We start from the raw sequence: 144,179 nt of genomic DNA on the forward strand, positions 1-144,179 counted from the left end.
AATTTGCATTATTATGTAGAACATATTTTAGATTGAGCTATAATGCTCATCATTCTATATCATAGTTATTTACTAATATATATAAATATATATGGGAGCTTATTGATGAATCATGATTTCTGTGTGAAAACGTTACCACAAAGGTTTCACGCACAAATACAAGCGTACGCATGGTTAGTGAATGAGGCCCAATAAAAGGACACACACATACACACAAAAACAATAGACAGTACATGATATTTACATTATACATCTCACATATTCTTGTCTTAAAGCGTAATTATTGGCAAAGCCAAGGTTTTCCGACTTGAGATGAACCACATTTCTTGCCGCTCCCTGGTAATATCTGTAAAAAGGTATATAACAGGCACAGTGAGGGTGGTTGAGAAATCAGTATTCAGTGGGAAATAAAGTTGAGAAAACACAGCAACAAACATTGACAAGCACATGTCTGTATATTTTGGCACTTGGCAAATCAAACAAGTTAGTTTTGAGGGGTGGGATAGGGTTATTTTTGGCCTAAATGGACCTGGTGTTACAGTAACAAACTCAACAGTTTTTGTTTGATTTTTGTTTTGGTTTTTTTATGACTAGGATTGTAAAAAAAAGAAACATTCTTCACGGCAGGTGGCGTGTCAAATATGGCCTTAAAGAGATATCAAAACGACTCAAACAGTAGTTGAGGAGAGAGCCAGACAAAGAGAGAGCCAGACCAGACTAGTGCTGTGAGGGAGCGGAGAGCTATAACGCCTCCTCTGCTGACTACCTGTGTTGCCGTGACAATACTGAATACTGAAAAAAACAAAACAAAAAAAAAACAGAGGTGCTAAATGAAGTACTCTTTCTTTTCCTCTGCATGTGCGTGGTTCCCTTCCGCATTGATGATGGCAGTGTCTGCATCAGGGGCGTCCTCCGCTCCTTTGGCCTCATTCGTTAAGTATGTCCCTGTCCACACAGTCCCACATAGGTCACATAGACACATAAGGTACATTGGACATGTTCAAGCATTTTGCACACTTTACACCAGTAGTTCTCAACCTTTTTGACTCCAAGGCCCTATACTGACAAAGACAATATTCTCAAGCCCCTTCCCTCCCTAAACGAAATTGAGAAAGTGAGCGCTCAGCAGTGCATTTTCACCACATTGAGAAATACAATCAAATTTTATCTAAGGTTTAAAATAATAATGCTATTTTTAAGGAATAGTTCACCCAAACATAATTGTGGACATTGTTTTAGTGGGAAACCAAAAAATAAAACAATTAAAGTTATTTTAAACCTTCTGCCATAGCTCTGCGTTGCATGCTCATGATTGCCTGAGAGAAGCTTGTTCAAAATAGCTCTGTGTTTGAGTGAGAACCTACTCTGTCTGAGCGAATTCTAATGTTGTGCACACAAGAACTTAATTTTTTAACACAAGAACTTCCATTGCACACACAAGAACTTCTGTTCTTCAGACAAGAACTTCTACTGTTCACACAAGAACTTCCGTTGTTCACACAACAACTTCCAGTTAACAGTTAACTGTGGAGACTAACTAATTAATGCCGTCTTTGAACTTATACACATTCATGCAAGTATATTGTTGATCAGCTGCATTGAACTTCATAACATTTCCACCTTATGTAAACCTATGGTAGATCGTGTATTGTAGATGTTTTATTTAGATGTTCAGTCAAGAACTTCCGTTTTTCAGTCAAGAACTTCCGCTGTTCACACAACAACTTCCATTGTTCAGTCAAGAACTTCTACTGTTTACACAAGAACTTCCATTGTTCAGTCAAGAACTTCTGCTGTTTACACAAGAACTTCCGTTGTTCAGTCAAGAACTTCTGCTGTTTACACAAGAACTTCTGCTGTTCAGACAACTTCTGTCGTTCAGACAAGAACTTTTGTTGTTCACACAAAATCTTCCATTGTTCACACAAGAACTTCCACTGTTCACACAAGAACTTCCGTTGTTCAGTCAAGAACTTCTACTGTTTACACAAGAACTTCCGTTGTTCAGTCAAGAACTTCTGCTGTTCAGACAACAACTTCTGTCGTTCAGACAAGAACTTTTGTTGTTCAGACAAGAACTTCCGCTGTTCACACAAGAACTTCCGCTGTTCAGACAAGAACTTCCGCTGTTCACACAAGAACTTCCGTTGTTCACACAACAACTTCCGTTGTTCAGTCAAGAACTTGTACTGTTTACACAAGAACTTCCGTTGTTCAGCACAAGATCTTTTGTTGTTCACACAAGAACTTTTGTTGTTCACACAAAATCTTCCGTTGTTCAGACAAGAACTTCCGCTGTTTACACAAGAAGTTCTGTTGTTCACACAAGATCTTTTGTCATTCACACAAGAAATTTTGTTGTTCACACAAAATCTTCCATTGTTCAGACAAGAACTTCCGCTGTTCACACAAGAAGTTCTGTTGTTCACACAAGATCTTTTGTCATTCACACAAGAAATTTTGTTGTTCACACAAAATCTTCCATTGTTCAGACAACAACTTCCACTGTTCACAAAAGAACTTCCACTGTTCACACAAGAACTTCCGTTGTTTATACAACAACTTCCATTGTTTCCTCATTAACTTTCTTTGTTCACACAAGAACTTCCATTGTTCACACAATAACGTTTTTGTTCACACAACAAATTCTGTTGTTCACAAAAGAACTTCCGCTGTTCACACAAAACTTCCATTGTTCACGCAAGACCTTCTGTTGTGCACACAACAACTTCCATTGTTTTCTCATGAAATGTCTTTGTTCACACAAGAACGTCCATTGTTCACACAATAATGTTTTTGTTCAAACAACAAATTCCGTTGTTCACACAAGAACTTCCATTGTTCACACAATGTTTTTGTTCAAACAACAAATTCCATTGTTCACACAAGAACATCCGCTGTTCACACAAGATCTTCCACTGTTCACACAAGAACTTCCGCTGTTCAGACAAGAACTTCCGCTGTTCAGACAAGAACTTCCGTTGTTCACACAAGAACTTCCGTTGTTCACACAAAATCTTCCATTGTTCAAACAAGAACTTCCGCTTTTCACACAAGAACTTCCGTTGTTCACACAAAATGTTTCGTTGTTCAGACAAGAACTTCCACTGTTCACACAAGATCTTATGTTGTTCACGCAAGAACTTCCGTTGTTCACACAAGAACAACCATTGTTCACACGAAATCTTCCGTTGTTCAGCCAAGAACTTCCATTGTTCACACAAGAACTTCCATTGTTCACACAATAACGTTTATATTCACACAACAAATTCTGTTGTTTCCTCATGAACTTTCGTTGTTCACACAAGAACTTCCATTGCTCAAACAAGAACTTCCGCTTTTCACACAAGAACTTCCGTTGTTCACACAAAATGTTTCGTTGTTCAGACAAGAACTTCCACTGTTCACACAAGATCTTATGTTGTTCACGCAAGAACTTCCGTTGTTCACACAAGAACAACCATTGTTCACACGAAATCTTCCGTTGTTCAGCCAAGAACTTCCATTGTTCACACAAGAACTTCCATTGTTCACACAATAACGTTTTTGTTCACACAACAAATTCTGTTGTTCACACAAGAACTTCCATTGTTCAGTCAAGAACTTCTACTGTTCACGCAAGATCTTTTGTCATTCACACAAGAACTTCCGTTGTTCACACAAGATCTTTTGTTGTTCACACAAGAACTTTTGTTGTTCACACAAAATCTTCCATTGTTCAGACAACAACTTCCACTGTTCACACAAGAACTTCCACTGTTCACACAAGAAATTCCGCTGTTCACACAAGAACTTCCGTTGTTCACACAAGAACTTCCGTTGTTCAGTAAAGAACTTCCACTGTTCACACAAGAACTTCCATTGTTCACACAAGAACTTCCGTTGTTCACACAAGAACTTCTGTTTTTCACACAAGAACTTCCATTGCTCAGACAAGAACTTTCACTGTTCACACGAGAACATCCGTTGTTCACGCATGAACTTGCGTTATTCACATGAGAATTTGCATTGTTCACTCAAGAATTTCCATTGTTTGCACAAGAACTGTTTGAACTTCGATGTCGACTGTCGATGTAAAAAAACTTGCGTTAAGTAAAAACCTCTGTTGTTTTCAAAAAAATGTGAACTCCACAAGAACTTGCGTTGTTCCCACGAGAACTTGTGTTGATCACGCAAGAACTTCTGTGGTTCTTGTAAATTCTTGTGTAGTTCAGGTGAGAACCTCTTTTCAACCATTTTTCAAACTAAAATATACGTTGTTAACACAAAATGTACATTGTTTGCTTGAGAACTTGTGTTGTTCTCGTGAGAACTTACGTTATTTGCGTGAGAACTTGCTTTGTTCTCAGAGTAATTTTTGTTGTTTACACAAGAATTTACATTGTTCACACAAAAACTTCAGTCGTCTGCACGGGAACTTGCGTTGTTTACGTGAAAACTTGAGTTGTTCACGCAATATTATTCGTTGTCCACATATGAACTACACAAGAACTTCCATTGCTCATTTAAGAACTTGTGTTGTTTGCGCAAGACCTTCCGTTGTTCAAGCAAGAACTTGCACTGTTTTTGCTTTTGCAAGGTTTAAGCATGAGCCATTGTAAATTAAATAATTTTTATACATTTTTATTTTTGGGTGAACTTTTAGTTTAATATCACCTCAAAGTCATCTTGAGGCCAACATGTGGCCTGGTTGAGAACCACTGCTCTTCACAATAGGTGAGGGGGAGAGATATAAGAGGAAGCCCTACCTTTATGCCTGGCCAAATATCTGCCAAGGACAATGATGAAGCACAAGGTGATGAAGACCACAACGGCTACCACTCCCCCGATCAGCGCGTGGTCAGGGCCATGCTGGGTGAGAGCGTTAGGATCTGGAGACGGAGAAGCACAGGATGGTTATAATAAGAACAATGAAATGAGTGAAAGGTACCAGCTTTGATTTATGGTCAAAACACCAGTGAAATCGGCAGTATAATTGCCAATTATGGGTCGATATGTTAATATCACATGCATAGACTCATTACTTTCCAACAATCTGCTAAATACAGAGGTAAATGTCTCAGCTGGAATAGGCAGCCTTTTATTTTCTGATTTGATGTAATTTATAGAATATCATTGAATGGAATACAAATTCTGACTAGTTTGAAAGCATTTAGATTTTTTACAACTTCAATGCAAGTTATGCATTGCTCTTATACCAAATAAAAAAATACTGTAGTTCCCTCGAACTGTACCCAAGACTGTACCCAAGAACTGTATTAGGGCAGTGGTGGCTCAGCGGTTTAGGCTCTGGGTTACTGACCAGAAGGTCAGGGGTTCAAGCCCCAACACCACCAAGACACCACTGTTGGGCCCTTGAGCAAGGCCCTTGAACCTATCTGCTCCAGGGGCGCTGTATCATGGCTGACCCTGCACTCTGACCCCAGCTTAGCTGGGATATGTGAAAAATAAATAATTCCACCATGTATATGCAGAAATGTATGTATAATGTGTGACAATTGATAAATGTATGTATGTATCCCAATGTTTTCAGGTGAACTCCAACAAACAGCTCTAGTCAACCATGTCTACTTCCAATTTTTTGACCTGTGTCCACTATCTGAAAGGTAATCGAAACAAATTATCAACTAGGAAATGTCAATTAATGTCATCAAGATTTATATATATACACAGTGCATCCGGAAATTATTCACAGTGCTTCACTTTTTCCACATTTTGTTATGTTACAGCCTTATTCCAAAATTGATTAAATTCATTATTTTCCTCAAAATTCTACAAACAATACCCCATAATGACAACGTGAAAGAAGTTTGTTTGAAATCTTTGCAAATTTAAAAAAAAATCACATGTTCATAAATATTCACAGCCTTTGCCATGACACTCAAAATTGAGCTCAGGTGCATCCTGTTTCCACTGATCATCCTCAAGGTGTTTCTACAACTTGATTGGAGTCCAACTGTGGTAAATTCAGTTGATTGGACATGATTTGGAAAGGCACACACCTGTCTATAGAAGGTCCCACAGTTAACTAACAGTGCATGTCAGAGCACAAACCAAGCCATGAAGTCCAAGAAATTGTCTGTAGACGTCCGAGACAGGATTGTATCGAGGCACAGATCTCATAACTGAGAAGGGTACAGAAACATGTCTGCAGCATTGAAGGTCCCAATGAGCACAGTGGCCTCCATCATCCATAAATGGAAGAAGTTTGGAACCACCAGGACCCTTCCTAGAGCTGGCCGCCCGGCCAAACTGAGCGATCGGGGTAGAAGGGCCTTAGTCAGGGAGGTGACCAAGAACCCGATGGTCACTCTGACAGAGCTCCAGCATTTCTCTGTGGAGAGAGGAGAAACTTCCAGAAGAACAACCATCTCTGCAGCACTCCACCAATCAGGCCTGTATGGTCGAGAGGCCAAACGACCCTAAGCACACAGCCAAGATAACAAAGAAGTGGCTACAGGACAACTCTGTGAATGTCCTTGAGTGGTCCAGCCAGAGCCCAGACTTGAACCCGATTGAAAATCTCTGGAGAGATCTGTAAATGGCTGTGCACCGACGCACCCCATCCAACCTGATGGAGCTTGAGAGGTCCTGCAAAGAAAAATGGGTGTGCCTTAAGGTGTGCATCATACTCAAAAAGACTTGAGGCTGTAATTGGTGCCAAAGGTGCTTCAACAAAGTATTGAGCAAAGGCTGTGAATACTTATGCACATGTGATTTTCTTTTCATTTTTTCTTTTTAATAAATTTGCAAAGATTTCAAACAAACTTCTTTCATGTTGTCATTATGGGGCATTGTTTGTAGAATTGAGGAAAATAATTAATTGAATCCATTTTGGAATAAGGCTGTAACATAACAAAATGTGGAAAAAGTGAAGCCCTGTGAATACTTTCCGGATGCACTGTGTATATATTTTTTAAATTGTAAATATAAATAAATAAATAAAAAAAAAAAAAAAATATATATATATATATATATATATATATATATATATATATATAGTATATTTATATGCATGTATCAATTGTACACATTGTTTTCTGTTTCTTCTTTTTCGAATAAAATGCATTATTATTTTTTTATATTTTGATGTCTGTATGTCTTTTGACTTCAGTTTATTAAGCATAATAGCATGTTGCTATGTTGCTCCTTAGTCTTAGAGCATGTTGCTCTAAGACTAAGGAGATGCACATAGATTTTAGGAAAGATGCACTACACATCACTATCATTATTAAAGGACAGCCAATACAAACAATCATAAAGTACAAACATCAAAGATCACAAGCTGAAATGTGATACAACAAAGACTATTTTCTCAAAAAGGTGGTCTCCTTTAATGCAAATGACCCAATATCAAAAATGTTTTATAATGCTTTCATTGATATCATGATATTTTACATTATGGCAGCTGTGGCTCAGATGGTAGAGTGGGTTGGCCACTAATCGCAGAGTTGGTGGTTTGAATCCCAGCCCACATGACTCCACATGCTGAAGTGTCCTTGGGCAAGACACTGAACCCCAAGTTCCTCTCAATGGAGGGCTAGCACCTTACATAGCAGCTCTGCTGCCATTGGTGTATGAATGTGTGTGTGAATGGGTGAATGTGATGCAGTGTAAAGCGCTTTGAATACTGTTAAGGCTTAAAAAGGTGCTATATAAGTGCAGACCATTTACCATTATCTCCTGGTTTAGAAACACTACTGTGGTACAATAAAAAAATATATAATAATAATTGAGGAAAATGATCACCATTACAAGTGTATGTCCTGTATGTATATACATATGTATATTTATCTTAGGGACCAGAATATCTTAGAGACTTGTGAGTGGGCTCTTTTGACCTGTCCCAATCATTGACCCACTAGCAACGCCCTGGCAACTACCAAGAACACCCTAGCATCATGGTGCAGTTTTGCACACTGGCAAGTTTTGCACAGGCAAGCACCTCTTACAGTTTCTTAGAAAAGTACAAATGTAAACGTTAAAATGTAAAAATCTCTTGAATATTTCTTGACTGTGCCAACAATTTGCAGAATTATATTAAGTGGCTCCTTACACTGATCATGCCATTTCTGAGGTGAAATGTCAAATGTGTGGTGCCAAAAACGAGTTAAATCAACAAAACCTACCTACCAATCATGAACCTTAAACTTCAACCTAAACCTAACCAATAGTGTCATATAAAGAATACATTATACAAAAATGCACCCATATCATTTTGTGGTGCTTCTATGACCCTTTCGGCTAGCGTGTCAACTCGCGTGCTCTATCAGTTGAGCTATCGTGCTATTTGAACAAGCTAGTAAATGTTGTCACCTTATTTGTCATGCATTATAGTAATAGTCTTTGATGTCATAAAGCATTGTGTGAGGAAGAGGGTGAAAATTATGTTTAAAAAATTATAATCTGCAGCTTTAGTCGTGATTTGTGTGATTGGGAATAAAAGTAGTTGTTGTAGCGCGTCTAGTGTACATTTCACCAGAACAATGCTGGGATACGTACAACAAGCCACATAAAATCATTTTGCCAAAATACAGATTTAGTAATGTGAATCTATCAGGCAAGGTTAAAATATCTAAGTTAAAAAGTTAATCTCAAGTGGGAAAAATAAAAACACAAAAAATATCTAAAAAGTTGTTGCTGTTTAATTTGGTACAACAACCCATTATGCCACTCATCACTTAAAAAAAACCGAAACATTTTTGTATTTTTTTAATAATTTTCTTTTTTTTTTTTTTTATATTTTCTAAATATAACTAGCATGTTGAATATGACATCTCCATGCAATGAAATCGAAGAATTGCACTGGTGTTTATACCATCACATCACAGAAACACCCACTTTAGGTTCAAGCAACATCAATTCAAAATGTTCTATTCCGACTTTCAATAGGCAGCAAGGGGGAAAGAATTTATAAAATGAATGTTGAAAAGCTACTAAAGACTTGTCACATCTCACACAACACTGCAAGGACCAAAGTGAGTCATGCCTTGGCGATATACAAGAAGTTAAAAAATGGCAGGGGTTGCAGTAGGCCGTTTTGTCCCCAGGGTTTTGTTTTGAATGAATTAGGGCAGACTAGGGTGAATTCTGTGAACTCTGAACTTCTACTGAATAATCACCATCTTGAGTTGTAAGTCTTAAAGGAATAGCTTCAGAAATAACACCAAAGCACTATAAAATATCATAAAAGTGGTCTAGAAAGGAAGTCATACTGCTTTGAAACAACATGAGGATTAGGAAATAATGGCAGCATTTTCATATTAGGTGAACTATCTCTTTAAGCCCCCCTTGTGAATAGTTATTAAATGTGTTAACCTCACTAAAAGGGCAGTGGACAAAATTCCTGTTGTTTGGCCCAGAGCTACAGTATCCTATGGGTGTCCTGACACAGCACCTTACTCCCTGCTTTGTACGCTATTTTAGTTCTACTGCGAGGATGTAATCTTTAACTATGCGTCTTTACTGGACTTCAAGCTTGCTCTCATTAGCTCATGGTGATGAATGACTCTCGCCTGTGCTGCGCTTGGCAAAGTGACCCTGGGAGATGTGCAGAACAAGAACTTCTGTAGACCCACTTCTGTAGACCCAACACTTAAGTGAACAGATTTACTTCAATTAACTTTGTGTTTTGTTTTGATGCAAAATAAAAGGCGTACAGAAATACAGTCAGATAAAAGATACTCTAATTTCGATAGCCTATGGTGTCATACTGTATTTGATGTCCAATCACTTATTCGTACAAAAAATAAGGTTATTTTGGGAAACGCTTGCTTATAACTTATAACTACAATTTTCTGTATGCATGGAATACCCGGATGACCTACTTTAATAGCAAAAAATTGCAGAATAATGTATACCACAATCAATGTTGGATGGAATCTAATTACAAAGTAAAAAGTTACTGTAATTAACTACTTTTAAGACAAAATGAATGTAATGTGTAACATTATAAATGCCTGTAATTAGATTACAGTTACTGAATTACTGTAATTTTAAGTAAAACTACATTACTTGGGTTACACATATTTCCATAATAATTTTATGTATAATACATTTTAAATATGAATTAAAGGCATATTCCGGGTTCAACACAAATTAAGCTCAATAGACAGCATTTGTGGCATAATGTTGATTACCATAAAAATGTATTTTGACTCGTCCCTTCTTTTCTTAAAAAGTTACAGTTAGGCATTTACAATGGAAATGAATAAGGCCAATTTTTGGAGGTTTTAAAGGCAGGAATGTAAATCTTATCATTTTATAAAAGAAAGTTTGCATATCCTGTGATAATAATGGTATTGACAGTGTTCATTAATCCATCCAGTGAATTAACTTTTTTAAAGCCAAAAAATAATGACGTTTCTCCTGCTTTTCAGTACATCATCTTTTAATTAAATGCAGATATTTCATTCTGGAGTTTGTGTTGTAATGTCTCTTCAGTTTTCTTAGATTAACACAAGCATATACACATATACACACACTAATCACTTTGGTAATTTTCAACGAGGTCCTTTAAATGTGTCGTATGATAAATTTATTTTGTTATATTTTTTCTTAGGTCCAATTTGATGTATAAAGTAAGACCATTTTGGGCCAAAAAGTCATATTTTAGTTTTTAATGAAAACTAACATTTCCACCCTCTTGGCCCTCAGAATTAGACGCCAGAATACCAGACAGTAAGTAAATGTACGTACGCAGATGCGAGCGCTTGGCCAACGTGCAATTTGGTTAAACGTGCTTAACGCGTGTTCTTGCGTTACTCTGTCACCTCCTTGAGTACTGAGGTTTTTACTGCCAGTTACATTCAGAAGACTGTACCATTTAACAGGATGAATATGTCACAATTGAGTCGTTTTTGGAAAGATTTTGTAAAAAAATAGATTTTTGACTGTTTAGGGTTTTCTATTGTTTTTGATTAAACAGATTGTAAGATTTCAGATTATGTCAGTGTTATCATGACATTCATGTTTTTATATGCCGCACACAGCATCGCTCCTCTGATCAGCTCTGCTAATTTCAAGAAAATCCAATATCCATAGATAGTTAAAAAATTTACTCTAGAGAACACCATCACTGATTTAAATAGTAAAGCAGTGATGGTGCTCAGTGTGGATGCGCAATCTTTTCATGAGTGTGTGAAATCCATCAATAGCTTCGAGGTGCATGTGTGTGTGTGTGTGTGTTTGTGTTTGTACAAGTGTAAATGCATGGATCAGTTATAAGTTGGGTTGCCAATCGATTAAAATTGGTTATCTAATTAATTACATTGTATACCGATTAATCAAATGAATTAATCACAATTAACCACATACATAAATATTTGCTGAGAAAGCCCCTCAAATAACAATAATTCAATATATAATGATTAAATAATTATAAATAGTTATATTTAAATATAATTTTTATAACTATATATATATATATATATATATATATATATATATATATATATATATATCACAATACAATAACACTTTTATAAAATATAACAATACAGATAACTAAAATGCATTACATTATTGTGGCACATGAGTTTTTTTTTAAAAGCATTTAAAAAAAAAACATTTTATAATAAGGTTCCAATTGTTAACATTATTTAACATGAACTAATACTTTTACAGAATTTATTATTCATAGTTTATCTTAATTTCAGCTTATAGATTTTTTAAATCAAAAGATTTAAAAAAATCTTTTGAAAATTAACAGAGAACAATCTCTGTTAATTTTCATATTACAATGACACTGTACCAACCAATCAGAAACTATTTCCTTTGAACAGACGAGATGGAATAGAGTCTGAAATCCTTTTTGAATTCCTAACATGTAATGTAACTGGTCACATGCAACTGGAGTAACACTTGGCTAATAGCAGAGGTCCACAACACATGAATTTGTCTGTTGATGGATCAAACACAAAGGAAGACATACTCTACTTGTAATGAAATGAGGCTAGTCCATGGAAATAGGGCTCCAGTTTATATCAATTCCATTAGAATCCTTAAGTCTCGTTCAAGGATGGCAACACACGTGTGTGCAATCATGTGCGGCATTTTACTTGAGCGTAAATTAATTCTATTTAGTTCTAACATGTGAAAGGGCAAAGGCATGAAACGGATCTGTTACCGCCGCTCCCTATAAGCAGACTACGCAGTCTGCGTAGAGACCCAACTCCCTAGGGGGACATCATCTTACCCTAGGAGGGCACCAGAAAATCCACCGGCTGCCCTTACTTGCACGTTATATGTTATTCAAGGACCCGAAAGCAGTTGCAGAACAAAAATAATCGCTTCGCGCTCATATCACGGCATAAAATAATGGCATTTGTGGCATGCTATGTATTTCCACAGACAATAATTTCAACTCAGCCCCTTCGTTTGTAAAAACACTTACAGTAATGCACTTACAATGGAAGTCTATGTGGTAAGCTATTATGAATGTCTGAGAGTAGATATGTGCAAATCGTATTTTCATTAAAGCACTTAAAGTATATAATTAAGCCATCTAAACATTTGTTATTTTAGCTGTAAATTTGAATAATCATCCATCTAGGAGTGAGACTGCTACTATACATAATTCCTTTAGGTGGATTTTTCTCTATGAACAGTTCATTTCTGGTATACCTGCAGGTATAAATTGTTTTACCATTTCCTTTGGTGCTACTAATAGCACATTGCATGAACAGTCTCCGAGACCCAGGTTCTTGTCCCATGGAAACCAGAAAGTATTCAATGGCAGGCGCTATTTAGAGGTTGCTTTTCCCCCCTCTAATATTACCTTTTTTCTTCACTGACGGTTAGGCTTAGGGTTAGGCTGTATGGTTAATAAAATATCCATTCCTGTTGACCAGGCGCAGACTGACCATTGGGAGAACCGGGACTTTTCCCAGTGGTCCGGCTGCGAAATGGGTCTGCCGCGTTATGCAGAACATGCCACAAAACGGCACTGCGATATGCAGAAAAGGCTAATTTTCTTCCCAGTCCACCCCTGCTGTTGACAGTTTACAACTCGCTTTTGGCGCCACTCTGTGGACATTTTACCTTTAAACTGGTGCTCACACTATTAGGCTACTGATATGACTGGAACCTTCATTTCGTGTGTTCATCATTCAACATATTTTCAAAAGTACTATTTATTCTTTTTAGGGGTAAAACTATTTTAATGAGGAAAAAAATACTGAGCTTTCGAAATTTTATTTTAACGATTATCCTGGTACAAAACTTTGCAACATATGACTACCATTGTAAGTTAATGGCTGAAAATTGTATTTAAACCAACAACAACGAACAACTGAGAACTGATTTATTTTCTGTGGCAATCTACAGCATGTCACAGATGCAGTGGGTTGAGCTTAACTTGTTTTGAACCTTGAACATTAATTTAAGTATAACCAGTGTTGCTCTATATAACATGCTCTATATAATCGCCGTAATCTCCACACACTCATTCACTTCATTTTGCATCTCATGCACACTGTACTCCCAGTGGAATATGGTGTGGGTGGTACACAATATGATTAGATTTTAAAAACAAATTACGGTTTCTAATTAGTGAATCAGCTTCCTTATGGGAGTACAGGCTGAGGGAAAACTGACTTAAAACAAACAGTTAGAAGACATTGAGATGAAACATACAGCACAGAGACCACAGTGACACAGACAACAAAGCTGAAAAATCATGAGATCACACACACACAACAACAAATATGAATGTTTAGTGATTCACAGTGAATCCACACAGACTGGTTACATTAGAAATTAATAAAATAAAATATTCCAGTCCAATGCAGAGAATTTGTCTTAAATATACTATTTCAAATATACTATGTGAGTGCTTGTGATTTTATACATACAACTTCAAAAAGTAAAACATTTTTTTAATGAGAAAAAGAGTGCACCTTTAATGTATAAAAAAATAAAAGGTAAGTTCAGGTTCCCAAATGTTAACTAGTATGACCCCAAGAAAACCTGATATTAATATGTTTGTATGAATACTTTTTAACCATGAAAAATATGTTAGAAAACTCTAACATAGAAATATTCAAGATTATACAATATCTTACTTTTTACCTTTATGCATATATATTTCTTGTAAAATACTTTGTTTTATCCATCACTAACATTTAAAAAATAATTAAATATATATATATATATATATATATATATATATATCTATATATATCTATATATATCTATATATATATATATATATATATATATATATATATATATATATATTTTTTTTTTTTTAAGTAAACGTTTTTCAAAAACGTGAATAGAATTACTACATTACAAAACTGATCTTTTGATCCTGGACATCCGTATTTGTCATGGACCTACCTACAATGTGAACTATATTTCTAATTCTATTTCTAACAAGATATTTTCCAACCTGGTCTCATAACAAGTCTTAATAGTAGTAAGAGATGTAAAAATCACAAGAATTCATATGACTTGGACATACAACATTTACTCCCATATAGAAAAATAAACCAACCATTGAACAATGTTATTACGATTTTTCGTAATACACCTAACCCAAACCTAAACCTAACCATGAAGTCTAAACCCTTGCCAAAACCCTAAACCTAAACCTAACCAAAGTCTAACCCGCCCTCACAATAATTGAGAGTTCATAGCAAATTTGCTGCAAATTTGCCACTGATCATTTTCACATACAAGTGAGCTTTGCGGCAAATTGTCCATTGTTGCCAAAGGTTTGCTGCAGGTTCACTACTACTGGTGAAGAGCTGCAAACTTCTGGCAAACATTTGTGTGAATCACAAGCTCATTTGCATTTGAAAATAATGAGTGGCGAGTTTGCGGCTAGTTTGCCAGAACTGTAGATTATTTTCTAAGGGCTCTTACCCAAACCCTAAACATGTTTTTAATAGGAAAATAACTTTTGTGTACCACGGAAGAAAGAAAACATTGAGGTTTGGAACCAAACAAAGGAAGTAAATTGCAGGTTATTTACATAGATCAGTCAATTGTATAGCGTAAATATGGAATGAGTAACTAAATCTATTCACTCATATTAGTTACGTAACTTCTCATAGTTGATCTCTATTGGAATAAAATTCTCAACTCTATGGGAATAAATTTCACAATTTCTCGTAGTTGATCTATATGGGAATAAAAGTGGCAACTTCTAGTATTTGATCTATATGGGAATAAAATTCTCAACTTTTCGTAGTCGATCTATATGGGAATAAAAGTCACAATTTCTTGTAGTTAATCCATATGGGAATATAAATTGTGATTTCTTGTAGTTGATCTCTATGGGAATAAAAGTCACAACTTCTAGAATTTGATCTATATGGGAATACAATTTTCAACTTTTCGTAGTTGATCTATATGGGAATAAAAGTCAAAATTTCTTGTAGTTGATCTCTATGGGAATAAAATTCTCAACTTTTCGTAGTTGATCTCTATGGGAATAAAAGTCACAAGTTGTCATGAGACTGTTGTATTTTCTAATAGTAATAACACTTGCTTTTGTTTTCACCCAAAGTTTTCAAGCATCTCTCGCGTGAATGACAGCAACATGGAGCACCATGACATTTCACAAAGACCAGCAGTGCTCCCATGCAAGGCAATGGCTCCCAGCTCATGCTATGGACGAGGTTAATTGGCATAACCTGACCCGCCACTCCACAAGCAACACTATAGCGCCCTGTCTCGCAATGATGATGTCAGCACACCAGCAAAAAATATTTACCTGTGGTTGTACTTGGGAAATCTTTAGCTGTTGCCATGGACACAAACAGAAAAAACAGTAAGAGAAGAGAAGGGTGAGGACATCACAAGGGGAGAGCATAATAAAAAAAACAGTGGCCACAACTCAAAACCATTAATGAGGACACAAGCCGACTGGATTAACCTGCAGTTGCAGCTGTGCACATGAAAGACTGGGACAACATGATGGTTTTTGAGGACAAATTCAATGTACAAACTAACACATCCTGTAAAACACACCAATTCAGACAAAGACATACATATACTTTTGAACTCAATGACTATGGAGTAATTCTGTAAGGTATGTTGAACCAGCATTGTCCTTGTGTGTATGTGCATGTTTGTCCACACTATACCTGCCCTTCCGTTTAGTGAAACAGAGCAGAATGTCTGATTAGAAATACCTTTTATCTTTCACCTCTTTGACATACTGACAATTTCAGCTGTTGCCTGCTTTTATCACTCAACACTGGAACTGAAATCCTTTTAGTCCAATTTCTACAACCAGAAAAAAAAACGTCTGATGTAAAAAGGTGGAGGTGATGTGATGTGGCAGCGGGAGAGACAAAGAAAGTGAGAGAGAGACACTGACATTGGCAGAGAGAAAAAGAGCAACATTCCCGCTGTAGTTCAAATAGAGTGTGACTTTTCCTGGCCAACTTCTTCTGCAGGCTGTGTGTGTTTCCCCCAGGGTGTGTAATCCACATTTACATGAATCTCACGAAACTTGTCAAGAACATGTCAGGGTCATATTTCACCCCAAAATTAAAAGGAAGAAAGAAATCATATTTTTCTTAGAGAAAATAAAGCATATTTTTTGAATCATTAAGATTCTTCTGTCCCACTTTATATAAGGTGTCTTAACTAATTACACATGTAAATACAACAATAGCCTAGTTTCCATTGACTTTTCACGCTGTTTTGTTATCGACAAAGTGAAAATGCGTAAAAAGAAGTTTGGGAAATTAGCCGTCTTCTGCCTATTTCCATTCAAATGGCATTTTATCGCTAAAAATGGTGTGCGTGATGACGTCATGCCTAAAAAAACCTGTCGCATAAGTTTTGGTTTATCGCAACAGAAATCTGCCGTTTCCATACAGAAATGTGTGTTTATCGCTAATTGTGCACCTTTCGCCTCTCAAATGTCCGGCGAATTTTTTTCCTCCAAAGTTTTGGTAAAATGGGGAGAGTATTGGACAATTAATTAAAATTAGCCACTTTACTGTCATTTTAATTTCACAAATAAATGCAATTAGAAGACGAGGATTTGCAATCATAAGAGAGCTGTTGCCCTTCTGACAGGACTGAAAAATTGGTCCTGATGTTGCGCCTTTCACAGGTTGCCACCAGTTCCGACCAGAAAGCGAATCATCATGGCTCTGTTCAAGCTGACAACCTGCACCAATTAGTGGGTAAACTTTCGGTCTTAGTATAAGGACCATCCATCGATATGTATATGCTGTGTGCAAAGATATTAAAGAAAAATTTTGCGGTGTAATATCAGGGTCTACATGTGATACATTCCTGATATTCAATAGGCTATTTTGAACAATCATCTAATCTAAAGCATCACCATCACAACTGTATTATGTCCTGCATATTTGTCCAGCAACTTTTAACGACCAACTGAACTTGATTGTCATCTAAAAATTAAATTTTTGCATCATAATGCAATTGACATTTTCTGAAGAAGCTCAGCAAATGTGATCCGAGGTAAAGAGGGTTAGATTAAAAATATTTAAACATTTTAAAATTATCAACATCTCATTTTCTGAAAGTGAACTCAGCATTGGACTAATAGTTTGAAAAACATTCTGAGAATATCATTCAGCTAACTTTTTTCATCTACAGAACAAGGTAAGGCTAATTTAAGTTTGTGTAAAGAAAAAGCATATATAGGTCTAACAATATTATTTTATACTGAGTACTTGGAGCCATCTCCTGGTGCCCATATGTAATTACAGTGAATGATCCTCTCTGCCCATATTTGGATGACTTCCATGACGCTGGACTACATACAATAGAATTTACGATGAAGTCATCTGATACAGAAAAGCTAATGTGCTTTTTTCTCTTATTATTATTATTGTAAATGTGATATCATGTTTTTTATTTTAAATGTATTATTATTATTATTATTATTATAAATGTATTATTATGATTTTTTCTTAATATTTTATTTTCATTATTTAGTTTGTAAATTATTTATAAATAATGTTAGTATCTGTTAAAAAAGTAAACATGTATTGAATGTATAATTGTTGTGTGCTCAAAATGCTAAAAGCTAATTTTTTAAGTATATGTTTATGTAATATAAAATTTGTGACATTGTGACTGTACTTTCATGATAATTAAACATATACCTGCACTCCAAATTGCTATCACTGTGATGCAAAATAAATAATAATGTATTATTTAAATAGTAAGTAAAAGTATTTTACTTCAACTGTGGGTACTTTTTGCACTTCAGACTTTTGTACTTTTTCCACTTTGGAAAAATAAAAATTCCCACCTGTGTAATTTATACCTCATCTGAAATTCTGTATTGTGTTTAATAGAATTCCATGGTGGAAATGATGGTGATGGAACCGTTAACGGTAATGGATAGTTACATTTTTATTAGGGCTGTCAATCGATTAAATTTTTGAATCGAATGAATTACTTGGTGTCCCGATTAATTAATCACGATTAATCGCATATACAAATATTTGCTGAGAAAGTCCCTCATATAACAATAACTCAATATATAATGATTATACATATATATATATATATATATATATATATATATATATATATATATATATATATATATATATATATACACACATATATATATATATATATATATATATATATATATATATATATATATATATATATAATTATCATATATAAATATTCAGATAATTAAAATGCTTTACATTCCTGTAGCAGAAGCGTTAATCATTGATAAGACAATACAAAAAGTGGCTTTAGAATATAATTATTGTACATATTATTGATCATAAGTCAATCATTGGCATACAGTTCACAGCAATCCATTTCACAAGTGAATTTGTCAATCAGTTGGAAATGTATTATAAGGGCTTGTTTAAGGGCCCGTCAATTTACACCTGCGTCAGACATCTCGGGTGTGTTGCGTCATAAACACAAAATGTTTTGGTGTAGGTCACTGTGTCAAGATAAATATACACTCACCTAAAGGATTATTAGGAACACCATACTAATACTGTGTTTGATCCCCTTTCGCCTTCAGAACTGCCTTAATTCTACGTGGCATTGATTCAACAAGGTGCTGAAAGCATTCTTTAGAAATGTTGGCCCATATTGATAGGATAGCATCTTGCAGTTGATGGAGATTTGTGGGATGCACATCCAGGGCACGAAGCTCCCGTTCCACCACATCCCAAAGATGCTCTATTGGGTTGAGATCTGGTGACTGTGGGGGCCATTTTAGTACAGTGAACTCATTGTCATGTTCAAGAAACCAATTTGAAATGATTCGAGCTTTGTGACATGGTGCATTATCCTGCTGGAAGTAGCCATCAGAGGATGGGTACATGGTGGCCATAAAGGGATGGACATGGCCAGAAACAATGCTCAGGTAGGCCGTGGCATTTAAACGATGCCCAATTGGCACTAAGGGGCCTAAAGTGTGCCAAGAAAACATCCCCCACACCATTACACCACCACCACCAGCCTGCACAGTGGTAACAAGGCATGATGGATCCATGTTCTCATTCTGTTTACGCCAAATTCTGACTCTACCATCTGAATGTCTCAACAGAAATCGAGACTCATCAGACCAGGCAACATTTTTCCAGTCTTCAACTGTCCAATTTTGGTGAGCTCTTGCAAATTGTAGCCTCTTTTTCCTATTTGTAGTGGAGATGAGTGGTACCCGGTGGGGTCTTCTGCTGTTGTAGCCCATCCGCCTCAAGGTTGTGCGTGTTGTGGCTTCACAAATGCTTTGCTGCATACCTCGGTTGTAATGAGTGGTTATTTCAGGCAAAGTTGCTCTTCTATCAGCTTGAATCAGTCGGCCCATTCTCCTTTGACCTCTAGCATCAACAAGGAATTTTCGCCCACAGGACTGCCGCATACTGGATGTTTTTCCCTTTTCACACCATTCTTTGTAAACCCTAGAAATGGTTGTGCGTGAAAATCCCAGTAACTGAGCAGATTGTGAATTACTCAGACCGGCCCGTCTGGCACCAACAACCATGCCACGCTCAAAATTGCTTAAATCACCTTTCTTTCCCATTCTGACATTCAGTTTGGAGTTCAGGAGATTGTCTTGACCAGGACCACACCCCTAAATGCATTGAAGCAACTGCCATGTGATTGGTTGATTAGATAATTGCATTAATGAGAAATTGAACAGGTGTTCCTAATAATCCTTTAGGTGAGTGTAGTTTAATACTCAATCTTTAAACACATCTTGAGATCTCTTAGTTCGGATTTGCGCTCCTTCGAGTGTTTTGAACGCATGTTTGTGTTGTTTTGTCTATTGTAGTGTTTTCTTCACTGTATAAACTGTGCGTTGCTCATACAGCTGAAATTTCACTTACTGCCATCTGAAGTAAATAGGTGGTACTACAAGCTTGCATTTCTCAGGAATCTTCCTTATTATGGTCCGTGGGCATGCGATTAATTGTGTTAATTTTTTTAACGCATTATTTTTGTAAAATTAATCGCACTGAATTAACGCGTTAAATTGACAGCCCTAATGTAAACAAAATCCACAAAATCATATAACATGTTCACATTTTTGGATAATTTGCAAAATTACAGCTTGACTGGAAATGACGCCCAATAAAAATACTCTGCTCACAAGTGATATACCTTGATTTTTCTTTGTTGTCTTCAAACATCACTAGTCTAATATATATCTCAAGCATGCTCTTCACTGACTTTTTGTTTTCTTCTTCTGCTGAACATGGTGGTAAATGATGACAATTTCCTTTATTAACAGTAATATTAATAATAGTTTTATTATTATCAATAATAATAATCATTCTGTAATGCATGTTAAATTTGTATCATGTACTGGAATATAGTATAGCAAACATCCATTACGTTATATGTGGAAGTAACTAGTTACTCACTACTTGAGTATTCTCTTTATTGGGTACTTTCTTACTCTTACTCAAGAAGTTTTTAACATTATTACTTTACTTAAAGTAATTGTAGTAAGGTTTTTGGCTACTCTACCCACCTCTGGTCTGGGACAAGACTAAAACAATAAAATCTGTAATAAAAGGCATTTTAAAAAGTAACAAAAACTATGAAGGCCTGGTAAAATGTTTCCAAGTCAGTTTTAATGTGACCATAAAACAAAAAGACATAAATATCAACCCCTGTAGCATTAACTGCCTTTACACCTTTACACATCACGGTCAGATGTGCGAAAACCTTATGCAAGTCACAGGGGCACTATGTAATGCTTATAATGGACAACAATGGGCCTTTGTACAGTGCCTCGACAAACCAAAGAGAGCAGGCAGCAGCCATAGATGATGCACTTTTGCATTCAAAGATGGGCACAATAAAATGCAGGTATCCTGAGACGCGTTTTCAATCTACTTTTAACTAGACACAGTGTCTTAAAATGTGCATTTATGGCGCGAGATGCTGAAACATGATGCAACCAAAGTGAGACACTCCCAAGAGCATGTGTCTGACACATGTGCACTGCATAGACAAACATTTTAAATTGTGCAGACAGAGCACGTCTTGTGACTTAAAAGTTAAAATATAGTTTGCTTTATTTTCATATCATTGAACATCCTAACAGCCTACTTCCCTCTAAGCTATTTTTAATTGTTGGTCTATGCACTCATGCATCAAACGGATGATTTTTGGAGTGTCACGTTTTATTAGTTTTCAGCATCTCTGGTCATAAGCGCTGTGTTTTTTGAATGCTGTGTCAAGTTAAATGTAGTTTGAAAATGTTTAAATTGCGCCTCGAAATCCCTGCATTCTGATTAGTTACAAACGGATCCAGCCCTCTTTGAGGACAAAAGCACGTCTGTGGAAGGCAGTGCTGCCTTATGCTCTCGTTGGTTTGACGAGGTGTGCTGCCTGTACAGCTGGGGTGCTGACTGCCCCCTACTGCCTCATTGAGGTGGTAAATCAAGAGTGAATTTGTTCGATAGTAGGAACATTCTTTACTACGGAATTTATGTACGGATCAGGGGCATGATTAATTGCATTAATTGGGACATGGAACATGTTGTTATAAGACTTGCCCATTTACCGTGTGGTTTTAAACTCTCACCCCAAACTATTTTAAAGCAGCTTTATTAAGCGTATTTTCTGTTTTTGTTGTTGGTCAAGTCTTTTCTTCTTGTTCCCTAATGGCTAATGCTTCACCTCTACATCAGAAATATGAATGTTTGATAGATTCCTCAGCTAGGACTTCAAAAGCAGGCTGTTTTGATCAGTGGCTGTACGGTGTGGGCCCCCTGTGCCCTTCCTTTACATGCCTACTAAACTGATTACTGCTACATAATTATCTCTTTAAATAATACCCAAGATTGGAGAGAGAGGGAGAAAGTTAAAAGAAGTATAAACACTACTAAGCTAGTTTACAGATATTTGCCAATGATTTCGTTTAGGGTCAAATTGGCCAACAAGTGCCTCTGGAGGCATTTCATCCAGATCTTCATCTAGATCTGCGAAAACTCCAGCAGCACGGTTTCTTCTGAAAAGACATACATTTTATGGATATTTGCATGGTTTTCTGAACAAGTAAACTAAACTCTTTTTCATCCGTTCATGCTGTTTTAATTGAGAGGGGGTTGCTACAGTAGGGAATACATGCTGATTATAGGAAGCGAGTCATAAATATTTAACAATTCCAATTCCATTAGTCCCATGAAACATAAATGCTGCTCATTTACAAGTCTGAAAATAACTCTGGGCTAAAAGAAGCCAGAAGGAGTCTCATCTGTACTGACCTACTGCTGAGTACATTTAGACTATACATAACACCTGAAGGAGATATGTCACAGGTCTCTCTCCAGCTCAATACAACTCACAGAGCAATGTGCAAGATTTTCTCATCTCGGTAGAGCAATTGGATTGGCTATGGACTATGTTTTCAGCTCATGTCTGTCTTTCTGGAAACTCTGCCTCTGCAGCCTTGTATAGTGAATGTACTGTATGGAGGTTAATATTTTGTTTCAGTTTACATTTTTACTTGAATTTATAGTATAATGTAGAAAGAGATGGAAGTATTGTGTTAATAGGATCAAGACATGATGCAGGCCAGAATCAAACCTGCATTCAAGAGCAAAATGGTGTGCACTTTCCACTGCTCCACAGCTCTGAGGGGTATATTGGGATTAATTAGTCTTCCAATTTTATCTACCTAGTCTCATAGATTGAAAGTTACTATGCTAGAACTGTGCGTTTTATTCACTTTCACGCAACTCATGGGAACTATGGCTGTTTTGTAATAAATACTTATTTTTCACTCTATTCATCACACCCTTCCATGCTATTATTATATCAATACACGTTTACTATAAAGCATCCTTGGTCGGAAAAAACACAGATTTTAATGCTTGTATTACAGACCCACCTACATTTACACACTTATTCCAATGTTTAATTAGCTTGCACGGTAGATCACCTGATGCGGAGACCAAACCTCAAGCCCAGCCAAGGATGCTCGAAACAAAAGTGAAGCGAAAGGGCCATAGAAGCGACACGAAATGACGTGGTTGCTTCAATAAATGTGCTTTAATATCAAATTTGCTTTTAAAACACTATAATTTAGGTTTAGGTGCTGGATTAGGGTAAGGATGTCTGTTTTTTTCACCACTCATTTATCTTTTAGGACACTATTGGTTAGGTTTAGTTTAAAATTTTAGATTTGGGAGGTACGTTTTACGTTTTACCTTAAAAACCTTGTCTGATTACGACACCATTTTACTCACCTTTGGCGCCTCCTACTGGACATTTCACTGGGAAATTGCAGCCAAACGTGTAATGAAGCACATCATTTTGGTTTGAAACATTTTGCCATCGTCATGTAAATTTCCTGAAATCAGGCGGAACTGTAAATTTGGTTGGAAATCGAGAACCAGTTCAGCCAACTGCACACTGAATGATTATTTACTTTTGTTTACAATTCTCGCTTGTTGATTTGTCTTAGATGGGAAAATCGTGGCCAAAATTGTACAGTGTAAACCCGTCTTAATTCAGAACTGAAAGTAATCCCGTGATGATTTTAATGATGTTTGGTTCTGTTAACAGGGTTTAAATGCATACATTTGTCCCACAATGCAGACAAAGCATTTTTCTTAATGACAAATAAGCAGCCCACCCCCAGATAAAACGACTCATTATTATAATTAATAGTTTTTATAAATGTAATTTAAATATTTAGATTTATTTCATTAAAATTAATATAAATAGAACCCTAATATAATATGTAATTACAACATTTATTTAAATACTTATATATCTATTATTATTTTACTATTATTTATTTATTTATTTAACTATTAACTTTAATATATATTTAAATATATATAATTGTATTTATATTTACTATTATTTAAATTGTAAACCTTTTATACAACATGATAATAGCTGTAAAAAAAAGTACAATTAAAATGCATTGAATAAGTACTTGACGTGTACTTAAAATCCTAAAAGTGTTTTTTAAAGTATTATATATATATATATATATATATATACACATACATACACACACACAGTACTGTGCAAAAGTTTTAGGCACTTAAGATGTTTCACAAAAACATTTGTATTAAGATGTTATTTATATCTTCAGCTTTAGTGTGTCAATAGGGAAGATATATTTTATACTCCCAAATGTTCCTTTTGCAAATAGAATAGATTAGAATAGAAGAACAGGGAGCCCTGTAACAGATGGCATTGCCACCACAGAGCCCCCCACTGAACATCGTATCTGTCTGAGATTACATGAATAGACAGAAGTAATTGAGACAGCCTTAATAGATTGAAGAACTGTGGTGAATTCTCCAAGAAGCTTGGAACATCCTATCTGCCAACAACCAAGAAAACCTGTATCCAGGCGTACCTAGGAGAATTGGTGCTGTTTTGAAGGTGAATGTGGTCACAACAAATATTGATGTAGCTTTTTTATGTTTACTGGACTTTGTATGATGTTATATGATAAATGAAAACAATTTCTGGCATTATTTTTGAAGACATCCTCACTATGCAACATTTTTCACAAGTGCCTAAAACTTTTGCACAGTAATAATATAATATAATAATCAGTTCACCCACTTACTGAGTCGGTCGAAGCAGTTCTTGACTTAACCAATGAATTGCAAGTCATTACTTTGGTCATTACCAACTCGAAATCAACAGAGAAAGTGTTATTGTGTTATCTGTGTTTGTTTAGTATTAAAGACTAATTATAAGGGGAAGTTGCTTCCTCTGTTGAAAGGTCTAAAAGAATCAGTGATAGAATCATTAAGTGGAATCCGGATCTGACCTACAATAATTCAACTCTTTATGATTCCCATTCCTAAGGATAAATGACTACACAACATTAAGTTTTAATGTGTTAAACAGCACAATCCACTTTCTCATCCTACATAGTATTTATCACCTTTTCTAAACACCAGACATTCCTTTTTCTATTAGTCCCCTGAAAAAGAAAGTGCACCTACCAGCAGGCACGTTAATAAATGGAAATTAACACGGTAAATGTAGATGAATAGAGGGTGTGAGATTTCAATTGACATTTATTGCCACTTGGCAGTTCTACCATTAGCAAATTAAGTTTATCTTAGAGCTGTGTCGGACAACTCATCCTGAGAGGAAGGGCTTAATAAATATCACTTGGGTAAAGTCAGACATCTCGATGAATTAGAACCAGAGGTAATGAGTCATGTGAATGAGGTTCTCTCTCTCTCGCTCTCTCTATCTCTACACCTGTCTTTCACTCGCCAAGTCTCAAGCCTTTAATCTGATTCAGATGTGAAGTTCCTACACTAGTGGGGATTCTTTATTTAGTGCCTGTTGTTGTGTTGTTAAAAGGATAGTTCATCTAAATTCCAATAGTTCCAAACCCAAATTAATTTATTTTTTCATTGAACACAAAAGGATATGTTAGCCATTATGTTAGTCTCAGTCACCATTCACTTTCATTGCATCTTATTTTTTCATACAATGAAAGTGAATGGTGACTGAGGCTGTCATTCTGCATATCTCATTTTGTGCTCCATGGAATAAAGAAAGTCATATGTGTTTGGAACAACATGAGGGTGAGAAAATGATGACAGAATTTTACTTTTAGGTGAACTATTTATTTTTACTTTTATAAGATGTCTGTCCGCAAAGCACCTTCCTGTTATGAAATATCCTATGTCTTTCTTTTGAGTACAAATATTTCGTACCTTTCAAATGATTTCTCTTAAAAATTACTATTGGCCTATTAAAAATCTATGCTACAAATCTGTCTCGGTCCCTAGTGCTGTGTATCTTCCTTCCAAATTTAGCTTGACAAATGTTATCTGCATTAGCAGGGACCCTTAATTGTGTGTTCATTTCCTGATATGCTTCCCATTTTGGAGAGCTAACTTATCATTTCTGGCTTGTCTCAATTTGGTGGTAAATACTGCAGCCACCAGCAGTTTCTTTTGCTTTCTCCTCAACACACAAAAACATTGGTAAAATGGGCCAGGAAGAGTTTACTATGTGTTTTAGTGTTTTGCTACTTATTTAGATGGATATTAAAGAAATAGTTCACCCCTAAAAGAGAATTATGTCATCTTTTACTCACCCTCATGTTGTTCCAAATCTGTATGACTTTCCTTCTAGGGAGGAATTCTGAAGACTTTTTCTAATTGCTTGAGCTTTCAAGCTTCAAAAAGGATGCAAAAACACCATTAATGTATAATAAAAGCGGTCAATAGGACTCATGTGTTATATTCCAAGTCTTCTGAAGTCATATGATAGCTTTGGGTGAGAAGTAGACCTTCAGTTTCCATTCACTGCAATTGGAAAAGATCAACCAGTACATTCTTCAAAATGTCTCCTTTTGTGTTCCAGAATCAAACGGGATTTGGAACAACTTGAGGGTGAATAAATGAAGAGAGAATTCACCCAAATTTTTTTGGGTGAACTATTCTGTTAATGTAAAGGCTTACCAAATAAAATACAGAATGAGAACACATGAGAATATAAAATAAATTGATTTATTACCCTCCAGAAGTTAGTGTTGACCCTGAAGTACTTACCGTACACATACAAGGTAAATTCATCGCTATTGGTGCCGAGGTGGTTGCTGGCCTCACAGCGATACGTGCCGTTGTCTGTTTTGTTCAGTGTTGTGATGATCAGATCTCTACCCTCCACAATCATTCGTTCAACATCAGGGAGCTCACCTCCATCTTTTGTCCATAAAACTGGCTCAGGGCTAAAAACAACAGTATAGTTTTAGCTAAAGGCCTTGAAAATGTACAAGTTGTTCAGACATATTTCAAACACATATGTTACATATATATGATTAATGTTATCCTCAGACACCATTCACTTTTATTGCATGGGAAAAAAGATGCAATGGAAGTGAATGGTGACTGAGGCAAGCATTTTGCCTAACATCTCCTTTTGTGTTTCACAGAAGAAGAAAAGTCATTTGGGTTTGAAACAACAGGGTGAGATAATGATGACAGAATTTTCATCTCTTTACAGCAAGTTAAATATCACAAGACGTCTGGGAACATGCAATTACGCAAAGAACCGATGCACAATTATTTGAACCGATTCTTTGAAACAAACTGTTCGAAAGGACCGATTTGTGCAAATGAACAATTTTAACTTACAGACTAACTTTCAGCTTTTAAAACTTGTTTATTCTATAAGCGTGCCGTCAATTGAAAATAATTTTATTTCATTACTCAGTTTTTAATACGAACAAAAAACAGAAATAAACCTACCTACAATGGAAGTCTATAACATAAAATAATCTTAGCCCCTGCAAGCTGTAGTGTCATAAGATATGTTCAGTAGTCAAACATTTTTTATCATTTGTGCTGAGATAACTTTTTATAGTTTTGTCCTCTATCTCAAAAAAGGTCATACAAAAAGAGTTATTTATAGTTTCTAAACTATTAAAAGACTCACTCAATATCTCCCAAATATCAAGATCTGATTGAACATTATTGCCTTTTTGTTCTCGGTATGCAGATAAGGTCCGCCTTGAGATGTGATGATTCTGCAAGTTCAACTTTATAAGACACATCACATTCTAACAACGTTCCCGAAAAGGTGATTAAAAGAAATCCAGACTCACAGTGGGTTTCCTTTGGAGACACACTCCAGTTTGAAGTACTGTCCTTCCTGTGGTACTATTACTGAGTGCACAATCTTTACTTGAGGAGCATCTGAATAAACAAAAGTAAACAAAACAAAAGGATTGCACACATTACAAATACATTTTAGTACACAGGCAAACTTAAATATTGTAAACTACTATTTCAATGCACTGAAATTAACATTAACAGAAATATATACCAGAGGAAACCAATGAATAATATTTGAATACATTTAAATTATATATATATGTATATACATATATATATAAAAAACTTTTCTCTCCCCTTTTTTCTTCTTTATACATGTTTGGTTGTCACCATGGTCTTGGTGAAAGAAAATCATAGAAGAACTTAGAAACCCATCATGCCCACTTGTTTTTCCTGTACAGAAATACACAGGGCCTGTCTGGTCTGATCTGCCTAACCTGAAACCCCTCCCACCCCAGGTCCGTGTGTACCAGCAGGAACTCATTCATCACTTGGAAGTTCTTGTGAAATGACTTTGCTTGGAAAAATGTAAGATTATTTGTGATAAATATACATATTAAATGTAATGAATTATATTTTATACAACTCTATTGTTGAAATGATGTGGGGGGGTCCAAAAAAAGGGGCCATAAATCTTATTTTGACACATGGTACAGGATACTTACCAGCACTGCAGTGAGAACAGAAAATGTACTTGATGCTGGAATTTGTTGTATCATGGTTAGAACACAGTCTTAGCCTAAATTATACAATTTCAACAGTTTTGTTTGTTGAGATTCTCGCTAGAGGGGGCAACATTTGCATAATTAGATAATATTATGTTGTGTCTTTTTTCGCCTTCTTTTTTTAAAGAAAATCAGAGCAAAAACAAGGATCTCAATTAGGATGACCGAATCAAACAAAAATGCAAACTAATACAACTACAGAAAAAAATACACATTTATATAACTGCACAAATACAGTATATAGTGATAAACAGCATGTAACAAAATATTTAATTCACTGAATATTATTGAGAGATGACTAAATAATCTATTTTTATGGAAATGAGTCAGTGTTGTGTAAATTACTTTCAAAAAGTAATCCACTACTGATTACTAAGTACTTTTGGGGGAAATTTTCATTAGATTACTTTATTAATTACTTCATCTGGAAAGTAATTAGATTACTAATTAATTTACTTTGAAGTTACTTTCTAAAACCTAATCAAACCTGTGAAAAAACTAATGTGACACTAATAACTCTTTTAGTACTTTAATATTGACTGAAATATTAACCAAATTACAACAATATGACAAAGACGGCAACTTGACTAAAGAGATCCAATGCATTTCTAAAAATGCAACAACTTTATTATCTCAAATATGCTGAAGAACATAAAAAGCTTGATGACGTCTTTTTCAAGATGCCGTTCTGCAAATGTTTCCACCTTGTGAGCGATATATACCTCTGTCAGACGGGAACAAGTGCTGTTTTCCAAATACACCCGAAACTCATCCCCTCTCCTCCCGCGGCAGCTGCAGAGGGACACCCGGGGGAGGTGCGTGAGGATGGGGCGGAGCATGGAGATTTGTATGGCAAGCCAAAGTATTCATATACGCCTGGTCGGGCATCATTGCACGCTGACCCGTCAAAAGCGTGAGCTTTGACAGCAAAACTTGCGTCCTCAAGGTGTGATTTGCCATTAAAACGCACATTCTCGACGTGCGCTTTGGAGTCACTGAAAACGCACATTTTTGACGTGAGTTTATCATAACAAAAATGGGCGTCGAATACGTGCGTTTTGAGTCGGTCAAACGCACGTTATGAATGTGTAAACAGGTAAACAAAACAGGCAGTGCAAACGTGTGTTTGAAGTGTCCAAACAGGCGAAAAGAACGTGCTCTTTCATGTGGATAAATGGATAAATATATCTTCAATCAAGGCCAAAACTTTGTAAGGTAGTTGTAAGCTTTGTAAGCTCCCCAGTTGGAGTCAATAAAATACACCACACACTGTATATGATCAGCTTGCCAAATGTATCTGACCTCTTGTATTTTTCTCTGAGGTTCAGTGTTGTTGTTGTAGTGCTTTGGCTCCTCCCACTCAGGTTGACATAATGAGATTGTTTCTGTCTGCAGGTTTGTTATCCTCAAAAATATTTTTGTAACAAAAAAACAAAAACAACTCTTGATTTCTAGTAAAGTTGACTATTTTTTTTTTATTTCAGCACCTTGGACAGCACCCCTAAACCCTGGAAATGGACATTTTCCAGTTGTAATTTCTTCCGACTTTCGACCCCAATGCCTCATGATTCTTTGTCAAGTGTACACATAATTGAACCCTCGGCGATACCTTTGGTGTTATTTCAAATTATTTTGATTAATGATTAATTGATTGATTAATTGACATCAGTAGTTTCTTCCACCCAAAGAGGAGGGATCAGGTAGGCACAGCAGAGGTAGTCACAGATGATGTAGCAGGAGATGTGTAAAATACAAAGCTTAATCTGTTGTTATCATTCCAATTGATTTTATAATTGTATCCACACGTTTGCACTGCCTGTTTAGTTTACCTGTTTACACATTCATAACGTGCGTTTTGTCCGACTCGAGCACGTATTCAACGTCCATTTTTGTTATATAAACACATGTCAAAAACGTGCGTTTTCAGTGACTCCAAAGCACACCTCGAGAACGCGCATTTTTATGGCAATTCGCACATCGCGGACACGTGTTTTGCTGTAAAAGCTCACGCTTTTGACGGGTCAGTGTGCAATCAGATGCCCGACCAGGCGTATATGAATACTTTGGCTTGCCATAGATTTGAGGATTTGTCGGCGGCCCAGCCTTGCGTGCCTCTCTCCTCCAGCCAGGGCTGGGAGCACGCTGACACAGAGCTCGCTGAGATTGATTGTGAGCCCATGAAAACTTGAAACGCTTCACTTTAGTTTTCAATTTGAATAAAAAGCTACACTCTGCTGTGTCCATTGTAACACAGCTGACTCATCTGCCATCTCCTCAATACATGTCCTCTATGCAATGGTGGTTTGTTAGAGCACATGCTCATTAGCTGACACAGCAACACATATAGAAGTACCAACATGGGAAGGTAATACATTTTAAAATGCATTCTACTTAATTCATATGATTATGAGCAACAAATGTGTAATCCAAGTAATTACATTTTATTCATGTCTGTAACTCTAATCAGATTACTTCATTTAGCTAAGGAACTACATATCTGAGTTACCGCAAAAAGTAATCAGATTACAGTAACACATTACTTTGTAACGCGTTACACCCAACACTGAAATGAACCATATAACAAACTTTTCAAAGGAAAAAATAAATAAATTAAATGGCCTTCCCGGCACTTGAGAGAAAGAAATTGTCAAGCTACACCACATTTTTGGGGGAAAAAATAGCTTTAAATTCAGGAGTGAAAGTGATCTTAAAGCATTGACTCACAGTGGACCTCCAGCACCTCTGTGACCTGGTATGGCACAGAGCCCAGAGCTATGTGCTCTACCATGCAGGTGTAAGCTGCTCCATCGTCTTTCCTGTCCACTTTGAGGTGTATTATACTCCTCACTGTGAATGACCTCCCAGTGGCGTTCACCTCCTTCTGACCTGTCCGAGCACAGACACACAAAAACCACATCAGAATCTTCTATATAAGATTATAATTTTTTCTGTTGTTACCTCTAGTCGGATTGATTCCATCATATTACATTTTATTTTAACTTGCATAAAACTAGTTAATTTAGATGTTATCACATGAAGGTCATTTTTAAAGGTTTTTAAGGTTACCTTTTATACAGTATGTTATGTACAAAGTTTTTACAATGCTTTGCATCAGGGGCTCTAACCTAATTATATGAGGTGGGATTATGTTTATAGGTATTGCATGGTGGGTAATGGTTTCTTCTATAGACTTCAGAACAGAAAATGTGCTTCAGGTGGTAACATCTAACTGGTAACTGGTTTTATTCAAAAGTCAATAATATTACTTTATACTGAACGTAAATACATTAAGTAACACCAATAAAAATTTTTTTAAGGATTAAACCAGGTAGAAAAAGCTCCTTAAGGTAATTACCACTTTTGACAGTGCATATGACTTAACTTACAAAAGAATACTATATTGCAATGGTTTTTAGGCATGTACCATGTTAATGGCATATAGACCATGTAAAAACCATGCTCTATGTATATGATAATCATTCAGTACCATAGTATATTTTAAGTACCATGGTATTAACATCTGGTGCGATTTTATAAGGGTGTGATATTATAATTGCTGTTTATTATGTGTGATTAGGCAAGCGTTAATCTTAAACCTAATGCATTTACACATCAATATCATTGTGATGAGGAGGAGAGTGCTGGGCCATGCACTGAATCAGAAGATCAGTTGGAGAGCGATATAAAGGGGGGCCGGAGATGCCAGTTTGAGAGAGAGAGAGAGAGAGAGAGAGAGAGAGATGCTCAGGGCCGCTGTGTATGTGTGCATCTTTGTTTTATGTTGTTTAAGTTGAGTTTTGTAATTAATGTTAAGTTGACTTTTCTGCCAGTTCCCGCCTCCTACTTGCCCATCCCCTTCCCGTTACATTGGGGCTGAAACACGGGAGGGTGGAGGGATGCGCTGTCTTGGAGTCCTCACCGCTGCTCACCAGGAGAGGAGCCGCGGCCGTCCGCCGGGGGATGGAGGAGTCACTGCTGGATGCCTGGAGTCGGAGGAACCGCTGCCATCCGCCAGGAAGGGGAGGAGCCATTCCATCCAGCAGAGGTCGGAGACTCGCTGCCGTCTGACCAGGGAGGAATGTATGTCGTCCGCCAGAGGGCGGAGGTGTGGTTGAGGACCGGGCGACAGCGTGTCTGGGGACCAGCAAGCAAGTTTTACTCTCTCTTTCTCTCTCTCTCTCTCTCTCTCTCTCTCTCTGTTTCCCACTTGCCCTTTCCCTCTCCTTTCTCCCCTCTCCCTCCCCTCGTCTCTCTCCCAGTTTCCCAGGAGGTGGGGTGGACCACCAGCTAGCAGAATGGTTGGAAGGGCAGCGTCTACCCTTCAGAGATGGGGTGGGTGGGAGTAGGTCAGTCTGTATGGCACCCCGGCCTGAATCGGGCGGGGGAGGAGTGTGATGAGGAGGAGGGTGCGGCCGAGCTGTGAGGGTGCACGGCCTGCCCTGAGTCAACTAATCAGTGGGAGAGCAAGATAAAGGGAAGCCAGAGACGCCAATTAGAGAGAGAGACACACACGGCCACTGTGTATGTGTGTGCATCTTTGTTTTATGTTGTTTAAAGTTGAGTTTTGTCATTAAAGTTAAGTTGACTGTTCTGCCAGTTCCCGCCTCCTCCTTGCCCATCCCCTACCTGTTACAATCAGTTTTAAATAATATTCTTGTGGTTGTAGCAAATATTTCATAATCTGATCAGTTACAGTTCAAAGAAGAACAGAAATCTAATCAAACTAGCAGAAACACACTCAGAGAAAAAATCCTAATATAATGTACTTTAGGACGATGAAGCCACAATTAAACATTTATGAAAACCAATGCACTATATTACAAAATATCAAACCAAGTAGCATTTATTTTAAAGATAGTGAAGTAAATTCCTTAACTTTTCTCTTATGAATAATATAAAATATACTATATTTATACAATGCCATTATTTTTGAGTTATCAATATGCCATATGCATGCACACATACATATCATACATGTAGTTTTTTCCTCAAGGTGGTGCTGATGTTTCAGTGATTTACTAAATTTACATTTGACATTAGTATTTGACGAAAAAACAACATGGAAGTAAACTATATCAAGTACATTACATGAACAGTATGATTTGGCTATTGTCATTTAGCTGTAAGTTGTATGTCTATTTAGACTCAATAAGTGCCTGAGAAAATACATTTGTGATGCCCCCCTGACTGTATATTGCTCTGGGCCACTTTCCTATTCAAACATACAGTTTAGAATTTGTTGTGGGGCCCCCTGGACCCTTGGGCCCCTTGAATCGTTACCACCTTTCACCCCACTAGCTACAGTCCTAGTTTACTGAATGTGTAGCTCAAAATGTGTTTGACAGCAAATTGTGTCTCATAAAGTTTCAGCGTGGATGAATCTTGTTATATAATTTGTTGCATCATCTCTTTGATACATGAAAAATAATAATGCAAAATATAACAGAATATATACTACACTATTATTTTCTAATTGTTTTGAAAATGCTTTAAAAATGGTATATTTGGGCATTTTGTTGATCCATTTGTGATATATGTATGTGACAGGTCGTATGTTTCAGCATGAGATGCATTTTACTTCCGTAATGTGACATGTTTCCAAGTAAAACAGCATAATTAATGATAAAATACAGAATAGGACTGAAATGCATTTTGAATTTTGAATTACTGTCATCTTCCATCATTGTGACTCAAACAAAAAGTACTGTGGTGGGACCATGGAACGATAATGGTATCAAATGGTAATACCAAGGTACTTTAATGCTATACAATGATTCTGAATGATTACCATATTCACATGTTTTTTACATGGTACTCCAGAGTCAGTGGAGGAGTTAGGGGGTTGGTTTTTACCCCATTGGCCACCCCACTCAATGACTGTTTTAGTCTTTTTTTTTGGTAATTTTTTTGGAACAGTTTAGTTCTTTAGAGGTGAAATCATCTCTGTACAAATGTTCAAACTTAACACGTGCGCACTCCAAGGTCGCCGCACCTCTCCGTTCCGGGTGTCGTATCCACCCATATAAAAATGCTGCCCGAACATTTCTGTGCCACCACAGACTGATCGCTTGCCCCTGTCAGATCACCCCTTTGAAAAACTCCTGGCTCCGCCCCTGTTCAGAGTAAATACCATGGTATTAATATGATACATGTCCCAAAAATCATGGTATGGCAATGTTACTATGTTAAAAAAACAAAAACGATGTAATACCACAGTACTTTTGTTTCTTTTGTTTCTTTTTTTGTAAGCAGAGTTAATCTATATCATGCTCATATTAAAAAAATTTAAGATTTATGAGTTTCTGTGTGAATCTGAGACCCTGCTGGTGCTCAATACGCCTTAATTTCATATACAGCAGCTGGTGGTGAATTAAAAAAAAAAAAAAGTGTTGATGCTAATTGCTGTGGAATATGGTGCAGTGTGATATCTGGTCAGTGGTGTGAAAGCTAGACATTATGCATGGTAAGGCAGCTGAAAGCACAGCTCTCTTCCTCTCTCACCGTGGGCTGATCCTATCCAGAAATTTAAACACCAGTGTCAGTCAAACACTCTCTTCACATTGCCTGCAGCGTTGCTGAGCTCCTCTAGATGCTCCTCATCATCTGTTGCTTCAGAAAGATTGATCACCTTTTTAAAGATGAGCTTAACTGCAAAGAAATGTTTTGCCCATTTTTATGTTCTGGTCCCTAAATGTAGAATGTTTTCCCCCCTGCCATTTTATTGTCCACTAGGCATAAGTCTAATCACAGAAAACCAAGTTTCTATACCTACATTTTTTGCAAAATGACGCTTGTTATACGTTTCGTGGCGGTTTTAGGTCCATTTTCTGAGAAAACGACAGATTATCAGTTCATGAACACTTACTTTATACTCTGGTCCTCCACACAATGCTCTCTATGTGTGCTAGCATTTGTGCTTGCGTTTCAAGAGCTGCAAGCACAGCTTGCATTTAAAGTTCTGTATCCATCAACATGACCCAATCCACCAGGCTTCATATCTCTGACCCTGCTAAAGTGAGCGGTGTCTCGCTGTGTTACATATTCTGTTTGGGCTGCCAAGCTGGTCTCTAGAAGCCGATTCAATCCTTCTCATGAGAACAGATCACAGGCCGAGATTTCTTTGAATTGGAGTGAGTGGCAGGAAGTCTGGCTGTGATGCCATGTTCTCACATGTCACTGGCCTTTAAGTACGGGTTGCATGAATGCCATCTATGAATCGGGCCTGTCTAACAGCGTCTCGGGCCATCAATCACCACCACCAAATCAGCCAACTGGGGCTCCTGTCTGAGACATGCAAGCCACAGTCCTTGGAGAAACTAAATAATATTTGAAGATCTCAGAGTTAACGTATTTGTTTAAGTTTGGATTAACTGTATTTAAATTAGTTTTGTTATTTGAAATAAGGGCTATTTAACTCCATTCCTGGAGGGCCACTGTCCTGTATTGTTTAGCTACAACCTTAATCAAAAACATCTGATCAAGCTAATCAAGGTTTTCAGGATTACTTGAAAATGTCATACAGGTGTGTTTGATAAGGGTTGGATATAAACTCTGCAGGCCGTTTGCCCTCTGGGACAAGAGTTGAATAACTTACATTATCATTCAACAGGTAAATTCAAAAAGTTACGACAAGGTGATTAAGATTGTGGTGCACAATTGTTCACCCTGACAATTCCTTTGCTATAGATTTAAAGGTGAAATATGTATTTTCTGCATATCGGCAGTACTAAACAGGATTTGCACATTTTCAAATGTTTGTCTGGACAAACAATTGTAAATAAAGGAATAATTCACCCCAAAAATTTAATTCTCTCATCATTTACTCACACTCATTCAATCCCAGATGTGTATGACTTTCTTTCTTCTGCTGAACACAAACAAAGATTTTTAGAAGAATATTTAGTCTCTTTAAGGACTATACAATGCAAGTGAATGTTGACCAAAACTTTGAATCTACAAAAGGAAATAAAGGCATCATAAAAGTAATTAATATAACTCAAGAGATTTAATCCATGTCTTCAGAAGCGATCTGATAGGTGTGGGTGAGAAACAAATCAATATTTAAGTTATTTTTTACTATCAATCTCCACTTTCACTTTCATTTTCACATTACTATTTTTCTTTTTGGCAACTTGCATTCTTCATGCATATCGCCACCTACTGGGCAGGGAGGAGAATATATGTTAAAAACTGATTTAAATATTGATCTGTTTTTTTCACCCACACCTATCATATCGCTTCTGAAAACAATGATTAAACCACTGTCGTATGGAGTCGTATAGATAAATTTTTTGCTGCCTTTGTGTATTTTGTAAGACACGAGCTGGTCTCGTATGGTTCTATTTTAGAAAGCGATTTCAGGAACAATGATAAACTTAATCTCAAAGTAATGGTGAATTTGATTTGTTTTTCTGTAACAGCTTTACTTAATCATTATGCACCATCTACTACTGAATATATTACCAAAATTACTTGCTAGTATTTTATAAACACAACTGTTCAGCATAAAGGTAAACACACTGACAATTACTGTATAGTAACTCTGGTTTTTGAACATATTTAAATGATAGAAGATTCATAACTCTAAGGCTGTCAATTTAATGTGTTAATCCAGTGTGATTAATTATATACAAATACATGTTAAAAGATTAACACAATGAATGAAGTCACAGTAATAAGGAATTTTCCTAACAAAGGAGCAATTCAAAATTGATACTTCATATTTGTGAGACTTAGTCAGCAGGAGGCAGTAAGCGCAGCTCCAGCTGTACAGGCTATGCGCAGCTGTGCAGACGACAAACCAACAGCTGATTAAAGACACCTGGACGGAACAGAGTGTAAAGGCCTTGAAACTTGTTTTTTAATGTTTCAAACTACATTTAACTAGACACAGTGTCCTAAAATCATGCCATTTATGGCTAGAGATGCTGACAATCAGTACAATGCAACTCAACCACAGTGAGACGCTCCAAAATCATCTGTCTGATGTATGTGTTAAGACGAAATGCAAGAACGTGTCCTGTGAGAAGCTCTCTTAAGTCTACCTTGAACAATGGACTATTATATGTGAATAAAATAAACCAAATATTGTCTCCAAACCACTTTTTGTATAGTCTAATCCAGTGTTTCTCAACTGGTGGGTCGTGACTGTTATATGTTATTCATTTGGGAGCCTTTTATGTGATTGATTTGATTGATTAATTAATTTACAAATACACATTTTAATCAATTGACAGCCCTACTCTTATCATGTGAAGATGAGGATCTTCAGTGTCAATCCCATTCTAAATACATCACAAAAAAACAACTTTCTTATTCAATAAAACAGAACAGGAGCCCCTACAAGTTTTATTATAGGCAGTCCCTTCACCCGTTTGGGGGCCTGGGGCTGCCACCCACCCCTTAATTTAACTTGTAGTAGTGTCAGTAACAGCAATACAAGTAGTAAAAAAAAAAATGTATATATATATATATTATGTCTCTATCCTCTAACGTCTAGGGTTATAGAAGTTAAATCATGTAGAATGTTTTGGAAAGAGCTAACCCAGAAAACACATGTACATCTCCGAGATGTCTATTTTAGATCTTTTTAACTGGAAAGCTTATTAACATCTGCAATGGTAAATGGTCTGCACTTATATAGCACCTTTTTAAGCCTTAACAGTATTCAAAGCACTTTACACTGGGTCACATTCACCCATACATACACACACACACACACACACACACACTCATACACCAATGCCGGCAGAGCTGCTATGTAAGGTGCTAGCCTGCCATTGGGAGCAACTTGGGGTTCAGTGTCTTGCCCAAGGACACTTCAGCAAGTGGAGTCGTGTGGGCCAGGATTCAAACCACCAACCCTGTGATTAGTGGCCGACCCGCTCTACCAACTGAGCCACAGCCACCCCATATTCCTGTTGGCTCATTCTTCGAACCTCGCCTGTATTAACGAGTCTGTTTTCTAATAAACCGCATATGGATCCCAACCAGCCTGAGTCCACATTACACTGAGACAGACTTATTGGCATACGTATGCAAGACGCGGAGTAAATATAAAAAAGAATGAAGAAATAAATCAATCTATCAATTTAAAAATAAAAACTTGTATAAATAAACCAATTTATAAATGGACAAATAAATAGACACATTTAAATATGTTTATATAATTCACATTTAAAAATTATATTTAACAGATAAATTGTGCATTAATAAATTGTGTTTTGAATTCATGTTTCAAATGCAATTAAATATGACAACTAAATAGTATATTAATAAGTCATTTTAAATGCACCTTTGCAAAATGTGCATTTTAAAACAGCATTTGGCCATTGCTTTTCTTCATTCATTTGCCGGTTGCATTTCTTCATCTGTTTGCCAGTGCCTTTTCTTTTTCCAAAATAAAACTAAAAAGAAAAGCCATTGGAAAATAGATGAAGAAAAGCAACATTTAAATGTGTCTATTTATTTGTCCATTTATAAATTGGTTTATCCACATTTTTATTTTCAAATGAATAGATTGATATTTAATTGGCACTCCACATCTTCCATACATACATCTTACAAATGATAAAAAATACATCTTTCAGATATAAACACGCACATCAAAAAATAGACGTCTGGGTGATGTATGGGTGCTATCAGTGAAAGTACAGTCATAAAAGTGCTTGTATAAAGATGCACATTCCTATGTACCATACCAACAAAAACGAAGCATTCACAGCCGACGATCAGTTCTTGTCGATCCAGTGGGATTTGTTTACCTTGCACCTCCTTGTCATTTCTAAACCATCGGATGTCGGAAGCAGGTTTGCTGCCAGATGTGGTGCATATCAGTGTGACATCCTCCCCTCTAGAGCTGGTCTCGAGAGGCCTGTGATTTCTGGTTTCCCTGGAACACCTGAGATACAAACAGAATTGGAGGATTTCAGTACAGACACAATATGTATTGTTAAACATGCTTTACGAATAAAACAGACTTGACTTAAAATAAAAAGAGTGTCGGTTGTACATTGTGACATATAAGGCTGCAGGTTGAAACAAAATACGCATTCATTTTGCCACTTAATTCAGAAAGTCCTCTATTTTATACATAGTTCTATCATGGATAAATATGGTTTCTCCCATCTTGTGTTTAGTTTTTTGTTTATATGGTGTGTAGAATATTATAGAGGTACTTTCAGGTCTACATTTTCAAGAAAATTAAGAGAGCAAATAAATGTCCTAATACTATGTGAATCTAGCAGGTTTAATGGTAGGGCTGATCATACAGCAAATCACAGTCACAGTGACGCATCTCATGTCTCTATCAACCAGTGTGAAATACTCTCATTTCCATCACTCTCTATGCTGCCAAACTGCAACAAGAGAACAAGAACCTGTGAAAAGAACACACTGACCTCAGATCAGTGATGGGTGTGTTGACCTTAAACCATAGATTGATGTAGATGATGGAGACTGATCTATGGGAGTTCTTACCTAGAACTGTGAGATAGGCCTTGGAAGTCTTGACAGGCATGGTGAAGAGCGAGCATGTGTACTGTCCTTCATCTGACAGAGTCACGTCATTGATGCTGATGGTCAGCTCCTTCCATGAAGCTCGAACCAGTTCAATCCGGTTGTCCCTTAATGCTAAAATAGAAAGACTTATCATTAATGATCAATAACAAGGTTAAAAATAATGTTGAAGAAGACATCATTGGGCATTCCAACTGAATGACTTTAACAGACGGTTTCCCGGACAGGGTTTAAATTAAGCCAAGAGTAGGCCTTAATCTAGAATAGTTAATCATGGTTTAAAAAATGTCTTTTTGAAACACAGATTAAGTACCTATTACTTACAACTGGACTATGGAGTCCTGAACTATAGTAAACAAGATTAATTTAAAACCACCTGTGCTAGTCTGAATTTGCTGGACCGAGGTTGCCTAAAAAACATGGAATGACCAAGAAAAGCCTAAAATTCTATGGAACTGGAGAAGCAAATCCAAGGAAAAACAATGGCAGTAGAAAAGACACTGTGATCATAAAACTTTACTGAACATGAGAAAACTGTGACACCCCATCATTGAAGATAAACTGCACACATCAGCTAAGGAATCAAAGAAAAGTCTGGAAATCTGTTTGTAAGGAATTCAATGCAAATTAACACACATCTACAAGAACAATACAACATTAGGTAAGAATTTAGCTTTATTACCTTACTGTTTTGTGAAATCACTGGGTTGACATTACAGTTGCTATTCAATACGTGTTGTGGAAGAATATAAAAATAAACCTAAAAAACTTCTGCTGAAGCCTGAAGAGAGAGATTTAAGACTGGCGGAGGACCTTTAAATAAAGAAACTGATCAGTTGGATGAGTTACTGTCAGGAATATTGGAGAGTCAGCAACCTTTCAGGAACATACCAGATGATGACCATCTAGACAGTTCAGATGATGGATCACACACACCTACATTGAGCATATGAGTACATTCACTTTTCCTTTTCTTTCTCTTTGCTTCAGGGTTATGTGATCTTAATTTAATTCGACCATACATATGAACTGTTCTTGTTTCATGGAGAAAGTCATAAGGACAGAAATGAAGATTTGCAAGGTGGTTTACCCTCCACATCCTCATTCAAAGGTGGCAGTGTCTGCCAGTACTGGTCACCAGAACAAAAGACTCACTTTTTTTGAAAGGCTGGCTATAGAATTTCACGAACATAAGTTAAAGTATTTTTAGGAGGAGCATGAAATGAAAACGAAGATATTGCATGTAGAACTGGAAAGGAGAGAGAGATGTAACTGTCTCATGTCACATCAAGACTGTGAATCTGTGAAATAAATATAGTCTTGTTGACTCATGTTGGATGTTATGGCTGTTTCTGTGACATGCGAGACAAAATATACACACTTACTTTTAAAATACATTTTATTTGCTCATTACATGTGAAAATGTATCTGATCTTAGCTCAAGGATGAAAATGTAAATAATGTCAAATATATATAAAGTGGCACAATGCAAAAGCCTCTCTGTATGCAAGTCCTTCTCTGTGGCCGCTGGGCAGAGACTGTGTCAGGAGGCCACTGGTGTAATAGTCTCTGGGGGAGCGGGAGGAGCCGCGGGAGGAATAGTTTCTGGGGGAGCGGGTGGAGCCTCTGGCGTAATAGTCTCTGGGGGAGCGGGTGGAGCCGCAGGAGGAATAGTTTCTGGGGGAGCGGGTGGAGCCTCCTGCGTAATAGTCTCTGGGGGAGCGGGTGGAGCCTCCTGCGTAATAGTCTCTGGGGGAGCGGGAGGAGCCGCGCGAGGAATAGTTTCTGGGGGAGCGGGTGGAGCCTCCTGCGTAATAGTTTCTGGGGGAGCGGGTGGAGCCTCCGGCGTAATAGTCTCTGGGGGAGCACCAGTTTCATGTACAATAGTAAAGAGAAGACTCGGGGGTACAGGCCTTATGGGAAGAATCGCAAAGAAAAAGCCACTTTTGAAACAGAAAATCAAAAAGAAAAGGTTAGACTGGGCAAAGAAACAGACATTGGACAACAGATAATTGGAAAAGAGTGTTATGGATCTTAACCCCATTGAGCTTTTGTGGGATCAGCTAGACTGTATGGTGTGTGAGAAGTGCCCGACAAGACAACCACATCTATGGCAAGTGCGACAGGAAGTGTGTGGTGAAATGTCACCTGAGTATCTGGACAAACTGACAGCTAGAATGCCAAGGATCTGCAAAGCTGTCATTGCTGCATGTGGAGGATTCTTTGAAGTGGTTTAAGAAGTTCTGAACTTTTTTCAAATTGTAATAGTAATTTTTCACGTTATTAATGTCTTGACTATACATAGTGATCAGTTGAATGCCACTTTGGTGAAAAAAAGTACAGATTTCTTTCCTTAAGAGTATGGTCTGTACATTATTCCAAACTTTTAGCCACCAGTGTATAAGGCAATAAAAGAGGTGATTGAAGAGGAATCTTCATTAGATTTCTGTGAGTGTTTTTATGGGAATGTGGATCTTTCAGATACATTTTAGGAGTGCCTATGGTTTGCATGTTCCACAATGTATCGTAAGTGTGTCATGCAGTGTGGGACTCGCACTGGTCTGGTCATGGTCTTGACTCGGTCTCACCCTGCCTTGGTCTTGGACTCAACTTTGTCTCAACCCCTCAAAGTTTTGGTCTTGTCTCAGTCTCGATACACTCAGGTCTTGGTCTTGACTTGGTCTCAGTTTAGGTGGTCTTGACAGCAACACTGAGTGGAGGTGCATTACTTGGTCTACACGCTCTGCTGTCACATCTCTAGCTCTCTCACCCAAGTGAGGGAGTGTTACCGTGCCATATAGCATTTATATCGGAGCTGACATTAGCTAATGTTGATGTAATGTAACTTTATATACATTAGCTACATAGCTTTGTGTGGCCTGTCTCGTCATTGTTTATCACAAGCAAAAATGTAACTTGGGAACAACCATTTGTCACAACATGCCCTGTCCCCTCAATCTCTCACAAAGTTAACACTGCATTAGCTACATCCCTCTATATATGTTAACTAAATTAGGTAGTTTGGCACCTAGCTAGGTGGCAAATAGCTGGCAAGCAACTAAAACTAGCACCCTAAAAAAAGAGTAAATACAGCCACATCTATGCTAATAAGCTAATATGTATAGGTAATACTCACTAAATCTATTCGGGTGAGGGGTGAAGATGAGTTTTGGTACAGATGCAGATATTCCACTTGATATCTCAGATCTCTGACTAAAGTAATTCCAATGCCAGATGCTCGAAAGATGACTTTCATGGAAACAAAACTGAAATGCTCCCGTTAGCTTAGCAGGTGTTTGACTGTCACCATAGATATCACCAAGCAATCCAATTCATAAGCAATCTGCAATGCTAACATTTGTGCTACAGGTGTACGATTATAAAAAGAGAGAAGAATTGACCATGTTTTGAACACCTGCTACTCTGCTAACGTTTGTTAAACACGCTTTAATATCATGTAATGTAGGAACTTTGACTAATTAATGTGAATGTTTATCACTTATTTTGTACATCTTCAGGTTGTGTGATGTCACGCACCCGAATCTCGGCGAAATCAGAGTTTAAAATTTCCGCCCGACTTTTCAAGTTGTTATTACGACTTCAAGTGGCGTTCCATTGCACTTTTCCCATATGAAGTTGGAAAATTCGACTTTCCAAGTTGAATGGAATGCAGCAAGAGGCAGATTGCTAACATTAGCTAGCTAGCTTTGCTAGCATCATTTACACTTAGATTATCTTTCTTTATGCTTCCTTTCTAAGTGCCGATAAAAGTTTGACGTGGTCCCAGCCGTCTCAGTAAGCATTGCATTACAGAATATACATACTGCTGTGTGTTTTCTTTTGAACACATTTTTGCAGATGAACTCTTTGTGGTTTAGGTCAGTGTTTCCTAACCTTTTTTCTGCCACGGCACATTTTTTACGATTAAAAAATTCCATGGCACCCCACTATCCCACATAACCATCGTCGATATTTTTCCTTTTCAAGAACTTTTCTGTCTCTCTTAGTAGCTTGAACTTCTAATGTTTGAAATTTGGCTCTGCAAAAATGCAAGTAACATAGGTATGCTGTATAATGAGATCACAGATGCCAAAAGCGCTAATTGGATAATGAAAAACCAACAAATTTGTGTCTTTTCCAATTTGTAGGTTTGCTCTTGCAAATTAAATCTTGCAACAGCACAACAAAGATTTTTTTTTTTTTTATTCATTTATTTATTTACCGTATTTTCCGGAAATAAAGTTACACCTGACTATAAGTCACACCGGGTCAAAATCACATTGTTGATAGAGAGAAAAACCCCCACACAAGTCACAATGAAACAGGATGGATCAGCAGGCACTAGGACCCGGGAGCCGCGCCCGGCCTCCATTCACTGGTTCTGATGTCAAACGTGCTCCGTGAAGATTACAGTACCTCAGAATCTACACCTGGTATCACGCTGTTTTTACACTTGTTTAAAACAGGAGAAATTGCTTTTATTATTCGTATATAACAGTTTCTCGTATTATTTTTAAGTTTCATCAGAGAAACTCAACAAGTAAGCCACATCAGTTCATAACATCTTTAACTCTATGCTGTGCACAAATAAACAGCTTTTAGTCTTTGAGTAAAACAATTCACCTGTTGTATTCTATTCATTCATTAAGTTCACTGACTGAATGTTTTTACTACAAGTGTGATGATGAAGCATCATTTTGTGGGCAAAATGTTATTTTAATATTATGATGGACAAAATATTTAAATTAATTGAATAAAATACTTTGTAATGGAATATATACTGAATTGGCAATTTTAAAACTCTTCTACCATCTCTATGCCTTCACTAAAATACAATTTTTTTTTTTACATTTATTTATTTATTTTTAGGAATTAGGAATAATTTTCCATGCCACACCTGACAATCTTTCAGGGCACATTAGTGGGAACAGTGGTCGGGAAACACTGGTTTACGTAGCCAAATTGAATTACAGAAGACTTGGTTGATTTCTCTCAGACAGCCACAGTTTCTTCTCCTGTCTCCCACATTCACTTTCTTGGAGTGTGTGTGAAGGGAGCGAGGAGGGGTGACAGCCAATAACAGTAACAAAAATTACAAATTAGAAATGAGTCAAGATATTGCTTGGATTTGCAGCAGGAAGTTTTACATCCAATCACAGTAATGATGTTATATAAATCAGACAATGCACAGGCAATTTAGTGATATCCCCGCCGTTGTGGTCTTGACCGGTCTTGAAATAGAATGCAGAGTCGTCTTTGTCTGAGACCGAGACAAGACCGAGTAAAAATGCGGTTGATTCTTAGACGAGACTGAGACCTTCAAAAAGTGGTCTCGAGACCAAGACCGATGTTGAGTACCACAACACTGGCATCCGCCTATCTGTCAAACATCGTATGAGTGCCTAGGTACTGCTGATGATGTATAAACATGTCTTGTTTAGCCTGATCTGATAAAAATGACATGTGGCAACATTTTTGCAAAATGTTATTACATGAGTTATTACACATACTTGTGATTTGTGTGAAAGTGTATAACATTAATTGCTGTTTTAGCACTTCTAGAGTTTATTTCACCAGGAGACAGCCATGATGCAAATAATTTTGGTATGGTAACATTATTCAATGAGAGCAGGTTGATTTAATTCCTTTTTTCTTCATTTTACTATCAGTTTGGTACCGAAGTACATGTACTTTTGACATCTAGAGTGGTGGTGGCGTAGTGGCTAAAGCACAGGGCTGTTAATCAGATGGTCACTGGTTTGAACCCCACGGCCACCACCATTGTGCCCTTGAGCAAGGCACTTAACTCCAGGTTGCTCTGGGGGATTGTCCCTGTAATAATTGCACTGTAAGTCGCTTTGGATAAAAGCATCTGCCAAATGCATAAATGTAAATGTAAATGTAAATGTAAATCTCCATATGGTATTGTCCAAAAACATTTACCATAGTCCACATGTCCAAACAGCATGGTATTACCATAGTACTGTTCCATGTCAAAAAGATCAAAATCGCTTCATGGTACTTTCCTGTACTTTTGTTTTTTTTAATGCTAAAAACTATCTTGGATTCTAGAGGTGAAGCGCCAAACTCAAGTTTGATAAATAAGTCATGGCAAATTTATGTATTTGTTGAGTTGAGTTTGTACACAGTATTGTCACAAACACTTCTGAAAGTTTCTGCTGCTATTGACTGTCACACTCACAGTGAAGCCATTTGTTTTCCTAACTTCAGTTCACACACTTTCTACCTGTCTGCCACAAGTAGCCATTCATCCATTATATTTGCAATTTCCAAGAAGAGCTTTCTGCAGGCGAGAGACTGATGAACTTTCTGTTCTGGTCACCTCAAACTCATCACATCGCTCCGACTAATATACACAATCATCTAGAAAGACCAAGCTCTTCATTTAACATCCCAGACACCTTTTTTTGCTTAACAATGCTCCTTTGAGACATTATGCTATGAAATGCAATTGGACATCCCTACACGGTTTTGTTTAAACAAAAGTACGCTTACATTCACACTTTTGTCACAATGTAACACTGTGAAATGCTGCTCAGACATGTTTGCTGTACTCCTGGGAACATTGTTACATGCAAACAATGACATGTCAAAATAGAAAATATAGATTTACTGACATGTCAACAAATTGAGACACATTTTAAAGCCTTTTAAAAGTAAATTAACATCTAAAAACAAGGTGTCTCCACACAATGCGTTCTGGAGACAGCATCCTTCTAGAGAATGAGTCAAGACTGCTCACATATTCTTTCTGAATGTGTGCTGGGTTATGAATAGAGGATGAATAGAGTGTTTGTGGAGATGTCAAATGCCTGGGGGCGTTTTGGCATGGAGAGACAGTGGAATAGGATGAAGGGAGGAAAGGTGATCAACTCAGCTCACTCTACACATGGGCCTGCTGATAGAGTCCAAAGAAACCCAGAAAGACAAGGACCATCAAAGCTTATGAACAGATGTCACCTTTCCACCAGCCCAGTGGTTCCCAACCCTGTTTGGGGGGACTCCAGCAACAGGATTGGGAACCACTGCACCTGCCCATATCCCTCTATCTTTCTCAGACACAGAAGGAGGAATGGAAGAAAAGAGTGTGTTCGCTTGTTGTTTACAGAAAAGACAAACACATACACAGTCATAGGCCAGACTTCATAAAGATGATGATAAGCTGCCAAGCCAAGAAACAGTCACTGTTCGTACCACAGCCGAGGGTTGATGGTGCAGTTCCGAGACTCTGAAATGCTTGGCAGTTTCCATTTAAGTTGTACAATGATAACGTATAAGGATGTGGGCGTTGAAAAGAATGACAGAGAAGAAAAGAAAGACATCAGGGAAAGAAAATAAGATTCACTCACATGGAGTCTAAAATATATTTGAATAGCATGGTTGAACTAGTCTCTGCACTGGGGTCAAATAAAGAGGTGACTACCACCATCAATCTGAACTAGATACAACAATCTTGAGATGTGGTTTTTCTCTGGCAAAATGGCGTCAAGCGAACAAAGGTTTCAATAACCCTATGGACAACTGTTATCAATTTAACACTGTCCTACAAGAGCTGGCAAAACTCTGCACCCACGCTTCCAAAAAAAAAAAAAATCCTCAAAATCCTGCCAGATGCCCAGAGTTAGCTTCAATCTGTCACAAACTCACTGAAATGTCAACATCTGACAAAGCTCTTTTTCCCAGAGCTTAAAGAAGTCAACATGATTAAATGGTTGGTTTCCAACATCCCTCTGACATCCTTGGCACGGTTTATTCCACTTAGGGGGCTAAATAAATCCCTGGATCTGACCTTGTGGCCTGTCTCCTTTTATCTTTCTATTTCTCTTTAGGGAAAAAACAGAGATGTACATTATCTCTATAGGGGAAACTCCACAAGGATGACTTGTAGCTGACCAGAATGACATCTCAGCATCCCCTTGGGCTCGAGCAGTTTAAAAACTGCCTGATGATGTGGACCACTGTTAAGCATGTTTAGTTGTTGATCCTCTACTACTGAGCTTAACAGTGCCCGACCACTTTTCTAGCCATAAACCAAACCAACCAGCTCCGAGGTGAATAACAACATTACAAACTTTGATTTAAAGCAAAAAAGTTGTTAAAAAAATGGACAACAATATAAAAGGTACAAGACAGGGTATTTAACAACTTTAATGAGGGAATTAACTGCAATCCAGTAAAGCATTGCAAACATGTAACTGAATTAAAAATAAATAATATAAAACTATTGATTTAAAGTTGTAGTAGCAATATTTTTAAGTTCATTGCTAAATATTCAGATATATACAAATATATATAGAGATTAAAAATACTGGGAGTGTAGGATAGTTGCTGCAAAGATCATATGACATGATTTGTTTGCTGCAATTTTCTGATTGGTGGATCTTTTCTCTTCAGGATCATGGGTAGTGTAGTTCTTCACCCAGAATTCCATTATTATACATGATTTTTAAAACATGTTGAAATAATGTGGACTGATGGTTTCAACAGAAGCTCACTCTAGGTCTTTCTTTAAAGTTTTATAAGTTAAAGCTAAATATCAATTAGTCTATGGAGAAAATAATGGGATTTTTGTTTCGCTCTATGGCTGCCAATAGGCACTTACATTTCACAGTCGCATTTTATGTCTTAGAAATAAAAGTTGTCAGTTGGAGCTACAGCTGAATAAAAAAGACAGCAGTGGGGAATAATGGAGCAGATTGTGAATGTTATTTTCAAGGTCATAAGTACATGTGAATGTGGGCATGGCTGGAAAAATTTGTTCACACCCTCTGTTGTTTGGATATATTTGGTGTTGTTGCTCTTGGAATAAAGAGGAGCTGCTGACAAAATGCCTTCACACCTTACTTGTGAACAATCATTTGGCAGTACACTTTGAGAGACACTCGGTACTTTCCTATACAAGGCTCCAAATCCACATTTCACATCTCACTTTGGAGCAGAGCTCCTACTCTGTCATAATCAGTCCACTCCATCTGATGAGGAGCGAGAAAATGAAACGGAAACAGGGAATGAGCGACAGGCCCAGCGGCTGTGGCTATCCTGCAGCTGACACATTGATCTTGGCATTGAAATGTTTAGAGAAGACAGAAGTCCTTCTCCTTGCAATTAGACTGCTCCAACGGCCAGCTGCTATTGGTCAGTATCTGGAAAGTCTGTGATTATTGCAGCGATGTAAGCCAGCTTTTCCACTGCAGGCAGGAAGCTTCTTCTTTGGCCAACAGAGTGCTCTACTGCAGGTGGGCAATGATCAGAGGTTAAAACAGATCTTAAAAGCCAGGTGCAAGAGATCAACTGCACAACAACTGATGGGATGACATTTCAACACATGTGGGCAACACATGCCAGTTGCTGCTATATCCGGAGTCATTTTAGGTCAAATTTTACATAAGAAATTCTTAGACAACAATGGGGAATAGCTACCACATATAAAAAAAGAATCTCTCAAGTTTGGTTTCTTACACTGCATCACAGAATATTAGCCTTTGTTCCTCAAGCTTGTTGCTATATCAAAACACAAGACAAGACATTTTGGGGTCAGTCTAGGAACACAATGCTTTCATGTGCTCAGTATTTCACTGGCAGCACATGAATTTGAGATGTACTATGTACAATATCTCCAGCTTATTGAGAAATCTGGCATCTATGCAAGGATACGCAAACATGCAGAGTTTGTTTCATCAGACTGGATTGGCTGTTTACTTTTAATATTCTATATAAAATCTTTTTGAGTCTATAAATATTTTTTTCCTGCCAAAATACATGTATTTGCTTTTTAGGAAAGAAAACAAAACAATATGTAACAACATAATGCCTTATTATCATTCTCCAAACAAAGTCTTCACACAGTATAAAGATAGAAATGCACCAAAATAGTACAAATTCAAAATAGTACAGATTCCAGTAACATTAAACATTTCCCAAAGTCTAGTGGGAGGTTGACTAATTAAAAGAACTAGCCCTTCCATATGTTGCATATTTATTGCAATGTGCATTGAATCTCTTAAACTGTCATCCTCCACAATATTAATCACCTTGCAGACTGTGGCTATCTGCTTTGTTAGCAATCGTAAAGCCGCACTCGTGATGCACGTCAGAGTGTCACTGCCAGCGTCAAGCGGCACTTTGAACTCCACATGAAAAGCGCTGCAGGCAACGTTTTTATAATAGTTAAGACTTGACGTGCTTCTGTGGTAATTAAATTGCACATAACAGAGGCTATAAAATACTTGATATCTGTCACAAGTCCCATCTGGCTTGTTTTGTACAACAAATAGTGTTAAGAAGTCCTTTCTCCATCACTTGATCATTGGAATAGAATTTGTGTGTGTGGTGTGGTGTAGAGCGGACACACTGACACATCACAAAGGTGTGATAAGTGTTTATGCTGCTTTATGCTTTATTAGCGGTAAATGCGTTAACTGTGATTAAGAAAAATTAATGCGTTAAACTATTTAAATTATTCCCAATTAATGTGTTCATTTCGAGGATTAACTGAAAATGATCCACTCTTGCTCTATGATTGTCAGTGTAATAATAGGGTGGTTTTTCCAATTTTTCATATTAATTCATATTTTATTTTCGAGAAATTGAGATTGCAAAAAATACAGCAAATGCTATTGTTACATACGTTGTAAATCCACCAAAGGCTGAATAAGGAAGAGAAAAAGAATTCATAGCGCTTGTCTTAATGCCGCTCCCGATCTGATCAGCTGAATGTGATGTCATCTTTAAATAATCATCTCTATTGTTAAACTTAATCAACCTCTGACCATTTTCACATTCATCAACAACAAAGATGTAAGACCCTACTAAACTTAATACAGTCATAAAAGAAACTGACCTTGATCTCTGCTTGACAGTACCCTTAAAGCTATGCTACAAATTATGACTTTCTAAAATGTCACACAGCACTTAACATTTCATTTATCAACTGGTAATGCTATAATGATAGGAGCCCATTGAGGCCCATTTGGCTCTATGTGAGGTGTTGAGCTTTAAATATGACATTTAACTAAGTGTGGAAATGTTAGATCGGAAGGAGTTGTTGCATTGATCTTCCAATTGGACTGTCTAAACCAATATATTCAGTCCAAGCAAAGAAAAACAGAATTACAAAGTTTTCAAAAGTTGAAGCCTTGATTTAAACCATATCAACCAGCTTTGATGTGAACCACAACATCACAAATGTAGATTTGAATAAAAAAAGTATCTGCAAATGGGACAAAAGGACAAATTTACAAGACTGTGTTCTTAAAGTCTTTAATGAGAGAGTAAACTACAATCACATGAAGCTCTTGTTTGGTGTGCTTTGTTTATCACTATTTTCTGATTGTTGGATCGTTTCTCTGCTGGATCACGGGTAGTGTACTTATTTTTATGCATACTTGTATTTATGTGATTTTACTTATTATTTGTAACTCCATGTACAGCACTTTGGTACCCAGTGTGGTTTTTGAAAGTGCTCTATAAATAAAATTTAGTTGAGTTACCAGAAATTCTGCTATTAAATAGTTTTATTTTTAATTTTTTAAGATAAAATAACATGGACTAATGGATTCAACAGAAGCATACACCATTGATTAACAACCTCAGAGCTCACGGTAGGTCTGTCTTTAAAAGTTTATACATTTTGTTAAAAGCCTATTCCACTATGGAGAACATTAACCACATTTTTACTTCCGGAACCAGATACTTTTGTTCTAGTGAAAGAGAAAGTTTACACAGGACATATTAAAGATCTTGTCCCTTTTTTAAAATAGCCAATAGCCTTTAGCTTACGTCACAGCAATGACTCAGACTCTCTAGTATGCTGCAGATTGTGTTGGGAGAGCAGATTGTTTTATTCCAGAGAACATTTGGATGGAAATCTGTGTAGTCATAGATAGACAAAATTTTTGGTTAATTTTCCAGGAAGAGAAAAGCAGTACATTTGAAATGCGAATCTGCAAAAACATACACCAATAGCCCCAAAATTCCTATTTTTATTTAAGTGAATTTTTACCTTTTTAGAAGTTCCTTGACTTTGTAAAAGATGACAAACTAAAAGTAGCTTAGCTCTGTCTTTCAGGAGCATATGGCTTTTTCACCTTTCCTTATTTCTGTACCACACCAATATAGTAAATTATCACAGTGTGATTGCTCACATTTATTGGTCCACAGCAGTGAATACTAATATAAATCATGATGGCCTCCATAGAACACTAGGGATGTGCTCAAATCATCATAGCCATATGTGCTGATACAGTAAAACTTTGAAACGCACATCAGATAAAGATTAGATAAACAAACCCTTTCAGAAAGCATACGAAAAAGACAATTTAGTGATACAACTTTGTAGACTGCACATTCATTTTTCACTGGACCTCTAAGCAATACAACCAGACAACTTTTTAATGTCACAGTACACAGTATTGCAACTAAGGCCCTACTTTTTCTCTATAAAACTGAATATTGCTCAGGTTTTGAATCTTCTTTTCTAATGAACGATTTAACTAGTCCATTAATGCAGTAATTTAGAACATAACAACATTTTGATTGCCGCAGGCCAATTAAGGGGCCACTCTGCAATTTGACCTTTTGCAATTTAAGCTGAACATCTCTAATGAATGTCAGGAATTATGTGCCAGAGGCATTTGAGATATGCTCTGAATTTATTTTGCTTTTTTTATATTGTCACAGCTTGAAAAATGACAACTCCCTCCATCAATAAGCTACGTTTTAAATACTGTAAACAAATCTAGAAAACATGAATAAGCCAAACCTCACATGTGGGTATCTATAAATTATTTAGGATTTGTGAGATTGCACATCACAATAAATGGTTGTTAAAAGTGCAAAAAGAATCCTTTTTGCAGATGTTGTTTTCCCATACGCTGGGCCTTTACATCATGTTACAGTGGACAAATAGACATATACACTCTAATTTATCCTCTTCTAGCATGATGAATCATACACAAGCATTGCATTAATAGTGCACTGATAAGGGAGATATATGGTGCTTATCGATTTTTGAGTTGTGGCGACTCATCATCAGGGCACTTCTCTACTAATGGCCCTGGGCTAAAATGGATACCCAAGCACTAGGTAGGTCCATACGCCTGGCTGACCATACCAGGATATCCAAAGAAATTTACAGTACACTTAGAACAGGGACAATCCCACTGGAGCAACGTGGGGTTAAGTGCCTTACTCAAGGGCACAATGGTGGTGGTTCATGAGTTATTGTCCATTCCATGCAGGATTCAAACCAACATCCTTTTGGTTATGAGCCCTTGGGTCAGATTAATGAAACACGGAAATTCACAAAAATGTATGCACCTGAACAGACCGGATAACAAACGTCATAGTATGGAGCCCAACAACAAGTCAACAAAGCTGAAAGAATTCAACATTTCTGGGAGTACAGAGAGAAAATCACATACACTACAAACTGTACCCATTCATACACACAAATGTAAAATATCGATGATCCCTCACGTTCGGGTATGTCTGCTCGTACATTTGGGGACTGCAATCGCTGCAATTCTGCTGCGGGTCGCTACTGATAGTTAAGAAAATAAACACAGCAATAACTCAGCAATAACTGGAAATATAAAGCAAAGCAATGGAGAATAAAATAGCAAAGTCTTTAAAATAACCTTGGATACCATGTTTGTTATGCATCGTAGGGAAATTACATTGCTGTGGAGAAAGCTGCTTACTGACCGAGCTGCATGTATACGGGAGTAAAGTGTGTGCCGCTTATACAGTGCATGTAAATGGGGGCGCTACTTTCTCACAATATGCTGCTGTCTGGTGTCCATGTAAATGTAGTCATTGTTTAAATCAACATACAAGCAAATAATATATGAGGTATATTTGAAATAAGATGAGCTTAGAGGCAATATAGTTGTTACACTGTGCATTTAACACATTTATTTACATTTAGATTTAGGTCCTCTTCTGGTCTCGGATTCAACCCTCTTTAGTCTCGGTCTTGACTTGACCCATTTTTCCAAATTCACAGTCTGATCATTCTGATACAATGCACACTTCCTGTGTTTTGACTTGGAGAGGAGAAGAACCTGGCAGGTGGTGTGGATCTAAGATTTAGCCCAGAATCACACACCCACAAACTTACATAGAGTTTAATTAGCAAAACACACACACACACACACACACACACACACACACACGCATACATGCATGCACGGGTTGGTGCAGCTATCATTATGAGTTCTCTCTATAGACATAATGATTTTTATACTGTAAGAATGATCGATTCTATCCCCTAGCCCTAAACCTACCCCTAAACCTACGAATTATGGGGACACTAGAAATGTCCTTATAAACCACTTTTATAGCATAATATCCTTGTAATTACCAGTTTGTAACCTAAAAAATGTTCCTTGTAAACCACCTAAACCCGACCACACACACACATACACACACCGACAATCCAGGCCCATCTTGCGGTCTGTTATGTGGGCTGTACTCAGATATAGCCCATATGTAGGTGTTGCCTCACACAAAGCTGTGTTGATAAGGCCACACGCAATGAATGAGAGTCATCTAGCCCTCTCTACTTCACTTTAGTGTAGTGAGAAATACTGCAGTTTATTTATTTGATGATTTGCTGTACTACTCTCGAGAATTGGAATGTCACTCCATCTGTGAGCCTATGGGCCAGCGACATTTTTGTGCAATTCTGGAAGCTAACGATTCCTCACTTGTTAAAGGTTGACTGCAGAGAGTGAACTTGATCAACCGTGCCATCCTCTCATTTACAAAGCTGATTATGTGTAAGAAACAACAATATGGATCTTATTCACAGTAGCACCATCTTTCATTTTTGACGGGAATGACAACGAGGCTCTAATCCCAGGACCAGGGTTGGCTCTCAACCCTGTTCCTGGAGCTCCCCAACACTACACATTTTGTCCCCTAATCAAACACACCTGATTCAACTCACCAGCTCGGTAGTGGAGACTCAAAAGCCTGAATTGAAATCTTTATCTTTTTAGGATGCTTAAGACAATAAAACTAAGAACAAAATTATTTTTTGGGTAACGCTTTAGATTACAGCCTGCAATTTACAGTATAAGTACACTGAATTTACAGCGTACCTTTTTTTTATTAATAGTGTAACTACACAGTACTTGTAGGTATTAGGGAACAATATGCAAAGTTTGGGGAATAAAGGGGTAACAACCTTGGGATCAATTTAGAAAGAACATACACTACATACCTTTTTGTAATAATACGTATTTTATTATACATATAGGACTTTTATCTACAGGGTACATATTCTATTATTACAGGATACATGATGGAGGTTTTTGCTATATAATTTTATTTAGAAATTTAAATCAAGGCTACATACCTGATGAAAGTGTGTTACATACACCAAATAACTTGTTCTGCTTTTTGAATGGCATTGCAGTCCATCAAGGTGCAGTGCAGTGGAAAACAAGCTTATCTCTTTCCAGATATTCCCAAATATAACATGATACAACACAAAACTTTCATCTTACTGTATATATACAGTAGCCTATAATTGATATGTTGTTTTGATAGCAAAGTGCATCTGACTTAGTTTGGTGTTCCATGTTTCAAGGGAAGTAAAACTAAATTAATTAATTGATTTAATTACTGGCACATATACCCCCTTGTTTCACGTTGTTACAGATTAAGTAGGCTACAACATCTGCAGGCTGTACTTTAAATTGGTACTTGTTACCACCTTGTTTCACAGAAGATTGTTGTTTAGCATAGTAGGTCATTTAAACCACATATTATTAGAATAGTTACACCTTAGTTATAAAATACTTACAGTATAATTATTTGTACCCCTTTATTACCCAAGCTTTCATATTGTTCCCTTACACCTACACGTGAGTAATTTATAGGTACACTATTATTACAAAAATGTACGCTGTAAATTCGGTGTAAAGCGTTTTAATCATAAATCTCACTAAATTGGGTTATATTTAGGCTTTAAACAAGAAGGGAAAAAAATGCCAGTGGGGTAAGAAAAATACAAATGAATTCAAGATGTATTCTCTGAAAACAAGTCTTAATATCTTATGCAATATTGCTTCTCATGTAAAAATACTGATGAGCAAAGTTATTTATGCAGGTATGGTATTATTGGTGGAACTATTATTTTTAAGGATGCTTAGGACAAAAATAGTAATCTTTTGTGTTCTGGGGGTTTGTAGCATGCTGTGATGCTGTTGCTAAGGTGTTTTGGGTGGTTGCTAGGTGCCCAAGATATGTTGGCCCTTAGATATAGCTCCCAATGTAGGCCCCTCCATCAAATTTACACCCATTTTATTGTTTGACGAGTGAAAATCAAAAGTCTGATCACTAAGAACAGTAACAGCACACCTCTCCTCTACAACCCATGTGGTATATTATATAATAAATCTCCATAGTACAAATGGTGTGGGTTATACACCAAAGTACAAAATGCTTAGGGTCAGGAGTTTGTTACAATCTCTAACCCTTAGTATGAGCAATAGTAATAGTGATCCTAGCCTAAGAAAGCACCACTAAAAACTGATTCTGTTGCTGACATTTCTCTCAAATGTGGAGCAAGTGTTTGAAATGGATCCTTTTACTAACGTGGTATTTTTGCACAAACACACAAACCTCCACATATTCCCACTTTTACAATTGACCATCTTTTCAAAGAGGATGTGCTTCTAGCTGTGCAGTTTAATGGCACACAAACAATAATTCCTTTCAATCTCTTTGAAATTCAGTGTGAGTGCCCATAAGCAATCTTCTTTTCCATTTCCTCATTCCAGTGGTCCAGAATCCAAATATAATGGACTATACTCAGGCACATCAGTAAAAATACATATCACACACTCTGATTGGTCTGAAGTCGCATCTTGCTGTCACTGTGTGTGATTGAGGATTAAAGCCATTTTCCAAAATTACGGGTTCAGTGACATTCATTACTGTATCCGGCCCACAAATCAGCATAAACATAGAGCTGCCAAGTTGTATTTCATTCAAAAGGTCTTTCAATATTTGGATCATGGACAGGTTGGGGGTAAACACATTCTGTAATGCATTACAATACAACCTATTGCAACATAGGTTAATCAAAAAGACAGAATTGGATATTGGATTAGATAATGTGGATGATCTGTCTAAAAGGAATATCCACCAATAAAATCATTTAAATCAACACCACAGTAAATGAGAGACACAGGGGGTTAATTCACTAAAGCCACGTCTACATTAATCCGAATACATTTGAAAATGGAATTTTAGTTTTTGAACCGCTCAAACTGCAAATCCATCAAACTGCCATTTTTAAGCATTTTCCAAAAGTTTCCTGTCCATACTGAAACGAATGAAAAACTAATCGAAAAATCGCCGCTCTATGTACATTCTGAAGCGCAATTGTCCTCGTGTTCCATCGCGGAACTGCAATTCTTTAGCAATTCTTTAACATCGCGATCAAAGTGAATATCAGGCGCAAGAATGGCATCTTGATTGTTTTGGGTTGTCTATTTGACTAACAAATACGTCATCATTTTTAAGATATCTCAGTTTTCCCTGTCCACATTTCAACGTGAATACAGCGTTTTCAAATTATCCACTTGGGAGAGCGTCTTCATAAAGCTCAGTTTCCACTGAAAAAAAAAAAATGGCATCTCAGTGTGGACGAATTCATCAACAGTAGATTGCTTGTCATTAACAGTAGCATTTGATATAAAAAAATTATTTAATTTTTCTTTTCTCATGAACATGAACTCAGGAATTAAAATAGGTTATATAAATAAATGTTCAATAATGTCTATGAGTCATCTGAGTATTTTTTAGAATCCTTATACAGTAAGTGAAGGTGTTTTAGCTGTTATAATGCTCTACATGTAAGCATTCATCAAAGTAAGCATTTAATTGCCTAAAAATTCAACAGATGAAAGTTTTTATGAATATATTTCATCAGAATTGTTTTTATTATTATTCACAAGATATAACGTTGGAGAATTAATGTGCTGACTGGGGACTGAACTCACATTAAAATAGGAAACAGTAGGTTTATTTTTCTATAGCTAAAATCAGTCTGTGCTGACCAAAATGCAGAACACTGCCTCCAGTGGCCAAAGCAGTATTTTGTTGTTTAGCTTATGGGCACTTGAGAGATTCATTTTCCAAGTTAAATGTCCACGGATGGGCGCCAAACGTGAGTTGTTGTTTTCAGTGGAAGAGGAAGTAATACAGTGAAGAGAAATTCACATTTTATAAACTGTACCCCCAACCCAAACCCTAAACCTAGCCATCAGTGGAGTAAATATGTAATGTTAGAGAGAAAAACGCAACCTCTAGATCACGCTCGTAACTGATTATGCGTACGCAGTTTCGTCCTGGTTTAAATGCAGGATCAGAACCTGGGTCTTCCATGCTGCTGACGCAACATGCTTCCTGTCATACCACAGGGGAAAGTAAACACACTGGAGCCAATGCAAAAATGTCTGAAGGGAGATGTCGCTTGTTAGTAAGTTGGCATAATGTGGTCAATCTTATGGCACTGGAACTCTCAAAAACAACACGCCAACTTCCCGTGTGATTATGTTTCCATATAGTCAAATTTTTCTTTGCATGCCCTTGCTTCAGATAAGAACACTTAATTATCTAATCAAAATAACAAAATATTAATTAAAGTGAGGATAAAAATATAGATGAATATTGTCATTTTAGACTGATTTAGACATAGCAAATCAACACAATGTGTCGGTGATTTGCTATTTCACCTCTAGATGCTGCGTTCGAACTCTAGAACCCTCCAATGACGGCGACAGGGGAAAAAAAGATCAGCGAATTATCATCGTACATTTTTGCAGATAACCGGTAGTTCAAAGCATTGATCAGTATCAACTGTTAGTGTTCCAGCTTTATATCCTTAAGATGTAAGTATCGCACTTCATATTATGTGAATGTTTGCAAATTGCCTTTCCAAATGTGCTTGTTAGCCGATTCATTTACATTTACATTTATGCATTTGGCAGACACTTTTATCCAAAGCGACTTACAGTGCACTTATTACAGGGACAATCCCCCTGGAGCAACCTGGAGTTAAGTGCCTTGCTCAAGGACACAATGGTGGTGGCCATGGGGTTAGAACCTGTGACCTTCTGATTAACAGCCTTGTGCTTTAGCCACTATGCCACCACCACTCCACGGCTAATGCAGCTAAAGTTACCATTGTCTTCATGGAGACCAGATATACACTCACCTAAAGGATTATTAGGAACACCTGTTCAATTTCTCATTAATGCAATTATCTAATCAAACAATCACATGGCAGTTGCTTCAATGCATTTAGGGGTGTGGTCCTGGTCAAGACAATCTCCTGAACTCCAAACTGAATGTCAGAATGGGAAAGAAAGGTGATTTAAGCAATTTTGAGCGTGGCATGGTTGTTGGTGCCAGACGGGCCGGTCTGAGTATTTCACAATCTGCTCAGTTACTGGGATTTTCACGCACAACCATTTCTAGGGTTTACAAAGAATGGTGTGAAAAGGGAAAAACATCCAGTATGCGGCAGTCCTGTGGGTGAAAATGCCTTGTTGATGCTAGAGGTCAGAGGAGAATGGGCCGACTGATTCAAGCTGATAGAAGAGCAACTTTGCCTGAAATAACCACTCGTTACAACCGAGGTATGCAGCAAAGCATTTGTGAAGCCACAACACGCACAACCTTGAGGCGGATGGGCTACAACAGCAGAAGACCCCACCAGGTGCCACTCATCTTCACTACGAATAGGAAAAAGAGGCTACAATTTGCAAGAGCTCACCAAAATTGGACAGTTGAAGACTGGAAAAATGTTGTCTGGTCTGATGAGTCTCGATTTCTGTTGAGACATTCAGATGGTAGAGTCAGAATTTGGCGTAAACAGAATGAGAACATGGATCCATCATGCCTTGTTACCACTGTGCAGGCTGATGTTGGTGGTGTAATGGTGTGGGGGATGTTTTCTTGGCACACTTTAGGCCCCTTAGTGCCAATTGGGCATCGTTTAAATGCCACGGCCTACCTGAGCATTGTTTCTGACCATGTCCATCCCTTTATGGCCACCATGTACTCATCCTCTGATGGCTACTTCCAGCAGGATAATGCACCATGTCACAAAGCTTGAATCATTTTAAATTGGTTTCTTGAACATGACAATGAGTTCACTGTACTAAAATGGCCCCCACAGTCACCAGATCTCAACCCAATAGAGCATCTTTGGGATGTGGTGGAACGGGAGCTTCGTGCCCTGGATGTGCATCCCACAAATCTCCATCAACTGCAAGATGCTATCCTATCAATATGGGCCAACATTTCTAAAGAATGCTTTCAGCACCTTGTTGAATCAATGCCACATAGAATTAAGGCAGTTCTGAAGGTGAAAGGGGGTCAAACACAGTATTAGTATGGTGTTCCTAATAATCCTTTAGGTGAGTGTATATATTCATACATACATGGCTGAACTCCGGTATTTATGCTCTCAGTCATATTGGTTCTGATTTGTTGTTGCTGTAGTATCCGGAGCACGAGCTGTAAACGCAGAGCCCTCTTCCGGAAAGGGGGCGGGGAGCAGCAGCTCATTTGCATTTAAAGAGACACACAAAATCAGCGGGTTTTTGATTCCACCCAAAAAGAATCATTTATAAAATGGTATAATAAATGATCCGTGGGGTATTTTGAGCTTAAACTTCACAGACACATTCTGGGGACACCTGAGACTTATATTACATCTTGTAAAAAGGGGCATAACAGGTGTCCTTTAAAGACATCCAAATCCTGTCAAACAAGAAATGATCAACAACTAAATAAGTCATATATATACTACACGCAATGAAAAAACTGTCCCATGGACATAGCTGGCTTGTGTTAACAGCACATATATTGACCAAAATGAATTTGCTTATATTAACATAACATCACATTTCCCGTGGGTGCTTAGGAGCTTATGACAACCACAATGACTGCTCCCTAAAGGTAATCCAGTTTTGTCAACAGACAAAACATGAATCCTCTTCCAGCTAATGTGATTTCCCACAGTCAATTCTTCTACAGGTCACTAAACTCATGTGCTGCCCATTCTATTAGCATTATGCTCCAAACAATTATCTTAATTAACTTCTGGCATAGTAAATGTACAATTTTGACTGAGCACATCCCACTACACAAATACCCCTGTTACTTTGCCCTCAACAACAGCACATCTGTCCACTCCAAGGGAGGTGCTGAAGGACTGCTGCCAGGAGGGTACTATGTTGGCTGAACGCTGGCAGAATGTTGGCAGATCTCACCAGCTTGCTCACTTCCTCCAATCTGTGTCAGTGGCACTTCAAACCTGCTTGAATAGTTTGTGCGTCCCTCATGGCATTTGCAGTAGCCGTGCCAGGGTACTCGGGTGTTTGCAAATACAGAGAAAAAGTGAAGAGAATGTGTTTTACCCATATTCTGTGTAGTCGGAACAGCTTGCCAAGAACCAGGCGAATGTACGTAGTTCACTTGGGAGATGTTAAAAGAAAACATGACAAAATACAAAAAATGGACAGATTTGCAAAATGAAATTTTGTTTTTTTAAGTGTTCCAAGAGTGCTGATATACAGTCCAGTAGCACTGCATAGGAGATTGCACATTTACACCAATAGGTGGCAACAACTGAACGTATTTTCTGTTATGAGGGAGTCATTGGGTGTTTCTTAATGCTAAGAATGGACTGAAACGAAAAGAAAAACATTTCAAAGCACTGCTGTACATCAAACCATGACAGAACTGGTTTTCTCAAGAAAAATAGAGAAAATACTTGCACATTTAGGGAGGTAATACATTATTCCGAGCTTCCCACGCACATGAACACACATGCAGTAAGTCTTAAATGTCAGTGATGGTACTGCTCTCTGCTGCAGACTAATGAAGCGACTTATTATTTTCATCAGAAAAAAAACCCCAAAAAACGCTCATTCTCTGTCTTAGACAAAAGTCCTGCCATTACCAGCATCAAATTACAAACTAAATCTACCGTCATCTTCTGGCTGTGCTCTGATAAGATTTAAAGTCGACATGAATTCAAAATGAACCCTCTTTATTTTCGTAATACTTGTTCATGGTCTTATTGTGAACAATTCATCAGTGTAGCATTATTTCAAAGAAAAAACAGGTTTGTTTTCTTAATCTGTCATCAAAGTAAAATTACTTGTTCTGCCTCTGAAAAACGTTTGGCTGATGTCACTTAGCTCTCTTATTTTTCAACCCCTCCCCTCCAATCACCTGTCAAGAGATCACTTTTCACGATCCAAGCAATTTGTGAAAGATAATATCACCCACCCTACATTTTTTTCATAAAGTAATCTGTTTCACACAGAAATATCCCAATAAGAAATAAAATGTGCTGTGAACATTATTTCATGACATCACAAACTCGTATTTTAAAGTACAACCAATGTAGTGACTACCCCAGCATTCTTATTGGCTGTCCAAAATGTCATTCTGAGGTACTAAGGCTACCACTTTTGTTGGTGATGCTGTGCTATTAATGACAGCTGTTTTTCCATGTCACCTGCAAGATTATAATAAATTTATTTAAATTTTTTACTCCAATTTAGTTTATTTTTTGTGTTGCTTGATAGTTCTTTGTTAGTTTTAGTTTAGTTTAGTTTAGTTTTAGTTTTAGTTTGAGTGTAAATAAATAATAGTACTATTTTTCACCACAATTACAAAGTACAAAAAAATATATAATATTTCAGAATTTTGGGGGAAAAGAAAGTTATAAGCGCTAAAAAAAAAGCCTGCAGGGCACAGCATCATGAGCACAGCAGCTGCTAGTGTCCTCTCTTCTTTAGCTTCTCCAAGTCTTTCTGCCCTGTCACTATATAAGAACTTTATTACTGTGATTTTCTGATCATATTTCATTTTATTCAGGTACGAGGGAACCATTTGAACACGTTTAACCACTGATCAAACCTCTCTTGTTTTTAAGGTAGGCAAACATTAACACAATGTAGTTTGACATATATGTGGGGATATCTTGTTTATTTGATTCTATATGTCCAATACAAACTTTTGAAATGCCTTAGAAAGATACAATGCCAATAGTGTCAGAAAAGTTCCAGTGTTTTATTAATAATATCTGATATTTTTACAATTATGTACATTGCAATCTTCTTTTGATTTTTCACTGAACGTCATGCAAACAAACGGGCTCTCCGCTTCTATTAATCCGCATCAGTTCGGTATTGTACTCCCACGTTAAATTCCGTAACCGTTCGCCCCTCTTGTTCAAAGTAAACTGTCCTATTGGGTAAAACTCTAACTCACGGTGATGTATTGTTCTTCACTGCCTTGTCTCACCGGCTAGTGACCAAAAGTGTGCAAGGGATGGATGTTATAGAAAGAAGGTGCGAAATCACAAAACACAATGTTACCAAATTGTACAATTTACATAATAATAATATCTTAATATGTTGAATTACCATAATGCTAATTAAGACTTTATTATTACAACTGTAATACAATAATACATATACAGAACAACCACTTTTAGCGTTTGAATCAATCATATCTCTCATTAAACACTGTGTGAAATGTTTATTTTTGCTTTATTTTATTCAGTTGACATGTAGGAGTTGATAACAGTTTGCTTAATAATCTCATTCTATATCTGGATAATTGTTGCAATATCATAGAGCAGGGGTTCTCAACCTTTTACAAGCTGGGCCCCCCCAAAGCTGGTTCATTGCAGTTGGGGCCCCAGTGCCTCCCCGCTCCGCCCCATGCTTTATTGTTGTTATTATTATATTATTATTATTATAATTGGCAGTAGCACCAGACTTCTAATGTGAGCTTGCAGGCATTATTATTATTATTATTATTATGAGTAGTAGTAGGCCTATCATCATTACTAGGCTATTGCTATATAATTATATGAGGTTACATGCTTTATTGTTGTTGTTATTATTATTATTATTATTATCATCATCATCATCAGTAGGCCTATTATCATTACTAGGCTATTGCTATAATTGGGAATTGGCACCAGACCTCTGATATTAATTTATGCTTTATTATTGTTATTATTATTTGGCCTAATAGTAGGCATCATCTGCATTTTTTACAGAAGCTTGCTGGTAGGTGATGTTAATGTGAGACCTGAGCCTGCTTTGCCTTGCAAAGATCCTCAATTCTTGGCTCAATGTTTGATAAACGTAGCCTCAAATCATCCTCGATTTGTGCACGATTGCGGTATTTCGTTTTGAGTGCAGTCATTTTTGAGAATCCTGCCTCACACAAATATGTCGACGCGAAAGGAAGGAGAATCTTCAAGGCCACGTCACAGAGTTCAGGGTATTCCTGCATCAATGCTGCCCAGAATGACGAAAGAGGGCAGGAGCTAAAGAGTTCCTTCAGTCTACTGTCACTCTTCAGCTCAATAAGCTGTTCCTGCATATCAATAGATAGCTCGTTTGCTGTGCACACAAACGGATCTCGAACCCACGCAAAAGAGCGATAATCCTCTTTAAAGTACGTCGCAAATTGTTTTCTCATTGTTGACAGGTGCTCAGACGCTGATTGAAATAGGGAGGAGAAATCGTGTGATGTGCCTGCATCAGTGATAAAGTCTGCAAGGCTGGGGAACATGTCGCAGTTCCCTCGACTGATGCGGCCATGCCAGAGGTCTAGTTTTTGTGTGAAGGCGTGCACTTTGTCTGCAAGGAGCAAAATATGAGTTTCGCGGCCTTGCAAAGACAGGTTGAAATCAAACAAATGAGCGCCGTTTTCTAAAGTCTATGAGCGCAGCACACACAAATAAACTAAATTGACATACTGCAGTTAAATTTCAAAATGTGGTGTTTTTATATTTATAACATTTGAATACAGTTCAGCAACATACATCACACGACCTGACGACCAAGAGAGCTGACAACTGACCATCACTTAATATACCATCACCTCACGATTGAAAATGTGACACTGATTTCATATGACAGTTCAACAAACAAGTTAATAATATTAAGTCACTTACATTTTAGACGAAATAATGACTGTTTTGGTCTATTTTAGCAGCGAAAATAGATCCGATGAATCCAAACAAAGATCACAGCATAGCCATAGCGCATCTCACAGCAATAACTCAATCATGTTTTGAATGATTCAGTGTTGTGAACGAATCAGTTGAGTCAAAGATTCAGTGACCCATTCACAAACATCTGTCTCATTCTTGATGAATCGGCCGTTTGAACGAATCGTTTGAATGAACGACTCAATGACTCGCTTAATGAAACCGCTTATCACCTGCATTTGCGCTCACTATCGACAAACCAATCAAATTTGTTCAAAACATTTGTTTTTTAAATCAGTCCAAACAAATTTTAATTTTTCTTCAGGAGTTATGTATATACAAAACTATAACTTTTTATGACAGTAGTTTAGTGATAAAAAAAAAATGTGCCTCAAACATTTTTTTTTCCAGTTTTTTTCCTTCCATCGTAGCCTACTCACGCCCCCCCGGGAGAGTGTCCGGGGGCGCGCCCCACCGGTTGAGAACCACTGTGAGGATACATTATTTCTATGATATTGTGTTATATTAGTTTTGTACAGTATGTAAACTTAATAGCCAAAATACTTGGACATCCGTGAATGAGTATAAACTTGAAATAGGAATGTGTTTCAGTAATAATGCACATTATGTAGTTTAAAGATGATTTAAAGACATTTAGAATGTTACAAATGGCTATTTCTATTTAAATAACATTTTTCTGTTTGTCCAAGAATCGTCTCGCAGCAATGCAGGTCTTTGGCATTTAGATGCTGCTAGTTTAGGACCTGTGTTAGGACCTGTGTGTAATCCTGGTTAGAGATTATTATTTCAAAACAGCAATGCATCTTCATCTCTCTAAAACAATAGACTTTAGGAGAAAATAGAATTTCAGGAGAAATGTGTTTTAGTTTTGCCTATTTTTAAAACCAAAATTTGACTTGCAAGTGTAAATCAACTTGTAAGAACTCAATACCTCAGTAAATGGGGACAAGCCCCACTGTATTGTGATTTCCGCATGGTAACGCAACCATTTTCAATTGTTCTAATAATACGAATATTTTCTTGAGTTCCAAATTAGCACTTTAGAATGCTTGAAAGCACGCAGTTATTATTAGAACGCTAACGAAATAAGCAGTATAAGAATAAGAACTTTGTAATAATGCCTTGGATATATCACAAATATATCAGGATAATTTTTCGTTATTGACATTCAGGGTACTTTTCTCTTTTACTTGCACCTTCAAAAATCCACTTGTCTCGGACAAGAGTTAATGTCGAACCCTACTGAACTTCAAACCAAACTCTTTATCAGTTCCAAATTAAATGTTAAACAAATCACAGATTGAAATGGTAAGACAGAATTAGTGAAAAGACTGTTATCTATATGGGCCTCGTTCCCCAATAACGATTGATCTTAGGAGTTATGAGCGTTTTCTACAAGCGATTGTACAAACGTTCGTTTACAGTGGAGACGTAGCGCATGTGGAAGATTCACACTATTCTCTTCGGCATCCACTTGCAACTCCCCACGCACCCTACAGAGAGCGAGAACCACCCATTATAGCGACCACGAGGAGGTTACCCATGTGACTCTTCCGTCCCTAGCAACCGGGCCAATTTGGTTGCTTTGGAGACCTAGCTGGAGTCACTCAGCATGCCCTGGATAAGAACTCGCGACTCCAGGGGTGGTAGTCGGCGTCAATACTCGCTGAGCTACACAGGCCCCCCTAAAAATATTTTCTTAAATGTACAAATTAATTCACCACATAATTGCGTTTTGTTTTGCAATTGTTTTGTGCAGAACGATGTATTTATTTTACACAATCACTGCTTCGTTCATCAGATGTGCATTTTAATATTTCGTTTTCAAAATGTACTCTGTGGGTGGAGATTAAAGCTTCCAGGATCAGTGAAGAGAGGCCCTGTGTATGGTGCTGCCAATCACAATAAGCATTAGTGGATAATTGTGGAGCGCAAAATAAGGAGACACATGGAAGCTGCACTTTAGGGACGTTCACCAATCAAAGGGAGATCTGCTCTTTACTCCCAAAAGTGATAATGGTAACATTAATGCTACACAACATGTGCGGTACTACACAATGCGTGGTGCGGGCAAGAGTGCACTTAGGTGTCAGAGAGGTAGAGTAGACAAGGATAAGGAGCCAATATACCGTACGGACGATTTTCATGCACGGTTATTTACTTCTTTCCCTTCTCTCTCTAATGATCAGTGACAATCATGCCACAACTTTGTTGTTACCAACTAGTCCACAAATAACTGTATTTGTTTACTTATTAATGTATCTGTTCATCCAACATTTTCCACATTTATTATTATCATTATTATCATTGTCGGTTAAAAATAATAATAAAATAAAACATATGTATACTGATATTAAATGAGCATAAAGTGTAGCTATCCACAATCCACAAGCGATGTGGGCGGAACTTTCTGTTAAGCGTAAACGATCTTTATGTTATGTACTAACGCAGCATTTAAAATGACAGAAACTTCAAATGTGATAAAACATCTCACTACTGTGCATGTTTCATCTAATAATGATGCTCTTCCACTGTAGAATTTATTCATTTAGCATCACAAAACATTGTCACTACTCACCGACAGTTCAGGAAAACACTGTTCCTTTTTATAGTTTGTAATAATGCCATTGAAATTTTTGAGACATTTTACAGCAATTAAGCAAGAATCTAACCGCATGACACGCAAGCAAGCAGACACACAAAATGCCCACCAATCGCACTTCCGCTAGCCAACCGGAAATTCCACCCACCTTGCGAAATACAGTGGACTTGCTGAGAATATTGTGGATAGGAATTTAAATTGTATCAGGTGTAATGTATTCGGTGCATGCGCTAGCTGCAACGGCGTGGTCAGTGCATTTGTTTGTTGGTCGGTGCATTTGTTTGTTTGTCTACGGCTGAAACATCATGGGAAATTGGACAAGTTGGATTTGGATTATGTATCTAATTTCACGTTTGTCCTGCAAGTGTCTGCATAAGTCTGTGTCGAGAACTCCAAAGTACTCGTTCATCTGCAAGCATTTCCAAGTACTACTGAAGTTACGATGCTTTTGGGAAACAGGCCGCAAACAAAGATTAATCAAAAACTGGATTTTACGATCTACTTAGGCTAACGATGCTTTTGGGAAACGAGGCCTCTCGCTCTGTTGCTGATGCAGTGAGGTATTAGGCCGTCTATTATCGCCATCTAGTGGCATATTTGAGATACGGTAATGACTGGATTAAAGGTTTAAAAACATGCCGCATAAAAAATGAAAACTAAATTCGAGATTATTTTGATTTCATTTCAGTTAGTGTCAGAGCCATGAATTTGTATTTTAGTTTAGTTTTAATTTTTCCAATTATGTTATTTATTTATTTTTATTTCTATTTCAGTTTACAAAAAATGTATTTATACATTTACTTTTAGTTTACGATAATAACCATGGTCACCTGATGCAATGCCACATCCTTTTGAGAACCCTTTAAATTGGTCCTTGAACTGGTTCTTATGCCCAACAGGAGCTCTGCTGGCATTGAGTACAGTGAAAATTGCTCCGATCTGGGACAATTAATACAGTATATGTGGAAATAAATATAGACACATATCAGTGCTTTTGCAATGTGACTTCAGTATGAACAGTCAGGTCGAAATTCATGCTAGTTTTACAGGGAGAACCTTATATTATTTGATTTAATCTATATAATCTGTTCATTTAGTGCTATTAATTTGATTAAATATAATGTGTTAAAAATGTATGCAATTAATCATGCCACCATAATAAGGAATTTTCCAACCACCTTGAGCAATTCAAGCTTGAAGTGCCACTTCCATGTTTTTGCTCCAAGTCAGGAGGGGGCAATAAGTACAGCCCCAGCTGTACAGATACCAAACCGACAGTTAGGAGGGATGCACTGTCATGGAGTCCTCACCGCTGCCGTCCGCCAGGTGACAGAGGAGTCGCTGCCGGCTGCCGGGAGTCGAAGGAACCGCTGTCGTCTGCCAGAGGGCGGAGGAGTGGCTAAGGATCTCTCTCTCTCTCTCTCTCTCTCTCGCCCTCGCTCTTTCCATCTCCCCTCTCCCTCTCCCAGGGCCCCAGAGAGGCGGAGGGGAGTACGTCATGCCACAGGTCTCCCCGACCTGAATCGGCAGAAGAGTGTGACGAGGAGGGCGTAGCCGGGCTGTGATGATTGACGCCCGGTGCTGAATCAGCCAAATCACAGGAGAGGGATAAAGAGGAGCCAGGGAGGACAGTACGAGAGAGACAGAGAAAGAGAGAGACGCACGAGGCCGCTGTATGTTTTTATGTTTGTTTAAGTTAATTTACGTCATTAAAAGTTTTGCTGACTGCTCAGCCAGTTCCCGCCTCCTCCTTGCCCATCTTTTACCCATTACAGTATAGTTATATAATCAAGAAATTCTTAAATTATAATAAATAGGATAGGTAAAGGTAAGGTTTTTTAACAATACAAGCCAGTTAAGGTCACATAAACAACATTAAAAATTTTTTTATTTGAACAGAAAATCAGAATTGAGCACTTTGCTGTGGGGTATAAACACACCCATAAAGTCATTTGTAAATAAACTGTTATTTGTTGAGTGTCACCATTGACTTGAAATGAAACACTTCATCCTTCACCACTAGGGAGCCATTAATGCTGCTAAATTGCTTTTGTTATTGCTGTGCTGATGTGTATGATATGAATTGAAGAATTGATTGGACTGTTTGTGCTCGTCTGAGAGAGAGGGAGAGCCAGAGAGATACATGGATGTTTATTAGTCATTGCCCATCCTATTCCACAACACATCCATACACAGCACATTTTCTCTCGACCCAACCCAGTAACCCACTCTGGTCCTACTGCAAGCTCTCCGCACCAGACTGATTTACTGCACATCTTGGCACTCACACTTACCTTTCTTGTCCCCAAAGAACAGGGTTTGTTGTGCTGGGTTTGACCACTGGAGGGAGGTGTTATCATTATAATCTACTCGACAGGTCATGTTGGCCGTGCTGCCCTCCACCACTGTCACATTCTGGGTGATGGGGAACTGAGCCTGGCTACCTGCAGAGAGACAGACAGAGAGAGAGACATGTATATAAACAAACCACAGCTATACAAGAAAGGAGGGTGGGAGGAAGGCAAGGGGACAGAGGAGGAGAGAAAGCATTTAGGTACTACTTGTGAATCTAGTCTGGTTGTGTGACGGACGTGTATGGTGAAAATATATTGACTAAATATATACAATTAAATGTGTAATTTTTAACAAAAATATACAATTGATAGTTCCAGATAGGTAGGGTACTGCAGGCCTAAAAGATATAATTTACTCATTATAGTGCATTTTTATTTTTATTATAGCAAATGTTAATTTTGGATTAATAGAGCCCAACTATTAACTTTGGTGTACATTTCAGGGACTATATCTTCTGAAGGAAGGATGGCACTACTTAATAAAATTATGTTTTAATAGATATTTGTTTACTTTATTTTCTTTATAGTAGCATTTTACATTAATGTTCCCTTTGTTAAGGGTTCATAAAGGGGTTTTATATATAAAGTGACCAATATCTAATTTACAAATGCATTACAAATCATTGATATACGGTTTTAACTACATGAACAAAAAGGGCGACTTTCATACAAGACTTGCCAAATGAGCCGTTACCTCACGTTATAAATGCTTAATGACACTTTTTCGACATTAATGTAAAGTAGACACATATGAATGTGTGCAAGCTAACATTACAAACCTATGTACTTAAGTTAAAATACTATTTCGCAAGTATTCTGTGAAAGTCACCATTTTTATTCATTTTGTTATAACCTCATATAAATTATTTATAAAGCATTTGTAAATTACTTTAATTTGATTCACATTAATGAACCCGTTTGTAAACCCTTATCAAATGGAAGATTAATGTAAAGTGTTACCATATTAATTTTGTTGTAACCATTAAAAAATGTATAGACTTACAACATAATAAACTCAAGTAAACCGTTACTCATCGCTATGTTATTATGATTCAAAAACAATTAAAACACATTTTATTGATCCTTCTAAAGACTACATACAGTATAATAGATGATCATGTTAAAACTGTTACAAATGAGTATCACACACATTTATGAAGGACAATGTATGAGTAAAGAAAGCACACAGAAACAAAGTCGTAATTTTTTTTTTCTCTTTCTCTGTTCATTCTGACTCGGGATCAGCCATAATTGGTAGCATGGCCTAATTAGGGCTAGTCATGTTCGGCAAGTGAGACACCGCCACTGCAGCTGGGTGGCAAATTGACACATAATCCTGACTATGGCGGGCCTTCGATCCGAGTTAGTGACCGCCTCGTGTCTTGTCTGGGAAAAGGGGGGCAGAGCAAATGTGTGTATGTGTAAGGGGCATAGGGGACATTCAAGCCAGGCCTAATCACCTGGCCTCAGTGGATTCTGCTTGGTCTTATTCCACATTGTCTCTTAATTGCATTCCGGCTGCATCTCAACCCTTTCTTTCTCTTCTTTAAGGCACATTTGATGTCAGAAAAAAATGGCCTTTTATACCATTATCACAGGTGGTCTTGTAAGGCAAAAATGAAAGCTGAAGTGTGTAATTTTTTTTAAGTCAAAATACTTTCTCCAATACCATTTTAGTAGAATCAAATATAAGTGAGCCATTCGTTTGGGATTTCCCACCAAATTGGAAAAAATTTTCACTCTGTGGCACTATAAAAAAAAAAAAAAAAAAAAAAAAGTTATATTCTTAATGTGTATGTTTGTCTTGTCTTTTAGTAAATATATCTAAACATCCTTAACCCTTTAAGTATGGATTTTATAAAATAAAAAAAAGAAATGCACTGTACATTTTCTTGTAATCAGTAAAAACATCAAACTCATGAAATATCTTTGTTTCATATGTTGTTGGAAAGCTCTCAAATAGAATATAACCAGCCTATTTGTTTTACTCAGACAAAAATATAGCTTCTTTGAAATACATCTGTCCTGTGAACAGGTGCTGCTCATTTGCCACGTTTTCGTTTATAACTAAACAAAAAATAAACAGAACATAAAATATCACATACCATTATTAGATTATCTTTAAAATGACACACACATTAAGTAATTGGATGCATAGATCATTTGATCATTTGGGTGGCTGTGGCTCAGGTGGTAGAGCGGGTCGGCCACTAATCGCAGGGTTTGTGGTTTGATTCCTGGCTCACATGACTCCACATGCCGAAGTGTCCTTGGGCAAGACACTGAACCCCAGGTTTCTCCCAATGGCAGGCTAGTGCCTTGCATGGCAGATCTGCCGGCATTGGTGTGTGAGTGTGAGTGGGTGAACGAGACACAGTGTAAAGCGCTTTGGTAGCCTCTATATATAAGTGCAGACTATTTACCATTTACCATTTGATAACACACGAAGCACAATGTGCACACAGCATCTGGCATCTTGCTATCTGGCTACATACAAGTTCACTTTCCTGGATCAGATGACTTGCTGTAGCGTCATGGAATGCCAAACCAATCGGACTGAATTCAGATTGCTTGAACCAGCGGTGATAGGCCTCCATATTTGGGCAGGGAGTCATGTGATCAATCACTCTAATTATATATGGCCACCAGGAGATGGGCTCAAGTACATGACACAGATTCAATGATGACTCAAATGACACAGAATGAAACACATTCTGTGAAATCTCATTAAATCATGTCTGCATTCTACCAAACCTTTAGTCATTGTTGTGTTTGCATGTGCAATTAGTTCTTATGTACAATATTTGAAAGCATAAATATTCTGTGATGCATTTTGGACGTTGTAAGTAAACACACACACACACACACGCACACACACACACACACACACACATTTTTAAAAATGTTTTAACAAGACTTTGCTTTCTAGATGTCCACAGAGCAAAAAGTTCCCAAAGTTTAAGAAACACACAACTATGATTTTAGATGCAAAATATATGCAGTTATATTTGGCTAAATCACAGGAAATGTAAAGTGACTCGTATATCAGCATGTTCATGCAAAAAATTATTCACAAGCTAATACTCTGTCTCGTGCCAGTCAGGGATCACCATGTATGTTTCCCAAAAGTGCCAGACACAGCTGTTTTCTCATGAAGGTGACATTGGGATCTGTCTAATTCAAGGCCCACATGCTACGGATGTGTTGTACCGACTGTGGTGTTGGCTGCCTCCTTCATTAGTTCAGATCCACATGAGCATGTGAGGTGTGAGATAGATACAGACACTGAGTGTGAATGTTAAATACTCATCCAGGCTGATAAATAAGGTGATTAGATGAAGAGAAAGAACGAATTAAACTGAAGGTCAGGGAAGACATTGGGTTTAATGGTGTCTTGTTACTTGGGTGAAAAAGAACAGACCATAATGCTTAAATAATTCAGGCAAAAGTTTTTATATTCGCTCACCCTCATGTTGTTCCATACTTTAATGACATTCTTCTGCAGAACACAAAAGGCATCACGTTGACATTCTGTGAAGTTTGTTCATGTGAAGAACTTGTTCATGCAAGAACTTGCTGTTCCCCGTCTGCCACTTACTTGAAGTTGTGTCGATGTAGTGACACTAGGTGTTTGTTCTTAAGAGCCCCACTGACCTTTGCTTTATTCAGAAAAGGCCAATGAAAATCGGCGAGTGGTATAAAAGGAGATGGCCATTTATTCAGACTTATTCTTCAGAGCCGAGCGCATATATGTGTTCATCACCTTGTTATTTGCTGCTGGAATTACGGCGTGTATCAATGGTCACCCTTGCACGGTTGAGGGTTGTGCTTCCTTGTGAGTCCATAGGTGTAAACAAAGAGTATATACAAAAGAGTATATTTTCTCTAAAAGAGCTTGCACAAACGATTGCCATCTTTTTAAAGATGTCCGTTTGCCTTTGTGCTACTGGGTGTGGCTGTTCTCTCACCCCACTGGATGGCCATGAAATCTGTCTTGAGTGCTTGCGTCACCAGCACACTGAGGCAGCTTTTGTGGAGGTGTCATGTTGTCCCTGTGAGAACATGCCCATGAGAATGTTGTGGTCGCGGCTCTCTTCCTTCTTCGTGAAGCAGAGAGTCACTGCGGCTGCTTCTGATCCGATCCATCCTGGTTTGAAACTGAGACGGCTGGGTTGGCAAGCATTGTGAAGGTCCGTTTTCTAGATGCGCCCATCTCCCCAGGGGGGCTCTTTGGCAACACTGTCGAGGACTTCGTCCATCAGTTCTTGATGGTTAAGAAGCAGATGGAGGCCATCACTTTTTTTGTGAACAGGGTGTGCATAACCTCACACTTCATGCAGTATCATTTTGGAATTCAGTTGTTATTTATCAATATTACAACTCAACAATTTTTAATTGTTGTCCAGTTTGTCATTATAATATGACAGGGTATTATTATTACTTTGAGGATTTGTATTATACAATAGTAATACTTGTAGTCTTATTTACTTTACTTTCACCTGTAGCTTATATTCTGACATTGAGGCTGTAGAATAATGATGTCAGTTTGAAGAGGAGGAAGGCATTGCCAGGCCATGATGGAGGTCCTTATATTGTTACAGTGGTGCCGAAACCCGTGAGGGAGGAGGGATGTGCTGTCGCGGTGTCCTCACCGCTGACATCTGACAGGGAAGCAGCCCCAGCCGTTTTCCTGGGGATGGAGGGGTTCCAGAGCATAAGGCTGGAGGTACCACGGCAGTCTGCCGAGAAGGGGTGGAGCGGTTCCGTCTGCCAGGGGAAGAGAAGCGGTTGAGGACCGGCAAGCAAGTACTTCTCTCTCTCCTCTCTCTCTTTCTGTGTCTCTACTCACCCTTTCCCTTTCCCCACGCATCCTCTGCACTCTCCCCCCAGGTTCACAGGAGACAGGGTGAGCCACCGGCTGACAGAATGGCCAGAAGAGCAGCATCCCCCCCCCCCCCCCCAGAGATGTGGGGGTGGGTGCGAGTTAGTCAGACCAAAGGCACCCCAGTCTGAATCGGGCGGGGGAGGAATGTGATGAGGAGGAGGGTGTGGCCGGGCCATGATGGAATATGGCTGCCACTGATTTAGTTGATCAGTGGGAGAGTGAGATAAAGGAGCATCCGGAGACGCACATGGCTGCACTGTACGATTGTTTATGTTGGTTTTAAGTTTACCATTTTAACCATAAAGTTTATGTTTACTGTTCATCCTTGCCTGTCCTTATATTGTTACAGTCATATTTTACATTTATTGGTTAATTCCTTTAAATCTCTTGTTCTAGTTTATTCATTTCAGTGCTTATATTGATTATTAAAGAGATTTTGAAAATGCATTGCAAAGGAGAGAACATTTTATGAAGCATTTTAGCTAATACAACACGGTGTCTAACAGTCTAACATTTTTGTAATTGTGTTTCCAAACAGCCTTTTCCTGAAGTCGTTTGTTTATGAGATATAAAATTGTCATCCTAAGTGACAGGGTGCTGATGTGATTGTCAGAAAGATATCATCTTTGAGGAAGTTGTTGAGGACAATTGGTTTAGCCATTTGATTATGATTATGAGTTTCTTTTTCTTTCATATTTGGAAAATTCTAAGCTACAGTCAACACAGAAATGTAGTTTTGCAAATAGCATAGCAAGTGAGAAAGTAGCAGTTGTAAACACAGTTCTTATTGGAGCAAGTCAGTTTACTTGGCAGCATATTTCCTGTCAGGCAAGTACAAATCCTCTTGAATGGGGAAAGAGTGAAATCTCTTAAACTATTTGCAAGGATTGCGTGCCGCCGCGCTGCGCCAAACCATAAGTCATACACGCAAAGTCAATGGGCATGGCCAGGAAATGTTGGTATTTTCGTGCAATCATGCGCTAAGTCTAGGGGTCATGTTCAATTTAATTCTGAGATTCTTCTCTGGCACCATCTGCGTCCTGTTATATAGTCCATTCCCTATCACGCACCAGTTATATATACAAAGACAGCACATTCATAAGAAGTTGGTAGTGTAAATGGACTGTACGCAAGGAATAAGAAGAATATTAATATGGACTTAAATTTTTATGTGCATTAACATAATGTTGAACGCCAAGCAGATTTCTATGAAAGTGACACGCTTCTTTTATACAAATGGGAAATGTGGTTCTCATCAGGATTTGGATTTACACCCCATAACACTATAGAGAATGTAAGTAAGATTAATCATTTTTATCTACTGACACAAAAATCATGGCTTCAGTTCTAACGAAAATGTAATAAATTTATTGAAACACGAAAAACTTAAACCAAAGATATTTCTCAGTTCAAATTACACTTCAAACTAAATGAAAATATAATCAAAAGAACAAAGTGGTCAACAAAATCATACCAAATCAAGACATTTTAGTCTCTCCAACTCCTTCCTCTGGCCCCTTTTGCAGTGCCTTAAAAATCACTATGACAACAGGTGGAAAAATACCAATACAAATTAGATTCTAAATACAATTGTAAATATAAACCATGAACTAAAGATAGTTCAACGAATCTCATAAATATTTGTTTCCTAAAACAGCTACAACAGAGATCGTCATGGACATAATTTGTTTTCAGAGTTTGGACAACTTTATTACCACCTGCTGCTGGAATCTCCAATCTGCAAATGCAGGAACTAAGTTTAGACTGCACAGCAAACAGACACCCTTTTGAAATGTCTTAACTCAACTACCTATTTCTCAGTAAATTGTGCTTTTCGCCACTTCATTAACATACACTGCACCTACAGTTTGCACTCATACACCCACAGATAGCACAAACACTTCCACCCACGCCCACTTGCACTGGCATCAAAATTGTGCTTTGAATTAGCAATCTCATGAAAATTGGCTCTTTTTATTTAAAGGCATGACCTCCTTTCTACAGCTGTTATATTAAGTATTGAGATTGTTCCCAATCGGTTTACTATAAATGTTCTTGAATGATCATACTGTGAATTTGGCGAGAGGTTGTAAAACGTTCTTTAGCTGAAAAAAGGCCTGAATGCTATTAGACTGCAACTTTAACATAACCTATATATGCACTTTGTGCTCTGTGTTATGCCTGAAAAGTAAATGTGCTAATAAAGGTTAGGCTATTTCGCTCACCAAGAGCTGTTGGAATTGAACGATGTCTTCTAAACATTCTTTTGTATACAGTGTGTTATCTTATACATACTGTATACAATCACTGAACACTATGGTCCTAATAAAGTGCCTGATGTGGTCTTCTGAGTTACCGTAGTCTTTCTGTCAGCTCGAACCAGTCTGGCCACAAATTAGCTGCAGATTTGACACTCATTATTTTCACATGCAAATGAGCTTGTGATTCGCCGCAAATGTTTGCCAGAAGTTTCTAGCTCTTCACCGGTAGTGGTGAAGCAAACATTTGGCAACAATGGACAATTTGCAGCAAGTTTGCAGCAAAGTTCATTTGAATGTGAAAATAATCAGTAGCAAATTTGCAGTAAGTTTCAGCGAATTGAAAAGATTCAAGTGAAAAGTACCATTTGAAACATAATAATGATACGTTAGCTTCCTTTAGTATAAGTTTATAAGATACAGAAATAGATTCAAATCATTTGACAATGCTATAAATATCTCTCAGTGAAACTCTACTACCATCATATCAATGAATAATCAATTTCCCAGTTATATAAAACCACAATTTGATCCCTGCATTCAGAAAAGAATCTGTAACATGAGCCAAATCTTGTTTAGCATTCTCTTCATTGTCTAGATGGCTTCCTCCTCAAATCTCTTTGAACTGTTTTTAATGCACCTTCCATGCCCAGACTAAAAAGGCAAACTGCAGATGCTCGTATCAAGGCTGTTCAGTGATTGTCCCAGAGAGAGCAGAGTCCTGGCTGCTGTACTGTACAGGTGGACGATGGGTCAGCAGCTTACGTTTCTCATTTTACCCCAAACCACTTACAGTAAATCCCAGATCAGCTATTTGCTCCATTTGGCCCTTAAATACAACAGGGCAAAGCTTCAGCATAAATTTATGGTAATACTGCCTAAAAGGCCTTTTGTGTTATTGTAGCTGTGAAAGCAGTTAGAGGAGCTAAAGTCACAAATGAGTACATTTCTAGGTCTGTAGACTTAATACATTAAATAACACGTTGAAAAAAATACAAAATTTAACCTAAAGGAATAGTTCACCAATAAATGAAAATTCACTCATCATTTACTCATGCCATCCCAGATGTGTTTCACTTTCTCCCTTCCGCTGAACACAAATGAAGACTTTTAGAAGAATATGTCCATACAATGCAAGTGAATGTTGGCCAGAACTTCGAAGCTAAATAAAAAAAAAAAATTATACACATAATGGTACCATCAAATTAATCCATAAACCACCAGTGGTTTAATCCATGTCTTCTGAAGCAATCCAATAATGGCATGAGGGTATGTAAACGATGTGAGCCTTTTTGGGGTTAAATAATTCCTTTAAACACCTAAAATTAAAACCGCTGTGTTTATTATGTGACCCAAAGTGAGATGATCCAAAAGCACCGTCTATGGGACCTTGTTAGAAAAAAATGCCAGGTTCCATACAGGATAAGCTCACTCAACAGTATTTGTGGTATAATGATGACTACCACACACACACACACACACACACACACACGCACATACACAAATGCATTTTTCAAAGATTCAAACTACATTTAACTTGGCAAAGCATCCTAAAAAGCGTTTATGACTAGAAACAAATGAGATGTGATCTAACCAAAGTGAGACACTCCAAAAGTGTCCATCTTATGCATGAGTACATAGACCAACAAATAAAAATAGAGCAGACGGTAGTTGGCCAATAACAGGGTTATGTATTTGAAATACTGTATAATATACGTTAAATATAAATTATATATTATATTAATAATCAAATAAATCATTATGTAATAAATTATCTTTATTTGGGGCCTTTCTCAGTAAATGTTAATTTTATGCAATTAATTCAATTAATTATTTGGCACATTATGTAATTAATTCAGTTGAACATTTTAATTGATTGACAGCTGTTAATTTGACAAAGATAAGGTTAGTGAGTGATTTTATTTTGTGGCTATACATTTGTAACAGTGTGCATTTTAATGTTTATGGACTGGCCCCATTCACTTATATTGTTAGCCTTACTTTAACATCGATTTTTGCTTTGATTTAAATGAACAAGGTATAAGATTAACAGTCAGGGGGAAAAAAAACCCACTAAATCAACATGCAATCACTAAATCTGGACTACATTTACATACAAATATTTACATAAAACATTCTATTCTTAACAATTAAATAAACATCAAGAGTGAATTAGTAGGGATTTAAAGCGTTGAAAAGTCATACGCAAACACCTTTGGTTAAGTGCAACAGGAAGCAGCAATAAATGAACTACACATCCAAAAAAGCTTTTTTCTGTTTCAGCTGACTGCACCACATAATGGAATTCACTCTTTGATGAATGACCAAAACGCAGCCAAGCACACCACTGTAGAATTCACTGTAAGCCATGGGTGCCACCGAAAGCTAACACATAACCACAAAACAGCCAGAGGAACAACCATCTCAATTCATTACACGCCAATAACACCCTCCCATTCTCATCTTCTGTATTAAAGCCAGCAGCAGCATTTGCACAAATGATCCAGTACAGGAATCAACAGCACAGCTCTGGGTGATTCTCGCTCCCGCCACTGCATTGTAATTCTCAGTAAGCCAGAGGAACACAATATTGCTCAGAAATTGCTCTTTCATAATACAGGAAAATTAATTGATTTCTCATTTATATATCGTCTAAACATCAACTCGATGTAATTTCTGTTACACTTGCATCACCAAACAGAATTGCTAAAATTAGGACTGTTTTCAGGCAGATTCCCTGAATACTTACCTCTTCTGCCATTGGTTGGATAAACAGATAGTCCTGCCCCACACTCATACCACTGGTACTGTATGTATTCCTTATAGATCTAAAGACAGCCACTGAAAACACAAGTCAAGAGATTTTTTTCTGTTATTTTTTTATTTATTTTCCCCTGTGCACTTATGATTAGTGCCTTAGGAATGAATGGCAAGCTTATCTGATAAATTCCCTTTTCACTGCGATTCTATGGCTTTAAACTGGCAGGAGATTAAATGAGAACTAATGCAAGAGGTAATATCATTTTGAATGCTATGTGATTGGTATGTCTGTCAACCTTTGCTGGGCATGAGAAAATTAAAATTCATTACTTGTGAAAAAGCCCCCATGCTGAGGTAATGAGAGAGTGGATGAATTAGCTTTCATGCATGGCTTCATTTTGGTATTAATACACATACACGGGTGTACACAGACACACACAAGTAAAAGATTATCAAAAGGTCTAAAAGTACTGAAAACCTCCTAATTTATTGGTTTATAAAAAATATATATAAAATCGTATTTCCTTTTAAAGATACTGTAATCTATGCATATGTTTTCAACAGAAATGTATCTGTTTAAGTACCTTGCCATATTTTAAGGGCGATCTCATTCTTATTCTTTTTTTCAGTGTTGGGCTGTAACAGAATACATGTAATGGCATTATGTATTCAGAAGAAAAAAATAAGCAACCAAGTTAAACAGTGCCAGCCCACTTTTTCAGCCGTTTGTGTTCCGGAAGTATTTTTCCCAGTAATTTTTTCCACAGGCTTTTCATAAAATCCTTCAAAAAAGAATTCTAAGCCATGAACCAAACCAACCAGCTCCGTGTGATTTCAGGCAAAAAAGTTTTGAAAATCTGACAAAAAGACAAAAGGACTGTGTAGTTGCTCTTGTAGTTTTCACAAGGGCACGTACCACAATACCATGTAGAATTGAGAAAAAAGTAATTTGGATAAATGATGATGGAAAGATGAATACCTATTGATTTTAAGTTCATTGCTAAATAATCAGACATATATAGTATATACAGTATTTTGTTTGAGGGTGAAGGGAGGCCAACTGGATTGTATAATTTACAGTGGGTCATGGAAGTGGGTGGATGCTGCTGGATTTGTTTGGTGGGCTTTGTTGGCCACAGTTCTCTGATTGTGGATCATTCTCTGCTGGACCATGGGTAGTGCAGTTGTTCACTAGGAATTATTTTTAAACAATAAAGTGGAAATACCACACACTGATCTCTACCATCAATGAACAACCTCGGAGCTCATGGTAGGTCTTTAAAGGTTTATAAGTTGATTTACAATTTGATTGGAATTCCTTAGTTCTGGAAGCAGAATACAGTTATACAGTTAAAATGAAGTTACAGATACTTTACAACATTTTGTTAGAATACTTTAGAATACTACTCTCATAATGACCAAAAAATCAGGCAGAAAAAAAAATATTTTCAACAAAGTGAAAAACGTCTTGTTACTGTCGTAACCTCTGTTCCCTGATGGAGGGAACGAGACATTGTGTCAATGTAGTGAAACTATGGGTCGCTCTTGGTAGCCCCAAACCTCTGATCTTTGAGGAAAGGCCAATGGGAATTGGTATGTGGAATTTGCATCCCACTAACCCAGACATACAGGTATAAAAGGAGCTGGCTCACAACCACTCATTCACTCATAAATTTTTTGCACTGCGTGCCTCGTAGAAAATCCACCCGTCGCCAACGTAACCTCCCGCAAAGCCCCACGTGCATCGTACAGTCCCCCGCACCCTGGGGACAAGACGATTGCTCATAGTGGGGACAGGCCTCTCCCCAAAAAATGGAAAATCATACAGCTGGGGCCATTTGTCGCATCGAGGAAAGATAAGGGGAAAGAAACAGTGGAGAACACACCTTGCCCGAAGGGTAGGTAATATGCGGAACTACGTGAACGGCAGTATCACATGTGGAGGAAGTCCCCGTGATAGGTCCTACCCAAAGGGGACAGAGCTCTACAAACACGGCGACTGGTGGCAGAGGGAGCTCTGACCAAGTAAGACGCGGGTTAACCAATGGGTAAACTGTATCTCAGAAAATACATCACATGGGGTTGCTCACAGGCAACCAGCACACGTGGAGCACCTACCCCAGATACAGGGCATACTAGCGCACGTACTGGGCCAGCATCGAATTTCTCTACAGAATTCGCCTGCCACAGGGCTAAGGAGGAAGGACATCCAGGGTTCACAGTCTTGTGAACTCGCATGGAGGAAAAAAGAGCACGTCTTCCCCTCCAGGAGGGGAAAGTCTGGTGGGTGCTAGTCGCTAGGGTTCTTGGTGCCAGACTGTGGGATGGGGGCGTCAGCTTCCTATGGGGAGCTCTACGTCAGGGCCGAGCTGTCGGCCTGTGTTGAGGCAGAGCAGACGGGGAGCAGGACCTTGATCTGTGCTGGGGCAGGATGTGCTGGGGCAGGATGTGTTGATTAGCCTCCATCTGCTTCTTGACCGCCGAGAACTTCTGGGCAAAGTCCTTGACGGTGTCACCGAATAGGCCAGCCTGGGAGATGGGGCATCAAGGAAATGCACCTTGTCGGCCTCCTTAATCTTGACCAGGTTCAGCCACAGGTGGCACTCCTGGACCACCAAGGTGGACATCGCCTGCCTGAGAGCCTGCGCCATGACGTTCGTTGCCTGGAGGGTGAGATCAGTCACTGAGTGTAGCTCCTGCATCAGTACCGGGTCAGGACTACCCTTGTGCAGTTATCTCAGTGTCTTGGTCTGGTGCTCTTGCAGGAGGGCCATGGCATGCAGGGTGGTTGCCAGGGATGACGTGGACTTACAGGCCCTGGACGGGAGTCTCTGGCGATTCCGTCAGGTGGCAGCGTTTTCAGCCCAACTGGATCAGCCCGCTTTCTGATGCTGCGATCGAGAGCTCATCCTGTTCCCGAGCCCCGAATGAGACATTAAACTCACCTTGGGGCGTGCCACCTGTCTCATCCCAGAACTTGACCGGGGCAAACCAGCTTCCTTGGGAATGGGAGGTCCGTGGGGGATAATCCAGCAGAATCATTTCCATTGGGGTCCCCAAATCGTCCCCAGTGCTATCCGACACGTCCTCATACCCTAGGGTAGAAGGGTCGGGCGGGGAGCGGCTGGAATGGCTTTCCCGCTGAAGAAGGAAAGCCGTGACTGCAATGTTGCCATGTTCATGTTCTCGCAATGAGAGCATAAGTCATCCCCGAATGCTGTATCAGCATGGGCACGGCCAATGCAGATGAGACAGTGATAGTGTTCGTTTGAGGCAGAGAGGTAGCGACCTCAACCAGAAACTATACACAGATGGAAAGGCAGCTTTAAAAAAAACGCTCTCCATCAGTGCCACTATTTTAGATGAAAATTACTCTTTTAGAATACTTCTCTTTTTTAAGCTGTCGAAGCACCCAGGGGCGTTCTCTGCACTCAATCCATGCACAAGGGGGAGAAACCGCTGAAATGCTCCATAAATCCAACAGCATACATAGGTGAATGGAACGGCAGTGGAAGTCAATGAATCAATTGCTCGGCTCCGAAGAAAAAATCGGAATGAGTGGTTGCGAGCCAGCTCCTTTTATACCCATATGTCCAGGGAGTGGCATGCAAATTCCACTCGCCAATTCCCATTGGCCTTTTCTCAAAGATCAGATGTGTTTGTGGCTCCCAAGAGCGACCCCTCATGTCACTACATCGACACAACGTCGAGTGAGTGACAGATAGGGAACAATGTTTTTCTAAACACTACACAAACGCACGCTGCACACTTGTCCTCTCGCTCTCTCTTCCCCAAGAGCAGCGTGTGTGCAGTGTTCCCAGAGTTTCGATTTCACAACAATTTAGGCCAATTTAAAAACAAAATTGCACTTAGTGCACTGTCAGATGTGGACCAGAATCAATCAGCAATATTTTACACTAATATAACATTTGAGAGCATGACTGTTTCCTGCGATTGTGATTTATGTGTAAATACATATATCTGGCTGCTTCTGTGCGAAACTTTACAATGTAAAGACAAATGTCTCTTGATATGCATAGGTCGAGGGAGTCATGTCGACATCGGAAAGTTGCAGAACATATGGGTTGAGAAACAGAAGTAATAAACATCAATAATAGCCTATGAATAGATCAAATATGGGATAAAATACTGCAAAGACTGGAATAGGGAAAATGACTTGAAGTGGATCAGTGGTGTTCCAAAAGATAACAGAAAAACTTTACATAAATAGCTACAGTAAATTTTGTGGCTTATAAACGTGGCACCGGTTAGTTCAGTGTAACAAGTATTGTAACATACAGGCATAAAAACAAAGAAAGGCCTTGAGGGAGATCTGAATCAGATGATCAGCGGGAGAGCGAGATAAAGGGGAGCCGGAGACACCAGTTTGAGAAAGACACATGTTTGTTTATGTTTGTTTTATTTTGAGTTTTACATTGAATTTTATGTTGACTGTTCAGACAGTTCCCTCCTACTCCTTGCCCATCCTTTAACTGTTATAAGCACCTAGAAACAAAAGAGTGTCAGTAACAAAGGAGATACAAAAACACAAAGAATAAATATGCCTAAATATGGAAGCAAGCAAGCCTAGTTAAAATAATTTATATACTATATTGTTGTCATGTGACCTCACTATGTACCATGTTTAATTTCTGCTAGTGGCATTCAGTTATCATTTTTAAAATAAATATGGTTAATTTGCATTTCTTATCCAATTATATCAAATGTATTAATCTATGTCAGTTCTATCAAATAATGGGTTAAGAAGAAGATTAAGATTAAAATGTTAAAAGTAATTAAAAATGCCATTCTAAACCTTCACTAACAACCCTGCTTGGTAGCTACAATGTAACGGCTAGTGCCCTGGATTTTTCATATATGTTGGAAAGTGGACGGAATATTGTAGTTGATAGCAAATTGCCTTTTGTTTTCCTTCTGCCTTCCATAATGAATAACTTCAGCATCCAAATCCACAGATTCAGATAATGGCTTCAGATAACAGGCACCCCTAATACCAATCCACAACATCGAGCTTGCATTGCTAGAAGCATCTGCAATCAAATACTTGTGTAGAGTATGTTTTGGTCTTTAAAAGTAGAACTACACTTTACATACAAAAAACATACAAATACTTATGAGAACACATTGGAATTTTTCACTTGCTAATGATGTTAGGCCTGACCAGAAATGTTATTTTTGAGAATTTGAGAATTAAGTAGGCCTACATTTCAATGTCCAAATCACACCCACAAGGACAGAAAAGAGAGAGTTGGAACAATAGGGACATAGACGTCCACAGAAAGAAGATGGAAACCTAATTATTAATCACTGAAAATGTAGCAACATTACATATTTTAATTAATTGGCTGACTATGAAAGTAACCGTGGCCTATTTGAGTCTTGCAGTGTGGGCTGAAGATGAATATAGTTAATTAGGACTGGAGGCCCTTTTGTTGTGGTTGTCTACAATAGGATCGAAGGGTCTAGTCGTATCCCTGGAGAGGAAGGGCTGGTGTAATTTTTCAGGCCACCCTTTCACGTACAATGGCGAATTATTAGTTACATTGGAAAGCACATGTAGAGTGAACGCTGAGCTGGCTGTTTCTCTAGGGATGCTCCATTTTTGAGTCTCTAAGCTTTTCTCGGGGAAGACTGATATATTAGGGGGCACATTGAAGCTTACTATGTCTTTTGCTGCTTCCTACAAAGCAGCCTCAAGTTAATCAACAAGTCAGAGAGAGGTTTAAGCAATTCAAAATGACACTAATGCTAAGTTCAATTCAGTTTAAAGCTAACTATCACTGATGCAGATGTGTCTTGGCCATTCAAACTGATGGGTTTATTTTTTTAACTGATTTAGTTTATTTTAAAAACAACAATATGTATCTTTAATCATTACATTTCACAATTATTGCAGTTAAAAAGGTGTATTTCTAAGGTGTTAATAAAAAAATCAAACCACACCTTTCGCAAATCATTTGCTTTAAACTGAAGATTATGTCATCATAATTCATTCTTCTGTCACTCCCAAATTGTTTAGGACTTTTTCCAGTGGAACTTTTCCAAATAACCCAATCTAAAAAGTAAAGTAAATAGCTTATCAACTATTGAAATGCCAGTATTGTGGTGCAAATTAATTTGTCCCTTGTTAGAAATTAGACAAATGCCACCATGAACACGAAAATCATCAATAAAACTATGCAAGGTAAAAGTTAATGCACTCCAGATTACACAGGTTCACTTGAAACAATGATGAACAGGGTTTGCACTGACCAAAATGTGAGGCTAATGCACTAAACAGTTGTGCCACTTTTGCGTGTGGTATTTTACAATTTACATTGTGCTATTACCAGCAAATTAATTTACTGAGAGATATAAGAGATGTACTTTTTCTATCAATCATATTAGCAGTAATTCATCAAATAACAACCTAGTCTCATAGAATGAGTGTTACTAGTTTAACATGCAGCTTTCTACATTTTGCTGCAGTTTCCTGATGAAGTGAACTCTAGATACACTACAGCAACTGTGTGTTTTATTCACTTTCACACAAATCACAGCAGTGGGGATTTCTTTAAGACTGCAAGGGAAGCTCAGCTTCCCCTATAATGTCAAAAAAATAATGGTCAAATATGTACTATTGTGTAAACAATTTATTGACTAAAAATGCGTTAGAACACGTTCATCTCGAAGACGAGTTCGTTCAGAATCAGCTACATTACATATAGCAGGTCGGCTGACTCGATTTACTTCTCATACATTCCCGTGAAGCGTCAGTGCATTTCCCTGTTGAAGCCGAGCGTCCATTGACTTCAATGGGGCTGCTCTGAACATTTTTTTCAGTGCTCGAAAATAGACGGTCATTGGATAAATGCTGCGATTATGTCCCGCCCACGGACGCTCAGCGTCTCTGGGGGTGAATGAGGAGTGGGCTGGCCGGACTCGGGCTTCAGCGTGATGATTGGAGGATCTGTCGAAAGACTGCATCTCCTTTTGATTGACAGCGAATCTGTACTATAAGAAGTCACTGAAGCTATTTCAGCACTCAGTCCCATCGCGGATTTCTCAAGTGTAGTCGAAAGACAAACTGCTGCAACCTATTTCTTTATATTTGTTTGGCGAAATTGCTAGTCAATTTGCATAATACATTTCACACAATTATACACCACATTCCTTGTTTCAGTTTTACCAAGTTTAATATATTTTGTTTTAGAGCGTCGTTCGTTCGTTCGTTCATTCATTCATTCATACAGTAGGCTAGGCTAGCGTCGTACGGGTGAAACTGCGCACGATGGCAGACGGTGCTAATATTGTCGACCTGATTTTGGTGAAGCCATTTGAAAGTCTTCCTTACGAGGAAAAAATTAGAATTAAACAGCAGGGCAGATCAACACCTAAGATTGATTTAGTGCAAAAAATAGGGAAAAATAACAGGTCTTTTCAGCTCTCCTGGTATGACAAAGTTAGCTGGCTGACTGGAAGTGCTGTGACAAATAAAATGTACTGCTGGCCATGCCTCTTGATGAAACCATCTCACGGATGTGTTGTTTGGTCAAAAGTGGGGTTTGGAGATCTGTCTAACTTTGACAGGGCATATAAAAGACATGAAAAGAGCAATGAACATGTGAGTGCATGTGCAAGATTAAGTTGCATGGGCAGGATCAGGGTTGAGCATGCAATCAATGAAGGTGCTCACATTCATGTGACTAAACATAATGAAACAGTCAAACAAAACAGGGCCTTCCTAAACCGCCTTATTGATGTAACATCCTTGCTTGGCCGACAGGAGCTGTCATTTAGGGGACATGATGAGAGTAGTGAATCATCCAACAAGGGCCAAGTAACACAATGGGCCAAGGTCGTTTAAGCAGCCTAGCTCTGCTGGCCATTGAGAAGACACTGGTCAAGTCACTGGAAAAGACGCCTAGTTGGTACGACAGAGTCACAGTGCATTTTCTCGAAAAGGAACGTAGGGCAGAATTTACTTTTAAATAAGTTTATAATGTAGGCCGAAAATGAGCTTCCCCTCTTTGAAAGACCAGCAGCCGCCACTGAATCACAGGTACTATGGCTGTTTAGGACTTTATAAACAATTAATTTTTGCTCTATTACTCACACCCTGCAAGGTTAATAATAATAATAATAATAATTCCTTACATTTATTTAGCAATTTTCTAGGCACTCAAAGCACTTTAAATAGTATAGGGGGAATCTCCTCAACCACCACCAGTGTGCAGCATCCACCACCTGATTTTTTTTTTTTTTAATATTGTCTTTATTATTCTGTTATGTGATGTTTTTACTTTTTACTTTGGGGATTAAGTTGTGAAATATTAAGCTTATGTCAAATGTATCACTTGCTTGTTTTGTTAAAATTCAATAAATATAATGTTAAAAAAAAAATAGTATAGGGGGAATCTCCTCAACCACCACCAGTGTGCAGCATCCACCTGGATGATGTGACGGCAGCCATAGTGCGCCAATATGTTTACCACACACCAGCTATAGGTGGAGAGGAGAGTAGAGTGATGTAGCCAATTCAGGGATGGGGATTATAAGGAGGCCAAGTTAGTTAAGGGCCAATGGGAGAATTTGGCCAGGACACCAGGTTATACTCCTACTCTTTACGAGAAGTGCCATGTTTTTTTTTTTTTTAATGACCACAGAGAGTCCAGAGGTCCACAGAATCATTATAATCAATGGGTGTGAGGTCATATTTGCTTTCTCAGCCAGATATTTAGAATACATTTCTGACCAGACCTTTTTTAATTGAATACCCCTGACTATTTTATGTAAATAAGCTTATAGTATGAACAGTGTTTAGATTCGTTTTTCATGTTAACGTGATAGTTATAATGAAAATGGCAGCTAAGATAAATACAGAAAAAAGTATGGCCCCCATCAAGTTTTTATCCAGATAATATGGTAGTTGTAGAGCCCTGCCTTAAATTCCCTTCAATAGCGTGTGTCAGATCATGGTGGTCCCCCACTATAGCATTCAGAATCGACCTGCAAGATTGGAATTGTGCATGTAAATTCAGTTCAGCACAGATTTTGTGGGCGCTTTTACACCATTGCTTAATCTTGCATAATTCCTTTAGTGAATTACAGCACATAATATATTATAATTTTTTATCAGCCAATATATTTTTACTTATTCTATCTTTATTACTTAATCTATTTATTTTTATTCTTTCAGTATAATATGTCTACTATTGCTTTCTGAGGGTTGCCACACTAAATTTTGTTGTATTGGATACAATGACAATACAGTGTCTTATGTCTTAGAGCACGTGGAAATAACCAGCACATGTCAATTTCCCAACTATAGCCTGTTATTGATTTGCCTACGTAAATAATTTTGCACCTTGTTTTTGCATACAAATTCATGGTAACGCCAAAGAGAGAGACATTACTTTTCTGTTTTATATTCATCAAATAAATGGCATCTTAAACCTCACTCAAGCCTGCGTGTCTTCCCAATAGAACTTAGTTTTCCTAAGTTTTGGAAAGTTATCATACAGTCTTAGGTTTAGGGTGAAGGTTATGTAGGGTTAGGGTTAGTGACGCAACTTGATATCCAATGTAAAAATATGAAACAAAACCAATTGAACACCACAGAGATAAGCTTAGACTTATAGTAAACATCCAAATATCTATAATAATATTCTAAAACAATAATCTATTTATATCTATGTGCATTACATAAATGCAATGGATTCTCTGTATGAACAATTATCTTAAAAACACTTCAAATATAATCTCATGGTGTCCCTCTGTTTGCTGTCTTATTCATTATGGTAGCCTTTTGAAATACAATTTGAGCAGATATTAGAAAATCCATAGGTAATTATCATATGAGCAGAGACTTGATTACTGTTGCCTATGATTACTGTAGGTGAATCAATCCCGGTTAATGATTTGTCAGAAATTGGCCTGATTCATCGCAGCTTTAGAAATGAGGTCCACATGTACAGGATAAATAAATAAACACATTTCCTGTGCTTCTACATGCATTGTACCTCTTAAGTCACAGTTACTTTTTTAGGACTAAACAGTACTCTGTAAATTACACAAATTTGTGTTTACACAGAAATGTGTTTACAGACAGACACAGTATGCTCAATATGCCATGTAACTTGAAAACTGAAGTCACTATCTTTATGCTGTTGCAAACCTGACATCCTTTTTTAATGGAAAACAAAAGATGTTAGGCAGAATGACAGCCTCAGTCACCATTCAGTTTCATTGTATGGATAAAAAGAGGCAATGAAAATGTATTCATAATTTTGCCTAACAACTCCGCTTGTTTTCCACACAAGAAAGACATTCATACAGGTTTGAAACAACATAAGGGTGAGCAAATGATGACAGAATTAACATTTTTGGTAGCGCCATCCCTTTAAATATCAACATTTTGAATTATGTACTGCCATTTCTATTCACGGCCAAGTGTGGCAGAGAGAAAGTGAGCGGTTTTGACTGCAGCTGTAAAAGAATAAACAGGTACTGCTCATAACTCTGTTTGCTCAACAGCCTGAAACTGGATGGGTGAATAAATCCTGCTGCAATAACTGCTGAGCAACAATAGAAGTGTGACGTAGCCCATACATACACACACACATATGCGCATACACACTCTCTTACACACCTATACGCCCCTTTTAATGGTAGGGTTGTGTACTGTCCTTCCCAGTAAATTATCTCCATGGGGTGCGAGGAAACAGGCAGCAGAACGGAAAATGGATTTCCCCTCTCTAGGTTTAAAAGCCTTAAAGTGCCTTTCGCTTTCTTTAAAGAGACAGCAGTGACATGCACCAAAATACTTCTAGATCAGAGAGTAGCTCTGAATGCTAATGGCTATTCCAAAACACACCTCACAGTGGTGTGAAATCACTGACAAAGTCGGGGACTGTTTGGGTTAAACCAACAGCTGTTCCCTTCCGAGGGAACTCGCACTGCGTCGTTGAAAACGACTCTTTGGGGAGCGCTCCTTAGCGTGCGCCTCTGAAGTATGAATGGAACTATTCCAATCTTGATTGGTGTTGCGTCATGACGTAACATGTGACGGCATAACCGGATGCATAAAAGTGACGCCGGCACACACATACATTAGCTTTCGCTCTTCAGCAAGCGCTCTATGTATATTGTTTGTCTTATTTGGTGTTGTTTGTCCTATTTAAAAGAATTATGGCCACCGAACAGTTCAAGAAGTGCGTGCACCCCTGCCCTCGTTTTATTACGGGTAGGGACACGCACGATTTGTGTGTGAACTGTTTAGGAGCGCAGCACGCACAGGCAGCTCTCGAGGGATCTGCCTGTGAAAGCTGTGAAGCACTACCCCTGAGAGTGCTGCGCTCCCGGTTGGCGTGCTTTGATGAGCACGGTCAGGCTCGCGTTCCCCACGGTTCTAGTCCCGCGTCTGTTGAGGCAGCGCGGCGATTGAGATCGTGGGGTTCGCGAGCGGATCTTGCAGATGAGAATGAGACTGCTCCGCACTTTCTCATTCTTCGCTTGAGGATCCCGAGCCTACTGTGAGTGGTGCAGAAGCCCGCGTCGTGGCTTCTTCTGCCCACGATCAGGTCCCAATGCACGAGCTCTCTGCTTCCGAGGAAGTGGAAATGCTCAGCATTGATGTGGACGACCGTGAGCCAAGCACGCCGGGTTTCGCCAGGCTTATGAGGAGCTGGTTCAGGTTGTGACGCGTGCTGTGGCCAGACTTAACATTAGCTGGCCACAAAATGAGCAGGAACGCACGCCGGAAGCAAATTAGACGAAGCGCTTCCTGCAGCACACGCCACAACCCCAGCGCCGGGTTTGCCGTTTTTTCCCGATCTCCACAAAGAGATCTCGAGATCGTGGGATAAATCACATTCGTCCCGTGTCTCCACCCCCAGTGTGGTCGATTACAGCTATGTTTTAGGGGCACGGGATATGGGCTATGGGAAGATGCCTGGTGTGGAGGAGGCTTTAGCCGGTTACCTCTCTCCTGAGTCGGCATCTTCCCTTAAAACCCTGGCGCTGCCTAGTAAGCCCTGCAGAGATACATCTGCATTAATAAGCAGGGCTTACATGGCGGCAGGTCGGGCTGGTTCATGCCTGCACTCAATGGCGATTTTGCAGGTGTACCAGGCCGATCTCCTGAAAGATTTAGACGAGGGGGAGGGGCCAACTCCGAAGATATCGCTGAGTTGCGCAGAGTCAGCAGATCTGTCTCTCCGGGCCACTAAAGAGACGGCCCGCGCTATTGGCCGCTCTATGGCAGCTATGGTGACCACGGAGAGGCATCTGTGGCTAAATTTGTTGGGAATAAAAGAAAAAGACAGAGCTTTTTTGCTTGATGCCCCACTCTCGCCCTCTGGCCTGTTCGGCGACGCTGTTACATCGGTCGTCGACAGGTTTCAGGAGGCGAGGAAACAATCTGCGGCGTTCAAGCAGTTTCTCCCCCGTAAATCCAAGTCTAAATCAAGTAGGGTGGGGCAAACAGATCAGCCCCAGCCTTCAGTCAGCTCCTCGCAGCGCAAGAGAGCAAAAGGAGAGCATTTCCTCTAGAGCCCCTCCTCCAGGAGCTTGGCAACAGAGGAAACGCTCCCAGCGAAGCCATCCAGCCAGGGGCCGACCTGAGGGACGTCCTTAAGGCTAGAAGGGCTTCGGGAAGAGGTCCTAACCGGGTGGTAGAACCTCGGAGGGCTGCTCTCCGCTGCAGAGCAACCGAGGTTGTTCTCGCAGCGGAGCCCTCAGGAAATCGGGTGTCGGTTTCCCACCGCCTCTGAAGCTTCGGGCCACACCAATTTTCAGCTGAACGCACACCGTGCCGTTCAGCGTCAAAAGATAAAAACACACATCAATTGTGGTCACAAGAACTGTATCGACCAAATCCTGCCGGTATCCCGCTTCAGGAGGTCGAGAACAGTGCGCGAAAAACACCCGAGAGGCTGGTTCCCTTAGTAGATTTTGTAGAGGCATGGAATCATCTTCCCAACATATCTGCATGGGTCCTGCATATAATAAAATCAGGGTACAGACTGCAGTTCGGGCACTGCCCCCCCAAATTCTCTGGGGTGGTGCAGACTACAGTGGTTCCGGGGCAGGCTCAGGTTATGGAACAAGAAGTGCAATCTCTGCTGCTGAAGGAGGCCATAGAACGTGTTCCTCATTCAGACAGGGAGTCCGGTTTTTACAGCCGGTACTTTATAGTTCCAAAAAGGATGGGGGGTTGAGGCCGATTTTAGATCTCAGAGTTTTGAACCGGTCTCTGAGGAGGTTCAGGTTCAAAATGCTTACTATTCCTGTCATCGTGAGTCAGATCAGATCCGAGGACTGGTTTGTCACGACAGATCTAAAAGACGCCTATTTTCATGTATCCATCCATCCATGTCACAGGAGGTTCCTGAGGTTCGCTTTTGGGGGCGAAGCTTACCAATATCGGGTTCTTCCGTTCGGCTTAGCACTATCTCCCCGCACATTCACCAAATGTATGGATGCAGCTCTTGCTCCACTGAGACTTCAGGGCATCCGTATACTGAATTATATCGATGACTGGCTCATTCTGGCCCAGTCTCGAGAAATGGCGGTTCGGCATCGAGATGTCGTTCTTGGCCACATTCGAAGTTTGGGGTTGAGACTCAAACCATCCCAGTGCACAACGTTTCTGGGTGTTGTGTGGAACTCGGTTACGATGCAGGCACGCATGTCTCCTGCACGTATCGAGTCCCTTATGGCGATGGTGGCCGGGTTAAAGCTAGGCCAGGCCATCACTGTAAAGCAATTTCAAAGACTGCTGGGCCTCATGGCAGCGGCATCCAACATTGTAACTTTGGGCCTTCTACACATGAGGCCCCTTCAGTGGTGGCTGAAAACCAAGGGGTTTTCCCCCAAGGGGAATCCATTTCGTATAATCAGAGTAACGCGCAGGTGCCTTCGTTCTCTGCTAATATGGAAGAAACCTTGGTTCCTGTCCCAAGGGCCAGTGTTCATCAGGTTTTATAGTCTGCACCTCCCTAGTACGCCTGGCGCACGTGTGCTCTCGTCCTAGGTGAGTGCCTGAGTTCAGTTTCACCCTAGGGCAGGCCTTTTTTCGGTGCGTGGCCTAGTGGGCATTCGTTCCCCAAAGAGTCGTTTTCAACGACGCAGTGCGAGTTCCCTCGGAAGGGAACGTCTCGGGTTATGACTATAACCCTTGTTCCCTGAGAAGGGAACGAGACACTGCGTCGTCCTGCCACGCCCCTCAAGGCCTGAGAGCGGCTTGCTTCATCGCTAGGCTAATGTGTGTGTGTGCCGGCGTCACTTTTATGCATCCGGTTATGCCGTCACGTTACGTCATGACGCAACAACAATCAAGATTGGAATAGTTTCATTCATACTTCAGAGGCGCACGCTAAGGAGCGTTCCCCAAAGAGTCGTTTTCAACGACGCAGTGTCTCGTTCCCTTCTCAGGGAACAAGGGTTATAGTCATAACCCGAGACGTTTCCCTGGAACAGCTGTACTTTTGACGTCCATTTTGGCTTTGGAAACTACAGGCTGTGAAACTATAGACATTACTTACCCGCTTGACTTAAAGTCTGCAGGATATAAAAATTGACCATATTTTTTTTCTTAATGCCGTTACTGTTCTTATTGTGGACAGTTATTAGGTGCATGTTATTCCAAAGAAAATAATCTTCTTCATAATCTGTCATCAAAATGTATTGCTTGCCATTAAAACGACTTTCCTTTTTGAATTACTTCACCTATGCCATGCAAACACTGTACATGCGAGACACGTGGGTGGAGAAAATAAATTTAACCTTATTCCAAATAGCTATTAAGCCATTGTTTTAGGCTACTATTGTAAGTACTGCCTATAGTTATGCAGTAATTGAATGTTGGTTAACGTTAATGCAATAAGGGCTGGTAACAACCAATTTGAAAGAATCAAAATGTCAAGATACCAATGGGAAATGTTGAGATGCTTTTGATGGTGAACTTGACCTTCTGCCTCCATGTCCCAGTCAAACATTCTTCTCAAAAGGGAATAGAAGGTGCTTTAGAAGGTGAGTAGTATTGCACAATCAACTGCAAACTTGGACTTAGGTCTGGCTCCATTCTTGGTGGATAAAATAAAATTCTGCCCTATATTTTCTCTCATACAAACACATTACTATACCTGCATTGTTTCAAAATGATTTTTACATGGCATATTGTATGTATCATGGCACTTGAGCCAAAAGTGTCATAGAAGCAACACAATATGATGTGGTTGCTTCAGCAATCAAGTTTTTCATCTCACTTTTACTATTTATGACACTATAGGTTAGATTTAGATTTAAGGTTTAGGGTAGAGAGTAAGTTTCTGTTGATTTAAAACTCAATAGAGCATTACCATTAAAACGTAATCTGTTTGCAAGAATGTTTAACTCACTGTCAGTGACACTCAGTAGACATTTCACCTTAGAACTGCTGTGATATATGTAAGGTACTATGCAATGTCATTTTGCAAAAATGTCATCACAGTCACATAATTTCCATGAGATCAGGATGACTTTTTCTTCGTGACTATTCTGTTTAAATATACATCACTTTATGGAAGTTGCTGCAAATGCGTTTCATGTTGATGTCTAAACACACTTGTAAGCTTCTAAACAATAACCTCCAGGTTGCCCCATTAATCAGGCTTCTAACATCTACAAAACAATTCTGCTGGATCTGTATGCAACATTCAGTACTGTCGCCAATGAACGTCTGACTTCGTCGATGGCAAAGATGTCAGATGGAACCCATACAATTTGAGTCCCACAGAGACCAGTGTTTGGACCCTTACTGGACTTTAATCACACTAACAGTGATTAAATTGTTGGAGGTCACCAATTTGCTGTTCTACTAGTTGCTAGTAGGCATTGCTGCTCAACTGCTGTATCAAACTTTATCAGGCAGCAGATTAAGTGAGCATCACTGTGTGCATTCCCAATGATATTTGCTACATTGCATTTCTGTGCATTTGCACAACATTAAGCTGAAATGTGTTGCCTTGGCAACAGTCATGTCACCTCAAATCACTCATTAAAAATGAATGATTTCCTGTCACTTTTTCACTGTAAATCACTGTCAGTGTGAACACCCCTTGATGATGGTTTCCAAAATGAACTCTGCTAAACTTTGTCACATTGCACTGGTCTCTGTCACTCATGCCACTCATGTCACCTCACATTGCTGACTCTCATTGAAAATAAATGACTTACAGCTGCTGCACAAAACTGTTAGTGTGAATATCCCTTTTGCAGCTACACCAGTACTGCCATTCCAGCACCTATTTTCTAGCAATAAATGCAAGTACCTCTGTATCTGCAACTCTGACATATCAATCCGGAAGTCCCCCCTTAACCCCAAGCTCCTCTTCCTCCAAGCTATGAGGTCCCTGACCAAATCTCACACAGTCTTAAATCTCAGCTGAAATTCTATCAGATGTTTGCTGACATCCTAGATTACCAGCTGTTTCTTTGTGGACCACGGCAACTCTCTGGGCTTCATATCATTCAGTGTCAAGGAAAATAAGACCTTTTCCTCAACTAAATCTACCCTCGGCTCCTAATTTAGGCCAAAGTCATATCACTGCCACTGAAGATGTCTGCAACTCTTTCTTTGCTGACCTAGCAGCTTCTGCGTCACATATCCTAGAACACATTTAAAAATTTCCATTGGCTTAAACATTTGGAAATTCCTTTATGTAACAATTCTGCTCAGATATTTACATCTAGAATTCAGTTCAGGACAATGATGGCTGAGCTCTTGGCTCACTTCGAAATGCACATTTACCATCCGCATAAATTATTTGACTGTTTATATAAACATTCCTTAAAACAGTGGTTCCCAACCCTGTACCTGGACGCCCCCCAGCACTACACAGTTTGTATATCTCCCTAATCTGACACAACCAATTCAGGTCTTGGAATGTCCACTAACGAGCTAATGAGTTGAATCAGCATTAAAGTTAAGTCAGTGTTGTCAGACTCGCATCAGTGTTTAATGTTCGATTGTTCTCCAAGTTGTAAAATGCATCAACATTGGTGACCATAACCTGTGCAAAACCCAAAGATCTGTCTTCTCAGTATGTAGTCTAGGTTTGTTGTAAACCCAGGAACCCAGTAGATTGGATTCAGCTCATAATGAATATTACTAGGGCCAATTTATCAAAGTTTCCAGTGTTTTTTTTTTCCTGGAAAAAGAGATTTCATTTTTTTCACAGGCAGAGGCTATGTAAATGTATCCCAGGCTCCTTTGGGAGATAAGAGGAGGCCGAACGGCACATTGTTTATTGGGAGTTGTGTTCAACATAAATCATCTGGCCGCAAAGACAGAGAAGATAACTCACCTTTCACTTTGTTTTTCGTTGCCGCCTCTGAGCGCATGAAGTGGAGTAGGAGAAGATGGAGGAACAGGGAAGAAGGAAAAGAGAGAGAAACACAAGTCATTAAACAACTCTAAAAGCAGTAGAACATAAAATACTGAGCATACACTTTTCAAGTATTAGGGGTGAAATGATTAAATAGTTGCAGCACTTTCCTAACCACTCACAATGCAGTTTAACCAGACTATAAATGCACATTGTCATTCTTTTCAGTGCAAACACACCTCCTTTTTACAACGTGAGAGTAAGTAAATGGTGACAGAATTTCCATTTATGGATGAACAATAACTAATTGACATTTCCTTTAATGTCAAAAACATAGTGGTGTTTGTATATGTAATACTTTTGTCTTCTCCTCCAAAGTTTGCTCATGTTTGAATGCATAAACATAATACCTTCATTATGCCTGACCTTCTGCTTTGCAAGCAGCCTGCCATAAACATTGCCTTGATGAGGAGAGTAACGGACATATTTTATAGCATGTGCCATCTGTATGGTCTTCTTTACAGACCCAGCTGAAAAGTAATCATATACACGCCTTCACTGTAAATATGCATATGGAGCATCAGAGATGAGGTGAGAATAATAACTGAAATGACACTGCAACAATTTTATAGAAAAGTTATAGAAAAATTCCCATAATTACTTTGCCGCTCCTCAAGGTGATATATTCCAAGTCATTACTAATTGACTGGGAACACTTATTTGACATCTCTTGACTTTGTCAACATATGGTAAAAAAAAAAAAAATAGGGTGAAAAGTTCAGATTTGCATGTGACAAAACAAGTCAGAGGTAGAAGCTTTTAAGTATAGTTTGTGGAGTTGTTTAGTAAAGATAGTGTGGAAAGTATGTGTCTAAATGAGTGAATGTAAATGAGGTTGCTCTTTCATCTTTCAGCTATGTTCTGTTTAAGTATCAACTTTAAGTATCACCTTTATTAAAGGTGTTTTTCCTAAAACTAAAAATAGCAGACAATTTTCGAGATTCGGGAAAAGGATAGAACAATTAAATTAATGAGGATAAAATAGTACAGATGATTTTATCTTGGAAGAGAAGTTGATTTAATTGATTTGTTGATTTTGTTGTAACGTTTGGTAACTTCTTGTTTTGTGTAGTCTGAAGTTTTCTAAATTAATTACCCGTTTATGATAAAACAAAAAGATCAGTTAATTGTAACCATCATCGTGTTTTGTTCAAGTGTACAGGTCTGCCAGCGCAGCTCTTGATCTTGTTTCTATCACAATTAAAGCAAGGTAATTTGTCTAATAGACTACATAGCGTGCAGTAGGCTTCCTTTTGGAAGGCATTTGTGTGTCATGTGGTATATGACATACAAAGTATGTTACAAAAGTACTGAAATGCTAGTACATTTTAAAAAGCATTGCTTAATACAGTGCTTCATTAAGTAAAATGCACTTGAAACATAATTTGTAATTAAAGAACAAAGAATTGTGTAGTAAAGAACAATAGTGTAGGCTTTATTGAAAATATGGCCTGTTAAATTCACTAACAATTTCTGCATGGAAATTGTTTCTTAGTTTGTTTATTTTTTGTGATTTTTTAAGTAAACCCCACTCCAAAAAAATTTCTGTGTAGTGTAACACATTATCTTTCAACTTCTTGTAATCAGATTACAGTTACTGACTTTAAATTAATTTTATTACTTAAGTACATTACTGAGGTTACACTTGTTTCTAAATATATATTATTTATGTATATATTTAAAAAATTTATTATGTTTATATGCTTGTCTGCACCCCTAAGGAGTCATTGTTGCAACAATGAATGAGGAAATATAGAGATTATTTTGAATATGTTGAGCGTAAAAGTGTTTAGATCCTGAAAAGTAATTGTGGCAGGGCGGAGGGCGGGGCCGGGTCGTGATCCTACACACCCGGTCCCGTATTAGGCTAATCAAGCCTCTGAGGTATAAAGGTCGACTGCAGAGGATCGTGCGGGAGAGAGAGATCGTTAACGGACATGTCCGTCATGTGTGTGTGTTTATGTTGTCTTTTAAGTTTATCATTAAACTATTATTTATCGTCAAGCCGGTTCTCGCCTCCTCCTTTCCATTCTTAACCGTGTTACATTGGTGCCGAAGCCCGGGAAGGAGGAGGGATGCCCGTCGCAGAGTCCTCGACACCGGCGTCCACCCTGGGGAGCGCCGCTGCCATCTGCTGGGTGACGGAGTAGCCCAACCGCCCGGAAGTGGTGAACGGCCGGCGTCCGCGGGGCGAGTAGGGACTGGATTCCCCGACCTCCTGGAGCAATGGAGCTGCTGCCAGGGGCGGAGGAGTGCCTTGCCGTCCCCCAGAAACGTGGAGGGGTCGAGTGAAGACCGCCGTCCACGAGGGGAGGAGGGAAGTAACTCCCCGATTGCCTGGAGCGGTAGGGCTGCTGCCAGGGGCGGAGGAATGTCCCAGGTGCCGCCAGAAAAGTGGAGGGGCATTCTGTCCACTGGGGTTCGGAGATTTGACTCCGGTTCGCCCGGAGAGGAGCGGCTGTCGTCCGCCAGAGAGCGTGGAGGAGTGTTCGAGGACCACAAGACGGTACATCAGAGAACCGGTGAGTGAGCTTTTTCTCTCTCTCCTCTCTCTCACTCTTTCGCACCGTGTTGGCCTTTTCCCTCACCTATTTGGTTGTTGTTGTTGTTTTTTCCCCTCCTGTCTCCTCCCAGGTCGAGGAAAGCAGGGATGACCACACGGAATGCAAGATACACCCCACCCCAGGGATGGGGGGGGGGATGTACGTCATGCCGGTGGCACCCTGGCCTGAGATAACGGCTGAAGGAGTGCGGAGCAGAGGGGGTCGGGGCCGGGTCAGAATATCGCACGAATATCGCAATATTGAGGCGCGAGAGGGATAAAGGCGGCCGGTGACGATGGTTCGAGAGAGAGAGAATTTACGGGCATGTCCGTCGTGTGTGTGTGTTTGTTTAATATTTCTTTATTTTGAGTTCAGTTTGCATTAAATTATGATTTATGTTGACAAGCCGGTTCTTGCCTCCTCCTTGCCCATCCTTAACCGTGTTACAGTAATGTAATAAGTAATCTGATTACTTTTTCAATTAATTGATCAAATAATATGATAAAAATTTTAGAGATGTAGTAGGTCATTTGTAGTGGATTACTTTTTTGGAGTAACTTACTGTGGCAGGGTGGAGGGCGGGGTCGGGTCGTGATCCTGCGCGCCCGGTCCCGTATTAGGCTAATTATGCCTCCCTGAGGTTTAAAGGCCAACTGCGGAGGGCCGTGCGAGAGAGAGAGAGATCGTTAGCGGACATGTCCATCATGTGTGTGTTTATGTCGTCTTTTAAGTTTATCATTAAAACTATTATTTATATTGAAAAGCCGGTTCTCGCCTCCTCCTTTCCATTGAATACGTTACACTGGTGCCGAAGCCCGGGAAGGAGGAGGGATACGCCGCAGTAGAGTTCTCGCCACTACCGTCCACTCCAACGGAGCAGCCGCGGCCATCTGCCGGGGGACGTGGCGCCCAGCCACCTGAACGAGGACGATGGCCGCCGACCGCGAGGGGAGAAGGGGCTCCTAGCCGACCGCCTGGAGCTGTCAGGGCCGCTGCCAGGGGCGCAGGAGTCGCCTACCGGCCGCTGAAACGCGGCGGGGTTTAAGACCGCCGACCGCGAGCGGGGAGGGGCTCACTGGCGACCGCCTGGAGCGAGAGGACCGCTGCCAGGGGCGGGGGAGACCCCTTCTGTTCCCCGAGAACGTGGCGGGGTGTTCCGTCCACCAGGGGCTGGAGGACTGCCTCGGATCCGCCCGGAGAGGCGCGGCTGTCGTCCGATAAAGGGTGGAGGAGTGGCCGAGGAACAAGCTGCGGCGTATCGGAGAACTGGCGAGTAAGAGTTTTTTTTCTCTTTTTCATCTCTCTCTCTCTCTCTCTCTCACTGTCGCTCTGCGTTGGCCTTTGCCTCTTTTAAAATTTACAGTTTTTGGGGGTACTACACTGTTACAGGAAGTACCCCCATTTTAATTATTTCTGTTTCCCTCCCTTGTCCCTCCCTCGTCCAGGTAGATGGGGATGACCTGCCGGCAGACAGCTGAAGGCGCCCTCCCCAGGGAAAGAGGGGGTGTACGTCAGGCCGGGGCTCCCCAGCCTGAGAGAACGAGGGAGGAATGTGGCAGGGTGGAGGGCGGGGTCGGGTCGTGATCCTGCGCGCCCGGTCCCGTATTAGGCTAATTATGCCTCCCTGAGGTTTAAAGGCCAACTGCGGAGGGCCGTGCGAGAGAGAGAGATCGTTAGCGGACATGTCCGTCATGTGTGTGTTTATGTCGTCTTTTAAGTTTATCATTAAAACTATTATTTATATTGAAAAGCCGGTTCTCGCCTCCTCCTTTCCATTGAATACGTTACACTTACCCAACACTGGTTCCCGCACAATGATCATAGCAACAGTATTTAACATGAGTGCAAAGTCCTTCAGTTTTCGGAACAAATTTAAAGCACATTTTATACCAATACCATTGGGAAAGCCAGACATATGAAGCTGTAAAGTCACATTAGTGGAAGACATACTTGATTATGACATTGTGTATTGTCATTTAATTCTCAAAGCAGTCGAATGTGAGACACATGGACACTGTTTTTGTTGAACGCATCACGATCACACCGGATGTCGGCATGTTGCTTTCGAATGTTCCAGAACCCTGACATCGTTCCCCATTATGCCAACATACTGACAAGTGCCATATACCATCAGAAATTTTTACATCAGTTTAAATAAGCTTACCTTCTCCTGTGGTGTGAAAGGAAGAACTGTAAATTGCATTAGCAGTGTGGGGAGACCCCGGTTCTCATCCCGCACTGAACCCAGGTGGTAATAGCGTTTGAGTTATGGCTGATGAGCGTAATTCTGAAGTTCCATTTTCCCAATTGTATTCCAATGATAGTTAGGTTTAGGGTTGGGATTTTGGTAAGGGGGTACAGTCAATAAAATATGCACTCTTTTTCATTGTATTACATAATTTAATGCTAAAATACAACTACAACTCACTTTTTGCATCCATTTGTAGGCATTTCATCTGGAAACTGAAGCTCACACGTGCTCTAAAGTTGAAAATATTTTTACATTCGAAAGCACAGGTCAAGTTTAGCTCAAGAAAGGTCAATCTACCTTTTCTGAATTCACTGTGATATCAGTCTGTTGTACATGAGCAGTACTGTTAATACTCCAATTACACTCCAATGTCATTTATTTTTTTTAAACAAACAAACATTTATATCCATTAGTACTAGTGGTTAAATACCCTTGACCCATCAAATCAATTTCTTGGGCATGAAAGCCCATATAGCTCAACCCAATATGAACTGGCACAACGTCCTAAAGTTTAACGAAGGAGTCATTCTTTCTCACACTCTTTAATCTCTCTCATTTGTCCACTTTAGCCAACCACCCCTGACCCCCCTGACTACATGGAAGTTATTAATCTATGACTCTCTGCACAGAGTCAGAATCTAATAGTGTTGACAAAGTCAGACTCCATGATAAGATTCTCCTTGCTGTAAGTAGAGAATATTTGCCAAGTCTTGAGAGGAATACCATTGGATGCGAGGATCCACAAGGGAAACAAATGCTCTTAATCGAACTTTAGTTTCTTGGCTTTCAGTCTTTTCTTTTTTGCCATTAGTTTCCTCCCTTTTGGGTTGTTTATGTGAATTAGTGTGACTGGCAAATAAAGAGAACTAAAAATAAAATGCCATTATAAGATGTATTATTTATCCTCTTTATTGCAAAGACAAATTCCAAGACTGTGTTTGAACATGAAATATTAATAGTCTTGTCTGACACCTCACCTTATCAAAAGAAACATGAATTAGCCAATTACTGTTTATTGTATTTTCTAAATGTACTAGCTATTCCTTTTTGTGGCTTATGTTCTATTCGCTGTGCAAGTTCCGAATTTTTTGGGCCGAGTTCTAGACAAGTGCCACCATGCAGTGAATGTTCATCCATGTTGTATCTTTGATATCATATCCCTTTTGATATCTGGATAGCGAGAGACTACATTTGCACAGAAGTGAAATTATGCTGTTTTGGTCTCAGTACTCTTATGGTTTAGGTTTAGGGTTTGGTTTATAGTTAGTGGTATTCTAATATAATTACTACTAAAATATTTATTTTAATGATGTTTGCTCATGTCTTATGCTTGCGCAGTGCATCACACAATTCAGAATTTTGAGAGAAAAGACCAATTTTACCATGCAAAACAATCGGCCTCTTGCAAATATTCTCATGAGGTCATGTTGCTCCATGTGTGGGTTAATCTAACAACATAACATGTCTGGGTAATATTTTACCCCTAATTCAAAAGAAAAACTAAGTAGTATTTTGCTTATAGGAAATTTGTCCAATTTCAAGACCAATTTTCTCATTGTGGCATTCATGACAATGAGGCATGTTTTCTCCCTCATTGTATTTGCTGTAAAGCCTTTAATCTATGGTGATTTTAATACAAATTTGTTGGGGGAATTAGCTTAATTGTAATGAAAATAATTTCACAATGCAAAAAATGACATTCATAGTCACAAAGTGCAATCACGCTTAAAACAACAACAACAACAACAACAACAACAACAACCTAAGAGCAGCATAAGAAGTCCATACCTCTCGAAAGTGATATTTGACATCTTCTGAGGCCATACTGTACAACATTTGAGTAACAGACCTACATTTCTAAGAAAACTGAAGCGTTACTCACCGAAGCTCTTGTTAAGCTCGTATTCGTGTCCAGATTAAAAAATGGCACACCAGAGTTATTGATGCCAAAAACTAAATAATAGTTTTTTGCATGTGTAGTCACTTTTTGTTTTATTCTGAATGCAAACATTTGGCTAAACGCGTGTTGGATGGAAAGATTATCAGGGAATACGTCTTCAAATCTGTTCCTCAAACAAAAAGGATAGTATGACAAAATATAATGCACAAGTTACAGTATATGCACCACTTTTATGATGCTTTATAATCTACTTTGGACAAAATTGACTGTTATTGTATGGCAATAGCATAAAGATATCAAAAACGTCTCCTTTGATATTCCAAGGAAAGATTAACATACTGTATACAGCAGAGGCATCAAGCACCTACTTATTAATTTTTTTTGTTCAGTGAAAGCTTTTCGAAAACGCTCACCCAAGTTTTTACATTTATACATTTAAAAATGCTGTATGTACATTGTATTGTGGACAGAGAAAATGGAGATATTCGATATCTCAAAACAATCAAGATGTTGTAGCAGTGTTTTTGTGCCTGCTATTCGCTTTTATAGTATCTTAAAAGATAACTGTTATTTTGTACAAGCTTCATACTGCATTCCTTCAAAGGCGATGGGAAGTTTACTTGGAAATGTACTTGCTGTCAGGACAATTGTGTTTTAGACCGTACATGGAAATGATGCAGGGAGATATGTCTTACATTTTAATTTTTTTTTCATGTACAGATGAGGATTTAAGTGTTTCCAGATGTTTCAGTGAAGATGAGCAACTTTTGGAAACTTTTTGAAAATGGTAGTGTGGATGGAGAGCCTTTAGAAAACAGAAACACTGTTTTCAAATTCAGCTAGATTCATGTGGAAGTAGCCATAGATGACAAGCATTAACTGTGCTTACACTGACGCAATGAATTTACTTTTAACATAAATTTGTGCTTAATCTGCATCTATGAAGGAAAGTGTTCCTCGATTGCACTGACCATATTTAGACCTGAGAATAATTATTTCTGGATAAGCGTTTTAATAATTAATGAACATGAGAATATATATATATATATATATATATATATATATATATATATATATATATATATATAAAATTTTGGGTTAACTATTCCTTTAGGGCTTTGTTTCCTGCAAAATATTATTATTTTTATTTATTTTTTTAATTTGGGGTGATACTGTAAATTTAGTTTATGTGAGATCTCCCATGTATAAAAAGTAATGGTCAGGATATACAATGCCAATTAGCTGGATTCTTCTCTTGGATGTTCCTCTTCCTCAGAGGTACTTTTCGGTGGGCCTTAGTAAACACATATCCCCTTCTCCAGCCATGTTCTAGAAGACTGTAATCCCTTCTCATGCATTCATCCTTCTCTCTGTTGCCTGCTTTTTCTGGCAGGGCCTATTTCTGATACCTGCCTGCATGCGATATGAAGAGAAGGGGGAGTCGGTCCCCACGGTGATTAGTCTAACCAACCATTAGAAAGGGTTTGTCCTCCAAAGCAGAGAAAATGAGGCAGCCTGTAGACTCGCCCTCCATTGAGCTCACCGGGCAGGCGGTGGAAATCATACCTCACATTGCCAAACAGCAACAGTCCCTTGGGCACTTTGGCTGCAACTGACCCCACGTCAAAGAGTTACCCATCATTCTTGGGCCAAAAAGGTAAAAAAAGATTCAGACAGCCACAGAAAAGCTTGTTTTTATTAGTGGCGGTTACTAACGCAAAAACTCTGTTACTATTGCTCATACATAGGGACAGGTGTTTGAATAAACCCTAAGTATAAAAATGTAATGCCTAACTCGTCCCGCATCGGGGAACCATGGTGTTTTTTTAATTGGGAACAAAATAAGAACTAATGGAGTGGTGGTGGTCTAGTGGTCTAAAGCACATAACTGGTAATCTGGTAATCAGAAGGTCGCTGGTTCGATACCCACAGACACCACCATTGTGTCCTTGAGCAAGGCACGTTGCTCCAGGGGGAATGGTCCCTGTAATAAGGGCTCTGTAAGTTGCTTTGGATAAAAGTGTCTGCCAAATGCATAAATGTAAATGTAATCAATTTCCTGCTTTTTTAATTTAAAGCTAGGGTGTGCAGTCTTTTCCAGAATTTTTTTTTGTTATACTGGTTGAAAGTCTCTTCACAACCTGATAGCAATCAATAATTTAAGTTGTCTAAATGTGTGTATGTATATATATATATATATATATATATATATATATATATATATATATATATAATCACTTAATTGTTGGTCTAAATGTAGACATATATTGTCACACGTCATCAGCGTGGGTTCCTTGACGCTGTGCAGAGTGAGCGTGAGAATTAAGTTAGGTAATCTGGTAACCGTTGTAATCGTTTACACCAACACGTCTCTCCTCCTGGCGCTTAGACTCTGCTATGTGTGTGTGTGAGTTCAGGTGTGATAGAGGAGGCATGGCTTTGGAGACACCGCCGAAGCGAGGGTGGGCTCTATGCTTTCAAAGCTAGCTTGCTAACTGCTAGCCTCTCTGGATTACACACCCTAGCTTTAAATGCAACAACCTCAAAGCAATCAACCTCAAACAGAGTACAAAAAATTATATTGTTGCACCTGTAAAATGAAAATATGGGTGCAAAATCTTGACTCATTCATAGGGTTAGGGGTTTTAATAAAGTATTAACATTTTATGTGTAACTATTCCAAACAATCTGTGTCAAATACAGCCTCAAATCATGAGTCTTGTTGAGAAGAGATGTGCTTTTACTTTTCTAAGTGATCGAACTTACAATTTCTGCCAGGCAGACCATAAAACTGGTGAAAAAAAGGCCATTATCATACATTGACGGTGGTAACTGAGCCATAGGAAACAGAATACCATAGAGACTTGTTTAGGGGTGGTTCCTTTTGACTTGGGCCAGTAAACAACTGCCTGGCAACCACCCAGAACACCCTAACAACCTAAAATGCCCTAGCAACTGCATATTGTAGCTAAAACTGCATGCAAAAACCACCCAGTAGGCTACACTTTAGTAACTGCATAGCATCATGGTAGCAACTTTTGCATTAGCAAGTACCACTCACATTTTCCTCATAAAGTGTAAAAATCTTTTAATTTTGATTTCTGCTATAGTGAATGTTGCTGATGAGGACTTTGATTAGATAGTGTAGTGGTGTATTGAACCAGCTTTTTCAAAGATTATAGATAAGCTCAAAGAGTTTTCTTTTTTCTTTCCTTATTATTTCAAGTCCATCAATATTGGTGGAATTGGTGGATCTAGAACAATATGGATTATTTTGTGTAGCATTCTCATAAAGGGCAAGTTAGAGACTACATGTGTAAACTAAACATAGCCCTCATAACCAGAGCTGGTACTCAGGCTGTTTACTTTGCCTGAACATTTTTTGCAATGCTGCAAGATTCTGAAGCTTTTCCCTGGAGAAACAACCTGCAAGTGCAACTGAAATCAGCAGTCAGCTAGTGGCCACTTAAGCAGACCTCCTCAGCCTGATAAGAGGAAGAGTCTGAGGTAGGAAAGATAGAAAACACTCCATATGTTTCATTAGGACATTGCAAACGCTTGAATGACATTTTCCTTCTCCAAAACCACCTTCATTCAACTAGAATCCAGAATTTTGTAAAAATTTGAATTTTTTTGGGATTTTAACCCATGATGCCGTTATAGTGTCACGTAAAAAAAAATATATATATATTTTGAGAAAAAGTCATAACATTACAGGATTAAAATTGTAATATTTTGAGAATAAAAGCTATGTCCACATTGTTTTTCATTTTCGAAACGCTCTCCATCCAAACGTCATGGTTACTGTCATAGCCTCCTTTCCCAGAGGGAAGGAATGAGACGTTGTGTCAAATGAAGTGACACAAGGGGTCTTCCTTGGACGGCGAATCATACCTCTGAACCTGAGAAAAGGCCAAGGTCAAGTACGGGTATAAAGGGAAGCGGGGCAGCGAATGCCAGTCAGGATTTTGCACTGAGGAGCCGAAAATGAAGCACGGCCATTTACAGTGCTAGGTCTAATGCTGTGGCAGGAGGGACACAACGTCTCGTTCCTTCCCTCGGGGAAACGAAGGTTACGACAGTAACCATGACGTTCCCTTCTGTCACTCACTCGATGTTGTGTCGAATGAAGTGACACAAGGGATCCATAGAAAAGCGCCACGCACTGACCGTGTTACGTGACTGTCGAAAAAGGTGCATAGCAGGCATGCTAAAGGTGCCTGTGCTGACTGCATGTAGCCCTCCCCAATGCCCCCAACCTTTTCTTTTCTTTTCTTTTTGCATACAAACCTTAGGTTTCCTGCACCCCTGAGGGGGGAAAAAGGTGTTACATGCCTAGCATGGGAGCAAGCCCAGCAGCCGCATTCTTCTCTCTCACTATGTCTCTCACGTAGGACGTAAAGCAACTGGGGCCTATCTTATGTCAGAGAAGGTGGTCTGAGAGAAGATTCGAAGCCCTTATCCTGCTCTGCGCACCCGGCAGGGGGCGGATTTAGAGACTGAGGAAGAGACCTAAGATGCATGGTGGTAGGTCCAGCCTAATGAGAGGGGACTCTACAAGCACGGCGGCCGGGGTAGCGGGACTGCCCGGGGGAAACGAGGGTCCACTGACAAGGGGGACCATACGGTGGAAAAATACATCATGGGGAGTTAGCCTGAAGAGGGAACTATGCCCGTGGAGCCGGAGCCCAGTACAGAGCATTGAGACTCTTGTGAAGGGCACAAGGTGCAAGCGGAACACCCGGTCAGTTGTGCCGTGTTACGAGTTCTACCGGCTCGGACCTGACAAAACTCGGGACGAGACCGACTCAACCCTCAGCTTGTAAAACCTGGCAAAGGTATTGGGTGTTGCCCAGCCCGCTGCTCTGCAGATGTCTGCTAGGGAGGTGCCATGGCTCAGTGCCCACGAAGATGCCACACTTCTAGTAGAGTGTGCTCGAACCCGCAAGGGGGCGGACATGGCCTGGGTGTGATAGGCTAAGGCAATAGCATCAATGACCCCATGGGCTAACCTCTGTTTGGAGATGGCGTTCCCTTTCTGCTGTCCACCAAAGCAGACAGAGAGCTGCTCAGAACATCTAACGCTCTGCGAATAGGTACGCAAAGCACGCACTGGACGCAGCAACGAAAGGGCTGGGTTTGCTTCCTCCCGAGGCAGCGCTTGCAGGTGCACGACCAGGTCCCTGAAAGGGGTCGTAGGAACCTTGGGCACGTAGCCCGGTCGGGGTCGCAGGATAACGTGAGAAAGCGCCGAACCGAACTCCAGGCAGGTGTCGCTGACAGAGAACGCTTGCAGGTCTCCAACCCTCTTGATGGAGGCTAACGTGATCAGGAGGGCTGACTTCACGGAGAGGGCTTTGAGCTCGACTGAATCATGCGGCTCGAAGGGGGGGTCTCTGAAGGCCCGAGAGGACCACTGAGTGATCCCAAGAGGGGAACAGGCTAGGCCGGGGAGGATTCAGTCTCCGGGCGCCTCTCAGGAACCTGATAATTGAATCCTGCTTACCAAGGGACTTGCCATCTACTGCGTTGTGGTGGGCTGCGATAGCAGCTACATACACCTTCAAGGTGGAGGGGGACAGCCACCCCTCAAGCCTCTCCTGCAGGAGCACTGACCAAACTGACCAAACTGTGCATCTGTGCTGGCCTTCGGCTCGGGAAGGACACCAATTCATGAACAAGCGCCACTTTAGGGCATATATTTGTCTGGTGGAGGGAGCTCTGGCTTAGTTGATCGTGTCTACGACAGCAGGTGGTAGACACACTAGATCTTCTGCATCCCATCCGGTGGCCAGACGTGGAGGTTCCAGAGGCCTGGGTGTGGACGCCAGAGGGTGCCCCGTCCCTGAGAAAGAAGGTCCTTCCTCAGGGGAATTTTCCAGGGAGGGGCTGTCACGAGGAGAGTGAGATCTGAGAACCAGGTGCGGGTGGGCCAGTAGGGGGCCACCAGGATGACCTGTTCCTTGTCCTCCCTGATCTTGCACAGCACAGATGCAAGATGGCTCACTGGGGGAAAAGCGTACTTGCGCAGCCCCCGGGGCCATCTATGTGCCAGCGTGTCTTTCCCGAGAGGGGCTCCTGTCAGGGAGTACCAGAGCGGGCATTGGGAGTTGTCTTGGGAGGCAAAGAGATCTATCTGTGCCTTGCCAAATCAGTCCCATATGAGCTGGACCACCTGGGGTTGGAGCCTCCACACTCCGCTGGGTGAAACCTGTCACGACAGCGTTGGTGAGACTGAGTCTAACTCCATGCCGAGAAAAGTGATGCTCTGAACCGGGTCGAGCTTGCTCTTTTCCCAGTTGACCTGAAGCCCTAGACAGCTGAGGTGCCTGAGCACCAGGTACCTGGGAGCGCATAGTAAATCTATGGATGAGTCAGTCATCGAGGTAGTTGAGTATGCGGATGCCCACTTCCCTTAGGGGGGCAAGAGCAGCCTCTGCAACATTCGTGAAGATGCGAGGGTAGTACGCGTTCTTCAGGTCTACCGCTGCGAACCAATCTAGCTATCGAACACAGGTGAGAATCTGTTTCTGCATGAGCATTTTGAACGGGAATCTGTACAAAGCCCGGTTGAGAACTCACAGGTACAAGATTGGTCGCAACCAGCCGCTTTTCTTGGGTACGATGAAGTAAGTCTGTAGAAACCCTTCTTCATCTCGGCTGGAGAGACGGGCTCTATCGCATATTTTAGGAGCAGGGTGGAGATCTCTGCTCGTAAGGCACTGGCTTGTTGGCAGCGCACAAGAGTGGAGCGAATACCGCTGAAACGAGGTGGGAGCCGGGCGAACCGAATCGCATAGCCGAGTCGGATGGTCCTGGCCAACCAGCGAGACAGATTGGGAAGTGAAAGCCATGCATCCAAACTCCACGCGAGGGGCACTAACGGGACGATCGTTTTTCGCCAAAGGTGGCGAAGGTGGCGTCAGACGCCTGGACGCGCTCCGATGCAGCAGTGATGTCATCATCCAAGCCTCAAGGGAGAATGTCGGCTGGCCGCGAGGCGAGTCGCACTCATCCCGAGCCCCGACGGAAGCACACAAGCGTGTCGGGGGGCGGGTGGTCCGTGGGGATTTACCCGGCGAAACCGAGCCCGTCAACATCCCCGTATCGCCTTCATCCACAGCCGGGTCATCCTCAATCCCGTGGGAAGAAGGAGCGACGCGGGAGTGGCTGAAGTGGCATTCACCTTCCAGAGGGACAGCCGCGACCGCAACGATGCCATTGTCATGTTCTCGCAGTGAGAACATGAACCATCCACGAACGCCACCTCAGTGTGTTCGCTACCCAGGCACACGAGGCAGCGAAAGCCGACCACATCCAGGAACAACACAGGGCCGGAAAGACTCCTGAAAAAGACGCATCCTGAAAAGGACGTTCAACGCCACTGTGTATTGCTCTTTTTTTGAGTGGAAAACTCAGACTCTTTTAGAGAAAATATACTCTTTTAGGAGGAGACACTCTTTTAACCAGAAAGAAAGCACTGTAGAAGCGCCCAGGGGCGTGAACTGCACAGCGTGCAGAGAGAGAGACGCCAGCTGTAAATGCGCCGTGCTGATCCAACAGCAATGCTTCTCGCTGGTAGAGGTGAGTAGAACAGGAGTGAACTCAGCTGCTTGCTCCACAACCATTCGGCTCCGAAGAAAAATTCTGACTGGCATTCGCTGCCCTGCTTCCCTTTATACCTGTATGTCCAGGGTGGGGCATGCAACTTCTGTCTACCAACTTGACATTGGCCTTTTCTCAGGTTCAGAGGTACGATTCGGTGTCACTTCATTTGACACAACATTGAGTGAGTGACAGAAGGGGAACAGACATTTTCAAGCATTTTCCACAAGTCGCTCATCCACACTAAAACATATGAAAACTCTGAAAACCCCAAAACTGCACATGCAAAAAACTAAATGCTGTTTCATGTACGGTCTGAAATGCAATTATCCTCATATTACTTAACCAGACAGCTATTCCGACTAAGCTTTCCATTTTTGGTCTCTGAAGGAATGCATTGCGAAGATTGTACAAAGCACTTTGTAACGAGTTCAGGAGCTAAGGAGGACATGAAGGCGAATATCTCCTCTCAAGGTAAATATTTTATTGCAGTATAACACAGCTTAAATTTATAATAATCAGTTCGGGCCCCAGACTCTCTCTCTCTCTCTAAGTGCTGGTGGTGTGGGTCTTTTGTCTGCTCTCCTCGTGTTCGCTGGAATTAGAGACAGGTGTCAGACATCATTTAGCTCAGGTGTAAGTGCCCTTACCACTTCCCTCTCTCCGGACGGGCACTTGACCCCCGCTGCCACACTCTTACATTTTTTAAAAACATTTAAATTAACAAGGCTATCAAAGTGAATAGCTGACACAACAATGCAGCTACAACATGGGCAACCATCTTGATAGTTTTTGGGTTGAATAGATCGCATAACTGCATCACATGACAACAAATGCATCATCGATTTCAGATATTTCCATTTTCCCTGTCCACATTACAACACGAAGATGTCATTTTCAAACGTTCTCCACTTGGGAGAACATTTTCGAAAAGTGTGGACGGAAGGACAAAACGTAGAGAAAAAGATGTGTTTTTAAACAAAAACATGTAAGTGTCTATGTTGTATCATTAGAAAATTAAATTAGGGATATTTTGAGAATAAAGTCAAATTATGAGGATAAAGTTGTAGCATTATGAAATCATAGTAATATTTTGAGAATAAAGTTAAATTACTGTATGAGAATAAAGTCATAGAATTATGAGATTAAAGTACCAATATTTTGAGAATAAAAGTCCAAATATGAGAATAAAGTCATAGATTTATGAGAATAAAGTAATAGCATTACAAGATTAAAGTACCAATCTTTTGAGAATAGTCCAAATTACGAGAATCAAGTTGAGCATTACGAGATTAAAGTCGTAATATTTTGGGAATAAAGTAAGAATAAGGAGAAAAACGTTGTAGCATTATGTGACTAAATTAGCAATATTTTGAGAAAAGAGTCAAAGTTACTTGAATAAAGTATTAGCATTACAACATTTAAGACGTAATATTATGAAAATAAAGTGATACGGAAAGTAGCATTGAAGTTATGTGATGGAAAACTGCAAAGTGGAACACTGTTTGCCATTTCAGACTGCACAGAAGAAGCAATTTTCTTAATGTCGGTCTTGACGTTCATTCTCCTGAATAAATACATTTTCCTACATTAGCGCTGTACTGTCAGGATACAAACGCAAACTCTGTGCTGATGCTCCAAAATCAAGGATTTCTTTTTTGGTAAATCCGATCTTAAATTATGATTTATCGCAATCCTCCAAATATGTTTCTTGCATTGATGAAGCTGCTTCCTCCACGGCTTATTCCTGTTGTAGTAATCACAGCTTTTCTCGTAATGACCAGAACCAGAACTCCTGGAGCAGAGCAGCAGTTTTGCACACACAATTTTCCTCCACTCCGTGAAGTGCCAGTCTGCTCAATGTCACCCCCATGCTGTCCTCCTCACCTGTGGCCAACGCAGTGTGAATAATTCAACATCTCTGTATTATTAATGAAGAATGAGGTGTAAGCAATGGCCGATGCCTGGGGCCATTTACAGTGACAATGCTGAACACAATTCCAGAAGCAGGGAAAAACCCATATAAACAACTCGCCGTTTCCCACGGGAACATTTAACGGCTCGCACATTTGCCGTTTCATTCTCCTATTTATCATTGCTGGAGTTACACTTAAAGGGCAGAAAGGAAAGAATGAATTGGTAAAAGGGTAAAGCTACATTATGTTAGGAGGACGAAATGTCTGAGGCAAATTTAAAGGACAATCAAACACTTTTACCAAACCTTCCCTACGCCTTCTTGTAGAAAAAAAAAGTCATATTTCTAAGAAATTACACTGAACAATAGCAAAAAATAACTTTAGCGATATAAATGGACTGAGTGCCTTTCAATTTTTTTTTTTTTAATATATATATATATTTTCCATAAATTTTTCTAAGAAAACAACATTGAAAAATACATGCATGCCTGATGGACTACATGAAAATTTTGCTAAATATCAAGTCTTATTCCATGGCTGTAGCATTAGAAATGGCATTTTCACACACATCTACGCTAGTTGGAAATGGCATAAAATTATAGTATGAACTTGTGGTTATTTTCTAGAAGGCGCTTGTAATGGTTAGTCTCAGGTAGCCTATTTACTATCGGCATAAAGTCTGGTCCACATTGCTGTGTATTCTGGCCAAGAACTGCCCATTCAGGCAGGAAGATACCATGGGACCAACAAAAATGACAAAAAATTGTTCAACTGGCTACTGAGTCTGAAACCCATAATGCCACAATAATAGGCTAGTGTAGAAAAACTCTACAAATGGTGATACAGGAAACAGAGGTAATTAACAAATACCAAAAAAAAAGTGTGCAGGTTTGCAATCATAATTCCAACTAAAAAGTAATAAGTACTGATTAGTTTACACCCAGAAAACAAAACAGAATACACAGAAGACCTAATAGTAGTGGAAATCTCATCAACTTGCTTCAAAGTATCTCAAACCCTGAAGGTTAGCATAGAATAGCATAACACAGTGATCCCATAGACATACCAGGGGTGGAACACAGGCGAGGAGCCAAGAGGCCGTTCTTTTTGAGTGGATGTCTATGGAGGAGATGCATTAGTGTGCTGAATAAACAGCTTTTGTGAGAAAAATGCTCATCACTTAATGAATTTACCACCTGCTAATCTTCAACATGTTTTACACTAAACAGTACTTGTGGAGTGAACTATGTGTGGAGTTTACAACAATAAAATAGTTTTTTATAAGGGAAGACACGGACAAATTTTGCGACAGGTAGGTGTCAGTTAATGGCTTTCCCTATTCATTTGTATGGTATCTACAAACGGTGACTTACTGTTGTAACACGCTAGTTGACCGTTACAGTCTCACTATGGTAAAAGCGCGGAGGTTGATTTGGGTCTCTCATCCACACTGGAGACTTTTAAAACATTTTCCATAACCAAATACTTTGGAATACAAAAGCGTCAGCGTGTTACCAAGTTCAACCAGCTCGGACCTGAGAAAACACAGGATGAGACTTACTCTACCCTGAGATTGTAGAATCTCGCAAAGGTATTAGGTGTTGCCCAACCCACTGCTCTGCATATGTCTGCCAGGGAGGTACCTCTGGCCATGGACTGAACTCCAGGCAAGCTGACAGAGAACGCTTGCAGGTCCCCGACCCTCTTGATGGAGGCGAGCGTGATCAGCAGGGCCGTTTTTAAGGAGAGGGCCCTGAGTCCAACTGATTCTAGTGGCTCGAAGGGGGTCTCTGAAGGCCCGAGAGGACCACTGAGAGATCCCAGGAGGGGAACAGGCTTGGCCAGGAGGGATTTAACCTCCGGGCGCCTCTTAGGAACCTGATAATCAAGTCGTGCTTACCCAAAGACTTGCCATCTACTGCATTGTGGTGGGCTGCGATAGCAGCTACATACACCTTCAAGGTGGATGGGGACAGCCTCTCCTCCAAACTCTCCTGCAGAAATGAGAAGACTGACCTGACTGCACAACTTTGTGGGTCTTCACCCCGAGAAGAACACCAATTCGCGAAAAGGCGCCACTTTAGGGCGTAAAGTTGCCTAGTAGAAGGGACTCTGGCTTGGTTGATCGTGTCTACAACAGTAGGTGGTAGATCAGCTAGATTTTCCACATCCCGTCCAGGAGCCAGAAGTAGAGGTTACAGAGGTCTGGGTGCGGATGCCAGAGCATGCCCCATCCCTGAGAAAGAAGGGCAATCGAGAGGAATATGAGGTCCGAGAACCAAGCCCGGGTGGGCCAATAGGGAGCCACTAGAGTGACTTTTTCCTCGTCCTCCCTGACCTTGCATAGCACCTGTGGAAGAAGGCTCACTGGGGGAAATGCGTATGTGCACAGCCCCGTGGGCCAGCTGTGTGCCAGTGTGTCTGCCCCGAGGGAAGCCTCTGTTCGGGCATACCAGAGCGGGCAGTGGGAGGTCTCTCGGGAGGCAAACAGGTCTACCTGAGCCTTGCCGAACCGTTCCCAAATCAGCTGGACCGACTAGGGTTGAAGCCTCACTCCCCACTGGGCAAGCATTGTCATTACAGCGCGTCTGCTACCACATTGGCTGGTGATGTGAGTGGCACGCAGCGACTTGAGTCGCTTCTGGCTCCAAAGGAGGAGATGACGGTCGAGTTGTGACATGTGGCGGGAGCGTACGCCGCCTTGGCGATTTACGTACACTACTGCGGTGGTGCTGTCTGATTTGATCAAGAAGTGTTTGCCCTGAACTTGCGGGAGAAATTTCCACAGGGCAAAGAAAACAGTCAGCAACTCCAGGCAGTTGATGTGCTCGTTGCACACGGCGCCCCAACCCAATCTGGAGGCATCTGACCAGGACGCATCTGGACACATGCTGCAAGGGGACTCCTGCCTGCAGAAAGCAGAGGTCTGTCCAGGGTTGAATGTTTGGTGGCAGGTGGGGGTGACCCTCACACGGTGCGTGCCGTGGCACAATGCTCGTCTCGAGACTCGAGTCTGTAGCCAGTGCTGAAGCGGTGTCATATGCATCAACCCCAGCGGCGCGACCGCCGCGGAGGATGCCATATGCCCCAGGAGCTTCTGGAAACGTTTTAAAGGGAATGTTATGCCTGGCCTGAAGGTGACGAGGCATTTCAGCACTGACTGCGCACGCTCATTGATGAGGCGCGCTGACATTGAGACTAAATCCATGCCAAGAAAAGTTAGTGACTGAGGAGGAGGTCCAGCGTCGGCGTCCTCTAGACTCGTCAGAACCGACCGGCTTGGGGACGGTCGTGGCTTGGCTGGAGGTGGGGGGTCCGCATCCAGGGGACTGTTGAGGTCTGGCAACAGAGTGCCATGAGAATGGCATTTGCGGGCCAGGTGACCCAGAGACAAAGGAAATCGCTCTTTTATTGAGAATGTGGGCAAATGAAAAAACTAAAATAAAGATTCTCCTCCTGGCCCTCCACCAGGGGATGGAGTGGTCTGCTTACCAGCTTCAGAGCGAGCAGCTCGGTCTCTGGGTCAAACGTCTCAGGAATGCCTGGGAGCCTTCCGGGTCCTTGAGGGGGTCCGTGAGACGGGGGGCGTGCGCTTCCTGCAGGGTGCTCGACGCTGGGGCTGAGAGTTGGGCCCGGGTTGAGGCAAAGCACATTTTCTAGCCGCAGCAGACTGGGCTTGACCCGTGGTGGCAGGGTTGCGGTGAGGGCGAAGTCCTCAATAAATCGCAGAAGAGGCCAAACTGGGAGACAGGGGCGTCGAGGAAGCGTGTCTTGTCCATCTCTCGCATCTCGACCAAGTTCAGCCACAGATGACGTTCCTGAGTGTGGCCATCGCCTGCCCGAGTGACTGCGCTGTGGCCTTCGTGGCCCTGAGGGCGAAGTCAGCCGCTGAGCACAGTTCCTGCAGTATGTTGGGATCAGGACTACCCTCGTGCAGATCTTTAAGTGCCTTGGCCTGGTGGACTTGCAGGAGGGCCATGGGTGGAAGCGGCCTGTCCGGTGGCGCTGTAGGCTTTAGAGGTCAATGATGACGTCATCCTACAGGCCTTGGAGGGGAGTACAGGGCGACCCCGCCAGGTGGCAGTGTTCAGCCGCTGATGCATCGAGCCCGGACAGAAGTCAACGAGTGTGCCAGGGGGCGGGGGTTTCGTGAGGACGTACCAGGCGAAACCACGCCCGCTGCCATCCCCGGATCGCCTCCATCGCCAGCCGATCGAAGGAAAGCAGCGACCGCAATGTTGCCATGGTCATGTTCTCGCAGTGAGAACATGAACCATCCACAAACGTTGCTTCGGTGAGATCGCAGCCCAGACACATGAGACAACGCCTGTGGCCGTCTGAAGCAGAGAGCACTCTAACCCATCCAGGAACTACACGGGGTGGAAGGGCATCTTTATAAAGACGCGTCCTGAAAAGGACGTTCAACGCCGCTGTGTATTGCTCTTTTAGAGAGAATTACTCTTTTAGAGAGAATCACCCTTTATACAACACTCCTTTAGTATTCGCTGTCGAAGCACCCGGGGGCAAACTGCACTGCCGTGCAGAGAATGAGAAAGCCGCTGAAGTGTGCCGTAGAATCGCTCAGAGGTGAGAGGGAACAGGTGTGTGACTCGCAGCTCGCTGCATACACAACCTTCGGCTCCGAAGAAAATTTCTGAATGAAACAGACACATTCTCTGCATTTATACCCATATGTCCGCTGAGACTAGTAATGATTCCAATTCAGAAAACAAGGAATTCTTTCAATAAAGTAAAAGCTTCAACAAATGTGAGCAATAAATCTGTTTTGGACTGCCCTGTCACCAGTAATGATTTTTTGGTGGTTACATTTTTTCTCTTGCTCATTCAGCTTATATTAAATGTCCTTAAATCTTGTTTACAAATCCTAAATAGTATAAACACAGATTTTTTTGGTGTCATATTGATTTATATGTCCTTGTATCCAGAGCTTGACAATGCATTTAATTGCGGCCCTCTTCTGAAACTTTGTAACTGCAACATCATATTGTTTCACCACAAATGTCGTTTGCTGGTCTCCCAGCCTGGACAGGCTGGTCTGGTTTTTGAGGGGTTTTGGGCACTTGTCAGCTGGTCAGGCTGAAATATGAGTTAAGTAGTAGTTGACAAGCTGAAGACCAGCTTGGCCAGGTAGGGAGATCAGCTAGACCAGCTTAAACCAGCTAAGACCATCAAAGCAGTTTAGCTTGATTTAATCTTAGCTGGGTTAGTCTGTGCCTTAAACTGTTTCGACTGGTGCTGGTTTATAAGAGTTCTGGGCATTTGTCAGCTGATCAGCCTGTGAGATCAGCAGTACTAGCTTAAACCAGCTAATACCAGCAAAGCAGCTTAGGTTTATTTACTGTAAGTCATTTTTTTTTAATAGGGTTGGATGGTTTGATGGTTTAATAGAGGTTTTTGCACTTGTTAGGCTGGGAGACCCGCTTAAACCAGCTACTACCAGCTTAGTTTAGGTTTTTTTTTTTGTGCTTTTTTTTGCAGCGTTAGCTGGTCTCCCAACCAAGGTAGGCTGGTCTGGTTTGATGTTCTAGAGGGGGTTTGGGCACTTGTATGCTGTTTAGGCTGGGAGACCAGCTTAAACCAGCTTGACCAGACTGGGAGACCAGCTAGACCAGCTAAGAGAAGAAACCAGCTTCGGCTGGTTTAAGATGTTTCTTATGGCAGGAATATGCTAGATAAACACTGGTCTTCTGCAGCCGCCACATTTTACAACCCCAGTTGTTGAAAGCGGCATCTTATATTTGGCACGCGGCTAGAGCTTTAGAAAATGCTTTGACATTAACCTCCCATTGCATGCATCCCTGCGGCACACAGCATGTAGATAAGAGAGTGAGAGAGAGAGAGAGATAGAGAGAGAGAGAGAGAGAGAGACTTACAGTTATGGAGGATTCAACTTTCTGCAGTCCTTATCTGACACGTCCCCAGAGGAAAGACAACCCGTCAACACTGCATTTCGTGGTCACCCCTGACTCATGTCTACAACTCTGATGTCATTGTGAGTCCGTACACAATAAACCATGTTTAGAAGTGCTGATCGGCTGAAGTGAATGAAGCAGGGTAGAGGTGTGCTGCTTCCTTTGAGTTGTTTGTATGTACAGTTGACTTGGACATGTTGTCTGACAAACATTTATACATTTATTATGGACATGACTAACGCACTGTTGGTGACCCCACATTTAGAGCTGCTGCTGCTTAGATAATGCATTACAGTGGCCCCAAATGTATCTAGCAGGGTTGGGAGCGTTACTTTTGAAATATAATCTGTTACAAATACTGATTACTTGGTAAAATGCAATCAGTACATTTACCTAGCTAGTCATTTAATGCTTGCTTTATGATATAGGTTTAAGGTGAGACCTCTATCTGCTACAGAAAATAGCTTATTTACTTTGCAAATCAAATTTGAACCGATGCACTGAATTATGTCTTAGTTAACACTGAACAAAATATCTCAGATTAAAAACACTGAAATGTTTAATTCTCCTATGCATTACAGTTAGTGTTCCGACTAATTGGCACCATTCATTAACTTCCAACTGTCTTCAATAAATAGATAACATACTTCATCTTCATCATCATAATAATGTAATGCTTCCAGTGTCTTTCCTCTAACACCACAAGGCTTGCTAACGTTTATGTGTGATTCTGTGATTAGCTTTCAAGGTGGATTTTAATGATAAAGGAAGGAAAAACAAGTTATAGTTTTAAAGAATAGATCAAAATTTTGCTTTATTCCTTTTTGTCTTATTCCTGCCTACTGAGTTTTTAAATGTTACATTTACCAGTATTTCTTCCTCACCCAGACTTTTGAACTGTTCTCAAAAATAAATGTATTAAGTGTCAACATTCTCCAATGAACTTAAAAATACTTTCAATTTGTGGAATTGATGTGTAAAAATTCCCCATTGCTCTTGTCATTACATCACGAAAATGCCACTTGAAATTGAGCTCAGGTGCATGCCATTTCTCTGGATCATCTTTGAGATGTATCTACACTTTGATTGGAGTTGGACATGATTAGGAAAGGCTATATAAGGTCTCACAGATGAAAATGCATATTAGAGCAAAAATCAAGCCATGGGGTCAAAGGAACTGCCTGCAGAGCTCAGAGTCAGGATTGTGTCAAGGCACAGATCTGAGGAAGGCTACAAAAAACATTCAGCTGTATTGAAGGTTCCCAAGAGCACAGTGGCCTCCATAATTCTGAAATGGAAGAAGCTTGGAACAACCAGGACTCTTCCTAGATCTGGCCACCTGGAACTGAGCAGTCAGGGGTGAAGGGACTTGGTAAGAAAGTTGACCATGATGGTCACTCTAGTTGAGCTCTTGAGATGATGTGTTGAGATGAGAGAAACTTTCAGAAGGACAACCATCAATGCAGCACTCCACCGATCTGGGCTTTATGGAAGAGTGGCCAGACGGAAGCCTCTACTCAGTGCAAGACACTTAAAAAAGCACTTGAAGGACTCTCAGACTGTGAGACACAAAATTCTCTGGTCTGATGAAATGAAGATTGAACTGACTGGCCTGAATTCCAATAGCCATGTCTGGAGCAAACCAGGCACAGCTCATCACCTGCACAATACCATCCCAACGGTGAAACATGGTGTGGTAGCATCATGCTGTGGAGGTGTTTTTCAATGGCAGGGACTGGGGGACTGTCCCCAATGCTCTTGTCATTACATCACGAAAAGCATTTCAGAGAACAACTTTAGAGTTTCAAATAAAGTTATGATGGAAATAAGTTCTGTAACTTCTACAAAACATACATTTTGAGATTTCTACATCATGATCTTTGTTATAGTTCACCCAAAAATGAATATTCTGTCCATATTAACATAATTTGGGTTTGGAACCCAATAAATCTCATGACAGAGTTAAAATTTTAGCATGAACTATCACTTTGTCACACTTAAAAACTTTACGCTGCTAAATTACATTTACGCTGCTAAATTTAAAATGTGCCACCACAGTCTGTGAAAGGGGTCAATTTTTGTATAGTATGTCTTATTGAGAAACAGCATGTGTGCCACATACTGTACATTAAGAAAAATTTACTCACCCCCTTAACCCCCTAAAACAGCCACAATAAACATCATCCTCTTCTTGAAATGTCTAGTTCTTCTTTAATGAGCTTTTTAGCACACAGAAAGATCCTATAAAGCACTGAATGACCCACATGAAGCAGGTACAGTATGCAGTCATTTGGCCCAAGAATGGTGAGTTCAATCCATCTCTTTTCATGTTTTGAGACATCTCATGTCATTGTGACCTTCTCAAAGTCAGTGCCCTGAATCGCTTTTCATCCGTGTAAGCCGTGACCTTTCCAGCTTGGAGGCTTTTAGCCTTACCTGCAGCACCACACTGCTCCACCACCTGCTCCAGGAGCACAGCCTGACTGAGAGCTAATGCTTCAGAGATCAGCCACTCTCATTCACCACCTCAAAGGCATGTTGTCATACCAAAGTATGGCATTTGTGTATTCAACCTTCTGAAATGCAATGAGTAAGAATGTTACGACACCTCATGAAATCATGTGATGATACGATGGTAGACATAGCATATTAATATAAGCTATTAGTTGTGCTTTTTTTTTAGGGGGGTTAGTAGAAAATAGAAAAAGGAAAACCTTTTTTGATAAGTGAGAGTGATAAGATAAATACTTTGTTTTACATTAATAATTTAAACAGGAGTAGATATGTGGATGGATGGATGGATGGATGGATGGATGGATGGATGGATGGATAGATAGATAGATAGATAGATAGATAGATAGATAGATAGATAGATAGATAGATAGATAGATAGATAGATAGATAGATAGATAGATAGATAGATAGATAGATAGATGGATAGACCTACAAATGTTTGAACCAAATAAACAGATTGATTTGTTTAGCACAGCAGGGAAAACAACCAATCAGTATGGCAGTGTTGTCATTAAGGGAGTTAGTGGAAGTTTTTTCTACACAAATCCAGAAATATTGCAATTAGCAAGGCATGGTGAACAATTATAACATAATAGATTAGATTGCTGGTAATGAATGGAACATCTATGCATGCTGTGATAACAATAGTGATATTAGTTAAGTTAAAGATTTTATTGTCTTTGTACTGCTGTGCAAAACAACAAAATTCTGTTGGTATCCCACGTTCTCAAACATTTACATAACAAAACAACATCAACAATAAATATAAAAATGCATGCAGATTAATATAGATTAAAAGGGTGAAAAAATAAAACATGATCTATTTCAAATGTGTAGTGCAATTACAAATATAATTTATAGATGGACACCAGTCAGGAAGTGTTCAAAAGTTGTACAGCTCTAGCAAAAAAAGCTATTTTTCAGTTTTGTGATACGAGAGTAGATTTTCCTGTATCTCCTACCCGAAGGGAGCTGATCAAAGAGGTAGTATGCAGGGTGATTGTGATCCCTAATAATTTTGGATGTTCTGCTCCGACATCTGGACAAATAAATGTCCTCAACTGATGGTAACTGTGTGACAATGATATTTTGTTTCATTTTGGTAACTCGCTGCAGAGCCCTCTGTTCCTGTCTTGTACATCTGCCGTACCAAGATGTGATGCAGTATGTCACAAGAAGTTTCTGATGCAATCTTTCTTTCTTTAATATTCTCAGAAAATAAAGACGTTGTTGTGCCTTTCCAATGACAGTGGAGGTGTGTGTAGTCCAAGAAATATCCTCTGTAATGTTCAACCACAAGAACCCTTTAACCCTGTTAACGTTTTTGTATTGCATTTTGTGTTGCAGCCTTATGCTAATATTCTTTCAATTATTTTTTTTCACATCACACACTATGTTTCATTTCACTACACTTCATACCCCATAATGATAACAGATTTTGATATCTTTTCTCATTTAAAAAAAAAAATACAATTAAATATCACATAAGTATTCAGACCTTTTGCTATGCCATTTGAAATTGAGCTCGGGTGCTTGCCATTTCTCTGGATCATCTTTGAGATGTATCTCCACTTTGGATTCCACCTGTGGCAAATTGAATTGATTGGACATGATTAGGAAAGGCTTTATAAGGTCTCACAGATGAAAATGCATGTCAGAGCAAAAATCAAGCCATGGGGTCAAAGGAACTGCCTGCAGAGCTCAGAGTCAGGATTGTGTCGAGGCACAGATCTGGGGTAGGCTACAAAAAACATTCAGCTGTATTGAAGGTTCCCAAGAGCACAGTGACCTCCATAATTCTGAAATGGAAGAAGCTTGGAACAACCAGGACTCTTCCTAGATCTGGCCACCTGGAACTGAGCAGTCAGGGGTGAAGGGACTTGGTAAGAAAGTTGACCATGATGGTCACTCTAGTTGAGCTCTTGAGATGATGTGTTGAGATGAGAGAAACTTTCAGAAGGACAACCATCACTGCAGCACTCCACCGATCTGGGCTTTATGGAAGAGTGGCCAGACGGAAGCCTCTCCTCAGTGCAAGACACTTAAAAAAGCACTTGAAGGACTCTCAGACTGTGAGACACAAAATTCTCTGGTCTGATGAAATGAAGATTGAACTGACTGGCCAGAATTCCAATAGCCATGTCTGGAGCAAACCAGGCACAGCCCATCCCAACGGTGAAACATGGTGTGGTAGCATCATGCTGTGGGGGTGTTTTTCAGCGGCAGGAAGTGGGGGACTGGTCAGAGATGAAGGAAAGCTGAATGCAGCAAAATACAGAGATATACTTAATGAAAACCTAGTCCAGAATGCTCAGGACCTCAGTCTGGGCCAAAGTTTTACATTCCAACAGGACAATGAACCTAAGCACACAGCCAAGACAACACAAGTGTGGTTTAGGGACAACTCTGTGAATGTCCTTGAGTGGCTCAGACAGAGCCCGGACTTGAACCCGATTGAACATATTTAGAGAGACCTAAAAATGGCTGTCCACCGACAGTCCCCACCCAACCTGACAGAGCTTGAGAGGATCTACAGAGAAGAATGGCAGAAAATCCGTAAATCCAGATGTGCAAAACTTGTCACCTCATACCCAAAAAGACTTGAGGCTGTAATCACTGCCAAAAGTGGTTCAACTAAGTACTGAGTTAAAGGTTTGAATACTTTGGTCAGTGTGATATTTCAGTTTTTTATTTTATTTTTAATTATGGGGTATGTGTAGTGTAGCTTTTGTGATTTTTTTTTTAATATCATTTAAATAATTTTAGCATAAGGTTGCACCATATCAAAATGTGAAAAACATGAAGGGGTCTGAATACTTTCTGAATGGACTGTATGTTTCCCTGCCTCATCATAAGGATACATATTCCGAGGTTACCAGAGCCTGCCAAATCCAGCTCTGGTCCAGGCGAATGTTCTACTCATTTACATTTATGCATTTGGCAGACGCTTTTATCCAAAGCGACTTACAGTGCACTTAATACAGGGACAATCCCCCCGGAGCAACCAGGAGTTAAGTGTCTTTCTCAAGGACACAATGGTGGTGGCCGTGAAGATTGAACCATCGACCTTCTGATTACCAGTTATGTGCTTTAGCCCACTACACCACCTCTACTCCCATCGCTATGTGTCGCTGAGCCAACAACTACTAACTGCAGTCTGTGCCAGCCAGACAGAGTGGAGCGCTTTGATGATCACTGTCTGCATCCCTTCAGTCTATTATGATGGACTTCACTGGAAATCAACTGCTACAAGCTTCAACCCAGACTGCAGGACACACCTAACTGACCACTGCTGGGGCATCATCTTGGTCTTAGGATGGATAACAGCAAATAAACTGCTCACAATCACAATCCAATCGAACAGCAAGTAACATTTCTCAGACCTCTGCTTGCATCACATCTATTCAAATGGAATTCATAGACAACAAATTGATGCCAACTTAAGGCTTTATCAGCCAAATAACAAAAGACACTGCATCTATGTGCACTTCCACAGTCAACTTCGGGATAGACTTTAAAGACACTGAATCATTAATCTTACAGTTCAATCAATATTCTTTAGTTTTAAACATTGCCATCTACTCAGTTTACTAAATCATTACATGACTTGTATTTAACACAGTTAACTAATATTGGCATTATAATTATGCTGAAGAGCCAGAGTGCAACTGACTCCCCCAACTGAGCCAGGTTTCTCTCAAGGTAATTTTTTTCACCATTAAATAACATCTTATGGAGTTGTGGGTTCCTTGCCAGTCACCTTTGGCCTTCTCACTGGGGGCCTAAAGACAAATAATTTTTCCTTTAAACTGCACAATGATGACTTTAAAACATTACAGACATTACAGCATATTTGTTTCTGTAAAGTTCCTTTGAAACGATGTGTTGTGATAACCGCTATACAAACAAAAATTACTTGACTTGACCATGGAAAATAGAGATGATTAAATGACTTGCTGAGTCATGAGGGTCTACAGGGGTCCTCTCTGTGGTCTCTGTTCAACAAAAGGGCTTTTTTGTGTGTTGGTTTCACTACACTAACATTAAGGATATCAAATAAAAATGTGACTAAATTCACATTTGTATGTGAAAAATGTGCATTTGAATTTTAGATGTGTGCCAAGCAATGATGATGACTTTGGTGGAAGCTTGCAACATAAGCAATCTGATTTAAAATGCTGTTTTCAATTTAGAAAAACATGTTTTGAAATCCACACATTCTGTCCATCTATTGCAGCACTGGCTCAGATACATGCCATTACTGTGGTAAGGCAGAGTTTGAGCCACAAATGCCACACAACCGAGTTCAATATCAGTACTATCTGTGAATATTACTGTCATACTTACAACTGTAATTAGTGAAATACACTATGGTAGCACAGTATTTTGAAGCTTGAATACCACTTTAGTAACATAGTAACACCCTAGTAGTATACCTTTAATACAGAACTGTCTATTGAAGTATTTACTTACATTTACATTTATGCATTTGGCAGACGCTTTTATCCAAAGCGACTTACAGTGCACTTATTACAGGGACAATCCCCCCGGAGCAACCTGGAGTTAAGTGTCTTTCTCAAGGACACAATGGTGGTGGCTGTGGAGCTTGAACCAGCATCCTTCTGATTACCAGTTATGTGCTTAGACCACTACACTACCACCACTCCATACTTAAATATTGAGAATATGATATAATATAATAATAATATAATAATATATACTGATACAATAACAGCACTAAAACTCGCACTGAACTCACAATCGTGCTGTTGTACTGAATATGAGCACAGCTATGATTACCTGAGGGATTTTTTTCTTTGCTGCAATTTCGGGAAGTTGGTGGCTCAGTGGTTGAGGCTCAGGGTTACTGACCAGAAGGTCAGGGGTTCAAGCCCCAGCACCACCAAGATGCCACTGTTGGGCCCTTGAGCAAGGCACTTAACTCCAGTTTGCTCCAGGGGGATTGTCCCTGTAATAAGTGCAATGTAAGTCGCTTTAGATAAAAGCGTCTGCCAAATGCATAAATGTAAATGTAAATGTAAGTTACACCAACTTAATTAATAAAATATAAAATGGTGTATTAAAAAAATATTATGCATTTGCATATACCAATTTAATTTGAATGAATTTAGTACAAAGTTTTTGCTTAAACCATTTATGACCGTACCCATATTAAGGAAAGCTGTTTAAGGTGTTTACATGACCTTACCTGTTATTGACTTATTAAACATTATCAGGATACAATTGTGCAATTAAATACACTCAAATACAGAAAGGTATGACCGTTTACAAATTTCTACATGATAGTTTCTCCTATATAACATCATGATATTGTGTCTCCGTGTTTTGTTGTTCCTCTTTATGTTTTGACCAACAAAGAGATTGTTTCAGGTCAAGCCTCAAAATATGACTCCAACAGCCACCAGTATATCGGATTCCAAATGTGACCGCAGCGCTCCATTGCTCATGTTTGGATGCACACAATTGCTTATGCTTTTTGGCCATAAATCTCTAATTTAATTTTCTTCAGAGAGACAAAATCAGAAAAATGGTCAAAACACACATAGGTCAGTTTTCCTGAAACATATTAAACCGAGTACTACAGTACACAGCAGAGTCATTGTAGAAACACTATTGACAGTGTAATTTAATCCAGGACTAAGATTAATCTGTGTCTGGGAAACGGGCCCTCAGAATTTCATGCACTGATGTGGACGCATGGAGCAGCTTGGCTCTTTCCCTGTGGGGTTTCTAGACAAACAATTTCTTATGTCATGCTTGCGTGAACACACATCTAATATGAACTCTTGGCAAACACTGCTGCCTGCAAACACATTGAGGCAACCAGTGTTGATTCCACTGAGACGGAGGTATTGGCGGGGGGTTCATTTGGGCAAACTAAGGTGGGCTCTGTTCAAATTCAAGTGTAAGCACTTTTTTTTCTGGTAGTTTTCTTCTGTTGAGGTGATTTATTTTGAGTACAGATGGAACAGAGGCTATGTATAGAAACAGTTTGAAGCTTGCTCTTACATAAATGCCCTGTAGGGATGAAAGTTCACAGCTAAACTGCATATCCTTGTGTTGCTGTGGACTAAAAGCTGTTCTGTGATGTTTGCTATGCTGTCATTTTGTGAGCTCTGTCAAAAGAACATTCTAAGTTTCATTTCATCACTGGGCATTAAACATGTCAGAGCAAGTTGTTGTAAATTTGCATGATTTTTGCTTACAAATCGGTAACATGCTGCCAGCAGCACAGTGTGAGCACTTACCATATATCTACATAATAAAGATTTGTATTTAAAGCTGCACTATGAAATATTGGTTAAAATTAACAAATTGCCATTATTAATTGAGTACATTAACAATTAGCTTTCAACACAATGTCCTTATCTTACCCTGATTCACTATGTTAAGCTTCTAACAATTATACAAGTTGAAGTCAAAAATTGACATAGACCTTAGCAGGGGTGGAAAGAGTTCTGAAAAATAATACTCAAGTAAAAGTAATGTTACTTCTTAAAAATGTAATCTGAGTAGAGTAAAAGTACTTGTTTTTTCAATGTAATAATGTATGAATCAATTACATTAAAATCAGTTTACGTGCAGGGTCCAAATTTCCCTTAATGCTGACTGAGAGTTATTGTTGCGCATAAAGCATGTTTAAACAATGCAAGGAATTAAAAAAAATACAAAATAAAAATACTACTAAAAAAGCAGGGTCACTTGGAACAATAGAGGTGGTAGAGCAGTTTTTTTGGTACCGGGGCCAGATCGGGCTTTAAAGGAATAATTCACACAGAAATTTTAATTCTCTCATTATTTAGTCACCCTTATGCCATCCTGGATATGTATGACTTTCTTTCATCATCAGAACAAAAATTAAGATTTTTAGAAGAATATTTTGACTCTTTTGGTCCATACAATGCAAGTGAACGGGTGTCAAAATTCTGAAGTTCCAAAAATCACACAAGTTATCATAAAAGTAGCCTAATCAACGTGACTCCAGTGGTTAAATCCATGTCTTCAGAAGAGATATGATAGGTTGGGTGAGAAACAGATCCATATTTAAGTCCATTTTTACTATAAATTCTCCTCCCTGCTCAGTCAATCTCAAATTTAACTTTCACTTTCTTCTTCTTTTGTTTTTGGTGATTCACATTCTTCACGCATATCGCCATCTGCAGGGCATAGAGAAGAATTTCTGGCAAAAATTGACTTAAATGTTTATCTTTTTCTCACCCACACCTATCATTTAAATTCTGAAGTAATGGATTTAACCACTGGAGTCACGTGGATTACTTTTATGCTTCCTTTATGTGCTATTTGGAGCACAATATTCTGATGTTTGTGACTGGTGGAATGTTCTGCTGAAGTATTGCTCTACGAAGATTGACACTTTTCTATCAGGCATTAGAAAAAACACGATAAAGGCTAAACATAATTATAAATTATTTGATCATCTCTACTTTCCTGGTAAGTTATTATACAAATTAACACTCTCTCTACATCAGGGATCAGTTTTATAAAAAAAAAAATAACAATATAATTAAAAATAGTATTATAAAATGATTCTATTACATTAATACTTTTAAAGCTACTCAAGTTATTCAGCCAAAAGTAGAGAGTGGTTTTCTCGTTTCCTTGTTATTGTTGTTTGATTAATTGCCTTTATATGACATATCCTATTAGACAGTTCTCAATTCAGATACACGTACACTTCAAGTCCAATATTTTATATGTCCAACAACATACTATGGATGGGTGGATCGATACTAAAGTATCAATTCTTCCGATACTGATGTGGTATCAAAAATATTGATCCTCACATAAAATGAATTTCATGAGCGAATTGTTGCATAGCACTGGAAATCTTGACACACAGAAATGCTAAAATACACTATCAGACAGACAGCACTCACATTTTCAGTCATAGCACTCATTCAAAGAGGGAGCAGTGTTTTCCTGAGGTAATGACAGAAAAACATTATCTGGAGTTATTCACACTAAGTAATGACAAACCTAGATGTGACATGTATTATTATGGGCTTGTGTGACCATTTTTACAGGCTTATTTAAATTCAGGTGTTAAAACATTGACAGTGATCTTTAATCCTCATTAATAAATTATACCCATTTACTGTAGTAATATTATATTAACAATGACTAGTAACCAAGCGGTTGACAATGGATGGATGGATGGATGACTAGTAACCACGACTGTAGTAACCATTATTTTTTACATTTTTTTTACAAAATTAACCATGGTTTTGCTACAGCATTACTGTAGTATTCATATTGTAACTTGGTTTTATTAATAGTAGCCATATAATAATATCTATGGTTAATTTTGTGGTTTTATATGTTGCTTATACTTACTCAATTTTTTTACAATTTTATACTTCGTAAACTACAAAGCAGCCTATGAATTTTCTGCTTAGGCCTATAAATATATAACAAATATAAGTTACTAATTTTATCCAAAGCATTCGTAAAATTTTTATTTATTAGAGGTATCGGTATTGCGGAATTATAAAGTGTATTTGATCGTTTAGGTGCGAACCCACAATAGCGCTCAAACATTAGCTCCTGACAATCAACCAGCACGCAGCTACAGACGTCAGGAAATAAAAAGTAAATCTTTTATATTTTATCTAGATCAACCAACCAGTGGTTGTCTTGCTATCGTGATCGATGTACTGAACGCACATGTTCTAGATGTAGAATATAGATTAATTATAGAAAATTACTCAAAAGTTTATCATCGCTATCACGGACATCTCACTTTTTTTTTCAGATAAACATCAAGATGGTTTTATCGCCCAGCACTATTGATAACATTGCCTTAATCTCTCATATCAAACCCAATAATCTCAGTGATAAATAGCTAATTTACAGGCTACATTACAGGCACACAGAATATGAGATTTTCAACAAAGCACCCCCACAACTTGATGCTGCCATTCCCATGCTTCACGGTTGGGAGTAGGAGTTTCAGGATGGGAGTAGTCCTTCACAACTGACTCTTCGGTGAGACCCCACCATCTTTGGATGGGAGATTTGTCACCTGTGAGTGGTCAATGTTTTGGCTCATCAGTGTATTCTCAAAAAACTGAATTGATAATGTGGGCAAGAATGAAGAGTGACATTATAAAGCATATTTATTTGACGTTTTTAGTAAAACAATTAGTTAATTTACACTGATATTTGATTGAAAACTGTTGAGACTGAATCTGAATTGAGGCAAACGATTATCACAGTCACTTGAAAAGATAAAAGCATAATTTCACTCAAACACAGATTACTCCAGTAGACTCTTGTTTGAAAAAAAGAAAGAGAAATGGTGGATGGCAACAGTTACTAAAATAGGATTGGTCAAAAACGCTTTTAAGGCTGAGCTTAGCAAAGGCTCCATTGACGCTGGTCTAGAATGGCCACTTTTCACAATCCAATCAATTCCTGGCAAATTAAATCAAGTGCCGTCCTACATTTTTTCCATTGAATATTCTGATTCACAGAAATTAAAGTAAAATCGGTTGAGAATGTATTTTCATTTTGAGTGTAATGCAGTTTGGACATACAGTATGTGTCATGCTGAAAGTGCATAGCATAGTTAAAGGGCACCAAGAGGACTGACTGGTGCTTCATAGTAAATCGAATAATGCTAAAACACACAGGAACCAATGATTTACATCACTGACACCAAACCTGCCACAATACTATGAAAGTGAATGCCCATTCTGCATAATAACTCCTTTTTGTGTAAATGTCTTGTATTTGGAATGGAATGAGGGTGAGTCATTAATGACATATTTCATTTGTGGTTAAACTAGTCCTTGGTAAGATGCTGTTAAAATTTATCAGCAGTTTTACAACTAATATTTATTTATTCATTAGTTCATTTTATTGTTTTTACATGGGTCACTCATGATGAGCTGCATTCGTCCAATTAGCATGCTGGTTGACAGTAAGGTGAAAAGGTGATCAGCCTTTGGGAAGTCATTCTTAAAATTCAACGCTTTCCATTTCTCACAGGTCTCCAGAGAGCAAATGAGTCTTAGCTTGCAAACATTAAACACCGACTAAGACAAAAAGGAAACTCATCAAGATGATAGTGAAATGGAAAGAGCAAGAGTTCAAGAAACTCATCCAGATTAATTCCAACAAGGTCAACATAATGCTTTCCTCCAAAAATGACATCAACCTCCATTCTTATTTGGCTAGCGGGCACCAGCAACTGAGAGGACAGTGAGCTTAGGCGAACCTCAAGGTGTCCTTTAATGGTCAGACCCCACTGAGTGTGACACAAACTGTCTGCAAGGAAGCCAACACACACGGCCTCTGAAAACAACCGTTATTATTTGGTCCTATGCGAAGCAACTCGCTCCCACTGACATGGGGTGGCCCATGGCCTCAGACTCATAGCAACCACTTAACTGGGTCCTGGGAATCCAAGGCAACTGCACACTTCACTAACACCCCTGTTGACAGGTCGATTCCCAATAACTCAATTTCCGGACCAGTAATTTACTCCCAATCCCTGGTGCCTCCTCTGCTCCAAACAGCCGATATATCGGCCAAACAAGGACTGACAAGTTTCTGGTTACATTGTCCTGTTCATTTGCTGTTGTGAATATTTATGAATGTCCTACAGGGTTGGTCGCACTTAATTACCATGGGTTCTTATAAGCGTGTTCAAATGGGGCTCTCAAGTGCTTGTTTAGTTCACGAGCGAGTTTAGCTCAAATGCAAGTGCCCCCCAAAAAAACAAAACCATTTATCATTTTAATGTTTCACACATTCTTAAGGGTTATTACGGATTTTACTCAGACTCCAAGCAGTTCTCTCAGAACCTCCCCGTTGCAGTCATCAATTACAATCTGGAGATAAATTATGGAGTGACGGCAAGTCTGCCCTTATGGCGCAATTTGTGATGTAGGAATGAGGGCAGAGATTCAAGGTCAATAAAAAGCACCGTGCTGTGCAGCTACACTCATACCAGCTCACAGAAGATGTATGTTGACAGCTAACAATTACATCTGCCATGCAACCAATACCGTGAAGTGCCAAGCTGTGTCAGTCAGAATGTGACAAGTGTAAACCTAAACATTTGTTTCTTGTGCTCTAAAAAAATAAAGGCAAATTAAGACGTGGATTGTCTTATTAATGTCTGTGCGAAAGGAAGAACATTATGGAGAAGAGAGGCATTGGAGCAATCGTAACACAGGCAGTTACACATACACTATGTCCACATACACACTTATCAGTTTTCAGTTTTATAATGTCATCATTTTCCAAAGTATTCAGTAATGAAGACCGTTTTCTAAATGCTCCATTTTCGGTGGAAGAAAACACCGTTCTAGGGTAGATGAATAAGTGTTAACATAGCCAAATCAATGCACTTTTAAATGAAAACGTATTAGTGTGGAAGTTGACTAAATTCCTTTAAACACAAACAAGTTAGAGCGATGACATTTTACTTAGCACACGCTCACACTGTAAAACATTTTCTGCAGGTTAGCTAATGTGCTTCGTGTGGTATCTAAATGAAAACTGATTTAATTTAATTTAATTTATATCTAAATTAACTGATTTTATTCAAGTCATTACTTAAAAGAATTGTTCACCAAAAATGAAAATTCTCTCATCATTTACTCACCCTCATGCCGTCCCAGTTGTGTATGACGTTGTGTCTTTTTCTGCTGAGCACAAACAAAGATTTTTAGAAGAAAATCTCAGCTCTTTAGGTCCATACAATGCAAGTGAATGTGTACCAAAAGTTTTAAGCTCCGAAAAGCACATAAAGGCAGCATAAAAGTAATCCATAAGACTCCAGTGGTTAAATCATTATCTTCAGAATTGATATGATTGGTTTGGGTGAGAAACAGATCACTATTTAAGTCTTTTTTTACTACAAATGTTACTGCCAAAAATAAAAGAAGAAGAATGTGAAAGTGAAAGTGGAGATTGTGTGCTTTTTGGAGCTTCAACATTTTGGCAACCATTCACTTACATTTTATGGACTTACAGAGCTGAAATATTCTTCTAAAAATCTTTGTTTGTGTTCAGCAGAAGAAAGTTACACACATATGGGAGGGCATGAGGGTGAGTAAATGATGAGATAATTGTCATTTTTGGGTGATTGTGGTAAGTTAACATCTGACATGACATGAATAATTCTAACACTGTCGCTGGTGCTGTTAAAATTTTATGATTCTAAATCTTATAGCTAATGAAAATTATTTCATTAAAGCATCTGGCTAAAATACTGTTCTTGACAGTATTGTTCAATATATTTAATATTCAGTACAGTTTTAATAATATTCAGTACTATTCAGAATAGGTATTCAGTATTAATGTAGTAATAAGGTATGCTCTTATTTGAGATACAGTGGGTAAATATAATTTAATATAATGCTAATATCATTATATCATGTGTTTTCCCCCAACTACCTTTACAATTGCGGTCTGCCCTGCCATTTATATTAATTCATATTAATGTGTAATTGTAATATGTGTTGTCGAAACTCTATTTGTTTTTGTTAGTTTTTTTACTTTTCTCTCTGCTTTAAAAAGTAGTCCTGAAACATTTAATAAGAAAAAAAAAAAAGAATATTCATCTTAAAATCTTAAAAACTGTGTGTGTGTTTATATGTATATGCACTGAACTTCAAAGAGCTGCCATGGAGTAACTGCCCCTCCACATCATCCCTTAACCAGGTACCCATTGCACTTGTCACCAGTCAAGTCTTTCACCAGCCCTACTTGACTGTGTGAGTGCCTTGAGGGAGAAACATGCTCACCAAACCCTCTCTTCTCCATCTGAATGAGACGAGGCTGCTTTTAATGGCTCGGAGCTCTTAGCATGGCAGCAGATGGGAGTCCAGTTGGCACGGCTCTCATTATTGAAGCTTGAAGCCATCCTCCTTCCCTCCACCACCTGTCCGACAGGTCTGACTCCACCAGAGCACCTGGCTAGACCATTACATGTTATGATCAGGGTTCAAGATGGGCGGCATCACAACTTCTTGCTTCATTTGTCTGATCACTGGAGAGAGGAGAGGACTAATGGCAGCATATTCAGTCACCTTTCTGAAGAGCAATGCTTTTCAGGAGTGAAACTTCTTAGATGGACTGCCAAAAAAATTTCTTATCTTTGCGTTTTTCTGTAAACATCCTGAAAACACAATAAATGTACTTAAAAAAAAAAATAAAAAAAAGGACATGTCATGTTCTCAGATAAATTTAACAGAATTTAGTGAGGTTTATGCTTAAAACAAGTAAAAAATGGTGCATAATTTATTTTACTTTTATTTAATTACATTTTTTTCTAATTTTTATTAATTCCTTTAAAGGAGAACTACGTTTATTTTTCCACCCCATAGGCAATTCGTTTTTTCTTGTTTTAAAATTACCAAATAAAATTGAATTATTTCATAATCTACTCACCTTAATTGTCTTTTCTTTATTATGCAGAACACAAAGGAATACTTTTTAATTAATATCCCTGATCTGTGTTTGCAATATAGTGGCAGTGGATAGTGTAAGATATGTTTTAGTGAAAATCTTGCTGTCTGACTGCACATGCATGAGCGCTATGAGAGAACAGTGTTCATTGTAGCGCGTCTGTTTCCGCGAGAACTTGCATTGTTTTGAAAAAAAATATATAATGATAATTTGCCAATAGGATAAGAAAAATAAATGTATTTTCCCTTTTAATTATGTTTATTTTTCCGACACCATTAGCATTTAAAAAATAAAGCTTTTTTGCAGAAAACTTGTTCAAACAAACAAGACGAAAATACTTGAGATTTGCAGTATGGAGAGTCTTTGCAATAGTTATTCTATGTTGTATCATCTTCCCTTTGCTTTTTTGGCTTATAGGATCAAAAATAGACAGCTCAAATTGTGATCACTTCCAAAAAACCAAACCACAAATCATGTGTTGAGGAGGTTGACAGTGATGTTATGCTGTGTGACTGGACATCATATAGACAGACAGTTGGGTTTGATCATTCATGAGCGCACACTGGGTTTAATAAGAGCTGATTCCAGCAGCTTGTCACAAACTCTCAAACTCTGAAATGAGACACTTCTAAGAAGCTGGCAATGTCTATTCAGCATCCACTAAATACCTCCTCATTTACATCAGTAAACAATCCTGGAAGAGAGCCAGTCTATTCAATCTGTTCAATTATTCAGAATTTAGAGTTGGGCATTTCAAGTAATTTTGTAGTCGATTAGTCTAACTAGGGTGACCAGATTCCTGTTTTTAGAAAACAGGACAGTCCTGTCCCAGCAAAAATGAAATTGACGTATCCTTACCTAGTCACAGATCAATGCGAAGTAGATGCTGCATCCGCATCTGTAACTATTAACACCATGTACTTTTCACCGGCAGCTATTTTTCTCACTGTGCGCTTGTCTTTCAAGAGTTTATCATAAAATGCAGAGCAGTCCAGCCCAAAATTAAGACGTACAAAAAGCATTGCCTTCATGAATGTTACGTGGAGTCGAGATTTATCCAGTGTCCATGCTGCGTTCATTAATGAGAACACACGCTCCTCAGATGCAGATATCCCAGGCAGCCATAAAACAAACTCCACAACCTTGGCCAAGACTCCGAAGTTGATGGTCTTGCTCTCCAGCTTCCGAAAAACGTCTGTCCATCTTGTTCATGTTTCACTCAGTGATGCGACGAGTGACAATGGATTTCACACAATCCCACTCATCAAAGAGTGTTGTTTCGTCAATCAAACTGAGAGAGAGGATTCTGGAGTAGATGTGTTCGAGGCTGCTCTGAATGTCTTTCCACTCTGGAATGTCTCTCAGTAGGGCCCACTCAAGTTTTTCTATGTTCTCCAATGAGCGGCTCCAATTTTGGAGGTAACAATCAATGCTGAATAAAAGTTTCTAACTGCACACATGTCACCAGCTTCAACCAGGGCATCCAACTGCTTTTTAATGTCAAAGGGTATAAATAACTCATCCAGCCTGGCTTACAAGACTTTTCTCAGGTCATGAATGCGCAAAGCTATGGCCACACAACAGAATGATAAGCAAAAATTCCTTCACCATGTCAGATTCTGAAATATGCTTCACAAAAATAGCTAACACCTGGTGTGGCACACTTACTTTTAGTAGCATCCACATGCTTTTTTGAATGAACATGCTGTACGATGTCAGTGCGGCCTCCATGGATGATGGAAAAACAAGCTCCACAAATCTCAAACCTCACTTTACTAGGCTCTGTTCTGTGACTCCTTTTTTAAAAATGAAAACTATTTTTGACAATATTCATTAAATGTACATGCACACTTCTTTGACATTTTTCTAGCTGCGATTTCATCTGCTCTTTCAAACTGACTCATCAATCTAACTGGACATCTTGTGATAGGGGATTGTGATTGGCTAGTTTAATCCAATCATGTACTTCAAGTAACATGGTGTGATTTTATTGGTTTTACAAGCTGTATCCGTGGCTAACTTTGATTAGAATACTCACTTCAACTTTAGAACCTGTTTTTTCCCCACTGTTATTCCTTCCTTGTCATGCATCTACAGCGCCAACCAATACATTGGAAAATTAAATTGCAATATTCGAGTAGTGTTTTTCCTCGTTGAATATTTAAAGCTGAACGAGTACTCGATTAATCAATTAATCGACCAAAATAAAGGCTTCTATTCTATTTCTATTCTATCCCTATCAGAAATACACTAAAAATGCAATTCATACACACATCGATTTTAATACACACTTCTTCTATGATGAACATGTTGTCAGTTTTGGAATTAAACATACTTTTGTTACTTTTTGTTAGGCATAAATAAAAAAAAATGTAAAGTAAATAAATAAGTGAAAATATATAGAACATAGAAAGCTTTTTCCAGCCAAATCAAAGTCAGTGTAACTTCCACACTGAAAGCCATTTTGCTAACATGTGACAAGAAAGCAATAATCAGGAAATGACATCACAGGGAGGACCCCTGTAAATTAGTTAGTTCATTTAGTTCAGGCTATAATATGTCAAAAACCTCAAGAAAACATAATTTGTATCATATTCATATTGAAGATTAATAATATTTGTGAAATAATTATTTTTTAGAATGAATTAATTCTAGAAGTATGGGAAATATGTTATTATACATGTGTTTTAAACTAGATTTGAAACAGATTTTTTTTTAGAGAGACCCCTAGTGTCGCTTCTCTGACACAACGTCTCGTTCCCTCCATCGGGGAACGGAGGTTACATACGTAACCTAGACGGTCTATAAGCAGGTTATGAAGAAAAAGCATGCTTCACCATATTACAGTTTACTGTGCATTGAGATAACTGAGAGGGACTTTTTTCTTGGATTTAAAACTACAGACCAGAGTACAGCACATTTTCTCAGTACGGATGGCAGAATTGTGATTGGCATCAAGATTTTAAAATAGAGAAATGATGGCCTGCCCCTTTAAGCTCAAATTTGCTGACGTCCCTTATAAAAAGGATTTTGTCTGTGCGTACAGAACATCAGAGGCAAATATTGTTATTCCATCAATGTCTCTCGAGAATAGCCACTATATACAAGATGCGTTCCTCGTCGTAGGGGACATAATGAAAATAATACATTGTGCAGTTATCCAATAAACAATAACAAAACAAAAACAAATTAAGATGAATGATGCGATTTCCTCCCCAACCCCTTTAGGCTTGCAAGCTCCTATACTTAATTAGATACTTAACATATGCCACTTGCAAATATACCTAAGACACAACATTTATTTAGAAGAAATAATGCATTGAGATTCAGCAAATAAGTACGAAATGCTTCCTTGAGGCAGAGATGAATATATGTGTCTTGTAAAGTGCACACCTTTACATTCAAGTTATTACAGAAGACTCTTGTGATGCAATGACTGCGACAGTGGTGCAAACCGTCTTCATACATCATATGTAATCTGGCACTTTTTACTCAGATTTTAGGTGATATCGGCACCGAGACCAAACAGCTCATCTGCTATAAAGGCTATGCCTCAGCAAACTGCCTCCAACGACCTCAGAGAAGCCTCAAAGAGTGGCCGGGAGCCTCAGAAATGTCCATACAATATCAACATCAGCCACCAGTGATATACTGCAGGAAATGAAGGAAGGGAGTGCAGTCAGTAACTGACACATATATTAGGATCTAGCAACACTCAGCATGACCAGCATGTATAGCATCAGAAACAGAAATCTCTACAAATAAAAAGCACATAAACCAAGAACATTAATAGAAATGATCCCTGGTTAGAATGGGACACATGCCACTCTGTGTCTAAAAGCTTCAATGAATCCTCAGGCAGAGTTTTATGTATGAAGGTACTTAGTAAGGAAACTGGTTTCAGACAGCCTTCCAAGGCACCATAACATCATGTTTAATCATCTAAAACTAATTCAAGTGAGCTTCAGAAATATCCAATAAAAAAAAAACATGAATATTTGTTGTTTAATTGACTTCTTTCAACCACTTCAGCCTTCAGAAGACTTTGTATATGACACACAAGTCACCTGCACTACTTTTCTGAAACTTTTTGAGACTTCATAAACTTTAAAGTGAGTCTGTGGTAGGGCGGAGAGCAGGGTCGGGTCATGATCCTGCACACCCGGTACCGTATTAGGCTAATTAAGCCTCTGAGGTATAAAGGTCGACTGCAGAGGGTGTGCGGGAGAGAGAGATCGTTTACGGACATGTCTGTCATGTGTGTGTTTATGTTGTCTTTTAAGTTTACTATTAAAATATGATTTATATCATCAAGCCGGTTCTCACCTCCTCCTTTCCATTGATCCCTTTACACTGGTGCCGAAAACCCGGGAAGGAGGAGGGATACGCCGTAGTAGAGTTCTCGCCACTACCGTCCACCCCAGCAGCGCGCCATCTGCCGGGGCAGGTGCCAGCCGCCTGAACGAGGACGATGGCCACCGACCGCAGGAGAAGGGACTCCTAGCCGACCGCCTGGAGCGGTCAGGGCCGCAGGAGTCGCCTACCGGCCGCTGGAACGCGATAGGGTTTAAGACCGCTGACCACGAGCGGGGCTCACTGCCGACTGCCTGGAGCGAGAGAACTGCTGCCAGGGGCAGGGGAGACCCCTTCTGTTCCCCGAGAATGTGGCGGGGTGTTCCATCCGCCAGGGGCTGGAGGACTGCCTCATATCCGCCCGGAGAGGCGCGGCTGTCGTCCGATATAGGGTGGAGGAGTGGCCGAGGAACAAGCCGCGGCGTATCGGAGAACTGGCGAGTAAGAGTTTTTTTTTTCATCTCTCTCTCCTCTCTCTCTCACTGTCGCTCTGCGTTGGCCTTTTCCCTCTTTTAAATTTTACAGTTTTTTGCAGGGTACTGCACTTTTACAGGAAGTACCCCCCATTTTAATTATTTCTGTTTCCCTCTACATGTCCCCTCCCTCATCCAGGTAGATGGGGATGACCTGCCGGCAGACAGTGCAGAAGACGCGCCCTCCACCAGGGAAAGGGGGGTGTACGTCAGGCCAGGGGCTCCCCAGCCTGAGAGAACGAGGGAGGAATGTGGCAGGGCGGAGGGCGGGGCCGGGTCGTGATCCTGCACACCCGGTCCCGTATTAGGCTAATCAAGCCTCTGAGGTATAAAGGTCGACTGCAGAGGGTCGTGCGGGAGAGAGAGATCGTTTATGGACATGTCCGTCATGTGTGTGTTTATGTTGTCTTTTAAGTTTACTATTAAAATATGATTTATATCATCAAGCCGGTTCTCGCCTCCTCCTTTCCATTGATCCCTTTACAGAGTCCTATGGGTTTCAAATTATATGAGGGTGTTAAATGATTCCTTTAATTGTAGCAGACAAATACTACTTAGTTTTGTGAATAAGGAACTATTTACAATAAACCTAATTTACATAGAAACGTGGCATGTTGGCTCTGAATAGAATAACAATGACATAATTTAAATACAGCACAGTGCAAGTTCAGTCCATTTAGCACTTGGTTAAACTGGATTGGTATTAGTGGATAAGATACAGAGTTTTGCCCTGAACTAATGCATGCAAAGTACCACAATTACTATTTAGTAAATTCTTCCCAGCTTAATGAGTCACCTCACTTAGACCCCCTATACACTGCTCTTACCCTTCATCTACTGTATTTCACAGCAGAAAACCACATTCAAATGGCTGTAATCTGTCATTGAGTTTGAGAGCTGAAGTTATCCCATATATCCCAGGTATTTATTTATGTACTTATGTATTCAAGTATTTCCCTGCTACATCTATCAGTACTATCATGTCAAGGCTACCAGAGAGAGAGACTATGAGAGATACTGAGAAAGAGAGTGGGAGAGAGGGACTTGTCTGTATTTGTTTATGATCAATCAAACTAATAGGTCTCCTTGGGCATGTTGTTTACAATGGTCTTATTTTCCTCAGTTCGATCATGTATTCACCGATTTGCTGTGCCCTGTCAAGAGGAAATATAACTCTTAACTGCACTTGATTCCAGCAGCAAACTCACATTGGCTTGTTCTTTGGCATTTGAGCCTAGCGTAATTTCTCTCTAATCCAGTGTCTCTTTCACTGGCCCAGAGCACACTACAAAACATATAATTTCTAGCTGTCCGAAATGATGGCCTTGGCAGCCTGCCCACCCCTCAAGACCAGCAATCATCAGATTTGCTCATGATCCATGCAGAAGCTGGAAAACTAAAAACAAACAGCTGCCTGAGTGTGATGGATCCTGATGGTTTCCCTTTCCTCAACTTATGGCCCTCAGTGCTCACTTCTTCCGTTCATTTATTAATCTCTCAGACTGATAATATAAATCACATTTAACACCCTATGATGGTTTACATATGTCTTGATGTTAATGATCATTTTGATGTAACAATGTTATAGGGCAGAATACTAATTAATATTCAATTGTAACATTATTCATAATGCAATAATTATGTGAAAAAGTTAAATATATAATTACAAATAATATAAAAAAGTAAATTATATACAATAAATTCCTGATTTAATAATGTCCAATGTACAGTATAGAGTTAAAAGTATTTGTTGTCCTATAATATGAACCTGTCAAGAACATGACAGGTTAGATACCAAATTTTACATAATAAAAATAACTAAATAATACAAAAATGACAACACTTCACATTAATGTTCCCTTTGTTAAGGATTTATAAAGGAATTTATAAATGTCTAATAATTAATTTACAAATGTCTTTCAAATTATTGATATGCAGTTATAACATCATGAATAAAGAAGAAAGGCCTATTTTTGGAACATTAAGGTTTTTTGCATTGTGACATTATTTTCATGACAGACATGGCAAATTGTCTCTCAAATTTTCATTAAAATAATATCACAATTTAAAAAATATTAATGTTCCTAAAAATAGGCATTATATTAATATTGGGTATATTAACGTTTGTTGCACCAGAGATATTAAATAAAGAATGAAAACTGTGCCAACCAACCACGGTTTCCCCAAATCTACAGAATTTAAGGTACCAGTTATAGACCAACAGTGCTGTGGAGACCAACATAGCAAGCAGAGAGAGAGAGAGAGAGAGAGAGAGAGAGAGAGAGAGAGAGAGAGAGAGAGAGAGAAATCTTCAGCCCTCTATCAGGTAGCAGGAGAGATGGACAGTATGTCGACACTCTTTCTCTCTGGGAGATTGATTGCCTGGAGTTGGCTGTTGGGAGAGATTAAGCTTTGTGGCTTCCCAAAAACATGACTGAATAAGTATCAGCTTGCTAAAAATCTTCCCATCCAACCCTCCCCAAAAAAACTAATAAACTCTCAGTGCTGCAGAGAGGGCCTGCAGTGATGTTTGTGAGCAGTGAAATCTTTAAAACATACATGATGGCTGACAACTAGGGCTGTCTATTTAACATGTTAATTCAGTGTGATTAATAATATAAAAAATAAAGTGTTAAAAAATGTAATCAATCAATTATGTCCCTGGACTGTAAAAAGGAAGATTCCTGAGCAATTCAAGCTTGAAGTACCAACTGTTTTCTCCAAGGGGCAGTAAGCAAAACTTCAGCTGTATAGGCAACACTCAGCTTATGCCGAGAACAAACCAACCCTTTAGCAGACAGCTGAAATGTAACTATTTCTAATTATTTCATCATTAAATATTGAAATATTGTTATTTGGGGGGCTTTCTCAGCAAATATTTATATGTGCGATTAATTGCGATTAATCAGATTAATTAATCGGCACACCATGTAATTCATTAATAAAATGACTCCTTAGTCTTGCTATGATTATTCATAGCTTGAATATTATGTAACCTAAATAGATGCAATATATATATATATATATATACATATGTACTGTATACACTGGCGGCCAGAAGTTTGGAATAATGTACAGATTTTGCTCTGACGGAAAGAAATTGGTACTTTTAGTCACCATAGTGGCATTCAACTGATCACAATGTCAGGACATTAATAACTTGAAAAATTACTATTACAATTTGAAAAAAATTGTAATGTCTTAAATTAGTTCAGAGAGTTCTCATAAAAAAACCTCAATGACAGCTTTGCAGGTCCTTGGCATTCTAGCTGTCAGTTTGTCCAGATACTCAAGTGACATTTCACCCCACACTTCCTGTAGCACTTCCCATAGATGTGGCTGTCTTGTCGGGCACTTCTCACACACCATACAGTCTAGCTGATCCCACAAAAGCTCAATGGGGTTTAGATCCATAACACTCTTTTCCAATTATCTGTTGTCCAATGTCTGTTTCTTTGCCCACTCTCACCTTTTCTTTTTGTTTTTCTGTTTCAAGTGTCTTTTTCTTTGCAATTCTTCCCATAAGGCCTGTACCCCTGAGCCTTT

General features: G+C 39.3%; 1 pseudogene; it reads right to left on the minus strand.

The window, feature by feature from the left end:
* Positions 1-240: 240 nt before the first annotated feature.
* Positions 241-83,294, minus strand: LOC127629699 (cell adhesion molecule 2-like; annotated as a pseudogene).
* Between the last annotated feature and the right edge of the window lie 60,885 nt (positions 83,295-144,179).

This window comes from Xyrauchen texanus, chromosome 36 (assembly GCF_025860055.1).
Source record: "Xyrauchen texanus isolate HMW12.3.18 chromosome 36, RBS_HiC_50CHRs, whole genome shotgun sequence".
NCBI lineage: Eukaryota > Metazoa > Chordata > Actinopteri > Cypriniformes > Catostomidae > Xyrauchen > Xyrauchen texanus.